The sequence below is a fragment of the Lepisosteus platostomus genome, chromosome 10 (assembly GCF_059453375.1).
Source record: "Lepisosteus platostomus isolate fLepPlt1 chromosome 10, fLepPlt1.hap1, whole genome shotgun sequence".
Taxonomy (NCBI): Eukaryota; Metazoa; Chordata; class Actinopteri; order Semionotiformes; family Lepisosteidae; genus Lepisosteus; species Lepisosteus platostomus.
Window position 1 is genome coordinate 34,512,003 of NC_142620.1, and position 144,179 is coordinate 34,656,181.

A 144,179-nucleotide genomic window follows, 5' to 3' on the forward strand; every position below is an offset into this window, starting at 1 on the left:
GTTTACGTACATACACTAATGTTCATGTTCCTAAATTAATATCGTTTATGACCCTCAAATGTGTTATGCTCCTCTTCTTTTTATGCTCAGCTACTAAAATTTCCCTTTAGTGGTAAAATTCCATATAAATATTCAAAACTAAGCGGATTAAAATGTGCACTTACGGCGAAAGGAACCTGTCTTTCATTGGAAAAGAATGGTAATTGCTTCGTTCCTTGATATTATGATCTGCAAGACACTTTGGCTCCAAAACTAAAAATAAGATACACTCTACAGACATTCACAACAGCAACAACGTTGGCTTGCCAGATTGTGAATCAATAAAGACATTTAATTAATTTGCGATTTAAATGGAAATGGGGGTGACGGGATCTATTAATCTAAATAAAAATAAAATAAGGTTTTGATTGTTAATAACCACTTTTCATGCGTAAAACACCTGGTTACCCAGAGCGGACAGGCTGTGCTCCCACTGCCAGCAAGCAGGGAGAAATAGAGACAGAGGTGCACTTCCTACTGCACTGTGACAGGACACGGGAGAAATGGAATACTGGTGTGTATTTTTTCTGTGAAATACGGTACCAAGACCAGCATTCTGGGTTGTCCCTATACCAGAGATTATGGTAGGCTTCAGAATGGTGATTGGCTGACACCATCTGAAACCCCTCTGATTGGGGAAAAAAGACCTGCTCATCTGTTCTACATACCAGGAAGAGGATTTCTTTCTATTCGAAATGTGTATTTTAAACGTTTAATTAAGGCAGAATTAAGACTTTTGGGTTGTAATTTTAAAAAAATGCAATTTAGAGGTTTCTGGCAAGAGGAGACACCCAAATTAATAATGTAACATGGTACTGTTTGTGCATGAACATAGTTATACTGCTATTTCCTTGGATATGCGATTCCATGGTTTTTTTTTGAATCCCCGGAGGAAGCAGGCATCCATAAGAATCGAGTACTGTAATAGATTTATTCTATGCTGTAAAAAACAAGAAAGAAAACACATTCCATAAGAATCAGCGCCTTTATATAGCACCTTTAAAGGTGGCTTCTCAAAACGCTTTACAGGATAAAGACAACAATAACAACAACAACAACAATATTGTATTTCATTGCACTTTGACAGATCATCTTTAAATCAATTGTTGATTTAAAGTTTGACAGTAAATGTTTATATTGTAAACATTATATTGTCATTAAACAACCTTATGTTTATTAATCTTCCTTGTTATGCAGTGAGAATGATAATGTAATGAGAATTAATTTAATCACAGAGTGCTCATAAATTGTGCTAGGAAGAAAACAGATAGGTGTTCTGAAAGGTCACATATAAACGGGTTTTCGATGGACAGAATGATAGTGTAACGATTTCGGGTTCGGATAGGACGGACCCAAAAACACAGACTTGCGGAGTTAAAAGCTGCCTATATTTTTCCTCTCCGTCACCACCTGCCAGCGAGCTCTCGTGCGCCCTGACCAGAGAGAGAAACACCCAGGGGTTTAGAACCAGGGAACTATTTACAAAATAAAACTATTTCCCAAATTTAATATGTGCTTTTCTATATTTATTGTCAATTGACCATAATTGGCCATAATATTGCTATTGTTAAGTTCTCTAAAGCTTTGTGATAGTTTACCCAGTTTACCCATTGTTATTAAAGATGACTTGGATTCGAACATGTTGTGATATTTAGAAATATAAAAAGTCAATTAATTATCCATAATATTGCTATTTTATTTTTTCAAAGAAATGTTTGTTAAAAGAAAAGTCATGGCACTGGGTGGATTTGAACACACAATCTCTGGTTTATAAGCACAGCACCTAGACCACAGCACTACACACAAGGTGAAAAAGTCCTACACAAACAGTATCAACAGACATTGTACACTGTGTACTACTGTGTTTCAGTATATGAATATAATTATATAGTTATTAATTTCCTTAGATACACGATTCCATTTTATACTAGCAGAAAAGCTTAAAACTACCACTTTTTTACACACTATTTCACAAGTTAGTTAAAGACTTCGATGCTTAAAATGTTTAGGGAGAGATGGAATACTGGTGTGTATTTTTTCTTTAAAGTACCTAGACCAGCTATTAAGTATACTGTATGTTTATGTTCCCAAATTAATATAATTTATGGCCTTCACACGCATTACAGTATGCTCCTATTCTTTTTATGCTCAGCTACTAAGATTTCCCTTCAGTGGTAAAATTCCATATAAAAATTCAATACTATTATTTATTATATATTATATGTGTATTATACACAGTAAAGACATTTAAATCTTTCTACGACTGACCAACTCAACACGAGTGCCCGTCGGTCAACCAATCACGTACCGCGGTAGTTTGCGTAAATAGCAAAATTATCCCCTGTACATGTCTGTGCCACGCACTTTGAATGGCTGCATCTGTATTTCATTGCACTTTGACTGATCGTCTTATAATCACTTGTTGTTAGAATATCCCCCAAGAGGATATAGAGGATATCTCCCAAGAGGTATCCAGGTAACAGTGAAACGGGCGTACACTCTGGGGAGATCGCCCGTTTTCCATTTAAATAGTTCCCTGGTTCCGCACCCCTTGTTGTCTTTCTGTCTCTCTCTCTCTGTCTCTCTCAGCCCCGCACTCTTGGCGGGATTGTCTTGTGTCTCTCTCTCGTCTGGGCGCGGGAGTGCTGCTGGAGGGTGGTGACAGAGAAGAAATAAAGTCCAGTTTTTAACTCCACAACTCTGAGTCTCTGTGTTCGTCCTCAACGAACCCAAATTCATTACATTGGTGTCAGAAGCGGGAGGATGGACAGTGAATTGCCGATGATGTCGGACTCCGAGAACTGCCAGTTCCCCCAGCTCCGGGGACTCTGGAGGCCGTCAGGAAACGGGAGCGGGGCGGCCTAAAGGGGGGAAGGCCGCCCTTGAGTGACGCTACCCCCGCTCCGGAAAGCCAGAAGGAGTGCTTCACCCCGCCTGCTGTGGGAAGAGTTGGCCACAGCCGGGGCTTATTCCTTTCCTGCCTCACCGAGGGCAGACCCTGCCAGGCCCTCGTTGACACCGGTTCAACCATCACCCTGCTGTGGCCTGGTGTCCTGACAGGCACTGAGCCAGACCCCCAGGGCGCTCACCGTGCACTTTGGGGCTGCAAGGGTGAAACACCCCTTCTACCTTGCCCAAGTCCGCGAGGACTGTATCATGGGGTTGGACTGATTGAAGCAGGTGGGTGGTTGCCTTGACTTGGGCATGAGCGACGGGGTGCTGCGACGGGGGTGGCGGGTGCCCTCCAGTGGCAAGGTCAGGTGGCAGTTTGTGGTGTCGCGGTCGCTCGGTGAAGCAGTTCTCCAAGAGGTGCACAGCCAGCTGGAGGCTGCCAAGCAGTGACCTTGCCGCTGGAGGGCACCTGCCACCCCAGGTGCAGCACCCCGTCCCTCACCTCCAAGGCCTCCCACAGTGCACAGAGTGCCTTACAGGGTAGGGGCAAGCTTATCTCGCCATCCTGGGAGTCAACTCTGGCATGCTCGCCCCAACACCCGCAGCTCAGACAGGCCCAAGCGACGCCCGCCACTGCCACCTCTGCTTCCCGCTACGGTCAACCCACACACCACAGACACCTCCCGCCCTGCCCACCGCGAGATTGATTTGTTCCACCTGCCCCACCAACTCTCACCGGCCCAACTCAAGGCAACCACCTGCTGCAACCAGTCCAACCCCAGGATACAGTTGTAGTGTGCTCTCACGAGGCACCAGTTCTGTAGGGGTTTGGGCATTTACTGGGACAATTAAAAGTCACAAAATTGATTCTTTTAATGGCTTTAGAATCCAACCTTGCAATATAACTCAAACAACGCACACACTCAGGTACTAATACACGAGGATACATTTATTAATGCATAGAATATGCATGTAAACATAACAGATCTTATCGAGAGGGTTATTAGAATACAAAAGGTATATATTCAATCAGTTACGAAGAGTTACATATATCAAAAGGACATACGTTCAGTATATCATTCATTTAGACCGTTTCGTAAATGAACTTGTTTATAACTTCTACATTGGATCCTCAAAACAAGTACATAACTCTTAGGAATTAAATTGATATCAACTGGTTGAGATAACAATTGAATTCTCGAGCTGTAATGCATTGAAGTTGAATACTCATCCAATCTCTGGGGATTCAAATCTCCTGCGGGCACAAAGAAACAGTTGCAGGCTGTTGCTTACCAATCCGCGCTCTCTGGCTCGGTTCCAGGCTGTGCTGTGCAGCTTGCGACGGTGCGCTGCTGATGCTCTCTGAAGACTCGCTAGTTAGTGTTGGCTTTAACTAGCAATGTTGTGCTCAGGAGAAAAGATGACTGTGGGTCCCAGCAGGTCAGGACCGGTTCGTTCCTGATGAAGAGCTAGTTCTGAATAGTGATTCAGCTGTCCACAGTTCCGACCTGTTCACGAGGCTTGCTGCTGATGCTAACCTCGGATGCATCCTCTGGTTACTCGTGGCAACCTCCGCTCTAGACCCTTAGAACAAAGGAAAGTTCTGGTACTCGAACACACTGGCCTTTCCTTGGTTGTCCGGGCTGAGTCTCAGGATGGTCAGGAGTCGCACTGCGACTGGATGTCCTTCCCTGCTCCTGGACCGTCCTGCCCTGGAATTCTCCTTAAGAATTCTCCTTAGAAAAGACTTTAGAATAGTTCTGGATCTCTGTGTTGCCTGTTTTTACCTGGAGGAACTTCAGCTCGTTCATTGACTGAAAGTTTCATGGGCATCAGAAACCCCCAAATACTTTTAGGCGCCAATGGATGACCATTGATCATGATGGCCAGACTTAGCTAAGTGCATCACCATTTGGGAGCTGTCCCTTATCAAAAGAAAACATCTTTAAATCAGCCTGCATGAATAGCTTCTCTGTGGCTGCACCACACAGCAACACTTAATTCTGTCTTATTAGCAAACATTGCCGCTACACAGTCCTCGCGGACTGGGGCGAGGTAGAAGGGGTGTTTCACCCTCGCAGCCCCAAAGTGCACGGTGAACGCCCTGGGGGTCTAGCTGCCTCGGTGCCCGGCAGGACACCAGGCCGCAGCAGGGTGATGGTCGAACCGGTGTCGATGAGGGCCTGGCAGAAATAAGCCCCGGCTGTGGCCAACCCTTCCACAGGAAGGGGGGGTGAAGCACTCTTTCTGGCTTTCCGAATCGGGGGCAGCGTCGCTCAAGGGCGGCCTTCCCCCATTTAGGCCGCCCCGCTCCCATTTCCCAACGGCCTCCGGAGTTCCCGGGGCTCCAGCGCCTGGCACTCCCTTGCGATGTGCCCCCTCTCCCCACAGCGGTGGCAGATGACCAGCCGTCGTCGCTCCCCCAGCATCGCCATGCTGGCCATCTCCTCCTCTCCAGCTGATTCCCCGTGCGCCCCTCCATTGGTGCCCACCGGTCTCCTCGAATACGGCATCAGCCTGCTCAGCCAGAGCCAGGGCCTGCTCTAAGAGGACCGGCGCGGCTAGCATCATGTGGGGCTGCACCTCAGTCAGCACCAGGGCCCAGAGGAACGTCTGGAGCGCAATCTCCCAGTGGGCCTCCTCCGGGAGAGTAGGGTAAACCTGGCGGGCTAAGTAGGCCACGTCTGCGGCAACTGGACCCAGTGGCTCTCCCGCTAGGCAGCAGCGTTGGGCCAACCTTGCCCGCAGCAGTCCCGGCGCCTCCCCTCTCCTGCCAAAACGCCTCCAGAGGGCTGACGCCAACGCCGCGTAGTTGTACGGCTGGTCCCCAGGTACATCCAGCAACGCCTGGCAGGCCTTCCCCTCCAGGACGGTGGCAAGGTGGCCCACCATCTCCACCTGAAACCAGCCGTTTGCCCAGGCCGCCATCTGGAACTGGGCCTCAAACATTTGCCATGGGATTGCTACATTATAACGGCTTGGTCTCACCGGCACAGGCTGGAGCAGGGGTGGCGGGCTGGACCCCGCTGGTCTGGCGTCCCCTCCTGCTACACGGCCTGAGGCGACCAGGGAAAGGGCCCCCCTTCCACTGAGTACGTCACCATGGGGTAGCCCCGATAAGGGCTGTGGCCACTGGCGGTGCTGAGGGGTTATCCCGGCCCCTGGCAGCTGCTGCTCGCCCCCAAAAGGCACTTTAGGGGGTCACTCGGCTGCTGGGGGAACCGGCGCTTCTCTGAGTCTGACATCATCGGCCGTTCACTGTCCATCCTCCCGCTTCTGACACCAATGTAATGAATTTGGGTTCGTTGAGGACAAACACAGAGACTCAAACTTGTGGAATAAAAAACTGCGCTTTATTTCTTCTCCGTCACCACCTGCCAGAAGCACTCCTGCGCCCAGATGAGAGAAAGACACAAGACAAGCCCGCCAAGAGTGCAAGCCCGAGAGAGAGAGAGACAGAGAGACACCAAGGGGTGCGGAACCAGAGAACTATTTACATGGAAAATGGGCGATCTCCCCAGACTATACGCCCTTTTCACTGTTACCTGGATACCTCTTGGGGGATATCCTCTATATCCTCTTGGGGGGAATATCCTCTTGGGGGATATTCTAACAACAAGTGATTATAAGACGATCTGTCAAAGTGCAATGAAATACAATATGCTGGACAGTATGCTTCTCAAAGTGCTTTATGGGATAACAACAATAAAAACAACAATTTTACAAGTCCTGGGAGGAATTTGCACACAGAGCAGTGTTTACTTGAACATGGAGATGCCATACTGAATAATTCCTGCACACAACAATTGCAGCGGAATTTGCATCGTTTGGCTGGGCTATGATTCATACAAGTGGTGGTGGATTTGAGACAAAATGTATTGGTTTTGCACTAATCAGCCCAAAGCTCTACTTATTATTTTACAAAAGAATGCACCTGACAAGCTGGACAGTATGCTTCTCAAAGCGCTTTACAGGATAACAACCGATGAAACAACAGTGGTTGGGGGTTGAAAATACCTGTGAAACCGGTTTGTTTACAATGTACTGTAGACACAGAGTGTTGCACCAATGCATTAGCATGTTAAAGCGATTCCATTGAGGAGCCGGGCACGATAATCGTTTTGTTCCTTGATTTTCTGATCTGCAAGGCCATTTGGCTGCAGCGAATGTGAATTCTGTCTGAAAAAATAAAAGTATTTTAATCAAGATTCCCTTATCAAATTAATGTGAAACAAAACAAAAACTAATAATAAGATATAATCTACAGACATTCACACCATAAACATATCTTAAAACATTTACATATATTGCAAAGGAACAAGTAATAGGTTTATTCCATGCTGAAAAAAAGAAGAAAGAGAACACAACGTTTCGGCCGTGGAGCCTTTTTCAGGTGTCTTCACACACCTGTGAGAAGAAGGCTCCACGGCTGAAACGTTGTGTTCTCTTTCTTCTTTTTTTCAGCATGGAATAAACCTATTACTTGTTCCTTTGCAGCCTACGCATGCTGACGCAGCTACCCACCTGAACTATTTACATATATTGTTCAATTATTACTTTAAATATATACTTTAAGTTACTGAAACAGACAGTTAATAAAATTGTTGCAATTTTTTTCTTGTCTGGAGGTGGGGATATTCTGACAACAATTGAGTTAAAGACAATCTGTCAAAGTGCAATGAAATACAATATTACAGGGGTACCTTTAAAATGGAGACGATGAAAATAAAGTTTATTATTAATTTGCTGGACAGAGAGGTGAACATTATTATGCAGAAGAGAAAGATAACGATTTACGTTGCATTCCCAGATTGTGAATCAATAAAAATATTTAATTAAACATGGGTTTGCGATTTTAATGGAAATGGGGGTGACGGGAACTCTTAGTCTAAATAAAAATAAAATAAATAAAACAGGTTTTGATAGTTAATATCCACTTTATGCGTGAAACACGGGTGATTTTTCTTCCTCCTGATCAGTTTAGAAATCTTTGTACGCTGTAAAGTTTTTACTTCCTAATTAAACTTTTAAAATACGCATTTCGAATAGAAGCAGCATATGCTGTTTCCTTCCTGTTATGTAGAACAGATCAGCAAGTTTTTTTTTCTCCAGTCAGTGGAGTGTCAGATGGTGTCATCCAATCACCATTCTGAAGCCTACCGTAATCTCTGGTATAGGGACACCCCAGAATTCTGTCGCATTTTCATTTTAGGAAATTATGAAACGCTCGGTTAAAAGCAAGGGAGAATGTCCGTTATAGTAGACATAAAAACAAGAGTTTGCTGCAGCGTTATTGGAAACCCAATTTTAACACAAATCGCCGGCATTATATCCTAGAAGACACAGAAAGAAAATGCAGACAAACTAGGGATTGGACAGTTTCAAGTGCTTGTACAATTAATGGATATGTTCAAATAAATGTGCAAAAGAAATAAAAAAATAATTTATTCCTTTATCATATTGGCTAGCTAATGTCCTCTCTTTGCTAGTTACCTATGGCTGTGTTTCTGCACTGCGTAGCAACGAGTGACTATATTCTCAGGCGGAGGAACGTAAACAGCTTAATTTTCGTGTTAAATAATTTTTTAAAAAATTCATCTATACAGCAATTGCATATTTGGGGACCGTTTCATAAAACTTTGATGCTTAAAATGTTTAGGGAGAAATGGAAGACTGGTGTGTATTTTTTCTTTAAACTACCAATACAAGCCATATACATTACAGTTTACATAATATGTTTATGTTCCTAAATTAATATTGTTTATGACCTTCAGATGCGTTATGTTCCTCTTCTTTTTATGCTCAGCTACTAACATTTCCCTTAAGTTGTAAAATCCCATATAAACATTCAATACTCAACGGATTAAAACGTTCACAGTAAAGACATTAAATGATTAAATCTTTTCACTACAGACCAATGCAACACGAGTCGGTCATTTTGGCCAGCCAATCACTTATCGCGGTGGACTGCGGTGGCTTGTGGGTAGTTGCGTCCAGGATGGGTTTGTACCGTGCATTTTGAATGGCTGCATCTGTATATCATTAACACAACAGTGTACATTATTTTAAGGTGCATATGAAACAAAAACAAAACAGGTGCATTTGAAGATAAGATCTTAGAACAAAATTAAAATACAAAAAAGATTACAGAAGCAAGGTGGCCTTTCAGCCCATCTAGACAATTTGATAGTAGTTAACTAATTTAAGAATCCAAGGTTTCCGTTTCATCATTGAAACATCAACATTGTGTAGCCCAATCTATGCTCTAAAAAACATTTGAGTGAAGAAAGATCTGTTTAAAGATCTTGAATTAAGAAAGGCAAGACACTATTTGTAAGCAATTGTTTTTTTGGTGAAAGAATACTATGAGATAATTGAATAAAACTTTTTACTGAATTGACGTTTCTTAACATCTGCCATGAATTATATGACTCTTAGAATACATGAAATACACAAAAAAGTTAAAACAGTTGTTGCTGAAAGTAATCTACTTTGATGAAGTATTCTGAAGTAGCAGTATCTGTTGAGTCTTCACAAGGTGTAAGCTTAGTCTGTATCTAGTGAGGATTTCCTCCCTTGACAAACCTAGTATTTATCTTGCCCTTAAAGTTCTGGATATCTCTGTCCTTTTGGTCACTAAACCTTTCTTATTCCTCTCTCCTTTGATAATAGTGCCTTTTTTTCTCTGTGAGCAATGAGAGCCTACATGATAAGCAAAATATATGTGTGCTTAAAGCACCTTTTTATAATTAGTATCTTGGCATGCTAGACTTGCTTTCTATGAGTTTTGTGTTGAATATGATTTTTGGTAGTTTATCATAAGCATTCTTATCAAACACAATGAACATATAACTTAATATGTCCAGTAATGTTCTTCCCTAATCATTTTAATATATTACTTTGCATTTTGACATTCAGGAAATATTTATAATACCTTAGTTTTATGGCATATGTGTTGAAATACAGATGCAGCCATTCAAAGTGAGCGGTACAGACACGTACCGCAGGTAATTGGCTGCGGTGTCGCGTATCATGACGTAAGATGACGCAGGGTACCGCGGTGCGTGATTGGTTGACCGACAGGGGCACTCGTGGTCCATTGGTCTGTCGTAGAAAGACTTACTGTAAACGTCTTTACTGTGCCCGTTGTAGATATTGAATTTTACCACTGAAGGGAAATAGCTTAGTAGCTGAGCATAAAAAGAATAGGAGCATAATGTAACGCATGTGAAGGCCATAAACGATATTAATTTTGGAACATAAACATACAGTATATAGCTGGTCTTGGTACTTTAAAGAAAAAAATACACACCAGTATTCCATTTCTCCCTAAACATTTTAAGCTTCGAAGTCTTTAACTAACGTGATACCGGAGTCAACAAGCATACTTTTAGAATTTGATTAAAAGGGAATATAATATGGAATCGCGTATCTCAAGAATTTAATAACGGTATGATTATATTCGTGTACTGCGACAGGGCTGTGTAGGGCTGTTTCGCCTCCCTGTTCATGCGAGTTGTCTTGTAGCCTACTGGTCTAGGTGCGTGACTACCAACTGGCAGGTTGTGTGTTCGAATCCAGCTGGTGCTGGACTTTTCTTTTAACAAACATTTCTTCGAAAAAATAGAATAGCGATATTATGGACAATCAATTGACTTTTATATTTCAAAATATCACAACATGATCGATATTTGCGATATTTTGAACATATCTCCCCTTCTGACAGCGGTTCCTGCTTCTATTGTGTGTGTGTGTGCGTGCAACAGAGTAAATTTTTATAGAGAAATGGAGGCTGGACAGTATGCGTTTCAATATAAACATTTATATTGATTTAAATCGTGTTCTGATTTAAATCGCAAACGCGTGTTTAATTATGTGTTTTTTAATCATAATCAGGCTAATGCATTTCTACATTTTCTGTATGAACCAGCTTAGAGGTTCATACAGAAAGACAGCTTGTGTTTAAATTGAGTGTAAGGTAATTTATGCTTCTAAAGTCATGGTCAGCATTTATTATTGTACTGTGCTGTAAACTTTTTCTGTGCCTAGTCACATTATTTTATAGCGTTTTTACTGCGTTATTAAATCCGGTGGCGCTGTGTGTTAGTTTCCTGACTCTCATGTCACATGGTCTGTGATTGAATCCCATGGAACTATGACTTTATTTTTTAACAAACATTTCTTTGAAAAAATGAAACGTTTCCCTTGGTCAGAGATTAAATAAAACCTCACTCGCACCAAACAAATTTATATTTCTAAATATCACGACATGATCGAATTTAAGTCTTTTTAATAACAATGAATAGTCACCTATGCGTTACAAAATATACATTTATATTGATTTGAATCGCGCTTTGATTTAAATCGTAAACGCATGTTTAAATATATGTGTTTAAAGGCGATATACTGTATAAAAGCGCTGATTCCTATGGAGTGTGTCCTGCCGGGGATTCAAAAAAATATTTTAAATAGGCTGATAAAGCTTAGACTACTGTAACTGTATTCTAGCCTGTATTACAACAGAACATTGGACAATGCAACGCAAAAATGCCCTTGGAATCTGTCCAAGCCCTCCTACAAAAATTATTTAAACTGCGACACTGATCATTCATCTCTAAATAAACTTTATTTTATATAGCGTTTTAAGCGAATAGGTTATTAGATTGCTCATAAACCTAATCGCTTTTTCTACATAAACACAGCGTGATTGCTCTCTGAAAATGCTTTTCCTTTATTTTTAAAGTAGGCTCAGATTTCAACTATAGATCGTATTATTATAAACTTTCTTGGAAAAATGTATTTTATGTAAACCATGTTTGCTATTTATTCATTTAGGGCTAAAATACGTTCATTGTCTTCCAATCGAGTCGAGTTGACATTGGAAGCCTGCCACACCCAGACTGTTAAACCAACGAATTAGCACGTCAAAGCCCATTGAGGGTATTGAGCCAGTATTGGCTTTAGTATTCCCCCCCTCTCCCCTCAATTCAATTCAATTCAAGGTGTTTTATTTGCATGACAGATGGGTACAAGCAGTGTTGGGTATGTATATTGTAACGCTTACGGCAGACAGGCACTGTGTAAGAGCCGGCGCACCAGAGCAGCGCACCGAGGGAGCGTCTGCATTTATAACTTAGTTTTTAAAATTAGTCAAGCAATATGAAGCATCTCCTTTTACTTTTAAGTTCCTTAAATACATTGAGCACAGCTTTCTCACCACTTAAGATTGCTTTTGATACCATCCTTACACAAAGCAGAAGGGAGATCTTAGTGCCTGAGCATAAAAAGAATAGGAGCATACTGCAATGTGTGTAAAGTCCATAAACGATATTAATTTTGGAACTTAAACATACAGTATATGGCTGGTCTCGGTACTTTAAAGAAAACATACACGCCAGTATTCCATTTCTCCCTAAACATTTTAAGCATCGAAGTCTTTAACTAACGCGATACCGGAGTCAACAAGCATACTTTTAGAATTTGATAAAAAGGGAATATAATATGGAATTGCGTATCTCAAGAAATTAATAACGATATAATTATATTCATGTTGCAAAAGAACTGCAACGGACATAAAAACTCCCTTGCTTTTAACAGAGCGTTCCATAATTTCTAACTACGAAAATGCCAGGTGAAAGGATTTGTAAACATATTTTGTTAAAGCAAGTCAGTTTTTTCCGCAAAACATAAAAGACATTTTTCCAAGAAAGTTTAGCCTTTGTCACTAATGAAACCACTAAATAAAGACATAAATATAGAAATCTTAAGATTTGTTTTATTTAATGTTGGTAGCAGAATGAACTGCCAGAGTATATATTTTGTCGCAGAGTTTCTGCAAGATGTTAACAGTGAAAAAGGTATTTAGAAATGAGTTATTTCAAGATGAAAATTTTCAGAATAATTGCAAATCTAGCAGGATAGAGAAAGCACAGAAAACTGGCAGTTAGATTGATCAGATTAGTATGAAAAGTCATTTAGCAAAGGGAATGAGAAGAGTGACAAACTAGTATACTTTAGATCTTTTTTTCTGAACCAGGGAAAATCTGATCATGTTTCCCCATAACAATAATAAAAAACTTTATTTGATATATCACCATTAAAGGTGGCATCTCAAAGCAATACAGTAGATGTAAAAACAGATAAAAGGACCACAGATTACAAAGTAAATGCATATAAGAAAGACAAGCAGTTAGAGGTGCTACCAAAATTAGAAAATGAAGCAGATACAGACACTAAGTCTTCTGAAAAGAAAGGTTCTGAGGTTAGATTTAAACTGGCCCTGGTGTGTGTGTGTTTGTGTCTGTCTGTCCTTTGATGGACTGGCGCTATGTCCAGGGTGTATTCTGCCCGTCGCTTACTGGGATAGGCTCCAAATCCTCTGTACTGGATAAAGAGATTAGAAATGGATGGAAGTAAAGGCACTGTGTGGATGGAACTATACACAGTGTTAGAAACCCACTATGAAATGGCAGCATCTCACTGAGAATAAAACATTTTATAGTGCTGGCTTAAGGAAACAGCCTTTCCACCTCTCTTGCACATCAGTATCCATACCTAGTTATTTAAACAAATTGCCTCTAATTATAAACATCTTAATATGCTGGCTCTGTGGATCCGCATCAGCTATGTTTGCCCATTCCTTCAATTCATGTGCATCCAACACACGGTTCAACGCTAGCAACTACACAAAATCTAAAATATGAGCTACTTGCCACTTACAATACCAACAGTACCAGCTAACTTTAGTAGTGACATTTTCATGGATCTTTTTAACAATAAAATTTACAACATCAGACTTCAGACACAATTAAACAGGCCTCAAAAAAGTCTGGTACAAACATTTTCAGCATGGAATAAACCGTTACTTTAATGGTATAAACCTTAAATGGATTCATATTCTCAATAAGATTTGGTGCTCAGTAACATGACTTAGAAAATGACAGAAGACATACGTATCATGCTTATCCTTCTATTTTTCATAATCGTAAACTCCTTAAGGCAGTTACATTTTCTCTGTTCTGACCTGGAGTTACATTCCTTTGGGGGTCTATACTCCAAGGCATGACTTTTTTATGGGAACATTACATTTTTTTAAAGTCTTTTAATGCAAGCTTCATATAAACCCTTAGCAGTGGTTACTGTCTGGAGCAGGTACTTGAATGGAACAGATTCATTGAAATGATTCAATTTCTTTTGAAAATATTTGGGATAATACATATTCCAGAAATCACAGCCGTTGATTTATCCAGAAATTAATTTCTCTCAGGGTGTATTTAACCCCTCATGGATGGCATTGTATGAAATGAGTTTGTAGTTCCCCATTTGCCTCTATTATGAGATGCTGTGGACACTATTTTATACATTTTAGGAGTGTCCATAGGAAGGTATGTTCTAGAAAGAGTGAACTTCTGTTTTGCCATTATTTTTAATAGGGACGTTACATGTTTACACTTGGTGCTCCTACTAGAGGAGAGGATATGATTAATCTAGGCTTATCACAGAAACTGAAACACATCTGGTTGGTGAGTCTACTGTGGGTAAAATGTTACTGGTACCGCATGTTGTAAAGCTCGGTATTTTCTCTCTTGGGCTGACTTTTTTAATGTCTGAGTGTTAGAATCCATGTTGTTGCTGGTTAGGGAACGGTAGGTGCTGTGATTGACACAGTCAAAGCCTTGTACAGAGATACCATTGTAGCTGTTTGACAGTATTTTAGATGCCCTTAGTTAAAAGCATGGGAGGAAGTACTGCCAAGAGGAGGGGGGGAGCAAGGATTTTTTCTTTGAGTTTGTGAGGTTATTTTTTGTTATATTGTGTTTCAGAAAGCAAGAAAATAAAATTTACTGTATGATTAAAAGAGAAAGAGCTGGAGTAGATCCTCAGATCAGTTTGCTACCAGCAATCAAACAAAAAAAATGGAAAGAATTGTCTCCTCCTGATTGGAACCTTTCTTACTGTCTTATAATTTATCAGGCTACCTTTTAATTTCCACTGAGAGAAGGAAGTCACTTGTCATGCAGCTATTTTATTCTTCATTGCACAATATGCTCTAAGTTAGCAAATGAAACATGAACACTTACTGAAATAAATCAAGAATACGATTAACATGAAAGCATAAACATCCAGCAGCCATATCACCCTGCAACTCACAACTGGCAACCCACAGAAGCTAAGCAGGTGTGAGCCTGGTCAGTACCTGGATGGGAGACCTCCTGGGAAAAACTAAGGTTGCTGCTGGAAGAGGTGTTAGTGGGGCCAGCAGGGGGCGCTCACCCTGCGGCTCATGTGGGTCCTAATGCCCCAGTTTAGTGATGGGGACACTATACTGTAAACAGGCGCCGTCCTTCGGATGAGACGTAAAACCGAGGTCCTGACTCTCTGTGGTCATTAAAAATCCCAGGGTGTTTCTCGAAAAGAGTAGGGGTGTAACCCCGGCATCCTGGCCAAATTTCCCCATCGGCTGTTATCAATCATGGCCTCCTAACAATCCCCCTCTGTGAATTGGCTTCATTACTCTGCTCTCCTCCCCACTGATGTGTGGTGAGCGTTCTGGCGCACTATGGCTGCCGTCGCATCATCCAGGTGGATGCTGCACATTGGTGGTGGTGGAGGGGAGTCCCCATTACCTATAAAGCGCTTTGAGTGGAGTGTCCAGAAAAAAGCGCTATATAAGTGTAAGCAATTATTATTATTATTATCCAAACTATACTTTATCACATTTAATTATTGGGTTAGCTTTTTATTGAGCCAAAATGTTATAAATGTGTGAACGTCTGTAAAATGGAAATATTTATATTTTTCTCTTTTCTGTTACCTGCCTGACAGCATTTTGTATCCCATTCTGTATATTACTGGAAAATATTAGACCCAACCTTAAAGAATTCATGGGGGTAGTGGGACACAGTACTGCAAAGAGTCTCCTAAAGGGACAGAGCTATTAGTACTTATGTGTTTGAGTCTGGAGAATATAGTAAACTCTAAACATTAAGGGAATGCATGGAATCGGAAAATATAAATTGCATAGTACACAAGACTTAACTGGTTTTATTCTAGGAAAGCAGACAAGACTGAGTAATGGGACTCAGAGGATCCAAGGCTAGACTGAGTATAATAGGCTTCGGGCTTCTATTTTGACATCTACTGTAAATTACAGAAATGTTAAAAGTAAACAAAATAAAGTAACTAAAATGTGGTCTGAAATCACCCCTTTAGACACCCCTTTTACTTCACTGGTGTCAGATATGAAAGGCAATAGTATCCCGTTCTGTCTGCTGTGTGTTGCAGCAGAGGGACTCCCTGCAGCTGAAAGGGGCAGAGTAACTTGCATGCCCTCTAGTACAGTTTACACATGCACGACTTTAAAAGCTAGCAAGACAGGTTTCAATTCACATTAGCTGGCGAGCCTTGTTAAAAAAACTAATGATAATGTAACATGCCACTGTTTGTTCATGAACAAAGTTATAATGAGATTTCCTTAGATACGCGATTAAAAAATAAATAAATAAAAATTTGAATCTCCTGCAGAACACAATCCATAAGAATCAGCGGTTTTACAGTATATATCGCCTTTAAAGGTGGCTTCTCAAAACGCTTTACGGGATAAAAACAACCAGAAAAGCAGCAACAACAATATTGTATTTCATTGCACTTTGAAAACCAAGTAATAACTTAACTATACAGTACGTGCAAACGTTTCGTATGTTGCTGTCGTGAATGCCTGCGTACCCATAAGTATCTTATTTGCCTTGAGTCCTGTCTACAGTATCTGTCCCCCTATCCCCTCTCTCCCTCAATTCAATTCAATTCAAGGTGTTTTATTTGCATGACAGATGGGTACAATTCTTGTTGGGAATGTATACTTTGATATTTACACCCGGCGCGGCACCGAGGGAGCGTCTGCATTTATAACTTAGTTTTTAAAATTAGTCAAGCAATATGAAGCATCTCCTTTTACTTTTAAGTCCCTTAAATACATTGAGCACAGCTTTCTCACCATCCTTACACAAAGCAGAAACTTTCCGATGACTCACAGTACTAGTGGAAAGATTACAGATTTTAATCGTCTTTAATTTTGTCTTTAATTTTGCCTGTGGAGTGTATCTTATTAAGCTCTAAATTGCATTTTGAGCGTGGTTTTTGACTTTTTTTAAATTGCATTTTGGGCGCGGACAGCACATACAAGGGTTAATGAACTGTGCCAAGAAATTTAAAATAGTATTCTTTAGGTGTGAGGGTAGAAGTGGACCGCAGCAGGCATAATCAGCAAACCAGGAAAACAAAGAACAGGACAGGTGAGATGTGTATCCAGAAAGTGAGTGATCAGAAAAAGGAAATGGAAAACGCAGAAAAAGGAAACGCTTTACAGGATAAAAACAATAACAACAGTAGTGGCTGGGCAAATGATTTTTTTTATCGAAATACAAATTGAGATACTGTACTGTATGATGATGTGCATGAACAAAGGTATACTGCAATTTTCCTTAAATACGCGATTAATGCTTCGTAGGAGGAGGCGGTCTTTTCCTCTTGTCTAACAGTCTGTCCACAAACAAAACATTCCTGTTAGACAAGAGGAATTGAAAAAAAACAATTTTGTCAATGAAAACCGGTGTGTGTGTCTCTCTCTGCTGGATGTCCCTCTCACAAACTGCTGAATGAATTAAATAATTTTATTGAAAACGCGTTTGCGATTGTCTGGTATTTAATTTGGTCCCTTTTAACTGTTTTTCGATCTACTGTATTGCTTTGAGATGCCACTTTTAAAGGCGATATGTAAAATACAGTTTTTTATTATTGTTATAGAGAAACATGATCAGATTTTCCCTGGTTCAGAAAAAAGATCTAAAGTGCTACACATAACTTTCTTAATTCGATGTATTTAAAGCAGTGAACTACTGTAGGTGTCACATAACATTCAGAAATACAATCACGTATTTGACAAAAACGATTATAATCTAATCCTTCCACGTTTGATCCCAAAATCCCAAGAAATATAAATCTTGACGGGTAGAAAGCTATGCTGAAAGTTTATTAAGATACTTAGAAGACAAAGATACTGTATCAATTTATGTTGCATTAGCCTGATTATGATTAAAAAAACACATGTAATTAAACACGCGTTTGCGATTTAAATCAGAACACGATTTAAATCAATATAAATGTTTATATTGTAACGCATACTGTCCAGCCTCCATTTCTCTATAAAAATGTACTCTGTTGCACACACACACACAATAGGAGCAGGAAGCAGAAGCAGGGACCGTTGTCAAAAATGACTTAGAATCGATAATGTTGCGATATTTTGAAATATAAAAGTCAATTGATTGTCCATAATATCGCTATTCTATTTTTTTGAAGAAATGTTTGTTAAAAGAAAAGTCCAGCACCAGCTGGATTCGAACACACAACCTGCCAGTTGGTAGTTACACACGTAGACCAGTAGGCTACAAGACAGCTCGCATGAACAGGCAGGCGAAACAGCCCTACACAGCCCTGTCGCAGCGCACGAATTCTTTAGATACGCGATCCCATATTATATTAGCAGAAAAGCTTAAAACTACCACTTTTTCACACGCTATTTCACATGCTAGTTAAATACTTCGATGCTTAAAATCGTTAGGGAGAAATGGAATAGCGGTGTGTATTTTTCCAGCAGTGTGTAGAAGATCAGTTACAGTAACTCGCTTATCAGTCTCATTACATTTTCAAAATTTAGGTGCTCACAAGTAAATACTACTACTTAATTTAATAAATTAATATCACTATGTGTAAAATATAATTAAGAAAGGCAAGATTCTCAAGAGCAATAATGGTGAATGTTAAATTATGCTCATCTACAAGAGTGGATTTGTAACTCCAAAGCAGAGGAATTGGAGAATAGCTGACTGGTTTGGTGGCTAAATATACACCAGTCCATGGGCAGCTCAAGGTATAGGGGAGAGAGAGAAGTATGGTGCTGTAGCCTCATGCTGACTGTCAGTTCTCTTAAGCAAACTGTCTGGGTTAGCGTTAAGCTGAACTGGGACAAAGTCTGTGCACAGGGTGGTGACAGCTTAGTCAGTGTGAGTCACACAAAAGGGGGATAAACTCAGTTTGCTTCTGACATAGTAGCTTGTGCAGAATAATGCTATATTCAGGCGAGTCAACGGAAGTCCAACTGTATTGCTCAGGTGATCAAGCAGTGCTCAGTGGTACCTAGCTGGTTATAAGGTCCTGCTGTCGGTGCTTTGGGAAATTCCTAAAGTTTTAACAAAATGCCCCAACGTTTAGACAACAAGTGTGGCAGGCATGTGGTTCTCTTGTCTGTCAGCCAAGTTGGTTCAGTGGAGAGAGGCAAGGTTAGAGGTGATGCACTGCTTTTTAACTGCTGGAAGTACAGTTGGTGATTGGTGAAGAAGTCTGCAGGTGGAGTGGGTTACCACAAACTCATCTCACTCACTTGCTCACACACAACAACCACTAGGTAATCCTGTGGCTGAGATCACATAGAGGGCCTCTTTAGCTATAATCCTGTGAGAGGCAGCAGGATGTTTGGTCCTGTCAAATAGAGATTAGAAATCTTTAATACCACTGTCACAGGGAGGGCAGAAGGGGTGCCCAAGTGAGTTCTTTTAAAACAGAATTATGACTCAGCTGCAATAGCACTTATAGATGCAACCATTCAAAGCGCGCGGGGTACGCCACGGAACAACGTGGTGGGTGTGTCGCATCAAAAAACGGTATGACGCGTCATTTGGCGTCATATCGGAAATTACCATATGCAAATGAAATTATGTTAATAGTATCCGGAATCAACTTGTAAAACTGCCAGGAGGAGCTAATAAAGCTTAACCTCTCATTTAGAGCATTTGAGCTTTTGAATTTAAACTGTGTATTACAGCATGTTAATCATCATTCATTAAAAAGTTGGTATATTTTATGAAAGCAAGATTGCTCAGTTGGGCAAAAGTACACAACCTACCTTTATCATAAATGTTTTAATTATGCAGAAATATTTTATGCATCAAAGCCTTTACCGAAGATATTACTAATAGTATTAATAATGAATGATCTTGGAAAAGCTGTAAACTTAAAGTATTACACTGGTCCACATTCTTTGTAACCGTCATTTTAAACGAAAATACTTTATTTTTTCATTGACAAAAAGTAACACCACAGCATTTCATTGATCTAACTAACAAGGACAGGACATTAGCTACCCAATATGATAAAGGAATAAATGACTTTTTTATTTATTTCTTTAGCACATTTATTTGAACATTCCCATCGATTGTACAAGCACTGAAAAACTGTCCAATCCCTAGTTCGTCAGGCATTTTCTTTTACTATAACAGACATAAAATCTCCCTTCCACACCAGATACTTCCCCTTGCAACAGAGCTCACTGTATCACCTCCAAGTATACATCCAACAACACACTCATTCAAGGCCCCTCAGGACAATTCCGGATCACCCAGATGGCATCTTGTACCTCCAGCAACCTTATTTACTGTATCTCTTGCAGTAAATGCCCAGTTTCTCTCTACATTGGAGAAACAGGAAGGAGACTTGGAGACTGCTTCAGAGAATACGTCAGGGCTGTGAAGATTAAAGATCTCTCCAAGCCCATTGTTTCTCATTTCACCTCTGACGGCCACGATCACTCTAATCTCTCCGTCTGTGTTCTCAAAGAAGGTTTTCCGAACTCATACATCAGAAAGACTACCGAAACCAAACTTATCCTGCAGCTCTGATCACACCTTCCCCCTTCTCTTAATGACAGACTACTATTCTACTAAATTTTCTCCATTCATTGGAGGTTTCATTTCACACCTTTCTATACCTATCCTGACTTCACACCTCTTGATTGGCCTCTCTTTCTGTCCCCTGCTCCCGCCTCTAACCCCTCCTCCCTCCCAGCCTTTGTTCTCCCACTACATTACCTTTGCCTACTGCCTTGTCTCTCTCACACCTGAAGAAGGCGCCACGGCCGAAACGTTGTGTTTTTTCTCTCTTCTTTTTTTCAGCATGGAATAAACCTATTACTTGTTCCTTTGCAGCCTACGCATGCTGATGCAGCTACCCACCTGAACTAATAAAATCTCCCTTGCTTTTAACTGAGTGTTTCATAATTTCTAAGAATTTATACCATGCGACACAAAATATCACAAGGATCCTCAAGAGCGCAACAAAGACAGCAGAAAAGATATATGTATCAGACACATTAGAATCCAAACTTTTTTATCTACGCTTTCTTATCTACACTAAGAAGTAGTCTTTAAAATTTCTCTGTAAACTGAAGAGTTATAGAGGAGACACGTTGTGTATTGTCTCTTTTTACACTTGTAAAAAAACATTCCAAAGTTAATGCGACACGGAAGATATTATTTATAATGTTGTGCTTTTGGGCTTGTGGTGAATTGGTCGTTAGTGAAAAGATTTAATCATTTAATCTCTTTACTGTGCACATTTTAATCTGTTTAGTATTGAATATTTATATGGAATTTTACCCGTAAAGGGAAATTTTAGTAGCTGAGCATAAAAAGCAGAGGAGCATAATTCATCTGAAGGTCATAAATGACATTAATTTAGGAACATAAACATATTATGTAAAGTGTATGTTGCTGGTATTGGTATTTTAAAGAAAAAATACACACCAATATTCCATTTCTCCCTAAACATTTTAAGCATCAAAGTCTTACATATGGTTATTTCAAAACGTTTTTTATGTGGTCCTTCTGACCATATTACTATATGTGTATTGCTGTTTCAGTGCCCCATTTCCCTTGGTGGTGTGATGGCTTAAGTGACTGATTTACAGAATAAGCGTGAGGTCGGGTGTTCAAATCCAGCAATCGTTATTTTTCTTTTAACAAATAAACATTACTTTGAAAAACTAAAATAGCAAATATTATGGACACTAAAGTATATTGACATTTTTTTATATTTCAAAATATCACAACATGTTCGTACTGTATGTACACAGCAGTACCGCAGGTTGTACTCTAGGGCACAAATCCACGTGAGCCCGAAAGCCCTACTTTAATGTGCATTCGCCTGGCGCTGCACGGTTTTCATCACTCTCTGCGGGAGTGCTGGCTGTGTCAAAACTGGTTAAACTGGTTTCACAGGTATTTTCGAAGTAGAAGGGGGTGAGTCTTCCAGTGAAAGACACCTCCCCACAAGGACACATATTTTCTTAGAAAACAGATTCACATCGCGAAGCTGTGTCAGTCTTCTGTGTAAAAAAAATCGTTTTGAACAGCATTGGTGCTGTTTTTAATAAGCTGCTGAGTAAAAGCATAGGAATCTTCCTGATGTCAGCAGTATTGTTGTATAAAATAAAAAAAAAACTTGCAGCTTACTCAAAGATTCTAAGATGATCACGAGGAAGCGTATTGCATGTCTAATGGTCTAACAAAAACTACAATATGCTTAAGAGTCGTTAAACCGTTTTTATTTTTCGGCACAGACAACTTTGCCTGCTAGAGCACCACAATTCACACTCAACCACATCACAGATCACAGATCAGTCCCAGTGTATGAGATATTGCTGTTTGATCTTTGATCTGAGCTTTAATAGAGAGCTTATTGCGAAGCTATTCTCTGCTGGTCAGCAGCTTTGTGGATTGGTGTGGGGTAAACCACTTGGAACTGAATGTAACAAAGACAAAGGAACTGGTGGTAGATTTCAGGAGGAAAAAAGGTCAAACCTACTCCTGTCTACATCCATGGGAGTGATGTGGAGATGGTGGACTCGTACAAGTACTTGGGAGTGCACATCGACGAAAGACTGGAATGGTCTAAGAACATCGAGGCCATCTATAAGAAGGGACAGAGCCGACTTTACTTCTTGAGGAGACTCAGGTCCTTCAATGTATGTAGTAAGATACTTCATATGTTCTATCAGTCGGTGGTAGCGAGGGCCATTTTCTACGCAGTGGTATGCTGGGGCCCTAGGATTAGAGCAGTGGATTCTAAAAGGCTGAACAAGCTCATCAGGAGAGCAAGCTCTCTCATTGGGTCTGACCTGGACCCCTTGGAGGTAGTGGCTGAGAGGAGAATGTTCAAACTAGAGGCCATCATGGAAAACATCTCCCATCCCATCTATGACAGGCTTGCAGAAATGAAGAGCACGTTCAGCAATAGACTGATTCATCCACGGTGTGACAGGGAGCGCTACAGGAGGTCATTCTTGCCTTCTGCCATAAGACTGTACAACGCATCCACCTTGCGTCTGGGCAGAGGCAACATTGACAGTGACCTGTTTCTGGACTGAACACATCTACACATCTACTGCTACATCTGTTCTCTTTCTTTTTCCTTTCCCGTCTACAACCGTTTTTTGTGCAATATATGCCAGGGACCTGTGCAATACATTTATATCTATATTTATATCTATATCTATATTTACAGCTATCTTTATATTCATATGTGTGATACGATTTTTCTGTGAACTGTTCTGTTCTAGTTTGTTCTTTGTGTGTCCGGACTGTGAGTAACTCTTTTAGTGCACCCCTCACTGTACTGATTGTATTGTATGTATTGTACTATTATTATTATTATTATTATTATTATTGTATCATTCGTTACACTGTGGCTGTGTTGTCTGTGTTAAGCTGCTGTTGCACTGCAATTTCCCTCACGGGATCAATAAAGTATCTATCTCTCTTATCTATATTAATATAACTATTGAGTGGTATTTAAATGCAACTTTATTGTATAAATGACACATTTCTAAAATTTATTTTAAAAATAAAAACGATAACTCTAATCTTTCCACGTTTGATTCCATGAGGAAGTAGTATACGCTCCTGCTTTGTTTAACGATCATATGAAAAATAAATCTAAATAGTGAGAAAGCTATGCTTAAAGTGAATTAAGGGACTTAGAATGCAAAGATAATTATTTACATTGCGTTGTCAGATTGTGAACCAATAAATGCATTTTAAAGACCACGAGTTGTGAAAATGTTCACAGCTTGCACATAAAGCTATTAATTAGCTAATTCTCTTTTTTTAAACCTCTGGTTTTTCATTGATGCGTAATTACACACTAGCTGGAATCAGAGGGGATCACTGTGTACACATGTTGTGATATTTAGATATTTAGAAATAATGCCACCTCGCCGCAGTCCTGGAGGGGATGCCAGGTGTTGCTGGATGTCCCCGGGGACCACCGGTACAACTAAGCTGCGTTGGCGTCGGCCCTCTTGAGGCATTTCGGTGGGAGAGGGGAGGCACCGGGACTGCTGTGGGCAAGGTTGGCCCAACGCCGACGCCTAGCGGGAGAGCCACTGGGTCAGGTCGCCGCAGACGAGGCCTACTTTGCCCGCCAGGGTTACCCTTCTCTCCAGGAGGAGGCCCTGAGGGAGATAGCGCTCCAGGCGTTGCTCTGGGCCCTGGCGCCGACTGAGGTACAGAGCCACGTGATGCTGGCCGTGCCGGTCTCCATGGAGCAGGCCCTGGCTCTGGATGAGCAGGCTGATGCCGTATTTGAGGAGACCGGTGGGCACCAAAGGAGGGGCACTCCCTGCCGGGCAGCGGAGGCTGCGCACGGGGAATCAGATGGGGAGGAGGAGATGGCCAGCGCAGCGATACCGGGTGAGCGACGACGACGGGTCATCTGCCACCACTGTGGGTAGAGGGGGCACATCGCCCGGGAGTGCTGGGCGCTGGAGCCCCGGGGACTCCGGAGGCCGTTGGGAAACGGGAGCGGGGAAACACCCCTTCTACCTCTCCCCAGTCCGCAAGGACTGTATCCTGGGGTTGGACTGGTTGCAGCAGGTGGGTGGTTGCCTTGACTTGGGCCGGCGAGAGTTGGTGGGGCAGGGGGAACAAATCAGTCTCGCGACGGGCGGAGCGGGAGGTGACCGGAGCGGGAAGAAGAGGCGGCAGCAGCATGCATTACAGTGGCCTGTTGGAGTCGCGCTTGAACGTGCCAAAGCTGACTCCCGGGCCGCCCGCGCACCCCAGACACCTCCCGCCCCGCCCGCCGCGAGACTGATTTGTTCTTCCTGCCATCTCCATCTGAGACCAGCTGTTTGCCCAGGCTGCCATCTGGAACTGGGCCTCAAACATTTGCCATGGGACCTCCCAATTATAACGGCTCGGTCTCACCGGCGCAGGCTGGTGCAGGGGTGGCGGGCTGGACACTGCTGGTCTGGCTTCTCCTTCCCCCCACACGGCCTGAGGTGACCCTGGAAAGGGCCCCCCTTCCACTAAGTAGGTCGCCGTTGGGTTGCCCTGATAAGGGCTGTGGCCACTGGCGGTGCTGAGGGGTCGTCCCGGCGCTTTAGGGGGTCACTCGGCTGCTGGGGGAACCAGCGCTTCTCTGAGTCCAATATCATTGGCCGTTCACTGTCCATCCTCCCGCTCCTGACACCAATGTAACAAATTCGGGTTTGGTGAGGACGAACACAGAGACTCAGTCTTGTGGAGTTAAAAACTGCGCTTTATTTCTTCTCCGTCACAACCTGCCAGCCGCACACCCGCGACGAGGGAGAGACACAAGACAAGCCTGCCAAGAGCATGCGCGAGCCTGAGAGAGAGAGAGAGAGAGCGCAAGAGAGAGAGAGAGAAAAGAGAGAGAGTAACACCCAGGGGTGCGGAACCAGGGAACTATTTACATGGAAAATGGGCGATCTCCCCAGACTGTAGGCCTGTTTCACTGTTACCTGGATACCTCTTTATCCAGGTAACAGATTCACAACTCACCCTCCCCCCCTGCCTGTCTGACTTTTTTTAACCCTTCTGTGCCCGGATTGCAGCAGGTAAGATATTTTTCCAATAAAAAAGAGACATTAAAAAAGAGAAATTTCACCAGAGCCTCTTCTCTTCTTGTGTCTAATTTTTAGTTTAGAAGGATTCAAGCAGGATTTCAGATGAAAGGCAGTGACATAAATCAAGCCATAGTTGAACCCGTTCAGAGTCTACATTACATTTTAGCGTTTCATTTTGAGCAGAAGACCCTCATACCTGATAAAGGCTTCACAGCCGAAACATTGTGTTTTCTCTCTTCTCTTTTAAGCATGTGTACAATGCTGTAATACAGTTTAAAGTAATTAAAAGTTTAAACAGTATCAGCTAAACTCCATTAATATAAGTATTGAGTGGTATTAAATAAATACAGCTTTTTAGTATAGATTATACTTTTCTAAAATGTATTTAAAAAATAAAAAACGATTACAATCGAATCTTTCCATGTTTGATCCCAAGATCCCATGAAAAATAAATCTAAACGGGGAGAAAGCTATGCTGAGTTTATTAAGATACTTAGAAGACAAAGATAATGACTTACGTTGCATTTGTCTGATTGTGAATCAATAAAGACATTTAATTAAACACGTTTCCGATTTAAATCAAAATGGGGGTAACGGGGACTCTCTCCCTCTTATTATCAACACTAGTTCAATTGTGGTTCTTTTGGTTTCACGGAGGGCTTCCCAGATACTGCAGTTGGGCATTCAGGTTGATTGCCAGGTGAATTAAAAACAGGTTTTGATAGTTAATAACCACTTTTTATCCGCGATACACCTCTGATTTTTCTTCCTCCTGATCAGCTTAGAAATCTGTGTACACTGTAAGGTTTTTACTTCTTAATTAAAACGTTTAAAATACACAAATAGAAAAAATCATATTCTGTTGTCTTCCTGGTATGTAGAACAGATCAGCAGGTCTTTTTTCCCCAATCAGAGGGGTGTCAGATGGTGTCAGCCAATCACCATTCTGATGTCATGCCATTATCTCTGGTATATGTATACCCCAGAATTTTGACTTTTTACTGTATGATAAAGAAATTTTAATTTTTAATTTTACTTCTTAGCATAGATAAGAAAGCGTAGATAAAAAAGCTTGGATTCTCATGTATCTGATACATGTATCTTTTTCTGCAGTCTTTGTTGCGCTCTTGAGGATCCTTGTGATATTTTGAGCTCTCGTTGAATGATAACTGTTTAAATCATTTTCATTCTTAGAAATTATGAAACGCTCAGTTAAAAGCAAGGGAGATTATGTCTGTTATAGTGTACATAAAAACAAGAGTTTGCTGTGGCGTAATTGGAAACCCAGTTTTAACAGCAAAGGAACAAGTAATAGGTTTATTCCATGCTGAAAAGAGAAGAAAAAAACACACCCAAAATGTTATGTATTCTTTCTTCTCTTTTCAGCATAGAATAAATCTAATAAATATTCACATATACTGTAAATCATACTATGTGATATTACAGTATGTGTGTTCGTTTCTTGCCAACAAGTATGCCAACAAGTATGTCTGCATATATCCCCCACTTGGAATTTGTCTGAATAACGGAATAATGGTGCATGTCCTTGTTGTGTCACAAAGGCTGGAAGAACTGTGAACCAATCGTTCAAGGAGAGATGAGAGTTGCATAGACAAGCCCATAAAACTATTTGACCATGAACAAAGTAGGCCTGGTGATTCTTAAGTCAAGACACCAGAGATAAAGCCATAAATATGGGGCCACTACTTAGCAAGGAATGCAAGGAAGCACATACAGATATAGCCACTCAAAACGCATGGCATTTCTTCAAATAATGGTACACGTTATGTGGTGCATTGTAGTATATAATTCGCTGGTCAAAGATGATCGATAGGTGGCACTTACAGATGCAGCCATTCAAAGTGCGCGGTACAAACCCGTACTGAACGCAACTACCTACGTCATAACGCGGTACGTGATTGGCTGGCCAAAATGACTGACTGGGGCACTCGTGGTGCATTGGTTGGTAGTGAAAAGATTTAATCATTTAATCTCTTTACTGTGCACGTTTTAATCCGCTTAGTACTGAATATTTATATGGAATTTTATAACTAAAGGGAAATTTAAGTAGCTGAGTATAAAAAAGAAGAGGAGCATAATGCATCTGATGATCATAAACAATATTAATTTAGGAACATAAACATATCATATAGACTGTATATGGCCGGTATTGGTAGTTTAAAGAAAAAATACACACCAGTATTCCACTTTCTCCCTAAACATTTTAAGCATCAAAGTCTTACATGTGGTTATTTTGGAAACATTTCTACGTGCTCTTTCTGACTATATTAAGTTTATGTACTTTGTGAAAAATGATAATGTTTTAACCTTTTCTGCCAATATGCTCGTTATCAGAGTAAACAAAAGCATACTTTTAGAATTTGATTAATAGGGTATATAGTAGTATGGAATCGCATATCTAAAGAAATTAATAATGAAATAATTATATTCATAACTGTAGCTCAAACAGTAGCATAAGACTTTCTATTGATGTGAACGGCTGTTTCACTGTTTTCCACGTGGCATGATGGCTTAAGCTTGTGTCTTATAAGCCTGAGGTCCAGCGTTCGACCCCAGCTGTCGCCATTAGTTTTCTTTGAACAAATAAACATTTCTTTGAAAAACTAAAATAGCAAATATTATGGACACAACATGTTCGAAGCGAAGTCATTTATTAATAACAATGAATAATTTAAAACTGCTACTGATATTATTACTGACAATGAATATTATCGACACTATATTGAATTTGTTGGTCTTTCTAAATATCACAAAATGTTCCAAGTTAAATGATTACCATTTGCCATGAATACTTAAAGTAAAACAAACTCATACTTTTCAGAATTTAATTATTTAAGCAAAAAGTCACGAGAGGCCGTGCTATAACATGGATATAGTCACAGTTAAAAGGTGTTATTAGGCCTGACACCATGCGGAGTAGTTTCACCTGGCAGTTTTACAAGGTGATTCTGGATACTATTAACAATCTTATTTGCATGTGGTAAAATGTGGTATGGTGCGATACGACGCGTTATGATGAGACACGCCCACCATGTTGTACCGCTCATTTTGAATGGCTACATCTGTAGGATTAGGCCAGTCGGATTTACTCTGGACAGTTAAATGCCATGGCAAAAGCTGGAGACCCTGCCTTAGAGCACTACAAGATGTAAGTCAAGCATTACAGGCTGTAAACAGCATAGTGCTGGACCAGCACCTGATTGTGTGGTGCCCCCATGCAGTGCATACACTACTATAACTACATATAGTTGTACAGCAGTGTGCCTCGCTCGTTTTGAATGGCTGCATCTGTAGATGTGGTGTATTAGATGTTAGTGGAAACTACTGTGCACGTTTAAATCTACTTAATATAGAATATTAATATGTAATTATACAACTAAAGGGAAATTTTGGAAGCTGAGCATAGAAATAACAGGAGCATAATGTCTCTGAACTTTATATCTTTATATGCAATATTAATTTAGTAATAGAAATATACAGAGCCAGCCATTCAGAATGCGTGCCAGATACTGCATCATTTTTCAGTTCTCATGCACCCTGATTTATTTATTTTTATCTGTTTTTGGACTGCATTACTTTGTAAAAGTGCCAGGTGGAGCAGTGAAAGTTTAACGTGGAGCATTTGAGCTTTTGCCAGAAAACACATCGTTTCAAATCCTGGTCAATGCTGAAGTAAGATACAAGATGTGAAAAGGGTTAACTTAAGTCCGCTCTGCTTGAAGATTAGACTTCTAAGCAACAGGAGTTTATGGCAGGAAAGGGAGAACTGATAAGGGTTCCAGATGCGAGCCATGAAACCCCAGAGGGTAACTTAAATCCCTGACCATTTGGCCAAAAGGCTGTAAACTGGCCAGACATCGTGACCTCCCCCCTTTTACCATGATAATGAGTGATGTCAGACGCAGCAGGAAAATGATATATAAACTGAAAGTTTTTACCGGCACTTTGAACAATACTTCGGTTTTGTTGTTTCTTGTGGGAAACAAGACTTCGGGTTTATTGTTCCTTGCATGCAATAAACTCATCTATTTAACTTCATCTCGGAATCCAGAACCTTATTCTTTCTGTTACAACGTTTAGGAACAATCTTTTTCCAAAGAATTTAAATTGTACAGTCTTTTTAGACTTTTATAAATATTAAACTGTGTTTTACATTAGTTGAAATATTAAATTAATATGTTTTTATTTATGAAAACAAAATGACTCTATTTGATATCTATAAAAAAGTTTATTACTATACTGTGGCTTGTTGTGAATGTGATGTGCTTCCTTTAGGTTTACTTCTGCATTTAGGTCATTTATATTTGGCCTTAATGCAAATTTCAGCAACATGTAAATTTTGATTTTAAAAACATGTTTCACATATTGTATTGTAGTGGTTTTAAAACCATACAGTATCATACTGTATACACAGTAAAGTTATATGGTACAGTTCATACCACAGTTCATTGACCTGTCTATGCTACTGTTTCAGTATACTGTATCTGTGTATATGATTTCATGTGATTTCATGTGTGGCATGTCGGGAGCTGAGAAAATTATTTGTATGATTTCTTTCCTCATTGCAGTATACAGCCTAACAATATGATTTAACAATATGTGATACAAACTATTCCACAAATAAATAAAAATGCGTGTTCCATTATTTTAACCCCAAAAACCAGAACACACATGTATAATAATCGCAATTCTAAAAATTACACTTTTTTTACTGCAATAACGACAAAGAATTCATAGAAAATGTTAAAACATTATAGCTTTTTATAAAGTGAATAACCTTAATATAGTCAGTTTGTATAATGCAGATGTGAGAAAATGTTTGTGAATCCTTAGTAATTATCTGGATTTCTGCTTGAATGGCTCCAAAATGTGATATTATCTTTATCTAAATCATAATAATAAATAAAGACAGTCTTATTTAACCAACAACAAACATTTTACAGTGCCATATCTTTATTGAACAAATGGTTTAAACAATCAAGGTAATTATGGAAAAAATACATTTCCCTTATATTTAGTAACTAGTGGACCTCCTTTATTGGCAATAACCTCAACCAAACCCTTTCTGTAGCTTCTGCTCAGACCTGTGCTGCACTGCTTCAGTTCATGTATTTTTTTGGGATGTCTTGCTTGAACAGCCTGCTTCAGATCACGCCACAGCATTTCAATGGGATTGAGATCAGGACTCTGACTTGGCCATTCCAAAATACGGAATTTATTCTATTCGAGCTACTCTTCTGTTGATTTACTCCTGTGTTTTGGATCATTGTCATGTTGCATGACCCAACTTCTTTTGAGTTTTAGATCACAGACAGACGCCCTGAAATTCTGCTGTAGAATTTCCTGAAAACGTAGAATTTATTTGTTCCTCAAGGATTGCAAGCTTTCCAGGCCCTGAGGGAACAAAACAGCCCCATACTATTATACTCCCTCCTTGGGATGAGTTTTTGGTGTTAGTATGCAGTGTTTAGTTTTCTCCAAACATAACACTTTGTACATTTTCCAAAAAGTTCAACTTTTGCCTCATCTGTCCACAGAACATTGTTCCGGTAGTGCTGTGGAACATCTAGGTGGTCTTTAGCAAACCTCCCATGAACCCCACTCTTGTTCAGTGTTTTTCTTATGGTAGAATTTCTTCCATTTGTAAACTATCTGCATGTCTATGGACTGATTTAGGCCAAAGTCTTTAGAAATCTTTTTGTAAACCTTTTCAGTCTTATGAGCTTCAACAAGGTCCTCTGAAATCGTTTTTAATTGGGCCATATTGGACTTCAACAGAATTCTGTTGTGAAGAACAGATAACCAAAATTGTGTGATTTTTTTATACGGCAGGGCAGGTCAAACCCACACCTGAATTGATTAGAATACCTAACTCCAATTACCCTCTTTTCAAGATGTCATTATCCTAGAGCAGGGATTCTTAACCTTTTTGAGAGTGCAACTCTTTTTTTGGGTTACAAATATTTTGTGCCCCCCCCCCCTTGCCCCAACCCCCCTCTACACATACACACAGATTTAAAAATCGTCACATTGTATAAATTGTAAGCCCACTCACTTAATGGGATGGGTTGGGCCTTGAAGCACAGAGGTGTTTCAGACATGGCTTAGAAGGGCTCAGGAAGAGTCGCAAATCATCTTCTACCCCAAGACGGGCTCTGTATCTGTTTTTGAGGTAAGCAAGTGCAGAAAATCCAGACTCACATAGAAATGTCAATGCAAAGTGCCAAAGACTTAATCTTGGAAATTCAGTTTGTACTGAAATACAGAAGTCAGCCTCTCCATGAACCTCTGCTTCAGGGCCATATCAGTCGTCAGATCAATCAACTACTCCTCTATTTCAAGAGCAATTCCTGTTGGCTTTGCAGAGAAAGCATTCCTTATCCATTCGTCTGTTGCAGGCACTGCCCCCACTTTCTGGAAAATACTCCCATAACTGTGTTGTCATTCCATTAAGATGAGCCCAAATAAGCACACACAGGTCAGCCTTTAAAATAGTGCTTTCATTCAAACACTCCTCTAGTGCAGGGAAAGCCTTTAAGTTCTCAGCATTCAGCCGAGTTTGCCACAAGCACAGCTTTCTGATCTAAGCTTCAACTTTGTCAGAGAGAGAAGACAGATGCGTTTTTCCCTTGCAGTCCCGCATTCAACCTGTTGTAGCGGCGAGGCTTAATAATAAGGCAGAATTAAGTGTTTCTGAGCTTTCCCAAATTAGGCCTCATTTCTCTGTTCATCTCTGTGGTGCAGCCACAGAGAAACCATTCATGCAAGGTGATTTAAGGTCCAAGGACAGCTCCCAAAGGGGGATGCACTTAGCTAAGCCTGGCTATCATGATCAATGGTCATCCATTGGTGCCTATCTGTCTAGGGAGTGCGAGTTGGACATCTGGATTGCATTCCTAAGTGTCAGGACTAAGTGACTCATATCTCACCTTGATCAACCAATCAGGGACTGGTAGGGCCGAGTAACCCACGTGGGACTCTGATGCCCATGGAACTTTCAGCCAATCAATGAGCTGAAGTTCCTCCAGGTAAAAACAGGCAACACAGAGAGCCTGGGAGATTCAGATTCAGATTCAGATTCAGATTCAGAAGGGATTCTGGAGAGGATTCTGTGGACTGTTCTAAAGGGAATTCAAAGGAGAATTCCAGGGCAGGACGGCCCAGGAGCAGAAGGCTCCCAAGGGCAGGACATCCTCGCAGCGCGCCTCCTGACCATCCTGAGACTCAGCCCGGACAACCACGGAATGGCCAGTGTGTCCGAGTGCCAGAACTTTCCTTTGTTCTAAGAGTCTAGAGTGGAGGTTGCCAGAGAGTAACCAGCAGCAGGCCTCGTGAACAGGTCGGAACTGTGGACAGCTGAATCACTATTCAGAACTAGCTCTTCATTAGGAACGAACCGGTCCTCTTCCTGACTTGCTGGGACCCACAGTCATCTTTTCTCCTGTGCACAAACTTTGCTAGTTAATGCCAACAGTGAGCATCAGCAGCGCACCGTCGCAAGCCGCACAGCACAGCCCGGCACGGAGCCAGAGAGCGCGGATTGGACAGCAACAGCCTGCAACTGTTTCTTTGTGCCCGCAGGAGATCTGAATCCCCAGAGATTGGATGAGTATTCAACTTCAATGCATTACAGCTCGAGAATTCAATTGTTATCCCAACCAGTTGATATCAATTTAATTCCTAAGAGTTATGTACTTGTTTGAGTATCTAATGTAGAAGTTGTAACCAAGTTCACTTTACGAAACGGTCTTAATGAATGATATACTGAACGTATGTCCTCTTGATGTGTAACACTTTGTAACTGATTGAATATATATCTTTTGTATTCTGATAACCCTCTCGATAAGATCTGTTAGGTTTATATGCATATTCTATGTATTAATAAATGTATCCTCGTGTATTAGTACCTGTGTGTGCGCGTTGTTTGAGTTATGTCGCATGGTTGGATTCTAAAGCCATCAAAAGAATCAACTTTGTGATTTACTGCTACAATTAATAATTGTCTCAGTAAATGCCCAAACCCTACAGAACTGGTGCCTTCAGAGAGCCACTATGATTACATATTTGGTGTCCCTGAACCGGCATACTCTACATTTATTTGGCGTCCCTGGGTGGGCGTGGCAAGACTGAAATGAGTCAACCAAGCGGAATAATTCAATATAAAACGCCGCGGGTTTCATACACGACAATACAGTGTGCTGAAAGCCGAAAGAAAAAAAAGTTCCCCTTGCTCTTTAAGCAGTGCTTGATTGTTTTGTGATCTTTTGCGATCTACCGGGTTGATCGCATACTTGATCTTGTGGTTTTCTGTGGTAAAACTGTGATTTCGTACTTAAACGTAATACTCTTTAAGTTTAACGATGGTTGCTAAAAGGTCTGAATTCGAGTCGCTATTAAGCACTCTCTCTAGCAGCGACAAGTCTGACCACGATCTCTTCCATATCTCCGTCAGCGGAGAAGCTAGAAGAATAAATCTCCATTCTCTGAGAGAGCTAGCGAAGGACATAGAGAGATTTGACCCCGCAGTGTCAGAGAATAATATCGAGAGTTATATTCAAGACCTCATGTATAACCTGCAGTACCTGCCAAACGCCACAGAACAGGAGAAAGTGTTTCTGGTTAGAAAAACTACCAGCAGAGCTGTACATGAGTGGATGGCTAGGCAGATGAAAGAAGTCTGTAATGATTTTGAGCAGCTATGTCAAGCACTTATCGAAGAATACAGTGCGTTTATTGACCCGATTGCTGCGATAGCCGCCGCTCTTAACATTAAGCACGAGAGAGCAGAGTCCCCTCGCGAATATTACGAGAGACTTAGACGAACTTATTTTGCAGGGCGAAATGATGAGGGTTGCGAAGAGAACACACATTTCAAGGGTTTATTCATTGCGAATCTCCACCCGTCAGTCAGAAAGATGATCTTAATGCATACAGATGCACAGACCATGAAAATGACTGATATCAAGAGATTCGTGCAGAAAGCCTGGGAGTATGATGTCCAAAGTCGCTCTGAGCAAAAAGCTGTTAAAGCGACTGTGTTCGCCGTCAGAGCCAGGAGGGTTAATTCCCCCCTGCTCGAAGGAGCACAGGCTCCTGAGCTGGCTAAGCCCCGTTCCAAAGCAGGCACACTGGACCGCACCCAGCGTCCTAAGTGCCATGAGAACACCAGGGGAGGGAAAGGGCTAGAAAAAACTGAACAAAAGGATTCAGTAGCCGCCCGCCTGGCCAGGCTTGAACAAGCTTTATTAGGACAGGGACAACCGCTCCCCAAGGCTGCCGGAAGCGTGAATGAGCTGATACTCTCCACTGGAGGAGGCGGAGACCCGCCCCCTCTCCCTCCCTCAGTCTATCTGATTGAGCGGAAGAGTTCCTGCCTGGATGAATTCAGCCACTCCCAAGCGAGTGCTGACTCCACCCCTGAAGTCACAGAGCAGGCAGTAAAACGCAGAGGAAAAGCAAGAAGCTTTTACTTCAAGGCTGCCATGGGAGATGTCTTACCCAGTGAGACACTGATTGACACTGAGGTTGAAAGGTGTTTGATGTCACACGGCAAGCTCAAACGGGTAGAAAAAGGAAAGGGCATGCGACTCAGAGAGGAACCTTTGGTGAATCACCAGAAAGGCAAGGTGTGGAAACAGGTCAAGGCTCCTAAGCCTTCTGTACAGAAGGAAAGGGGGGCCAAGAGGCAGACTGTGCTCACACAGTGCCCACCGAACACAGAAGCCTATGTGAAGATTCCTTCTGTTCCCTCTGGACAAGAAATAAAAATATTTCCTTGTTCCCCAGATATACAGGGAAGTCCTGTCCCGGCTGAGGTCCCAACAGCCTCCCTGCCACAGGAGCGCTGCTCCGAGCAGCCGCCTGATCCACCAGGTAAAGCACACACCTTTTACATCCCTAAAGAGGAGCAGATCTCCCCACCTGGCGATGAAAAGGAGCTTTCCCTGTACACCCTGGCACCCAAGAGGGGTCAGGACCACCACCCTGCAGTGGTGGAAGGGATCCAGATGGCAGGAGAGCAGGTTGGTGATGTAGCCCTCACCCTTAGCCCTGAGAGGTCCTCTATTAGTGAGGATCTGCTTGAGCAGCTGTCGCAGGGCCACCGCCAGGTGCCCCTGGTGCAACATTCACAGGTTAGACAGGAGGTCCAGCTGGACGCTGAGACTACTGCGCTGTGGACACACCTGTTCCCAGATGCCGATTCCCTCTGCTTTGACCCAGGGAACCTGCAGTCAGGTAACATTATTTCTCACAACTACCAGGTAGTGAGTGAGACTGACCTGATTGTTCCTGCCTCAACGGCAGGGTTGCCAACACACCCAGTCCCCCAGAAGGGACAGGGAATGAAAGCCGAGACGGTTTTCTTACAGCCACCAGCTCAGTCTGTCAGTCTGAGTCTGACCAACAGTGGTTCACCCAGACTGGAGCTGGATGGTCAAGTCACCCGCCTGCCAGTGCAGGACATCGCAAAGAGGGGTGTCAGAATCCCTGCCTGCACTGACATGGGCCTGGTGAGTGATAGTGAGTTCAAAGACAGTGAACTAGCTATCCCACTGCTGGGGCAGCTCCCTGAACCCTTAGCGAGGGAAGGGGGGAGCGAGCAGGTGTCCTACACCCACGCCCAGCGAACGATTGTAAACATGCCGATAGAGGGATTCCTCAATCAGGAAGTGTGCAGGGTGGACCTGAACAGTGAGAATGGGATAACAATCCCAGATCACTCAGGTGCTCCAGATGACCACTCAGCCGAGGGTCAGGCATGCTCCACCGCTGCACCGCCCCCTGCAGGGTTCCTAGAGCACAGGCATGAACAAATCGAAAAAGCAGATGCCCTGGAAAAGGAGGAGCAGCATCAGCCGCTGCGTCAGATCTCCCCAGATTTCCAGGATGTTGGTGCCCAAGATGCCACATGGCATACTGAGAAAGACACCATGTACACGCTGCGCCAGCTTAGAAAGGCAACAGTCACTCAGAAGGAGATGACTGGGATCAGCCACCCGAAAAGACTTTTGGGAGGACTGATTGCTGCCGCCACTGTTGCACGTTTGCTTTTTCTGGTAGGTTTGTGTGCTACTGGCACTCTCACCCTGACTGCCCCAAGAAGGCAGGTGTCAGAGATGCCAGAGGGTAGTGACAGACTGTATCGACAGCAGCAAAAGTTGGAAAGCTTAGGGAAAACCCTACAGGCAATTTCCTATGCAACAGGGTTAAATCTTATTCCCCAACCAGTGGACATGATTGTTGGTGTTATACAGTGGGTTTATGCTTGTGTGCAACAGGCCAGAATGTTGACACAAGACCTGTTAAGGGAGTTTAGTGCCACTGTAGCCAGTCTAACCATGGCACAAATCCCAACCCACTTGATTCCACTCTTCTCAGTAGAGGAGCATGTGACTTTAACCTCATCGTTCATAGCTCACCCAGAAGGCAATCCAAGATTGAATTTGGTTCCAAATCTTGAGATGGGTATGGCTACCAAAGCTATCCATTGGCTGTGTCTAAACGATTCACCAATGAAGGGTGTAAAGCTACTAACGAGCAGAGGGAGGTTAATGAACCCCATGAAGAGCAGGTGGGAAGTAAATGGCTGGTCAGCACACCACATTTAACTGACACTATGACTTGTGACGGGCATGATACAGCTACCACAATGCAGCTATCTAACCAATAATTTTCCTGTAAGTTCCCGAGGAGGCCATAGTACAGCATGAACTTAACTCTGTACGGTCTGGAACCAGACAACATAAGACCAAACTTGAGGTCATGGATGCCTTCAGGTGCCACACTATTGAATTGGATAGAAATCCAAGAAACAGTAAGCCCTGAAGAGGTACAGGTAGTTGAGTTTGCTTTAATGGAACAAACCTCCAAATCACCCTAGCAGATACCCAACACAGGTGTTGTGGTTTATCGGGGGGCTGGGAACAGGAACTGGTGTTATTGTAACACTACTGCCAGGTAGCTGGATCATGACTGACAGTGTACTCTGAATGATGTAGTCTCACATCAAGATGTACTCTGGGTAGCATGAATGAGTCAAAGGTAGCATGTCAAAAGAAAGGAAGTGACTTCTCCCCAAATATCTACCACAGAGGTATCAGATATTGACAGTGAACTTCCTGATGTGTAATTCCTAGACTGAGATAGTGTCTCCTACCGTGTTTATACATACTCCAGATGTTATTCATCCTGTTTGTATCCAATGCTGGTTCCGGTATGAATTCTCGAGGAGTAATGTGGACATTTAAGGTTAATGTTCTAATGGCAAGGGACATCACTTAACTCTGTTTTGTTTTGAAGGCAACAATGCCTCGGGACCTCGTGGCCTTCAAAAAGGGGGGATATGTAGCGGCGAGGCTTAATAATAAGGCAGAATTAAGTGTTTCTGAGCTTTCCCAAATTAGGCCTCATTTCTCTGTTCATCTCTGTGGTGCAGCCACAGAGAAACCATTCATGCAAGGTGATTTAAGGTCCAAGGACAGCTCCCAAAGGGGGATGCACTTAGCTAAGCCTGGCTATCATGATCAATGGTCATCCATTGGTGCCTATCTGTCTAGGGAGTGCGAGTTGGACATCTGGATTGCATTCCTAAGTGTCAGGACTAAGTGACTCATATCTCACCTTGATCAACCAATCAGGGACTGGTAGGGCCGAGTAACCCACGTGGGACTCTGATGCCCATGGAACTTTCAGCCAATCAATGAGCTGAAGTTCCTCCAGGTAAAAACAGGCAACACAGAGAGCCTGGGAGATTCAGATTCAGATTCAGATTCAGATTCAGAAGGGATTCTGGAGAGGATTCTGTGGACTGTTCTAAAGGGAATTCAAAGGAGAATTCCAGGGCAGGACGGCCCAGGAGCAGAAGGCTCCCAAGGGCAGGACATCCTCGCAGCGCGCCTCCTGACCATCCTGAGACTCAGCCCGGACAACCACGGAATGGCCAGTGTGTCCGAGTGCCAGAACTTTCCTTTGTTCTAAGAGTCTAGAGTGGAGGTTGCCAGAGAGTAACCAGCAGCAGGCCTCGTGAACAGGTCGGAACTGTGGACAGCTGAATCACTATTCAGAACTAGCTCTTCATTAGGAACGAACCGGTCCTCTTCCTGACTTGCTGGGACCCACAGTCATCTTTTCTCCTGTGCACAAACTTTGCTAGTTAATGCCAACAGTGAGCATCAGCAGCGCACCGTCGCAAGCCGCACAGCACAGCCCGGCACGGAGCCAGAGAGCGCGGATTGGACAGCAACAGCCTGCAACTGTTTCTTTGTGCCCGCAGGAGATCTGAATCCCCAGAGATTGGATGAGTATTCAACTTCAATGCATTACAGCTCGAGAATTCAATTGTTATCCCAACCAGTTGATATCAATTTAATTCCTAAGAGTTATGTACTTGTTTGAGTATCTAATGTAGAAGTTGTAACCAAGTTCACTTTACGAAACGGTCTTAATGAATGATATACTGAACGTATGTCCTCTTGATGTGTAACACTTTGTAACTGATTGAATATATATCTTTTGTATTCTGATAACCCTCTCGATAAGATCTGTTAGGTTTATATGCATATTCTATGTATTAATAAATGTATCCTCGTGTATTAGTACCTGTGTGTGCGCGTTGTTTGAGTTATGTCGCATGGTTGGATTCTAAAGCCATCAAAAGAATCAACTTTGTGATTTACTGCTACAATTAATAATTGTCTCAGTAAATGCCCAAACCCTACAGAACTGGTGCCTTCAGAGAGCCACTATGATTACATATTTGGTGTCCCTGAACCGGCATACTCTACACTGTTGAGATGTTTGAAAATGTCAGCCAGATAGGCCAGCAGGGGGAGACATTTTTTATTGGAAAATTTAGGGGCTAGTGGGTTTTTCTCCAATAGAAATGCTGTCACCTCATCCCGGAGCTCGTAAAAGTGACTCAGTACGATACCACTGCACAGCCATCGTACTTCTCTGTGGTACAACAGCTGATGATGTTCTGCTCCCAACTCTTGACAGAGAATCTTGAAAAGTTGTGCACTTGTTGCACTGGCCTTGATGGAATTTACAATACAAACAGCTTCATCCATTACTTGTTTGAGTTCTGGCGGCATTTTCTTACCTGCGAGTACTTATCTATGACTCATACAATGCCTCCAGAAATGCATCCACAACGTCCTGTACTTTCGTGACTAGTCCATTGCGTTTGCCAGTCATAGCTCGTGCACCGTTTGAGCAGATTCCCACACACTTGTTCCAGTCATTTTCATGCTCACGTATATAAGTGTCCAGCAAAACAAAAAGTTGATCACCAGTGGCACGCTCGGGAAGAGGATGACAGAACAAAAAAATCCTCATTAATTTCTCCCCCTTCAACAAATCTGGTGTAAACAAACATTTGTGCATCTCTGGAGACATCAGTGGTCTCGTCAAGTTGTAAAAAAAAATACACACTAAATTTTATCTTAGCTATCACCTACTCTTCCACATCTCTTGCCATGCGCCAAATGTGTTTAGACACTGTATCATTTGACACTGGTATGGATGCTAGCTGCTCTGCAACGCTTTTCCCACACATGATTGAAACCGTTCCATTAGCGCACAATAAGAAAAAAGTCTCGCCTAACGTGTGTGCCTTCTGGTTTACAGTGGTAGCTTTTTGGAGGGTAGATTGTTGACCTCTTAGCTCCTGTAGCTTTCATTAAAAAAACTCAACAGTTTTAGACTGCAAGGTCGAGTGTCTGGTCTGCAAGTGGCGTAGCAGTTTGGAGGGCTTGAGGCTTTCCTTTGCCAACAATTCACCACAAACCACACATAGCGGTCGTGCATCCTCTCCTTCACTTGTCTGTGTAAATTTGTGCTTTAGGTATTTTTTTAGTTCTCAGCTGTGCGTTTCTCCACATTATCTTTAGCTCTCACTCTTCCAGTGCCACCTCTTAAAAAATTCTCCATTGCTAGGCTCATCACGATTACCTTGCAAAACAGAAAAAGTGCTACAAATATTAATGCAATGGAGGTCCACCCAATTATTAAAGGGCCCTTGCCGATTATTAAAGGGCCCTTGCCAGAACAGAGAGTTGTAGCTGGGGGATGGTCTGTGGGTTCACAAAGTGACCACTAAGTCACTATGTAAATTATCTTAACCATTGAGGAAGAATTTTAACATTTACTTTTTTAAAGTATATAATATAATGACTATTTGGCTTTACTAGCATGCTTTTTCTGCTTAGCAACAGAGTAAAAGGATAATTCAAGCATATTATTTGACTTTTTGATATTGAAACTACAACTGCATAACGTCTAGCTCATTTCACACCTTTTGTTTACTTACTTCCTTTTGTCTATATACAAGGTAAAATTGATCATTAATTAATTGATTAATTGACTTAAGAATAACTGGTCAATTACAAAGAAGTGTTTGTTGAGAGTAAAACGACTCCAAATATGGAATGAGATTACCTGTGTGAATTTGCTATATAAAACCCATTGCATTTTTCATCTCGTTGGAGAGGTTACTCACAGATCTGTATGGGAGGCTGCTCTCAGATCTGCACGATTGTATCCACCCCATGTGCATGAATAAAGGACTATGCTTGACCACACCTAACCTGAGTGAAGAGTTCTCTTCAACACCATGCAGGTATATACAATAGTTAATTGTTTACCTCTGTTATTTGGTGGTTTGATGTGTAACCACCCTGAATCTGCATATGTGTCCCGTTTATTGCCCTAGTGTGTGTGTTAACCTTTGGTTGATTTTCTATCTGTTGCCTATTATGTGACCCCTAGGTTAAGAACCCCAGTCCTAGAGGTTCATATACTTTTTCCATCAATGACCTTAATTGTTTAATTGTTTAAGCATTAAAGTCTTTCACTCGGTCACTTACTGTGGTTATTTTGGAAATGTTTTGACATGCTCGTTCTGCTATATGAAGTTTATATACTTCATAAAAAGCTATAATGTTTTAACCCTTTCTATGAATACTTGCTGTCATTATTGTAGTAAAAACGTGTAATTTTAAAAAATCTGCTTAATAGGGAATACGATATGGAATTGCCTAACAAAAGAAATTAATTACGATATTAATTTAAGGATCTAAATATAACATATTTATATAGCTGGTAATGTTACTGTAGTCCACTTTCTTTGTAAACATGTTTTATTTTTAATTTGAGTCATTCACTCTTGATAACTTTTGAAACATTTTAATGTGTCCATTTCAGCTGTGTATAAACACGGCCCCTTGGCCACTGCACCGAGGGGTCCTGAATAATAACCCACTGGGCTATGCCTACCTCCATGCTCCTGCGCCAGCGCAGCAGCTCACAACCCATTTCTTTCACTTACATACAGATTACAAACAGATGATCCATCTGAGGGAATCCAGCCCAGGGCTAGTGCCTGCAAGAAAGCTTGTTTCAAATAATAAAAAATGGTTTCAGATGCAGGGGTCAAGGCAACTTTATCTTTAGACTGCACTACCAGCCAGTCCGTCACCAGGCATGCTCGTTCTGAGAAGGAATTCACCCTGGCTTTATTATGTAGTTGGTTTTATACCCTTTCTTCATCAGAAGATCTAATACTTGGAGTAGCCCGGCCTTATGGATTCCCTCATCAGGTAAAACAATCACAATGCCTCAGCGCTCTATTGAGGTAATTCACATAAATGCTGTCTCATACAGTAATTCCTTATAAATGCTGCAGGGCATCTCAGCCCAAATATTTCTGGGGTATCCCCCACTTACATCTGTAGTTGAAACTGTACATCTTTTCCCAAGCATATTGTGACAGCTTGTATCTCCTTTATATACAACCCTTGCCCCCCTACTTCTGTTGCCTCCTGCCACCCATTAGAAAACTTGATATCACAAATATTTGCTGTTTTAGTCGATAAACAGGACAACTGTGCTCCTGTGTCCCCCAATAGGGGACCCTGGACACCATTTACTGCACACTGTATATTTCTCTTTTATTTAAATCCTTAGATAAACTTGGGAAGGCTACAAAGGTGGTTCCTAGTTTAAATTTATTATTTCATGCAAGCCTCTCATTTCAGCTTCTGACATGTTCTTTAACTGTGAGATCAAGCCTCTTTCTTACAATTTCTTCAATAAATACCCAGTTTTTTTTTTTTTACAGTAACTGCACACCAGCTTATTAGTAGTTTTATCTTTGGGGTTTTGTCCCCCTTTTCCCACAGGGCTAGTTAACCCCCCCCCCCCCCCCCACCACTACCACCACCATCTGGATATGACCAATCAGGATATTTATCCCAGTCCTAATTCTTTCCTTGAAGGGGTCTTATATCTGGGTATAATTTTGGGATCACACTATAATTGTGACAGACTGGTGCCTCCTTTTTCTCTTTTACCTCCCATTTGCAGCACTCTCACTTTTGCATACATGCTTTGCTCTATCTTCCTAGCTTCCCGAGTTATTAAATCAAATCTGTCTTAGTTGGAGCATTGTGGGTGTTGTGGTTTAAATGTTATTGGCTCGTGAATAGCATCCCCCTATCCCAGTTCATACTGCCACATTAAATAAAACCATGAGAAAGAGAATCACAATGCAAAGCTGTCAGTCTATAATGTATAAAATCGGTTTGTTGACAAAATAGAGCATCGCCCAGCATAATTTTAATAGAACAGGAAAAAGAGCATTTTCAGAGAGCAATTACGTTGTGTTTATGTAGAATAAGTGATTACATTTATGAGCAATCTAATTTCTTATTCGTTGAAACAGTGCATACCCCCTACATTATTAATAATGTCTTCCGTGTCGCATTAACATTGTAATGTTCTTTTTTACTAGTGTATAATTCTGCCAGAGACTCACAACATTGTCCAATAATACTCTTTTCTGTCTAATTTTTAGTTTAGAAGGAATTGTGCTGTAGTGTGCTCTCTGAAGGCACCAGTTCTGTAGGGTTTGGGCATTTACGGGGACAATTATTAATTGTAGCCGTAAATCACAAAATGATTCTTTTGATGGCCTTAGAATCAAACCATGCGATATAACTCAAACAACGCACACACAGGTACTAATACACGAGGATACATTTATTAATACATAGAATATGCATGTAAACCTAACAGATCTTATCGTGAGGGTTATCAGAATACAAAAGATATATATTCAGTCAGTTACGAAGAGTTACATATATCAAGAGGACATACGTTCAAAATATCATTCATTTAGACCGTTTCGTAATTGAACTTGGTTACAACCTCTACATTAGATACTCAAAACAAGTACATAACTCTTAGGAATTAAATTGATATCAACAGGTTGGGATAACAATTGAATTCTCAAACTGTAATGCAGTGAAGTTGAATACTCATCCAATCTCTGGGGATTCAGATCTCCTGCTGGCTCTCTGGCTCCGTGCCAGGCTGTGCTGTGCAGCTTGTGACGGTGCGCTGCTGATGCTCACTGACCGACTAGTTAGTTTTGGCTGAAACTAGCAAAGTTTGTGCACAGGAGAAAAGATGTCAGTGGGTCCCAGCAGGTCAGGAAGAGGACCGGTTCGTTCCTAATGAAGCGCTAGTTCTGAATACTGATTCAGCTGTCCACAGTTCCGACCTGTTCACGAGGCTTGCTGCTGATGCTAACCTCGGGTGGATCCTCGGGTTACTCTCTGGCAACCTCCGCTCTAGACTCTTAGAACAGAGGAAAGTTCTGGCACTCGGACACACTGGCTGTTCCATGGTTGTCCGGGCTGAGTCTCAGGATGGTCAGGAGGCGCGCTGCGAGAATGTCCTGCCCTTGGGAGCCTTTCTGCTCCTGGGCCGTCCTGCCCTGGAATTGTCTCGCACCCCTGGAATTCTCCTTTGAATTCTCATTAGAAAAGTCCTCGAATAGTTCTCCTGTGTTGCCTGTTTTTACCTGGAGGAACTCCAGCTCGTTCATTGGCTGAAAGTTTCCTGGGCATCAGAGTCCCACGTGGGTTACTCGGCCCTACCAGTCCCTGATTGGTTGATCAAGGTGAGATATGAGTCACTTACTCCTGACACCTAGGAATGCAGTCCAGATGTCCATCTGGCACTCCCTAGATAGATAGGCGCCAATGGATGACCATTGATCCTGATAGCCAGGCTTAGCTAAGTGCATCACCATTTGGGAGCTGTCCCTTATCAAAAGAAAACATCTTTAAATCAGCCTGTATGAATAGCTTCTCTGCGACTGCACCACAGAGATGAAGAGAGAGATGGGGCCTCATTTGGGAAAGCACAGCAACACTTAATTCCGTCTTATTAATAAGCATTGCCGCTACAGCGTAATAAGCACATTGTGTAATGGGGATGACATTACCCACGTCTATATCACAGTACAACGTTTGTTTGTGTCAGGAATGCCATACCATCTCTATTGGATTTAAATCTGGGGATTCAGCTGGAGTTTTCACAATCTCTCTCTTGTGAAAACAACCGAAAAGTGTTTTATCTCTTCTCTTTTCAGCATGGAATAAACCTATTACTTCCCTTACTGTAACTACTGCATGATTTCTTTATCCATTTCAGCTAAATGAGGGGAATTAAATCAGTCAGAATCTCGGAGAGCTAATTGTAAAAATACAATTTTTACACCTACCTTCATTTGTTTAACTTAAAGAATTTAGCGAAGAAAGTTTGTAATGTGGGGCGCTCTGAAAGAGTTTGTCAAGATTATGGTTTCAAAATAAATACAAAAAACTTCAATCCTTAGATTGGATGAGTACATCATGATTATTTCGCAAGGATGCGAACATTGAATGTTTTTGTGATATTTAGAAATACCAACAAATTCATTATAGTGTTGATAATATTTATTATCAGTAGTAACAACAGTAGTGGCAGTGGCAGTTTGAAATTATTTGTTGTTATTAATAAATGATTTAGCTTCGAACACGTGATATTTAGAAATATCAAAAATGTCAATATAGTGTCCATATTATTTGCTTTTTTAGTTTTTCAAATAAATTTTTATTTGTTAAAAGAAAACTCATAGCAACAGCTGGGTTTGAATTCCTAACTTCCAGTATGGAAAGCACACATCTAACCCATTACGTTATAGACATAATCACATGTGAGCCAGTGAAACTGATGGAGACATTTCCAAAGAAAGTTTACTACTGTGATAATTTGAGCTGCAATATATGAATGTAATTACATCACTATTAATTTCTTTAGATATGCAATTCCATAATATATTCCCTATTAATCAAATTCTAAAAAGTATGTGTTTTTTTACTGCAATAACGAGCATAAGTATTCGCAGAAAAGGTTAAAAATAGTCAGAAGGAGCACGAAAAAACTTTTCCAAAATATATGGTACCTATTTAGAAGGGGGGGAGATCTTAATCTTGGGTGTTAGTCTTGCTCTAGCTGCAGTGGGGAGCTGATAGGACCTAAGTGTGGTAGGACTCATGGTCTCTAATTCTGAGAGGAAGGGTTTATGATTTTTTTTGTTGTATAATTGTTTGTTAGTTTGTGAGGAGCACTGCGCTCACAATTGCAGGAGCACAATTGTACCTAAGTGCAATTGCGGCTGAGCCATCATTCTGTTTTAAAAGGACTCACTTGGGCACCCCTCCTGTGACACAGAGTTTGTAATCGATTGAAGGGTTTTGATGCTTAAAATGTTTAGGAAGAAAGTGGAATACTGGTGTGTATTTTTTATTTAAACTACCAATACCAGCTATATACTGTTGTAGGCATCCTCTCTCGAGGCACCAATAAATGAAGGGGTTTTATGCATTTACTGAGACAATTATTAATTGTAGCAGTAAGTCACAAAATGATTCTTTGATGGCTATTAGAAGACCGACCCAGCGGGATACTCAGCAATGCACACACACGGATACTAATCCACGACAGTACATTTATAAATACATAAAATGTGCATAAACATAACAGATCTTATCAGTGAGGGTAAGCTGAATACAAAAGGTATATATTCAATCACGAACAGTTACAAACCAAGAGGGAAATACATTCAGTATACCATTCATTTAGACCATTTCGTAAATGAACTTGGTTACAACTTCTACACTAGATACTCAAAAGCAATACATGACTCATAGGAATTAAATTGACATCAACTGGGGTTGAGGTAACAATTGAATTATCGAGCTGTAATGCAGAAAGTTGAATACTTATCCAATCTGTGTGGATTCAGACCTCCTGCAGACACAAAGAAACAGTGGCAGGTTGTTGCTGTGTCCAATCGGCACTCTCTGGCCCGGTGCCAGGCAGTGCTGGTTCGGCGTGATGTGGGAGAAGGAGGGAGAGATTTCTGGTGCGACGCGCTGCTGAAGCTCTCTGAAGACCGGCTAGTTAGTGTTGGCTGAAACTAGCAGAGTTTGTTCACATGAGAAAAGTGACTGCGGGTCCAAGCAGGTCACACTCTTTAGACAGGAAGAAGACCGGTTCGTTCCTGATGTAGCTCTAGTCCTGAATCCTGAGATTCAGCTGTCCACAGTTCCGACTGCAGTTCACTTGTTGATCAGGTGAGCATTCGCGGTGGGTTCACGAGGCTTTCTGCTGGGCTAACCTCGGGTGGATCCTTTGGTTACGCACTGGCAACCTCCATTCTCGACTCTTAGAACAAAATAAAGTCCTGGCACTCGGACACACTGGCCATTACGTGGTTGTCCTGTGCTGCCTGTTTTACCTGGAGGAACTATGGTCGTTCATTGGTTGAAAGTTTCGTGGGCATACGAGACCCACGTGGGGTTGTCCTACCCTACCAGTTCCTGGTTGGCTGAGGATGAGTAACAATGCACTCTGACCTCAGGGTTGTAAACAACTTGGGATGAGACTCTCCCTTGGAATCTCCCAGACAGTAAGCGACAGAGATGACCATTTATTAGGGTGGCTGATGTGTCTCAGCCTTGGGAGTTGTTCCTTATCAGGACACTCTTTTAGCTAGAAAAACACCTTAAATGTGAACCAAATGGAATGGCCTCTCTGTATCCAGCACCACTTAAATAAGAGAGAGAGACTAGCAAGGGAGCAGCAAACTTAATTCCTATATTTTTAATAAGCTGTGCCGCTACACAGTTTACATGATATGTTTATGTTCCTAGATTAATATCGTTTATGAGCATGTGAAATGCATTGTGAATCAGAGATTCTCAAAACTTACTTTTTATATTTGGAAACAAATATGTGATCGGATCAATGAAATGCTGTGGTGTTACTTTTTGTCAATTAAAAAATAAAGTATTTTAGTTTGCAACAGTTAAACTAAAAGTTAAACTTAAAGTTTTAACTTAAGTTAAAAAAATAAGAAAGTGGACCATGGCAATACTTTGAGGTTGCAGCCTGTCCAAGGTCATTTATTATTAATACTATTAGTAATATCTTCCGTAAAGACTTTGATGTATAATATATTTCTGCATAATTAACATTTTTATGATGAAGGTGGAAGGTTGTGTACTTTTGTCAAACTGAGCAATCTTGCTTATATAAAATACACCGACTTTTAAATGTTTAATGATTAACGTGCTGTAATACACATTTTAAAATTATTAAAAGTCTAAAGAGAATACAGCTTAAATTCTTAATTGGAAAAAGATTGTCCTTCAGCAGTGACCGGGATTTGAAACCGGGTGTTTGGCGACAGCTCAAATGCTGTACATGAAAGGTTAAGCTTTATTAGCTTCACCTGGTGGTTTCGGATACTATTATCATAACTGGTGTATGATGCATTATGAGGCGTTGTGACACGCCACACCTAACATGTTTTACCACAGCGTACTTTGTTTATTTTGAATTGCTGCATCTGTATTAGATTATACTTCTGTTTATATTTTCCGTTTATTTCATTTTCTCTAGGACGTAAACCTAAAAGAGGCACATCATGTTCACAAGCTACAGTGCAATGATAAACTCTTTTTATATATCCCACAGAGCAATTTTGCTTTTAAAAAATATACCTACTTTTTAATTTGTTTAATATTTAACATGCTGTAATACACAGTTTGAAATAAATACAAATCGAAACAGTATCCAACTTAAATTCTATAATTGGAAAAAGACTGACCCTCAGCATTGACTGGGATTTGAAACCAGGCATTTTCTGGTGACAGCCCAAATGCCCCACACGCCACATTAAGCTTTCCTTGCTCTACCTGGCAGTTTTACAATGTAGTGCAGTCCCACAGCTAAGTATTCTTAAAATTGTACGGTATCTTGAAGCACTGCTTAGTACTGCATTCTGCATAGTACTGCATTCTGAATAAGATAAGATAAGATCACTTTATTGGTCATATACAATTTCTTGTATTAGGAAGTTGTTTTGCATACCCCAACTTGTTCTCCATTAGACACACAAACAGAGAGAAGCTTCAGGTCAGGCATTTATACAGCACTCCTAGAGCAGTGGAGGTTAAGGGCCTTGCTCAGGGTCCCAACAGAGTAGGATTCTTCTGCTGGCCACAGGATACGAACCAGCAACCTTCCAACCACAGGTGCCGATCCTTAGCCACAAAGCCACTGCACCACCCCATGGTGTGGATGGGGATCTGTATTATAATACCTGTGATGGACTGGCATCCTGTCCATGGTGTGTCCTGTCCTATCTAAAATGGTCAGAAAATGATGGAGATTTTAATATTCTCTTAAAAAATTATTATTTTTTATTTACTCACTTTGGCATCTTGTACAAAACAGATAGAATGAGGCTCTGCAGACCACTCATTTTCTATTGTCACCAGTAGAACTAGTCATTTTTTTACATGCATCAAGGTCCATTGTGACTTACAGGAAAGTCAGTACTGATCAGATTTACAGTGGCCTCACTGCGGTCTTGACAGGAGATAACTACCGTTAATCTATAATCTTGTACAATCTACAAGGTTCTAGTCATGCAGAAAGATGAAGAGGGTTTTCAAGGAGCAGCATGGAACCATTCATTTGCAATGTACTTAAGCTTCACCTAGTACTTGTTTATTTATAGAGGTCTAATTGGAAAACCTCCTGGTTCTCTTTGCACGTCATTAATTTTCTCAGTTGCATTACTTTTATTAAAAGTAATTATTAGTGACATTTACATTGATCTTTGTTCCTGAGTTCCTTGAATGTTTGTCTTCTACCAGTTCGAGTACCTATCAAGAGAGTATGAGAGGATGTGAAGAATAATGCAAATGTAAAAATAATTCTTTGCAGATGGCAGATTACATCCCTGCATTTTTTCTCTGCATACAAAATATCCTTTGGATATAATCCCCTTGTGAAATGGGAATTCTTATTTTTTTAATTGAATTATTGATATTCTGATATTATTGTGCTCTGTATTGTATTGCTTTTTTATTCATTAAATATTTTGGAAACCCCATGGAAATGTACATTCTTGTAATGTAGCTTCTTCCTTGGGTGGATGTGTGTAAATGCTTATTTTCAGAAAGAGAAATAAATCAGATACTTGGGTTACTAAACAATGTCCCTGGCAGTCTTCCAAGGACATCAAAGATTAACAACGTCAAAAATTCTTTGTCCAAAAGAACTGTCAACATGCTTTTAAAATCTTGTGACCTTCAAAAGTGAAAACACTTCAGTGTTTTGATAAAACCTGACGGACACCTGTTCCAACATTTGTAGTGACCCATAATTGTACAGGGATGGCATAACAAACCACATCACCTGATGGATTGAGTGAGCAGAATAAGAATGAGACAATAATTCGATAATGAGTGTTGTCATCTCCATTGTGCTAAAAATAATATTTGCTGTATTCCAGTTCTTATGAATTATAGGTTTTATAAAAGAGCTGATTGAATAGGTCAGTCTAAAGACAGCAAATAACAAATACTGACTGTGATTTCAGTTCACAACTAACCCTAACATTCACTTGAAAAATATTTTGAAAATAATAAAAAAGAATGTTTAAAAGTCATTTATTAAATTTTTCAAACTCATTTGCTCTGTGTACAAAGACCTTTTAAGTGGTTGTCTTTTCCTGGCCATCTATTGAAGATAAGTCAATTGAAATCCTCACTCAGGACAATGACAGCTCAGATCAGAATCTGGAATTTGCTAGTGGTTACTCTATATATTCTGAATCAAAGTCAATGGAAAATTGTAAAATATGAATTAAGAACATGTGAAAGGCTGCAAGTATGGACCATCATAGTTTAATAATAATAATAATAACAACAACAACAACAACAATAATAATAATAATAATAATAATAATAATAATAATAATAATAATAATAATAATAATAATAATAACAATAATTTATTATTATTATTATTATTATTATTATTATTATTATTATTATTATTATTATTATTATTACTGGAAAAAGACTGGAAAAAGACTGGAAAAAGACTGGAAAAAGAGATATGATTACAAAAAGACCTGAGATGGGAGAAAAACAAATTATAAGGGAGACCTAAAACAGACAAGAGGGAATTTAACTGACAGTAAGACCAGAGATGGAAGCTGAACATAATGCAAACCTGGGTAGGGTTACACTTAGCATGAGTCTGGAAAGCTTTTTCTATTTTTGTTTAAATAGTGTTTTTCAATTAGATAAATGTATTGGTGGCAGGTTAGTGTGAAGGCCAGATTTTGTTAAGTCTTTCTTGTAAAACTCTACCCAATTTTCTGATCCCACTCACTAAATTTTATACCATTCCCAAATGTCTTGAGCTAAAGTCCAGTCAATTGTTGGAGGCATATTGTCAGTGTTGTCCATATCAGAGCACTGCATATCATCACCTTTATCACTTCCTTTTATTCTCCAAAGCTATATAGATTTCGAAGATGAGTCAAATTACCACTTCATAATGCACACATAAAGCCATTGTGCAGTTTATAAAAAAGAAAGGTGAAAAACATCTGGGGTAACTTCTCTGTATAGAGGACCATATAAAGTGTTAATACATTGATAAGATGATGAGAAAAACTGAGGCAAATATGTTCATGTGGGTTAAGTGCAAACATTTGAATGTGCAAGCCAAGCAATGCAGCTGCACGTGCAAACAGTGCAACATCCTGATGCAGCTAGAGCTCATTAGCCATCTCTTTAGCTGTCTCTTTGAGTCAGGAGAGAAGTAACATCAGAGAGATCACACAGAGAGAATGCCTACAAAATACCATCATACATAATAGCCTGATGTGTTATCCATCTCTATATTTTACTATCTAGGAGAGGGTTAAGAGCTTTAACTGAGTTCAGACTTGCTCTAGTTTCACAGCAGCAAACTTCTGTTTCAGTTGTAAGGTTAAATCCTCAATTTTAAACAATCTGACTAAATATGCGTACACGCCATACTTTAGACAGCAAAAGGGTAGATTACTGAATCTTCATTTGTGCAAACAAAACCATGGCAAAAGAATATGGTTCATATTTCAGTGACCATGAATTATGACTCCAAACGCTGTGATGATGAAAACTGTACATGAGTAGTATAAAGTGACACCTTTCGTCAAATGTTTTTGACAGGTACCACGCCCCCTTTTTCAGCCAATGGGAGTCCGCGGTGGGTGGATGCCCCGCCCCCTTGCCAGCCAATGATGGGTTGTTATGGGTGCATTTCCCACCCCCTCAGGAGCCAATGGTGTGTCGATAAGGGTCGGAAGTCCCGCCTTCCCCCTGCTGGTCGAGCCGGAGCCTCAGGGTCCAAAAGCCCCAGCCGCCACATCCCTTGATTTATGTGTGTGAAAGCATATATTGGTTTGGAAGGGGACCATGTCTTCCACGTGGTTGAGTGCGCTCTATTATAAACCTAGGGAATCGGGGAGTTACGGCGGCGTGGGGAGTCTGGTGAGGGCCACAAGATCCCGGGGTGTGCGCGCCGCCGGCCGAGGCCGGGTGGCCGAGTGGTTGTCCGGCCAGGTGGCTTATATGCTGCACAAGCCGTGTCTCAAAAACATCATGGGTTGTAAGCACACACAAACACACACACATACACACACTGACTGCGTAAAGTCTCACAGAAAGAACTCGCAGGACAAACAGCATGTGAAATGTGAACGACTTTATTTCATCAATAGGTTTTCAAGCACCGAAACATCGTAGTTCACACTTTTCACAAATGTTACAGACTCCTGTTTGCAAGCACGTGAAATGTGAACCACTTTATTTCAACAGTAGGTTTTGAAAAACAGAAACATGGCAGTACACATGCGTTACCGGTTCCTGTTTGCAATCAACAATTAAATGTTGGTGCAGAAAATTAGTTCGGTACATGTAACTATCACCCCAACATTGCTGAGAAACTTTGAGGCATCTGAAAAAGCATTCATAATCCCCTTCCGCTCCCCATGTCTAAAACCGCAATAATTTCACTCATGTTCTTGACATACACATCTATCTCTTTATCAAATTTAAGGACATTAGCATTCGACTCTTTGTTTTTCATATCAAGCTTTGCAGAAAGAAGTGTGTAAAGTACTCTTTGTAAGAATTCCGACTTTTTTGTAAGAAAAGGAAGGCTAAGCTTCGATTGAAACAACAATTTCACGATCAGAAAAAATATTTTAGCAGCCTACCTCTTCACTTTGTCTGCATCATGTTAGTTAAAGGCTCTGGAATGCAGAGACAATGTATGGTTTTATCTAGCAAACACGTGTGCACACCAGCCGGAGTCATGGGGGGAGGAATGTTGCTGGTCAGCGGGTGTGGGGGGGTGCTAAAATTGACCTCATACTGAAAGTTCATCAAATGTTTTCATTTTAAGCAGGTACAATTAACAGTGACAATACGATATAGGAGTTATAGTTTTTCATTTGTTTTAAATGCTGTTTTGTAGATACATTTTAGGTTTATATGAATGTAAAGTTTTCTAATTTATAATCAGCACATGTATTTCACGCAAAAATGTTCTTAACATCGCATTGCAAAAAAATAAAATCTCAAAATCTCCAGGTTGGTTTATGAACACATCGCTATAAAGAATAGATACATTTTCTTATAGCGATACCGTTAATAAAAAACTTTTTTCTTAATAATTTTCTTAGTGGTCTGTTGGTGAATCAAACACAGACACTGGGACACATTTTCACCACATTTTAACAGCTATGAAATTTAGACATCATTGTATGTCTTAAAATAATATAGATTTTTACATTATAACAGTCAAACATTTTCTAAAAATGTTTCTTTAAATAATTTCTACAGCCCAGCACATGCACGATACCTAAGGTTAAAGGGCTTATGGGGAGGACATGTGGGAAACGTGTTTTTTAGAAGAGGATGTTTATCGGGGGTATAAGAACCAGCGGCGTAACATGCGAAGTTTTGGCTGGATTTCAATTCTTTAAGTCTCGCGTTATCGACTAACTTGTCAGAATGGATCACATTGATCAAATTCAACAGTCTGAAGACAGTTTACTTACAGATTTAACACTGCTCGACTTGTGTAGTGTGTTCTCTGAAGGCACCAGTTCTGTAGGGTTTGGGCATTTACTGGGACAATTATTAATTGTAGCAGTAAATCACAAAGTTGATTCTTTTGATGGCTTTAGAATCCAACCATGCGATATAACTCAAACAACGCACACACACAGGTACTAATACACGAGGATACATTTATTAATACATAGAATATGCATGTAAACCTAACAGATCTTATCGAGAGGGTTATCAGAATACAAAAGGTATATATTCAGTCAGTTACAAAGTGTTACACATATCAAGAGGACATACGTTCGGTATATCATTCATTTAGACCGTTTCGTAAATTAACTTGGTTATAACTTCTACATTGGATACTCAAAACAAGTACATAATTCTTAGGAATTAAATTGATATCAACTGGTTGGGATAACAATTGAATTCTCGAGCTGTAATGCATTGAAGTTGAATACTCATCCAATCTCTGGGGATTCAGATCTCCTGCGGGCTCTCTGGCTCCATGCCAGGCTGTGCTGTGCGGCTTGCGACGGTGCGCTGCTGCTGCTCACTGACCGGCTAGTTAGTGTTGGCTGAAACTTGCAAGATTTTGTGCACAGGAGAAAAGATGACTGTGGGTCTCAGCAAGTCAGGAAGAGGACCGGTTCGTTCCTGATGAAGCGCTAGTTCTGAATAGTGATTCAGCTGTCCACAGTTCCGACCTGTTCATAAGGCTTGCTGCTGATGCTAACCTCGGGTGGACCCTCTGGTTACTCTCTGGTAACCTCCGCTCTCGACTCTTAGAACAAAGAAAAGTTCTGGCACTCGGACACACTGGCTGTTCCATGGTTGTCCGGGCTGAGTCTCAGGATGGTCAGGAGGCGTGCTGCGAGAATGTCCTGTCCTTGGGAGCCTTTCTGCTCCTGGGCCGTCCTGCCCTGGAATTGTCTCGCACCCCTGGAATTCTCCTTTGAATTCTCATTAGAAAAGTCCTCGAATAGTTCTCCTGTGTTGCCTGTTTTTACCTGGAGGAACTTCAGCTCGTTCATTGGCTGAAAGTTTCCTGGGCATCAGAGTCCCACGTGGGTTACTCGGCCCTACCAGTCCCTGATTGGTTGATCAAGGTGAGATATGAGTCACTTACTCCTGACACCTAGGAATGCAGTCCAGATGTCCATCTGGCACTCCCTAGACAGATAGGTGCCAATGGATGACCATTGATCATGATAGCCAGGCTTAGCTAAGTGCATCCCCATTTGGGAGCTGTCCCTTATCAAAAGAAAACATCTTTAAATCAGCCTGCATGAATAGTTTCTCTGTGGCTGCACCACAGAGATGAAGACGGAGCTGGGGCCTCATTTGGGAAAGCACAGCAACACTTAATTCTGTCTTATTAACAAGCATTGCCGCTACATTTGATAGACGAAGACGAGGATTTCCAGAATTACCCAGGTATGTATATTGTGAGATAAAATCACAACGTTGCGGTGCATGTCTCATGTTGACTTGTTGTTAGCTATAGTTGCAAAACGTTGTATAATATTTGTATACTATGCAATATTGAATTATTATAATGGAATTACCAGGGAGTTGTTCCGTAATGTGACCGTGACTGCGATAGTTAGGAATATGCAGGGAGGTGCCCGCAGAAGATTCAAATTTGTTCTGTACAGCAGGGTAATTGAGCGGAACAAAGCGCACCTTATCAACTTACATTACACAGGGGGTAATCTGTGATTCGCCGGGAGTGTGTACGGATTGCTAAATGAAGGTTGTACTGATGGGGAAATGTTACAGGGCGCTAAACAAATGCACAAAGAGTTAGGTTTTCCAGAGAATCGGAAAATTAGTTTGTCAGACATTAAAGCTTTTGAAAAACATTTAAAGGTGGTCATTAACATTTTGTACCACGACCAGGGTGATTAGAAATATTTTACAACGGGTCCCACTCCAACAAAATTCTAAAACACTTTTTGTTCTACTGCCTGAAGAGCATTTTTATGGGGTTTTAAAAATTAAAGCTTTTGTGGGGGCGGCGTATTTTTCCACTAACTGTCATGCCGCGTACAGTCACCGGAACGCACACGCCTGTGTTAAAGCTTGTAAAACCTGTTTAGATCCCCAGTGTTGCGAAATTGATGCAGAAATTCAGAATTGTCTGGCCTGTAAGGTCTTTTGTCGAAGCTCTCACTGTTTGGCGAGACACTTTCAGAATGCGGGGACGGGTGTTAGTAAGTGTGAGTGCAAGGTCTTTTGTGAGAAATGTGGGGATTATAACCTTGCAAGTCACAAATGTAAAGACAAACTGTGCTCGCGTTGTAACAACATGATCGACACCCCTGACACACATTTGTGCTACATACAGCCTTTGGACAAACCCAAAATTTCAAACAAGTACATTTTTTTCGATGTTGAATGCATGCAAGAAACAGGAACACATATACCAAATTACGTCCACGCCCTTCATATTAACAATAAACGAAGCTGGGAATTTTATGGTGAAACTTGTCTAAAGGATTTTGTGTGTAAATTTATCGATGGTCGTTTAAAAAACCATGCATTCATTTCACACAATGGCAAGGGTTATGACAATTACCTAGTAATCAGACAGTTGTTAGATGAAAAGATGGACGTTGAACTAATTAATCAGGGTGGTAAGATAATATGTATGACCGTAAAAGCTCTGAACATCAGATTTATCGATTCTCTAAACTTTCTCCCTATGAAATTAAGCAAACTGCCATCAGCCATGGGGTTCCCCAGGGGTAAGGGTCATTTTCCACACTTGTTGAACACTTCAGAAAACCAAAATTATGTAGGCCCGATGCCGCCGCCAGAACTTAACGGCATTAACTACATACCGCCGAGTGAGAAAGCCGAGTTTTTGGCTTGGTATGAAGAATGCAAGGGAATTGTGTTTAACTTACATACTGAGCTGAAACACTACTGTCAGCCGGATGTGGCAATTCTAAGAGAAGGCTGTGTCCGGTTTCGGGACGAGGTCATGAATATGACCCGACAGATGCGTGTGACTGAGTCGGGGGCAGCCTGCGTTGTGTGCATCGACCCCTTTCAGTTTGTGACCATCGCTAGTGTCTGCATGACCATGTTCAGACTTATGTTTTTACAGGAAGAGACGATAGCATTGCTACCCCATGACAATTACCACCGCCAGCAAAAACAATTTTCTACACCCAGCATTCAGTGGCTTATGTACATTGAATACAGAGCACGTTAAAATCCAACACGCGTTAACCACGGCCGGTGAGTTCAAGGTTGGACCATATTTTCTGGATGGTTATGCTGTAATTGACGGAGTGCAGACAGCCTTTGAGTTCAACGGTTGCTTTTTTCACGGTTGTAGCGTTTGTTATTGTGAAACCTTTTTTAATCCACTGACAAACACTACTTTTGGTTGGTTGTACAGAAAGACGATGGTGAAAATTAATTTTCTCAAAATGAGAGGTTTTAAAGTACAGATGCAGCCATTCAAAATGGGTGAGGTATTTCGCGGCATACCCCGGTGGGCGTGTCGCGGTATCACGCAGTTCACGTGTGTCACGTGGCTAACTATCCGGCGTCGCCTTGTAAAACCGCCAGGGGGAGCTTAACCTCTCATGTACAGCATTTGAGCCTTTAATTTTGAACTGTGTATTACAGCATATTAATCATCAGTCATTAAAATGTTGGTATATTTTATGAAAGCAAGATTGCTCAGTTGGACAAAAGTACACAACCTACCTTTATCAGAAATATTTATGCATCAAAGCCTTTACTGAAGATATTACTAATAGTATTAATAATGGATGACTTTGGACAAGCTGTATACTCAAAGTATAATTTCTTTAGCACATTTGTACAAGCACTTGGAATCTGTCCAAGCCATACTTTGTCAGGCATTTTGTTTTACTTCAACGGGCATAAAAACTTCCTTGCTTTTAACAGGGCGTTTCATAATTTCTAACTACGAAAATTATTTAAAATGCGACACCTATCATTCAACTAGAGCTTAAAATATCACAAGGATCCTCAAGAGCACAGCAAAGAGTGTATTAAAAGACACTTGTATTTATCAACGCTTTCTTTTCCGTATACCAGATTTTATGGAACCACTTCAGAGGGGTGTCAGCCAGTCAGATTCCAGGAATCGGCACTTTAAAGGAAAAATACACACCGCTATTCCATTTCTCCCTAACGATTTTAAGCATCGAAGTATTTAACTAGCATGTGAAATAGCGTGTGAAAAAGTGGTAGTTTTAAGCTTTTCTGCTAATATAATATGGGATCGCGTATCTAAAGAATTCGTGCGCTGCGACAGGGCTGTGTAGGGCTGTTTCGCCTGCCTGTTCATGCGAGCTGTCTTGTAGCCTACTGGTCTAGGTGCGTGACTACCAACTGGCAGGTTGTGTGTTCGAATCCAGCTGGTGCTGGACTCTTCATTTTTATTTATTTATTTTTTAATCGCGTAACATAAACATATTACTGTATGCAAACTGTACTGTATACAGTATGTGTATGTATATTTAATGTCTTAACTGTGCCCGTTTAAGTATTGAATATTCATATCTAATTTTACCACTGAAGGGAAATCTTAGTAGCTGAGCATAAAAAGAATAGGAGCATACTGCAACGCGTGTGAAGGCCATAAACAATATTAATTTTGGAACATAAACATACAGTATATGGCTGGTCTCGGTACTTTAAAGAAAACATACACGAAACATGGTTTCATTATGACCAGAATCGGTATTGAGATATTTTTAACTTGATTTACAGTATTTGAGAGGTATGTCTTAACACCGATACTACAGTGCTTAAGTACTGCTCACGTATATGTTTCTAGGTTTATATTATGCATTTCATACGGTCAAATTACTTTTGAGCAACTAATAAGAAGTGCAAAACGTTATGCGTTTTAGTTTCGTTTTGTGCTGGGACCCGTGGATTGATTAGAGATATCAAGTACATACAAGTCATTTTTTAAATGTTGTAGTTCGTCTTGAAAAAATGTTATGAGTACATCATCTATCAACAATTACACAGGTTCTGTTTCCATATTGCGGATTTTGGTTACGTAATATTATTTTCTAGATTTCACGTTGTGAATATGATGGGATGTCTGATGGGATGTTTCTAAAAATCCATCCTCTGTAAAACGTCTTCTCTAGTTGTCCTGCATATGTATTCGCTAATGAAGCTGTGTGTTCTGAGCCTAGATCTCTACATTTCTGTATGAACCAGCTTAGAGGGCTAAAGACAGCTTGTGTTTAAATTGAGTGTAAGGCAATATATGCTTCTAAAGTCATGGTCAGCATTTATCTTTGTACTGTGCTGTAAACTTGTTCTGTGCCAAGTCACATTATTTTATAGCGTTTTTAAAGCGTTATCAAATACGGTGTTACTGTAGTTTACTGAGTCCCATGTCACATGGTCTGTGATTGAAACCTGTAAAACCAGTTTAATTCGTCACAGCCAGCACTCTTCAGGTGTGAGGGTCTTCTGCTCAGAATGAAACGCTAAAATGTTTGTGTATATTCTAATGGTAGTGGGGGCGGGGTGTGTGGGAACAGGTTTGGTTGAAACATTTTCTCTGAAAGCATTTTCTTCGTAGTTTAACCGATCTTGTTACAGCATGTTACAGTTTACTATTATTAACCATATTAATTTTAAGTACTTAATGTAAAATCTTGTAAAAATATATTTTCATTGTTCAAATATACATTAAGTCTGACTATCATATAATAAGTTAAATACAAAACTAAAGAAAAAATAGGGTTAAATATAATTCAAAATATTTTGCTAACAATGTTAACTGTTTATGAATAATAAAATGTATTAACTAAGGAGTAGGATGGCACAGTTGTTAGTATGTTTTTTGTTTTTTTTTAACCCAATCTCCGGGAAACCATTAGTACGATGGTGAATCGGAGATTCTCAACCCTTGCTGCGTACGACTGGAAAAGAATTCGTGATCGGATCAACGAAATGCTTCGTAGGAGGAGGTGGTCTTTTCCTCTTGTCTAACAGTCTGTCCACAAACAAAACATTCCTGTTAGACAAGAGGAATTGAAAAAAAAACAATGTTGTCAATGAAAACCGGTGTGTGTGTCTCTCTCTGCTGGATGTCCCTCTCACAAACTGCTGAATGAATAAAATAATTTTATTGAAAACGAGTTTGCCATTGTCTGGTCTTTAAATTCTGGAGATACGCGATTCCATATTATATTCCCTTTTAATCAAATTCTAAAAGTATGCTTGTTGACTCCGGTATCGGGTTAGTTAAAGACTTCGATGCTTAAAATGTTTAGGGAGAAATGGAATACTGGTGTGTATGTTTTCTTTAAAGTACCGAGACCAGCCATATACTGTATGTTTAAGTTCCAAAATTAATATCGTTTATGGGCTTCACACGCGTTGCAGTATGCTCAGGCACTAAGTAAAAGGAGATGCTTCGTATTGCTTGACTAATTTTAAAAACTAAGTTATAAATATAAAAATTGCAGGCGCTGCTCTGGTGCGTCGGCTCCTACACAGTCCCTGTCTGCCGTAAGCGTTACAATATACATACAGTACCCAACACTGCTTGTACCCATCTGTCATGCAAATAAAACACCTTGAATTGAATTGAATTGAGGGGAGAAGGGGGGATACTAAAGCCAATACTGGCTCAATGGGCTTTGACGTGCTAATGCGTTGGTTTAACGGTCCGGGTGTGGCAGGCTTCCAATGTCAACTCGACTCGATTAGAAGACAATGAACGTATTTTAGCCCTAAATGAATTAATAGCAAACATGGTTTACATAAAATACATTTTTCCAAGAAAGTTTATAATAATACGATCTATAGTTGAAATCTGAGCCTACTTTAAAAATAAAGGAAAAGCATTTTCAGAGAGCAATCACGCTGTGTTTATGTAGAAAAAGCGATTAGGTCTATGAGCAATCTAATTACCTATTCGCTTAAAACGCTATATAAAATAAAGTTTATTTAGAGATGAATGATCAGTGTCGCAGTTTAAATAATGGGAGTCAGGAAACTAACACACAGCGCCACCGGATTTAATAACGCAATAAAAACGCGATAAAATAATGTGACTAGGCACAGAAAAAGTTTATAGCACAGTACAATAATAAATGCTGACCATGACTTTAGAAGCATAAATTACCTTACACTCAATTTAAACACAAGCTGTCTTTCTGTATGAACCTCTAAGCTGGTTCATACAGAAAATGTAGAAATGCATTAGCCTGATTATGATTAAAAAACACATAATTAAACACGCGTTTGCGATTTAAATCAGAACACGATTTAAATCAATATAAATGTTTATATTGTAATGCATACTGTCCAGCCTCCATTTCTCTATAAAAATTTACTCTGTTGCACACACACACACAATAGAAGCAGGAACCGCTGTCAGAAGGGAAGATATGTTCAAAATATCGCAAATATCGATCATGTTGCGATATTTTGAAATATAAAAGTCAATTGATTGTCCATAATATCGCTATTCTATTTTTTCGAAGAAATGTTTGTTAAAAGAAAAGTCCAGCACCAGCTGGATTCGAACACACAACCTGCCAGGTGGTAGTCACGCACCTAGACCAGTAGGCTACAAGACAGCTCGCATGAACAGGCAGGCGAAACAGCGCTACACAGCCCTGTCGCAGTACACGGATATAATCATACCGTTATTAAATTCTTTAGATACGCGATTCCATATTATATTCCTTTTTAATCACATTCTAAAAGTATGCTTGTTGACTCCGGTATCACGTTAGTTAAAGACTTCGAAGCTTACAATGTTTAGGGAGAAATGGAATACAGGTGTGTATTTTTCCTTTAAAGTACCAAGACCAGCTATATACTGTATGTTTATGTTCCCTTTTATGGCCTTCACACACGTTACAGTATGCTCCTATTCTTTTTATGCTCAGCTACTAAGATTTCCCTTCAGTGGTAAAATTCCATATGAATATTCAATGCTAAAACAGGCACAGTAAAGACATTTACTGTAAATCTTTCTACTATTTTGCGTCATCGCGCGTCACGATGCGAGACGCCGTAGCCAATTACCTCCGGTACGTGTCTGTACCGCGCACTTTGAATGACTGCATCTGTAAGTGTTTTGTGGGAGCACGAGTTCAGAGACATGCTTGTTGAAAATGGAGACTTGGGTAAATTTCTAGCAGTTGCGCAGTTACCAGAGCCTCTGCAACCGCGCGATTCACTTTTTGGGGGGAGAACAAATGCTATTTGTTTGCGTTACATCGCACAACCCGGTGAAAAAATTCATTACTATGATTTCACCAGTCTGTATCCATTTGTGAACAAAACTAAAAAATACCCACTGGGTCACCCCCGAATAATTTATAACAACTTTGGAGATTTAAAATGGTATTTCAGTTTAGCGAAGGTGAAAGTTTTCCCACCCAAACGTTTGTACTTACCAGTTCTACCAACCAAAACTGACAAAAAACAGTTTTTCACACTGTATCGTACATGTGCTGAAACAAAACAGACCACTCCCTGCGAGCACTGTGATGAAGATCGTACTTTGACTGGTGTCTGGTGCATTCCGGAATTACAGACGGCCTTAGATCTGGGGTATAGAGTGGGTAAAATTTACGAAATTTGGCATTTCGAAAAGTCCTCACATGATCTTTTTTCTGACTACATCAAGCTGTATCTGAAAGGGAAACAGGAAGCTTCGGGGTTTCCAGAGTGGTGTACGGATGTCGCAAAACAACAAAGATATATCAGCGAATATTATGAAAAAGAGGGTGTCCGGCTGGACCCTGGCAACATTTAAAAGAATCCAGCCAAAAGACAGCTTTCAAAAATTGGCTTGAACAGTTTGTTGGGCAAGTATGGGCAAAGAGACAATTTACCACAGACCACCATTGTGAGAAACCCTGATGAATTGTTCAGGTACTTATTTATGCCATATCATGAGGTGTCAGCCTGCAAGTTTATCGATGAAAACACAGCCTGTGTTATGTGGAAACACACTAAAGACCACTATACAGGCCATTCAAACACTATTTGATTTTCATCGCTAGCTTTACAACAGCCTATGCCCGCTTGGAGTTATACAACCTGCTAAATGCTTTGCAAGGCCGCTGTCTGTACCACGACACAGATTCCGTTATCTTTGTGAGCCGGGAGGGTGATTGGAATCAGGAACTGGGTGAATATTTGGGTGAGCTGACCAGCGAAATCGATGCTGAACAACACAGTTTGTTTCAATAGGACCCAAGTCATACGGGTACAAGCTGTCTGGTGGGAAAGCCTGTTTAAAGATGAAAGTTATTACGCTCAATGTGAACAAATGTGAAAAAGTTAACTTTGAGAGTCTGCGGGACTTGGTTTTTGACTATGGCGTTAACCCTTATGGTGAGTGCCGGGAACTTAAACACATTTCTATTCAACAGCCAATGATCGTGCGTGTTAAAAAGGATTAGCACATTGAGACCCGGACCTTAAAGAAAACCCAGAAGGTGGTTTATGACAAGCGGGTGCTGCAAGAAAATGTGACTGCATGTGAACGTACAGTAACTTGGTCAGAAGGAGCACGTAAAAACATTTCTGAAATAACCACATGTAAGACTTTGATGCTTAAAATGTTTAGGAAGAAAGTGGAAGACTGGTGTGTATTTTTTCCAATACCAGCCATATACTGTTTACATAATATGTTTATATTTATGTTCATAATATAGTTTATGAGCATGTGAGAGGTATGGTGAATCGGAGATTCTCAAAACTTACCTTGTATGATTGGAAACAAATACGTAATCGGATCAACAAAATGCTCTGGTGTTACTTTTTGTCAATGAAAAAATAGTCTTTAAGTTTACAAAGACGGTTACAAAAAATGATGACCAGGGTGATACGTTGAGTTTACTGCTAGTCCAAGGTCATTCATTATTAATACTGTTGTAACAGAAAGAATAAGGTTCTAGATCCCGAGGTGAAGTTAAACAGATGAGTTTATTGCATGCAAGGAACAATAAAATCGAAGTCCCGTTCCCGCAAGGAACAGCAAAAACAAAGTATTGTTCAAAGTGCTGGTACAAACTTTTAGTTTATATAGCATTTTCCTGCCGCTTCTGATGTCACTCAGTACTATGGTAAAAGGGGGGTCATGATGTTTGGCCAGTTAACAGACCCTGGCCAAATGGTCAGTTAGATTATGTCCCCAGGGGGTTTCCTAGCTCGCATCTGGAATCCTTGTCAGTCAACCCCCTTTCCTGCCATAAACTCCAGCTTGTTGCTTAGAAGTCTAATCTTCAGGCAGAAAGAAAGGATTTAATTTAACCCCATCTTCACATCTTTCTTCAATACTATTAGTAATATCTTCGGTAAAGACTTTGATGCTTAAAATATTTCTACATAATTAAAATATTTATTATAAAGATGGTAGGTTGTGTACTTTTGTCCAACTGAGCAATCTTGCTTTCATAAAATATACCAACTTTTTAATGTATAATGATGCTCTAATACACAGTTTACATTCAAAAGTCTAAAGAGTATACAACTTAAATTCTTAATTGAATAAAGATTGTCCCTTAGCAGTGATCGGGATTGGATACTAGTGTTTTCTGATGACAGCTCAAATGCTGTATATGAGAGGTTAAACTTTATTAGCTCCACCTGGCGGTTTTACAAATAACAATCTAATTTGCATATGGTAGAGTGCAGTATGATGCAAAGCAAGATTGCTCAGTTGGACAAAAGTACACAACCTACCAGCTTTATCATAAATATTTTAATTCAAAAGAGTCTTTACCGAAGATATTACTAATAGTATTAATAAATAATGACCTTGGACAAGCTTTAAACTCAAAGTATTACCCTGGTCCACATTCTTTGTAATCGTCTTTGTAAACGCAAAGACTTTATTTTTTCATTGACATAAAGTAACACCACAGCATTTCCTTGATCCGATCACATATTCATTTCCAATCATACAAAGTAAGTCTTGAGAATCTCCGATTCACCATGTCTTTCACATGCTCATAAACAATATTAATTTATGAACATAAACATATTATTTAAACTGTACTGTTTATGGCTGTTCTTGGAAGTTTAAAGAAAAAATCCAAACCAGTATTCCAGTTCTCCCTAAGCAATTTAAGCATCAAAGTCTTACATGTGGTTATTTCGAAAACATTTTTACGTGCTCCTTCTGACCATATTACTGTACATTTTTATACTTTGTGATCGTTTTAACATTTTCTGCGAATACGCTCGTTATCGGAGTAAACAAAAGCATACTTTTAGAATTGGATTAAAAGGGAATATAATATGGATTCACGTATCTAAATAATCACTATATAACTATATTAATGTACTGTTGCACAAACACTAGTATAAACAGTATATAAAATGACTTAAGTGACTGGCTTCTAACCCTGAGGTTGGATGTTTAAATCCAGCTATCACCATGAGTTTTCTTTTAACAAATAATAATTTCTTTGAAAAACTAAAATAGCAAATATTATTGACATTATATTTACATTTTTTATATTTCTAAATATCACAACTTGTTCGTACTGTATGTACACAGCAGTACTGCAGGGTGTAGGGCGCAAACCTGTGTGAGCACAAAAGCCCTACATTAATGTTGTGCATTCAGCAGGCGCTACATGATTTTTGCAGCTCTGTGTCTTCTAAAGAGGTCTTTAAAATTAGGCTGGGCAAATTATTATTTTTTTATTCTTAAAAAAATAAATATAAAATGAGATATAATGATGTGTTCCTGCTTAGACATTGCACAACTTTAAAAGCTATAAAAATAGGTTTCGATTGGTTAATAACCACTTTTTATGTGCGAAAAACGGGAGATTTTTCTTCCTCATGATCAGCTTAGAATCTCTGTGTATGCTGTAAGGTTTTTACTTCTTAATTAAATGTTTAAAATACACAAATTTCATTAAAACAACACACGTTCCGAATAGAAAAAATCATATTCTGTTGTCTTCTTGGTACGTAGAACAGATCAGCAGGTTTTTTTTTCCCCAATCAGAGGCTCTATAAACAGTGTGCCGCCTTTAATTAAATTATGTAACTCATTTTCTTTGACTTCTAAGTCCCTAGATTAACATTAAGCACAGGTTTCTCAGCACTTAGACTACTTTTTGATACCATCATTAGACAAAGCAGGAACTTAATGTACTTTCTAATGACATTACAGGTGGAAAGATTACAGATTTTAATCATCTTTAATTTTGTTATACATTTTAGAAAAGTTTAATCTATATATACACCACTAAACTATTCTCGATTGTAGTTTTGAATGCTAGGTTACATGAATACTTTAAAAAAAATAATACTATTATTTTTTATGCTCAGCTACTTAAAATTCCCTTTAGTTGTAAAATTCCATATAAATATTCAATACTAAGTGGATTAATGTGTACAGTAAAGAGATTAAATGATTAAATCTTTTCATTACTGACCAATGCACCACATGTGCCCCTGTCAGTCATTTTGGCCAGCCAATTATGTACCCCAGTACGGCACGGTGGCTCGTGTGTAGTTGTGTGCGGTACCAGTTTGTACCATGAACTTTGAATGGCTGCATCTGTATATGCTTAACTGTAATGTCCATTGTAATCGCAAGGCATAACTGGCATATATTCCTGGCAGTGTTACAAAAACAATGAGGAACTTGTTTAACTGCTTCTTCACATGCAAAGCCAATGTTTAATCCCTTTCATGGAAAAATGTTTACCCACTTTAAGTAGTTGCATGCGGTACAGGTTTGTACATTGCATTTTGAATGGCTGCATCTGTATCTCTACTACCATCTGGAAAACGATACTGAAGTATACAGACCAAGACCACCAGGTTTTTTAACAGCTACTTCCCCCAGACTGCTAAACAGCCAACCACAGCAGATGCCTGCAATTACCTCCTTGAACTGACAGGTCCACCGGCGCTCTCCTGTCACTTGCACTCTCAGGAAACATACGAAGAGTGCAAAATACCTCCTACCCTTGTGTTACTTTTGCACAACCTGTAAATTGCAATTGTGTAATTTATTGTATCCAAATGTTAATCTAATCCAGGGGTGCCTAACCAGTCGATCAACCAGTCAATCATGGAGTGCTTGCCAGTTGATCGATCGATGTTGATTGAAACAGACAGTCGATGTTTGGCAAAAAATAAATGGGCTATTTGACTATTTACTTTTTTGATAACCTAAAAATTCTATGCATGTAATGTCTTACATTTTACTGCCCTTTTGTGTGCCCTTTTGTGTGCTTAACCCCTGTCGAATGGGTTGTAAAAGTCTCTTCCGAGTGCTGGCTGATACTTAAAAAAAGGCTACAGGAGCTCTGTAAATAGTGTTGTGTGTGCTACTCAAGTACATTCTCTTGGTTAATGCTGTACAAACCCCACATTCACTACAATGTATAGTGGAGCAAAACAGACTGGCCGTGACAAATTCGCCAACAGTGTGATAAGTTTGGTTGCCTATTTGATAGTTGCAGTGTTTGAGTGAAAAGATGAAGCAAAGAGACCGAAAACTTACCATTACCACAAGGAATGGGAGCATGATTATTTTTTATACTTTTTTTATACTTTTGTGCAAATCTGCAATGCTAGCGTCTACGCGAAAAAGGGAAACAGAATAACATTTCAAAACTGAACACAAAACATATGTTGTGAACTTTCCCACTAAAAGTGAGTTACGGAGAAGAAAAGTGGAAAAATTAAAATCTCAACTAGCAGCAACTTTCATGAGACCTAATGCAAGACGGAAAACAGTAATAACCACATTGTTCAGTGTGTGTTACATCCTGGCTAAACACAAAACGTCATTCAGGGATCGAGAATAAAAAAAGCATTTGCTGAGGCTGCTGTTTTGCTGTTTGGTGATTTCAAAACCAAACATTTTTGGCGAGGTTCAGACAGCTGTTGCCTGAAATCAAAGAGTTTCTCAAGTCATCTCAACATGGTGAATATGCCCAATTAGAGGATGACCAGTGGCTTCTGGATTTAGCATTCCTCACAGACTCGACTGAACTGCTGAATGAGCTGAATGTCGAGCTGCAGGGACAAAATAAAAGTTGAATCGACATGATCAGCAGTGTCAATGCATTAAAAAAAATCATAAGTGTTCTCAAGTAGGCTTCTCAGTGCCAATGCTCACATTGAGATAGGATATTCTTTTTTCTAAAATGAGGAACATTACTTGTTCACTGTAACATGAGTCACTTGCTTTTATTTGCTGTCGTTTTAGTGATGGGTATCGTTATTGTACTGATGTGCCCACAGTCTGTTTTTCCTATATCAGAGCTTCCAATTCACACTGGTAGACTGGCAAATGAAAAAGTAGATCTTACATTAAAAAAGGTTTAATCCCTATAAATTCCTGTCCTTCTTCTCTTCTATCCTTCTTAATGAGCTTGTGGAAAAAGCATTTCACTGTCGACATGCAACACGTTACTTTTATTGTGCTTTGAAATGCACTCATCAATGCCAATTCTTTCTATCCCCTTAATTTCCCCTTTAGGTCTCTAAAGTTATTTTGCTGTAATTTGTACTTTAAAAAGATTTGTTTGGATAGTATATGATCAAAAGCTTTTACAGTTCACTGGTGATTTCTATTTGAAAGATTTGAAAGATTTGAAAAGATTTGAAACTTTTTCAGCATACAGGGTATATTTTACTTTCACCATCTCCTAAGCCCATAGATGTCTCTACCTGCTACCAAGATCTAAACAAGATGCACCACAAATGATGAGCAGCTGCCCAGCAAATGTAAGTGTTTCAAACTATCGCATCACCATTTGTATCGGGGCTATATCAGATATTAAACTAAGAAGAATGTATTGCGGCAATTCCTCTAGTTTTCCCTTGCAGAGTTGGTACAGATGCAGCCATTCAAAACGAGCGGGTTATACCACGTTGAAACGCAGTGCGCTTGTCGCAGTATAACAAGGGTTACCCTATAATACCATATAATCCCGCATAATACCACATGATACCTCAAGTAAGATAATAGTATCCAGAATTTCTGCCATGTGGAGCTAATAAAGCTCAGCCTCTCATGTACAGTGTTTGAGCTGTCGCCATCAAAGTCTTAACCGAAGATATTACTAATAGTATTAATAATGAATGACCTTGGACAAGCTGTAAACTCAAAGTATTACCCTGGTCCACATTGTTTGTAACCGTCTTTGTAAATGAAAATACTTTATTTTTCATTGACCGTCTTTGTAAACGAAAATACTTTATTTTTTCATTAACAAAATTAACACCACAGCATTTCGTTAATCCAATCATGCATTTGTTTCCAATCATGAAAAGTAATTCTTAATTCACATGCTCATAAAAGATATTAATTTAGGAACATAAACATATAACTATATGTAAACAGTACTGTATATGGCTAGTCTTGGGGGAGGGGTACTGCCTTGTAAGCATTCTGAATCTTGGTGTAAACGTGGTCCAGAGTGTTTTCTCCTCTCGTTGGTGTTACGGATTCGGTAAGAGAAACCGAAACCAGTGTATGAACCCACTTGCAGGAGCTGATAAAGCCTAGCCGTGATCCAAAGAAAGCCGTAGTCGAAGAAACGAGCCGAGAGTCCAGGGGAAGCCAGAGATCCAAATAGGGAACGAGTTACCGAAGCCAAAGCGTGATCCGAAACCGTAGACAATAGAGCAATCCGAGAGTCCAGGGGAAGCCAGAGATCCAAAACAGAGCGTGAGTACCAAAGCCAAGCCGTGATCCGAAAAACCGTCGTCAAAGGGGGAAAAACCAAAATCCGAAAACCAAGAATGACACAAAGCAGAAGAAGAAGTAGCGCAACTACAGATGCAGCCATTCAAAATGGGTGAGGTATTTCGCGGCATACCCCGGTGGGCGTGTCACAGTATCACGCGGTATCACGTGTTTCACGTGTGTCACGTGACTAACTATCCGGCGTCGCCTTGTAAAACCGCCAGGGGGAGCTTAACCTCTCATGTACAGCATTTGAGCCTTTAATTTTGAACTGTGTATTACAGCATGTTAATCATCAGTCATTAAAATGTTGGTATATTTTATGAAAGCAAGATTGCTCAGTTGGACAAAAGTACACAACCTACCTTTATCAGAAATATTTATGCATCAAAGCCTTTACTGAAGATATTACTAATAGTATTAATAATGGATGACTTTGGACAAGCTGTATACTCAAAGTATAATTTCTTTAGCACATTTGTACAAGCACTTGGAATCTGTCCAAGCCATACTTTGTCAGGCATTTTGTTTTACTTCAACGGGCATAAAAACTTCCTTGCTTTTAACAGGGCGTTTCATAATTTCTAACTACGAAAATTATTTAAAATGCGACACCTATCATTCAACTAGAGCTTAAAATATCACAAGGATCCTCAAGAGCACAGCAAAGAGTGTATTAAAAGACACTTGTATTTATCAACGCTTTCTTTTCCGTATACCAGATTTTATGGAACCACTTCAGAGGGGTGTCAGCCAGTCAGATTCCAGGAATCGGCACTTTAAAGGAAAAATACACACCGCTATTCCATTTCTCCCTAACGATTTTAAGCATCGAAGTATTTAACTAGCATGTGAAATAGCGTGTGAAAAAGTGGTAGTTTTAAGCTTTTCTGCTAATATAATATGGGATCGCGTATCTAAAGAATTCGTGCGCTGCGACAGGGCTGTGTAGGGCTGTTTCGCCTGCCTGTTCATGCGAGCTGTCTTGTAGCCTACTGGTCTAGGTGCGTGACTACCAACTGGCAGGTTGTGTGTTCGAATCCAGCTGGTGCTGGACTCTTCATTTTTATTTATTTATTTTTTAATCGCGTAACATAAACATATTACTGTATGCAAACTGTACTGTATACAGTATGTGTATGTATATTTAATGTCTTAACTGTGCCCGTTTAAGTATTGAATATTCATATCTAATTTTACCACTGAAGGGAAATCTTAGTAGCTGAGCATAAAAAGAATAGGAGCATACTGCAACGCGTGTGAAGGCCATAAACAATATTAATTTTGGAACATAAACATACAGTATATGGCTGGTCTCGGTACTTTAAAGAAAACATACACGAAACATGGTTTCATTATGACCAGAATCGGTATTGAGATATTTTTAACTTGATTTACAGTATTTGAGAGGTATGTCTTAACACCGATACTACAGTGCTTAAGTACTGCTCACGTATATGTTTCTAGGTTTATATTATGCATTTCATACGGTCAAATTACTTTTGAGCAACTAATAAGAAGCGCAAAACGTTATGCGTTTTAGTTTCGTTTTGTGCTGGGACCCGTGGATTGATTAGAGATATCAAGTACATACAAGTCATTTTTTAAATGTTGTAGTTCGTCTTGAAAAAATGTTATGAGTACATCATCTATCAACAATTACACAGGTTCTGTTTCCATATTGCAGATTTTGGTTACGTAATATTATTTTCTAGATTTCACGTTGTGAATATGATGGGATGTCTGATGGGATGTTTCTAAAAATCCATCCTCTGTAAAACGTCTTCTCTAGTTGTCCTGCATATGTATTCGCTAATGAAGCTGTGTGTTCTGAGCCTAGATCTCTACATTTCTGTATGAACCAGCTTAGAGGGCTAAAGACAGCTTGTGTTTAAATTGAGTGTAAGGAAATATATGCTTCTAAAGTCATGGTCAGCATTTATCTTTGTACTGTGCTGTAAACTTGTTCTGTGCCAAGTCACATTATTTTATAGCGTTTTTAAAGCGTTATCAAATACGGTGTTACTGTAGTTTACTGAGTCCCATGTCACATGGTCTGTGATTGAAACCTGTAAAACCAGTTTAATTTGTCACAGCCAGCACTCTTCAGGTGTGAGGGTCTTCTGCTCAGAATGAAACGCTAAAATGTTTGTGTATATTCTAATGGTAGTGGGGGCGGGGTGTGTGGGAACAGGTTTGGTTGAAACATTTTCTCTGAAAGCATTTTCTTCGTAGTTTAACCGATCTTGTTACAGCATGTTACAGTTTACTATTATTAACCATATTAATTTTAAGTACTTAATGTAAAATCTTGTAAAAATATATTTTCATTGTTCAAATATACATTAAGTCTGACTATCATATAATAAGTTAAATACAAAACTAAAGAAAAAATAGGGTTAAATATAATTCAAAATATTTTGCTAACAATGTTAACTGTTTATGAATAATAAAATGTATTAACTAAGGAGTAGGATGGCACAGTTGTTAGTATGTTTTTTGTTTTTTTTTAACCCAATCTCCGGGAAACCATTAGTACGATGGTGAATCGGAGATTCTCAACCCTTGCTGCGTACGACTGGAAAAGAATTCGTGATCGGATCAACGAAATGCTTCGTAGGAGGAGGTGGTCTTTTCCTCTTGTCTAACAGTCTGTCCACAAACAAAACATTCCTGTTAGACAAGAGGAATTGAAAAAAAAACAATGTTGTCAATGAAAACCGGTGTGTGTGTCTCTCTCTGCTGGATGTCCCTCTCACAAACTGCTGAATGAATAAAATAATTTTATTGAAAACGAGTTTGCGATTGTCTGGTCTTTAAATTCTGGAGATACGCGATTCCATATTATATTCCCTTTTAATCAAATTCTAAAAGTATGCTTGTTGACTCCGGTATCGGGTTAGTTAAAGACTTCGATGCTTAAAATGTTTAGGGAGAAATGGAATACTTGTGTGTATGTTTTCTTTAAAGTACCGAGACCAGCCATATACTGTATGTTTAAGTTCCAAAATTAATATCGTTTATGGGCTTCACACGCGTTGCAGTATGCTCAGGCACTAAGTAAAAGGAGATGCTTCGTATTGCTTGACTAATTTTAAAAACTAAGTTATAAATATAAAAATTGCAGGCGCTGCTCTGGTGCGTCGGCTCCTACACAGTCCCTGTCTGCCGTAAGCGTTACAATATACATACAGTACCCAACACTGCTTGTACCCATCTGTCATGCAAATAAAACACCTTGAATTGAATTGAATTGAGGGGAGAAGGGGGGATACTAAAGCCAATACTGGCTCAATGGGCTTTGACGTGCTAATGCGTTGGTTTAACGGTCCGGGTGTGGCAGGCTTCCAATGTCAACTCGACTCGATTAGAAGACAATGAACGTATTTTAGCCCTAAATGAATTAATAGCAAACATGGTTTACATAAAATACATTTTTCCAAGAAAGTTTATAATAATACGATCTATAGTTGAAATCTGAGCCTACTTTAAAAATAAAGGAAAAGCATTTTCAGAGAGCAATCACGCTGTGTTTATGTAGAAAAAGCGATTAGGTCTATGAGCAATCTAATTACCTATTCGCTTAAAACGCTATATAAAATAAAGTTTATTTAGAGATGAATGATCAGTGTCGCAGTTTAAATAATGGGAGTCAGGAAACTAACACACAGCGCCACCGGATTTAATAACGCAATAAAAACGCGATAAAATAATGTGACTAGGCACAGAAAAAGTTTATAGCACAGTACAATAATAAATGCTGACCATGACTTTAGAAGCATAAATTACCTTACACTCAATTTAAACACAAGCTGTCTTTCTGTATGAACCTCTAAGCTGGTTCATACAGAAAATGTAGAAATGCATTAGCCTGATTATGATTAAAAAACACATAATTAAACACGCGTTTGCGATTTAAATCAGAACACGATTTAAATCAATATAAATGTTTATATTGTAATGCATACTGTCCAGCCTCCATTTCTCTATAAAAATTTACTCTGTTGCACACACACACACAATAGAAGCAGGAACCGCTGTCAGAAGGGAAGATATGTTCAAAATATCGCAAATATCGATCATGTTGCGATATTTTGAAATATAAAAGTCAATTGATTGTCCATAATATCGCTATTCTATTTTTTCGAAGAAATGTTTGTTAAAAGAAAAGTCCAGCACCAGCTGGATTCGAACACACAACCTGCCAGTTGGTAGTCACGCACCTAGACCAGTAGGCTACAAGACAGCTCGCATGAACAGGCAGGCGAAACAGCGCTACACAGCCCTGTCGCAGTACACGGATATAATCATACCGTTATTAAATTCTTTAGATACGCGATTCCATATTATATTCCTTTTTAATCACATTCTAAAAGTATGCTTGTTGACTCCGGTATCACGTTAGTTAAAGACTTCGAAGCTTACAATGTTTAGGGAGAAATGGAATACAGGTGTGTATTTTTCCTTTAAAGTACCAAGACCAGCTATATACTGTATGTTTATGTTCCCTTTTATGGCCTTCACACACGTTACAGTATGCTCCTATTCTTTTTATGCTCAGCTACTAAGATTTCCCTTCAGTGGTAAAATTCCATATGAATATTCAATGCTAAAACAGGCACAGTAAAGACATTTACTGTAAATCTTTCTACTATTTTGCGTCATCGCGCGTCACGATGCGAGACGCCGTAGCCAATTACCTCCGGTACGTGTCTGTACCGCGCACTTTGAATGGCTGCATCTGTAAGTGTTTTGTGGGAGCACGAGTTCAGAGACATGCTTGTTGAAAATGGAGACTTGGGTAAATTTCTAGCAGTTGCGCAGTTACCAGAGCCTCTGCAACCGCGCGATTCACTTTTTGGGGGGAGAACAAATGCTATTTGTTTGCGTTACATCGCACAACCCGGTGAAAAAATTCATTACTATGATTTCACCAGTCTGTATCCATTTGTGAACAAAACTAAAAAATACCCACTGGGTCACCCCCGAATAATTTATAACAACTTTGGAGATTTAAAATGGTATTTCAGTTTAGCGAAGGTGAAAGTTTTCCCACCCAAACGTTTGTACTTACCAGTTCTACCAACCAAAACTGACAAAAAACAGTTTTTCACACTGTATCGTACATGTGCTGAAACAAAACAGACCACTCCCTGCGAGCACTGTGATGAAGATCGTACTTTGACTGGTGTCTGGTGCATTCCGGAATTACAGACGGCCTTAGATCTGGGGTATAGAGTGGGTAAAATTTACGAAATTTGGCATTTCGAAAAGTCCTCACATGATCTTTTTTCTGACTACATCAAGCTGTATCTGAAAGGGAAACAGGAAGCTTCGGGGTTTCCAGAGTGGTGTACGGATGTCGCAAAACAACAAAGATATATCAGCGAATATTATGAAAAAGAGGGTGTCCGGCTGGACCCTGGCAACATTTAAAAGAATCCAGCCAAAAGACAGCTTTCAAAAATTGGCTTGAACAGTTTGTTGGGCAAGTATGGGCAAAGAGACAATTTACCACAGACCACCATTGTGAGAAACCCTGATGAATTGTTCAGGTACTTATTTATGCCATATCATGAGGTGTCAGCCTGCAAGTTTATCGATGAAAACACAGCCTGTGTTATGTGGAAACACACTAAAGACCACTATACAGGCCATTCAAACACTATTTGATTTTCATCGCTAGCTTTACAACAGCCTATGCCCGCTTGGAGTTATACAACCTGCTAAATGCTTTGCAAGGCCGCTGTCTGTACCACGACACAGATTCCGTTATCTTTGTGAGCCGGGAGGGTGATTGGAATCAGGAACTGGGTGAATATTTGGGTGAGCTGACCAGCGAAATCGATGCTGAACAACACAGTTTGTTTCAATAGGACCCAAGTCATACGGGTACAAGCTGTCTGGTGGGAAAGCCTGTTTAAAGATGAAAGTTATTACGCTCAATGTGAACAAATGTGAAAAAGTTAACTTTGAGAGTCTGCGGGACTTGGTTTTTGACTATGGCGTTAACCCTTATGGTGAGTGCCGGGAACTTAAACACATTTCTATTCAACAGCCAATGATCGTGCGTGTTAAAAAGGATTAGCACATTGAGACCCGGACCTTAAAGAAAACCCAGAAGGTGGTTTATGACAAGCGGGTGCTGCAAGAAAATGTGACTGCATGTGAACGTACAGTAACTTGGTCAGAAGGAGCACGTAAAAACATTTCTGAAATAACCACATGTAAGACTTTGATGCTTAAAATGTTTAGGAAGAAAGTGGAAGACTGGTGTGTATTTTTTCCAATACCAGCCATATACTGTTTACATAATATGTTTATATTTATGTTCATAATATAGTTTATGAGCATGTGAGAGGTATGGTGAATCGGAGATTCTCAAAACTTACCTTGTATGATTGGAAACAAATACGTAATCGGATCAACAAAATGCTCTGGTGTTACTTTTTGTCAATGAAAAAATAAAGTCTTTAAGTTTACAAAGACGGTTACAAAAAATGATGACCAGGGTGATACGTTGAGTTTACTGCTAGTCCAAGGTCATTCATTATTAATACTGTTGTAACAGAAAGAATAAGGTTCTAGATCCCGAGGTGAAGTTAAACAGATGAGTTTATTGCATGCAAGGAACAATAAAATCGAAGTCCCGTTCCCGCAAGGAACAGCAAAAACAAAGTATTGTTCAAAGTGCTGGTACAAACTTTTAGTTTATATAGCATTTTCCTGCCGCTTCTGATGTCACTCAGTACTATGGTAAAAGGGGGGTCATGATGTTTGGCCAGTTAACAGACCCTGGCCAAATGGTCAGTTAGATTATGTCCCCAGGGGGTTTCCTAGCTCGCATCTGGAATCCTTGTCAGTCAACCCCCTTTCCTGCCATAAACTCCAGCTTGTTGCTTAGAAGTCTAATCTTCAGGCAGAAAGAAAGGATTTAATTTAACCCCATCTTCACATCTTTCTTCAATACTATTAGTAATATCTTCGGTAAAGACTTTGATGCTTAAAATATTTCTACATAATTAAAATATTTATTATAAAGATGGTAGGTTGTGTACTTTTGTCCAACTGAGCAATCTTGCTTTCATAAAATATACCAACTTTTTAATGTATAATGATGCTCTAATACACAGTTTACATTCAAAAGTCTAAAGAGTATACAACTTAAATTCTTAATTGAATAAAGATTGTCCCTTAGCAGTGATCGGGATTGGATACTAGTGTTTTCTGATGACAGCTCAAATGCTGTATATGAGAGGTTAAACTTTATTAGCTCCACCTGGCGGTTTTACAAATAACAATCTAATTTGCATATGGTAGAGTGCAGTATGATGCAAAGCAAGATTGCTCAGTTGGACAAAAGTACACAACCTACCAGCTTTATCATAAATATTTTAATTCAAAAGAGTCTTTACCGAAGATATTACTAATAGTATTAATAAATAATGACCTTGGACAAGCTTTAAACTCAAAGTATTACCCTGGTCCACATTCTTTGTAATCGTCTTTGTAAACGCAAAGACTTTATTTTTTCATTGACATAAAGTAACACCACAGCATTTCCTTGATCCGATCACATATTCATTTCCAATCATACAAAGTAAGTCTTGAGAATCTCCGATTCACCATGTCTTTCACATGCTCATAAACAATATTAATTTATGAACATAAACATATTATTTAAACTGTACTGTTTATGGCTGTTCTTGGAAGTTTAAAGAAAAAATCCAAACCAGTATTCCAGTTCTCCCTAAGCAATTTAAGCATCAAAGTCTTACATGTGGTTATTTCGAAAACATTTTTACGTGCTCCTTCTGACCATATTACTGTACATTTTTATACTTTGTGATCGTTTTAACATTTTCTGCGAATACGCTCGTTATCGGAGTAAACAAAAGCATACTTTTAGAATTGGATTAAAAGGGAATATAATATGGATTCACGTATCTAAATAATCACTATATAACTATATTAATGTACTGTTGCACAAACACTAGTATAAACAGTATATAAAATGACTTAAGTGACTGGCTTCTAACCCTGAGGTTGGATGTTTAAATCCAGCTATCACCATGAGTTTTCTTTTAACAAATAATAATTTCTTTGAAAAACTAAAATAGCAAATATTATTGACATTATATTTACATTTTTTATATTTCTAAATATCACAACTTGTTCGTACTGTATGTACACAGCAGTACTGCAGGGTGTAGGGCGCAAACCTGTGTGAGCACAAAAGCCCTACATTAATGTTGTGCATTCAGCAGGCGCTACATGATTTTTGCAGCTCTGTGTCTTCTAAAGAGGTCTTTAAAATTAGGCTGGGCAAATTATTATTTTTTTATTCTTAAAAAAATAAATATAAAATGAGATATAATGATGTGTTCCTGCTTAGACATTGCACAACTTTAAAAGCTATAAAAATAGGTTTCGATTGGTTAATAACCACTTTTTATGTGCGAAAAACGGGAGATTTTTCTTCCTCATGATCAGCTTAGAATCTCTGTGTATGCTGTAAGGTTTTTACTTCTTAATTAAATGTTTAAAATACACAAATTTCATTAAAACAACACACGTTCCGAATAGAAAAAATCATATTCTGTTGTCTTCTTGGTACGTAGAACAGATCAGCAGGTTTTTTTTTCCCCAATCAGAGGCTCTATAAACAGTGTGCCGCCTTTAATTAAATTATGTAACTCATTTTCTTTGACTTCTAAGTCCCTAGATTAACATTAAGCACAGGTTTCTCAGCACTTAGACTACTTTTTGATACCATCATTAGACAAAGCAGGAACTTAATGTACTTTCTAATGACATTACAGGTGGAAAGATTACAGATTTTAATCATCTTTAATTTTGTTATACATTTTAGAAAAGTTTAATCTATATATACACCACTAAACTATTCTCGATTGTAGTTTTGAATGCTAGGTTACATGAATACTTTAAAAAAAATAATACTATTATTTTTTATGCTCAGCTACTTAAAATTCCCTTTAGTTGTAAAATTCCATATAAATATTCAATACTAAGTGGATTAATGTGTACAGTAAAGAGATTAAATGATTAAATCTTTTCATTACTGACCAATGCACCACATGTGCCCCTGTCAGTCATTTTGGCCAGCCAATTATGTACCCCAGTACGGCACGGTGGCTCGTGTGTAGTTGTGTGCAGTACCAGTTTGTACCATGAACTTTGAATGGCTGCATCTGTATATGCTTAACTGTAATGTCCATTGTAATCGCAAGGCATAACTGGCATATATTCCTGGCAGTGTTACAAAAACAATGAGGAACTTGTTTAACTGCTTCTTCACATGCAAAGCCAATGTTTAATCCCTTTCATGGAAAAATGTTTACCCACTTTAAGTAGTTGCATGCGGTACAGGTTTGTACATTGCATTTTGAATGGCTGCATCTGTATCTCTACTACCATCTGGAAAACGATACTGAAGTATACAGACCAAGACCACCAGGTTTTTTAACAGCTACTTCCCCCAGACTGCTAAACAGCCAACCACAGCAGATGCCTGCAATTACCTCCTTGAACTGACAGGTCCACCGGCGCTCTCCTGTCACTTGCACTCTCAGGAAACATACGAAGAGTGCAAAATACCTCCTACCCTTGTGTTACTTTTGCACAACCTGTAAATTGCAATTGTGTAATTTATTGTATCCAAATGTTAATCTAATCCAGGGGTGCCTAACCAGTCGATCAACCAGTCAATCATGGAGTGCTTGCCAGTTGATCGATCGATGTTGATTGAAACAGACAGTCGATGTTTGGCAAAAAATAAATGGGCTATTTGACTATTTACTTTTTTGATAACCTAAAAATTCTATGCATGTAATGTCTTACATTTTACTGCCCTTTTGTGTGCCCTTTTGTGTGCTTAACCCCTGTCGAATGGGTTGTAAAAGTCTCTTCCGAGTGCTGGCTGATACTTAAAAAAAGGCTACAGGAGCTCTGTAAATAGTGTTGTGTGTGCTACTCAAGTACATTCTCTTGGTTAATGCTGTACAAACCCCACATTCACTACAATGTATAGTGGAGCAAAACAGACTGGCCGTGACAAATTCGCCAACAGTGTGATAAGTTTGGTTGCCTATTTGATAGTTGCAGTGTTTGAGTGAAAAGATGAAGCAAAGAGACCGAAAACTTACCATTACCACAAGGAATGGGAGCATGATTATTTTTTATACTTTTTTTATACTTTTGTGCAAATCTGCAATGCTAGCGTCTACGCGAAAAAGGGAAACAGAATAACATTTCAAAACTGAACACAAAACATATGTTGTGAACTTTCCCACTAAAAGTGAGTTACGGAGAAGAAAAGTGGAAAAATTAAAATCTCAACTAGCAGCAACTTTCATGAGACCTAATGCAAGACGGAAAACAGTAATAACCACATTGTTCAGTGTGTGTTACATCCTGGCTAAACACAAAACGTCATTCAGGGATCGAGAATAAAAAAAGCATTTGCTGAGGCTGCTGTTTTGCTGTTTGGTGATTTCAAAACCAAACATTTTTGGCGAGGTTCAGACAGCTGTTGCCTGAAATCAAAGAGTTTCTCAAGTCATCTCAACATGGTGAATATGCCCAATTAGAGGATGACCAGTGGCTTCTGGATTTAGCATTCCTCACAGACTCGACTGAACTGCTGAATGAGCTGAATGTCGAGCTGCAGGGACAAAATAAAAGTTGAATCGACATGATCAGCAGTGTCAATGCATTAAAAAAAATCATAAGTGTTCTCAAGTAGGCTTCTCAGTGCCAATGCTCACATTGAGATAGGATATTCTTTTTTCTAAAATGAGGAACATTACTTGTTCACTGTAACATGAGTCACTTGCTTTTATTTGCTGTCGTTTTAGTGATGGGTATCGTTATTGTACTGATGTGCCCACAGTCTGTTTTTCCTATATCAGAGCTTCCAATTCACACTGGTAGACTGGCAAATGAAAAAGTAGATCTTACATTAAAAAAGGTTTAATCCCTATAAATTCCTGTCCTTCTTCTCTTCTATCCTTCTTAATGAGCTTGTGGAAAAAGCATTTCACTGTCGACATGCAACACGTTACTTTTATTGTGCTTTGAAATGCACTCATCAATGCCAATTCTTTCTATCCCCTTAATTTCCCCTTTAGGTCTCTAAAGTTATTTTGCTGTAATTTGTACTTTAAAAAGATTTGTTTGGATAGTATATGATCAAAAGCTTTTACAGTTCACTGGTGATTTCTATTTGAAAGATTTGAAAGATTTGAAAAGATTTGAAACTTTTTCAGCATACAGGGTATATTTTACTTTCACCATCTCCTAAGCCCATAGATGTCTCTACCTGCTACCAAGATCTAAACAAGATGCACCACAAATGATGAGCAGCTGCCCAGCAAATGTAAGTGTTTCAAACTATCGCATCACCATTTGTATCGGGGCTATATCAGATATTAAACTAAGAAGAATGTATTGCGGCAATTCCTCTAGTTTTCCCTTGCAGAGTTGGTACAGATGCAGCCATTCAAAACGAGCGGGTTATACCACGTTGAAACGCAGTGCGCTTGTCGCAGTATAACAAGGGTTACCCTATAATACCATATAATCCCGCATAATACCACATGATACCTCAAGTAAGATAATAGTATCCAGAATTTCTGCCATGTGGAGCTAATAAAGCTCAGCCTCTCATGTACAGTGTTTGAGCTGTCGCCATCAAAGTCTTAACCGAAGATATTACTAATAGTATTAATAATGAATGACCTTGGACAAGCTGTAAACTCAAAGTATTACCCTGGTCCACATTGTTTGTAACCGTCTTTGTAAATGAAAATACTTTATTTTTCATTGACCGTCTTTGTAAACGAAAATACTTTATTTTTTCATTAACAAAATTAACACCACAGCATTTCGTTAATCCAATCATGCATTTGTTTCCAATCATGAAAAGTAATTCTTAATTCACATGCTCATAAAAGATATTAATTTAGGAACATAAACATATAACTATATGTAAACAGTACTGTATATGGCTAGTCTTGGGGGAGGGGTACTGCCTTGTAAGCATTCTGAATCTTGGTGTAAACGTGGTCCAGAGTGTTTTCTCCTCTCGTTGGTGTTACGGATTCGGTAAGAGAAACCGAAACCAGTGTATGAACCCACTTGCAGGAGCTGATAAAGCCTAGCCGTGATCCAAAGAAAGCCGTAGTCGAAGAAACGAGCCGAGAGTCCAGGGGAAGCCAGAGATCCAAATAGGGAACGAGTTACCGAAGCCAAAGCGTGATCCGAAACCGTAGACAATAGAGCAATCCGAGAGTCCAGGGGAAGCCAGAGATCCAAAACAGAGCGTGAGTACCAAAGCCAAGCCGTGATCCGAAAAACCGTCGTCAAAGGGGGAAAAACCAAAATCCGAAAACCAAGAATGACACAAAGCAGAAGAAGAAGTAGCGCAACTACAGATGCAGCCATTCAAAATGGGTGAGGTATTTCGCGGCATACCCCGGTGGGCGTGTCACAGTATCACGCGGTATCACGTGTTTCACGTGTGTCACGTGACTAACTATCCGGCGTCGCCTTGTAAAACCGCCAGGGGGAGCTTAACCTCTCATGTACAGCATTTGAGCCTTTAATTTTGAACTGTGTATTACAGCATGTTAATCATCAGTCATTAAAATGTTGGTATATTTTATGAAAGCAAGATTGCTCAGTTGGACAAAAGTACACAACCTACCTTTATCAGAAATATTTATGCATCAAAGCCTTTACTGAAGATATTACTAATAGTATTAATAATGGATGACTTTGGACAAGCTGTATACTCAAAGTATAATTTCTTTAGCACATTTGTACAAGCACTTGGAATCTGTCCAAGCCATACTTTGTCAGGCATTTTGTTTTACTTCAACGGGGCATAAAAACTTCCTTGCTTTTAACAGGGCGTTTCATAATTTCTAGCTACGAGAATGATTTAAAATGCGACACCTATCATTCAACTAGAGCTTAAAATATCACAAGGAAAAATACACACCGGTATTCCATTTCTCCCTAAACATTGTAAGCTTCGAAGTCTTTAACTAACGTGATACCGGAGTCAACAAGCATACTTTTAGAATTTGATTAAAAGGGAATATAATATGGAATCGCGTATCTAAAGAATTTAATAACGGTATGATTATATCCGTGTACTGCGGCAGAGCTATGTAGGGCTGTTTCGCCTACCTGATCATGCGAGCTCTCTTGTAGCCTACTGGTCTAGGTGCGTGACTACCAACTGGCAGGTTGTGTGTTCGAATCCAGCTGGTGCTGGACTTTTATTTGAACAAACATTTCTTCGAAAAAATAGGTAAGCGATATTATGGACAATCAATTGACTTTTATATTTCAAAATATCGCAACATGATCGATATTTGCGATATTTTGAACATATATTCCCTTCTGACAGCGGTTCCTGCTTCTATTGTGTGTGTGTGTGCAACAGTAAATTTTTATAGAGAAATGGAGGCTGGACAGTATGCGTTACAATATAAACATTTATATTGATTTAAATCGTGTTCTGATTTAAATCGCAAACGCGTGTTTAATTATGTGTTTTTTAATCATGATCAGGCTAATGCATTTCTGCATTTTCTGTATGAACCAGCTTAGAGGTTCATACAGAAAGACAGCTTGTGTTTAAATTGAGTGTAAGGTAATTTATGCTTCTAAAGTCATGGTCAGTATTGTTGTACTGTGCTGTACTGTGTCAGATTATTTTATAGCGTTTTTATTGCGTTATTAAATCCGGTGGCGCTGTGTTAGTTTCCTGACTCACATTATTTAAACTGCGACACTGATCATTCATCTCTAAATAAACTTTATTTTATATAGCGTTTTAAGCGAATTGGTAATTAGATTGCTCATAAACCTAATCACTTTTTCTACATAAACACAGCGTGATTGCTCTCTGAAAATGCTTTTCCTTTATTTTTAAAGTAGGCTCAGATTTCAACTATAGATCGTATTATTATAAACTTTCTTGGAAAAATGTATTTTATGTAAACCATATTTTCTATTAATTCATTTAGGGCTAAAATACGTTCATTGTCTTCTAATCGAGTCGAGTTGACATTGGAAGCCTGCCACACCCGGACCGTTAAACCAAAGCATTAGCACGTCAAAGCCCATTGGGCCAGTATTGGCTTTAGTATCCCCCCCTTCTCCCCTCAATTCAATTCAATTCAAGGTGTTTTATTTGCATGACAGATGGGTACAAGCAGTGTTGGGTACTGTATGTATATTGTAACGCTTACGGCAGACAGGCACTGTGTAGGAGCCGACGCACCAGAGCAGCGCCTGCAATTTTTATATTTATAACTTAGTTTTTAAAATTAGTCAAGCAATACGAAGCATCTCCTTTTACTTAGTGCCTGAGCATACTGCAACGCGTGTGAAGCCCATAAACGATATTAATTTTGGAACTTAAACATACAGTATATGGCTGGTCTCGGTACTTTAAAGAAAACATACACACCAGTATTCCATTTCTCCCTAAACATTTTAAGCATCGAAGTCTTTAACTAACGCGATACCGGAGTCAACAAGCATACTTTTAGAATTTGATTAAAAGGGAATATAATATGGAATCGCGTATCTCCAGAATTTAAAGACCAGACAATCGCAAACTCGTTTTCAATAAAATTATTTTATTCATTCAGCAGTTTGTGAGAGGGACATCCAGCAGAGAGAGACACACACACCGGTTTTCATTGACAACATTGTTTTTTTTTTCAATTCCTCTTGTCTAACAGGAATGTTTTGTTTGTGGACAGACTGTTAGACAAGAGGAAAAGACCGCCTCCTCCTACGAAGCATTTCGTTGATCCGATCACGAATTCTTTTCCAGTCGTACGCAGCAAGGGTTGAGAATCTCCGATTCACCATCGTACTAATGGTTTCCCGGAGATTGGGTTAAAAAAAACAAAAAACATACTAACAACTGTGCCATCCTACTCCTTAGTTAATACATTTTATTATTCATAAACAGTTAACATTGTTAGCAAAATATTTTGAATTATATTTAACCCTATTTTTTCTTTAGTTTTGTATTTAACTTTTTATATGATAGTCAGACTTAATGTATATTTGAACAATGAAAATATATTTTTACAAGATTTTACATTAAGCACTTAAAATTAATATGGTTAATAATAGTAAACTGTAACATGCTGTAACAAGATCGGTTAAACTGCGAAGAAAATGCTTTCAGAGAAAATGTTTCAACCAAACCTGTTCCCACACACCCCGCCCCCACTACCATTAGAATATACACAAACATTTTAGCGTTTCATTCTGAGCAGAAGACCCTCACACCTGAAGAGTGCTGGCTGTGACGAATTAAACCGGTTTTACAGGTTTCAATCACAGACCATATGACATGGGACTCAGTAAACTACAGTAACACCGTATTTGATAACGCTTTAAAAAGCTATAAAATAATGTGACTTGGCACAGAACAAGTTTACAGCACAGTACAAAGATAAATGCTGACCATGACTTTAGAAGCATAAATTGCCTTACACTAAATTTAAACACAAGCTGTCTTTAGCCCTCTAAGCTGGTTCATACAGAAATGTAGGGATCTAGGCTCAGAACACACAGCTTCATTAGCGAATACATATGCAGGACAACTAGAGAAGACGTTTTACAGAGGATGGATTTTTAGAAACATCCCATTAGACATCCCATCATATTCACAACGTGAAATTTAGAAAATAATATTACGTAACCAAAATCCGCATTATGAAAACAGAACCTGTGTAATTGTTGATAGATGATGTACTCGTAACATTTTTTCAAGACGAACTACAACATTTAAAAAATGACTTGTATGTACTTGATATCTCTAATCAATCCACGGGTCCCAGCACAAAACGAAAGTAAAACGCATACCGTTTCGCGCTTCTTATTGCTCAAAAGTAATTTGACCGTATGAAATGCATAATATAAACCTAGAAACATATACGTGAGCAGTACTTAAGCACTGTAGTATCGGTGTTAAGACATACCTCTCAAATACTGTAAATCAAGTTAAAAATATCTCAAGACCGATTCTGGTCGTAATGAAACCATGCAAGGGAGTTTTTATGTCCGTTGCAGTTCTTTTGCAACATGAATATAATTATATCGTTATTAATTTCTTGAGATACGCGATTCCATATTACATTCCCTTTTAATCAAATTCTAAAAGTATGCTTGTTGACTCCGGTATCACGTTAGTTAAAGACTTCGAAGCTTACAATGTTTAGGGAGAAATGGAATACCGGTGTGTATTTTTTTCTTTAAAGTACCGAGACCAGCCATATACTGTATGTTTATGTTAAGATTTCCCTTCAGTGGTAAAATTAGATATGAATATTCAATACTTAAACGGGCACAGTTAAGACATTAAATATATATATACATATTGTATACAGTACAGTTTGCATACGGTAATATGTTTATGTTACGCGATTAAAAAATAAATAATTAAAACTGGAAGGTCCAGCACCAGCATTATGTTTATATGGTTGTTTTTGTTGGTTGGTTGTTATTATGGTTATTAATAATACGATCTATAGTTGAAATCTGAGCCTAAATAAAAAGAAAAAGCAAGTGATTAGGTTTATGAGCAATCTAATTACTTATTCGTTTAAAACGCTATATAAAATAAAGTTTATTATTAATTTGCTGGACAGAGCGGTGAACATTATTATGCATAAGACAAAGATAATGATCCTGATCAGTTTAGAAATCTGTGTACGCTGTAAGGTTTTTACTTCTTAAACTTTTAAAATACACGTTTTGAATAGAAAGAAATCCTCTTCCTGGTAGTGTGTATAGCACACCAGCACGTCTTTTTTCTCCAATCAGAGGGGTGTCAGATAGTGTCAGCCAATCACCATTCTGCGTTGGGTAGCAACGGGTGACTGTTCTCAGGCGGAAGATGTAAACAGCTTAATGTTCGTGTTAAATATTTTTTTTTTAATTCAATTAAACGGGCACAGTTAAGACATTAAATATACATATACATACTGTATACAGTACAGTTTGCATACGGTAATATGTTTATGTTACGCGATTACAAAATAAATAAATAAAAATGAAAAGTCCAGCACCAGCTGGATTCGAACACACAACCTGCCAGTTGGTAGTCACGCACCTAGACCAGTAGGCTACAAGACAGCTCGCATGATCAGGTAGGCGAAACAGCCCTACACAGTCCTGCCGCAGTACACGGATATAATCATACCGTTATTAAATTCTTTAGATACGCGATTCCATATTATATTCCCTTTTAATCAAATTCTAAAAGTATGCTTGTTGACTCCGGTATCACGTTAGTTAAAGACTTCGAAGCTTACAATGTTTAGGGAGAAATGGAATACTGGTGTGTAAGTACCAAGACCAGCCATATACTGTATGTTTACGTTCCAAAATTAATATCGTTTATGGCCTTCACACGCGTTACAGTATGCTCCTATTCTTTTTATGCTCAGCTACTAAGATTTCCCTTCAGTGGTAAAATTCAATATCTACAACGGGCACAGTAAAGACGTTTACAGTAAGTCTTTCTACGACAGACCAACGGACCACGAGTGCCCCTGTCGGTCAACTAATCACGCACCGCGGTATCGCGTGTCATCATACCTGCGGTATCTGTACTGCGGTGTCTGTACCGCGCACTTTGAATGGCTGCATCTGTAGGAAGCTCGAAAGGAAAACCAATACTGAGTGAGGAGGTAGGAAAAGACAGGTGTTTAAGTACAGGATGAGACGGGGGTGTGGTGGTGAAGAAGAAAACTGATAGGTAAACTGATGGAGTAAGGCTACGCCTTCTTCTGCCTCTTCCGTTGCCGGATCGTAACAGTTGGGAAGGAGACATGCTGATGGTATTTTGGGAAAACTGATTTGAGATTTGTTTGATTAAAGTCACCCGCGACTATAAAGGTTGCATCGGGATGTGCAGATTCTTGTCTGTTTATTGCAGTGTGCAGTACCTCTAGCGCTTCTTTGCCATTAGCGTCAGGGAGGATGTAGACGGCGGTGATAATAACAGTTGTAAATTCCCTCGGCAGATAGAAGGGGCTGCACTTGATCATTAAAACTTCTATAGCAGGTGAGTACTGTTTCATGATGGTAGATACATTGTTGCACCACGCGTTGTTAATAAAATTGCACACTCCCCCACCCCTGGTTTTACAGGACTCTATAGTTCTGTCCATGCAGAAGGCAGAAAATCCGTCTAGGTGTATCGCAGAGTCTGTAATACTGTCTGTTAGCCATGTTTCAGTAAAAATAAAAGCGCAGCATTCTTTAATTTTTCGTTGTGTGGAGAGTCTCAGTCTGAGATCCTCGACTTTGTTGTCGAGGGATCGGACATTGGCGAGTAAAATGGCTGGTAAAGGATGTTTGTTCTGTTCGGTCTTTAGTCTTGTTTGTAGCCCAGCTCGCTTACCGCGTTTCCGTTTTTGTTCACATCGTTTGAGACACTTCCTGGCTTGGTTACCTTGTTCAGTTTGTAGCGGCGAGGCTTATTAAAATACAGGAATTAAGTTTCTGTTCCCTTGCCAGTCCCTCCCTCCTTCATCTCAGTGGTGCCTTATACAGTTCACAATTAAGGTGTTTCCCTAGCTCCCCAATTCCTGAGATTCTCCAGCAACTTTAATAATCTCAATTCTGGCGCCTAAAAGTATGAGATTCCAAGGGAGAGTCTTATTCAAAGTTGGTTTACAACCCTAAGGTCAGAGGGCATGGTTAATCATCATCAGCCAATCAGGAACTGGTAGGGCAGGTTAACCCCACGTGGGTCTCTGATGCCCATGAAACTTTCAACCAATGAACAACCTGCAGTTCCTCTAGGTAAAAACAGGCAACACAGAGAACCTGTAGTACGGTTCCGAAGGGCAGAACGTTTGGGAAGCACAGAACAGTTCCCAAGGGAATACAGTTCCCAAGCGCAGGACATTCTCGCAGCATGCCTCCTGGACTTTCAGCTTCAGGGCTCCTCTTGAACATCCTCAGACTCAGCCCGGACCACTACATAAAGGCCAGTGTGTCAGAGTGCCAGAACTTTCCTTTGTTCTAAGAGTCAAGAGCAGAGGTTGCCAGCGCGTAACCAAAGGATCCACCCGAGGTAAGGATCAGCAGCAAGCCTCGTGAACAGGTCGGAACAGTGGACAGCTAAGGATTCAGGACTAGCGCTTCATCAGGAACGAACCGGTCTTCTTCCTGACCTGCTGGGACCCGCAGTCATTTTTCTCCTGTGCACAAACTCTGCTAGTTTCAGCCAACACTAACTAGCTGGTTTTCAGAGAGCATTAGCAGCGCATCGCAGGAATCTCTTCCACCACGTCACAAGCAGCAACAACACTGCCTGGCACCGAACCAGAGAGCACGGATTGGACAGCAACAAGCCTGCTTTGTTTCTTTGTGTTGAGCAGGAGATTTGAATCCCCACAGATTGGATGAGTATTCAACACTGCATTACAGCTCGGGAATCCAACTGTTATCTCAACCGGTTGATATCAATTTAATTCGTAAGAGTTATGTACTTGTTTTGAGTATCTAGTGTAGAAGTTGTAACCAAGTTCATTTATGAAACGGTCTAAATAAATGATATACTGAATGTATGTCCTCTTGGTATTGGTAACTCTTCATGATTGAATATATCATCCTGCTTCTGCTTTTGTATTCTGCTAACCCTCACGATAAGATCTGTTATGTTTATATGCACATTTTATGTATTAATAAATGTATTCTCGTGTATTAGTACCTGTGTGTGTGCGTTGTTTGAGTTATCCCGCAAGGCTGGATTCTAAGAGCATGAAAAGAATCATTTTGTGACTTACTGCTACAATTAAGAATTGTCCCAGTAAATGCACAACCCCTACATTACTGGTGCCTCGTGATACCGTGGTTTCCAGGCCTTGTCGGAGAACTCCATACAAGCTGATGCAGTCTAGATCTTCCAGGCTAAGTGATAGTCCTGCGGATCTTGTTCCAATGTCTAAAAGTGTCTGTGGATCATAAGTTATGTACGTGATCATTGTGGAGAGGGAAACTGAGGACTAAGATCAGTAACAAAAGAAAGAATGAAGAAAAAACAATGATAAAAAGATCAGTTTAAAGGGAGCTCACTGGGCTGCTGCCTGCGTGGGCGCCACCACAGGTGTCAGTCAATGATGAGAGGGCCTACAGGGAGGAGGTCAATCTCCTTACAACATGGTGTGAAGACAACAACCTCACCCTCAACCTCAGCAAAACCAAGGAGTTGATTGTTGATTTCAGGAAACTGCAAAACGGACATGCCCCTATCCACATCAATGGGACTGAAGTAGAAAGTGTCAATATCACCAAGGACCTAACATGGTCTCTCAACGCCACCTGTCTGATCATGAAAGCGCAACAGCGCCTGTACTTCCTAAGACGGTTGAAGAAGGCTAAGATATGTCCTCAGATCCTCAGTAACTTTTACAGATGCACTACAGAAAGCACACTGACAGGCTGCATCACAGTGTGGTATGCCAACTACAGTACTGCTGACCGAAAAGCCCTACAGCAGGTGGTGAAAACTGCCCAGTCCATCACTGGTGTTGCCCTCCCATCTATACAGGACATTTATGACAGACGGTGCTTGAGGAAAGCTCTAAGCATCATCAAAGACCCCACACACCCCAGCTACAGATTGTTTGACTCTCTACCATCTGGAAAACAGTACCGGAGCATTCGGGCCCGGACTACCAGACTCAGAGACAGTTTATACCACCGCACTATCAAACTATTAAACTCCCAGCCTCTCTCACTCTCACCTCACCTCTCACCTATGATCTGAACCTCACAGTGCCTTCTTTCTTACCAAAAACATGTAAAAAATCTCACTCCCCATAATTTCTATCCCTTTATTTCATTCTGTTGGTGCGTTTTTGCACATCTGATGTTGTTTTTGCACATTACCTGTTACCTTTTTGTTGTTTTGCACACTGCCTGTTGTCTCTGTCTTTCTTTTGTTAACAATTGTATTGTTGTTGTTTTTTTCTTTGTACTACTTATCGTCCGAGAGCTAGCTAAATACCATTTCGTTATACCATCTACCTGTACAGATGCAGCCATTCAAAATGGGTGGGGTATTTCGCGGTATACCCTGGTGGGCGTGTCACATCAAAACGCAGTATCACGCAGTATCACGAGGTATATCGCGTCATTTGACGTCATGCCAGAAAGTATCCGGAATCACCAAGTGCTTGTACAAATGTGCTAAAGAAATTATACTTTGAGTTTACAGCTTGTCCAAAGTCATTCATTATTAATACTATTAGTAATATCTTCGGTAAAGGCTTTGATGCATAAATATTTCTGATAAAGGTAGGTTGTGTACTTTTGTCCAACTGAGTAATCTTGCTTTCATAAAATATACCAACTTTTTAATGACTGATGATTAACATGCTGTAATACACAGTTTAAATTTAAAAGCTCAAATGCTGTACATGAGAGGTTAAGCTTTATTGGCTCCTCCTGGCGGTTTTACAAGGTGATTCCGGATACTTTCTGGCATGACGTCAAATGACGCGATATACCTCGTGATACTGCGTGATACTGCGTTTTGATGTGACACGCCCACCAGGGTATACCGCGAAATACCCCACCCATTTTGAATGGCTGCATCTGTACAGGTAGATGGTATAACGAAATGGTATTTAGCTAGCTCCCTTTTCAACTGGCCATATGGGACTATTGCTTTTACTGTGGATCTTTCTAATAATTCCCTATTCCAATAATTTCTGTACTACTAGCCTAATACCAATTTCAGCTTCAGGGCTAATCCGGTGCGGTCTTGTATAGGGTGGTTGTTTACCTGTGAACGTGACAGGAGGCATAAACAAAAGCCCACATTCATCCTTATCTTCTGACCAAATAACATGCCCCTTCACTTCGTCCTTTTGTAAGAACCATACAGATGCAGCCATTCAAACTTCACAGTACAAACCCATACCTCACGCAACTACCCACAAGCCACCGCGGCGTACCTCGGTACGTGATTGGCTGGCCAAAATGACCGACAGAGGCACTCGTGGTGCATTGGTTGGTGGTGAAAAGATTTAATCATTGAATCTCTTTACTATGCACATTAATCCACTTAGTATTGAATATTTATATGGAATTTTACAAGTAAAGGGAAATATTAGTAGCTGAGCATAAAAAGAAGAGGAGCATAATGCGTCTGATGATCATAAACGGTATTAATTTAGGAACATAAATGTATTATGTAAACTGTATATTGCTGGTATTGGTAGTTTAAAGAAAAAAAATACACCAGTGTAGTGGTTTTGATGGGTTTACTGAGACAATTATTAATTGTAGCAGTAATCACGAGGTTGTTCGTCGGGGCTTTTAGAAAATCAATCGTCAGAACAACTAACAACGCACACACACGGGTTCAATACACGGGATACATTTATTAATATAACTGTGCAACAAACATATACCAGTCTGCCTGGATACGAGCGGCAGACCTTACGGTGAGGGTTATCAATATACAAGGTATATAATCTCGAAGAGATGCAAACACAAAGAGATACACCACAGAGAATATATGTCAATATATATCGTTCGGTTACCAAATCGCTAATCAGTGTTATTACCCACTGTTACTCTAAACTCGGAAGTGAATACATTACTCATGAATTAAATTGATAACAACTGGTGTTGAGGTACAATTGAATTCTCGAGACGCAATGTAGAACATGGGGTTTACTTATCCACTGTGTTGGGATTTGGAATTCCCGGCACGAAAACCAAACCAGCTGACAGGCTCTGTTGCAGCCTCTGTTGCAGCGGTTGTCCAATGGGCGTTGTGACGGCGTCCTCTGGCTACCGGCCAACCAGTCGAGGTGCAGCTCGGAGTAGGACGGGCGGAGGAATCTGACTGCGGCGCGCAGGGCAGTCGTTGCTCCGAGGGGATCTACCAGCAGTCCGGCTGGCTAGTAGAAAGTCTCTATGCACAGAGTGTGACCGCGAGTCCTCACAAGTCACTCTTTTGCCTGGGAAGAAACTGGTTCGTTCCCGGTCCAGCGCTGCTTCTGAATAAGCTATTCAGGTTGTCGACGAGGGTCCAACTGTAGGCTGCCGTTGATCAAGCGGAGCATTCACGTTGGTAGAATTCTGAGTACGTATGGGATCTTCGGCCTCGCGCTTTGAACAAAGTCCAAGTCCTTTTGCAGACAACAGCAGTTGTCACGTGATTGTCTCTGAGGATGCGCGAAAATGGCCAAGGAGAGCCCAGAACTGAGCTTGCGCTCCCTTTTTGATCAAGACCCAGATGTGTGCTGATTGGTTGAGAGTTTGGCGGGCATTGTAGACCCACGTGGTATTACCACGCCCTGCCAGTCCCTGATTGGTTGGTCAAGGTGAGATATGAGTCACTTAGTCCTGACACTTAGGGATGCAATCCAGATGTCCAACTCGCACTCCCTAGACAGATAGGCGCCAATGGCTGACCATTGATCATGATAGCCAGGCTTAGCTAAGTGCATCCCCCTTTGGGAGCTGGTTTCTTATCACAAGAAAACATCTTAAATCAGCTTGCATGAATTCTTTCTCTGTGGCTGCACCACAGAGATGGAGGGTGAGATGGGGCCTCTTTTAGGAGCATACCAACGCTTAATTCTGTCTTATTAACAAGCATTGCCGCTACATATCCCCCCTTTTTGAAGGTCACGAGGTCCTGAGGCGTTGTTGCCTTCAAAACAAAAACAGAGTTAAGTGATGTCTGTTGTACCCCGGTGGATTCTACCACCCAATATTCACATTACCTCTCGAGAATTTGTACAGGAAATAGTGTTGGAAAGAACATTGCGTATACCTGCTCTCAGTTATAAGGTACATAGAAAAGAGGCATCGGGCGTCATCATTAGCCCTAGACCTTAAACTTCCGGCAGTTCACTATCGGTATCGGATAGCTCTGCAGCAGGCAGACGCTTGGGCATGGTTACCTGATTTCGGTGATAAACCATTGCTCCCTTTGTCTCATTCAAACTACCCCGCAAGGCTTTGATACAAGAGAACAGCATCCAACACATTACCCCAGCCATGATCCAGCTACCCAGCAGCAGTGTCAAGATGACCACGTTTACTGTTCCTAGCGCCCCAGAGGATCCACAACGACTGTGCTTGGGACCTACCAGTGTAGTTTTTAAGTTTGTGTCGTTGAGAACAAATTCGACTACCTGTACACCCTCAAGACTTACTGTCTCTTGGATTCTCTCATCCAAGTCAACGCTGTGTCCTCTGAAAGCGTCCACAATCTCGAGTTCCGTTTCATACAGTTCTGACTCCAGGTGATACAGTGCTAAATCGTTGAGATGCACTATAGCTCCTTCAGGAACTTGTAGAAAAACTGTTTGGTTGGGTAGCTGCACTTCGGTAGCTGTATCATGTCTGTCATAGGTTATTGTAACCGTTAACTGTGGTGTGCTGACCAGCCATTTCTTTCCCACCTGCTCAACCTGGGGTTCGTTAACCTCACGTTTGCTCGTCACTGTGGCTTTACACTTTTCAGTGGCAGCCCCCTTTCTGATACCACACAACCTCTGAGTTGTGTCCCTAAGGAATGGCTTACTTGGGCATACCCAGTGGATATCCTTGGTTGATATACACAGTTCCAGGTTTGGAACAAGGTACAAATTTGGATCATCCTCCTGGTAAGCTACGAGCGGTGGGGTGGTCAACTTCACATGCATGTCCCCCCTCCAGAAGCCAACGTTCAATATAGACTTGAGTCTATAGATATCCTTGCTACTCACGATGGGAAGGTTCAACAGGAAACCTATTTCCTTGGCTTCGGGGTTGACATGTATGGGAATGGCACTGCCTAGACTGTATGCAAGATGTACTTGCAATGGCTGCACCATCTCGGAAGTGGTTGACTTCAGTACTTCTTCTACTAAGGACAGTGGAACCAAGTAGGTTGGAATCTGTCCCATGGCTAGGCTAGTTACTGTGGCACTAAGCTCCCTAAGCAGATCCTGCATCAGCATTCTGACCTGTTGCACATAAGCATAGTCCCACTGTAACACGTCGACAATCCTGCCCACGGTGTGGAGGGTGTTATTCAACAGTGCTGCATGAAGGTTTACTGCTAAAATTGTGCCCTGTAAGGTTTTCCCTAGGCTTTCCAGCCGCTGCTGCTGTTGATACAGCTTGTCATAAATTTCTGGCATTTCCTTACGTAACCCAGACACCTGCCTTCTCAGGGTGGTCAGGGTGACAGTGTTAGCAGCAAACAGACCCGCTGAAAATAGCGAACCCACGGCGGAGGCCGCAGCAATCAGACCCCCCAAGAACCTTTTGGGGCGGCTGAGGCCTGTCATCTCCTCCTGGGTGACTGTTGCCTTCCTCAGCTGGCGGAGCATGTGTATAGTGTCTAGCTGGGCATGCCATACAGTATCCCCAGCCCACTGCCTACCATGATAGGACACCCTACTGTTCATGCTGATGTGCTTCCAAAACACATCATGTGGGTCCAGCCGTACATACACTCGCTGAGTATATGTTCTGCAATTTGTTAACAACAATCCGGGAGCGTCCTGCAGGACTATGCCGGTAGGAGGACCGGGTTCCACAACTTCAAGGGGCTGTGTCGAGGCGATCCACAGTACTGTCAGGACCAGCCGTGGCAGTTTTAGGATTCCCATTCTGGAACACAGATGAGGCACATGGTACAGTTCCACTATATTTTTGAATATGCATACTAACCACCGTTCGGTTTGCCCTTTCTGCCTGGCCCGAGGATTGAGGGTGGTAGGAGATATGCAACTGGGCCTTGACCCCAAGCATATTCCACAGGGTTGCCATTACTGTAGCTGTGAAATGGGTTCCCCGATCCGAGTCCACGGTCAGGGGGAGTCCCCATCGACTGAACACATGGTTCACCAACAGCACTGCAGTTGTCTCTGCCGTGTCGTTGGGTGCTGGGAGGCACTCAATCCATTTTGTGAATGCACACGTAACAGTGAGGAAATATTTGTTCCCTCTGGATGACCTCACCAGCGGCCCCACCCAATCCATTTGTAGATTGGACCAGGGGAATGTCATGCCCTTTTTCTGGAGTGGTGCACGGTGCAAGGGCCGTGATGGTTGGAACTGGCTACACGTCAGACACCCCTTTACATACGCGGCGATGTCTTGGCCCATGTGAGGCCAGAATGCCACCTGCTGGATAGTGTCGTACGTGGCCTTGATTCCCCGGTGACCCCCACAGGGTTCGTCATGAGCGTGTTGGATCATGACCCCCCAATGACAGCGGGGAACTACCCACTTTGGGACACCTTGTGCAACTGGTACACAAACCAACAACCCCTTTATAATTTTTAGGTTGTCTTTCACCTCTGCCAGCTCCTTCAGCTCCGGAGACTGGCTCAGCACCTGCTCTGAAAGAGGTTGACGCACTGGGTCAGCGATATGCTGATACATTTGCCCAATTGCTGGGTCCTGTTTCTGCATTTCCGCAAGATCTGTGTTAAAACCCTGTGACCCAAGCTCTACAGATTGAGGGTCGGCTCCGACATCCTGTCTAGCCCTGCTTCGGGTGACCGCCTTGACCTCAGCCACGGTTTCTGGGGGTAGCCATTCCTGCTGGAACTGCCAGGGATCACCCTCTAAGGCGCCAGATTTGGCCAGCCGGTCGGCCTCATCATTCCCGTCTTTGTCGGGTCCCTTCACCTGGGAGTGTCCCTTCACCTTCCTCCAGTAAACCATCATTCCAGCCTCGGTCGTGAGCTTGTCACTGGCCAGGAACAACTCTTTGTTCTTTACTTCCTTGCCCCGGGCATTTTTCATGCCGTTACCCTTCCAATATGGAAGATGGGACACGAAGCTATGTCGGGCGTAGTTCGAGTCACTACAGATGACAAATTGTTTAAGGCCATTTGTCAGGGCCTGCTGGAGGGTGATCAGCACCCCAGCTACTTCCGCATACTGACTAGTCTTTGGTCCTAGCTTATAGCGGGTCGGCCCACAGGGAGTATTGTCTCGCCAGACTACACCTACCCCTGCTAGCACCTGCTGTTCGTGGCGAAAAGAGCAACCGTCAACATAGGCCATAGGTAAGCCCTGGCCCACGTTCTCATCGTAGTACCGATGATTGTTCGGTAGCTCAGCAGCGGGAATCATTTCTGGAGCTTCCATGTCAGTGTCACAGCCGTGACACACTTGGCCCAAAGCCAGGCCCTGTCCCAGGTACATTTTCTTGCTCTGTGCATAACGTACCTCTATCTCATAGCCTTGTAGGGCCATCATCCATGCCACAATCCTGCTATTTGACACCCTGCCTGCTTTCAGTCTCTGGCTATGCAGGAATGTCACAGGTTGGTGGCAGGTTTCGATGATGATCTTTTGTCCCCCAACATAACTACGGAAGTGTTCTACCGACCAGACCGTAGACAACAGGGCCTTCTCGCAGTCCAAGAACTTTTGCTCCACTGGGGTCAGGGCTCGACTGGCATACGCCACCACCCTTCGCTCTTGGTCATATTCCTGACTCAGAGCAGCCCCAAGGCAGTGCTCTGAGAACCCTGCTTCAAGGTAGAAGACCTTATTTTTGTCAGGGTAGGCCAAGCACGGCGCACTACCGAGTTTGCGCTTCAGCTCCATCACAGCCTGTTCTGGGGAAGGTCCCCACTCAAAGGGCACGTCTTTCTGCAACAACTTGTGGAGGGGCCTTGCTATTTCAGCGTAATCCTCAATGAACTGCCGGGAATAATTACATATTCCCAGAAAGCTGCGCAGTTCAGACAGGTTAGTGGGCGACTTCATATTCTGGATAGCTTGGACTCTGCTGGACTGTGGCTGTATGCCTTGGGCTCCAACCAATAGTCCCACGTACTCCACTTGGGTCCTACACCACTGTCCCTTGGCCAGAGACAGTTTGGCCCCTGCACGGGAGAGCTGGGTCAACACATGCCTGATCTCGGCCATGTGTTCTTCCCAGGTCTGACTCCGCATCAGAATATCGTCCACATAGACCAGGTTGCCCCTGGCGGCTGCATCACTCATGGCTTTGTGCAGAAATATGTTGAACTCCGCTGGGGAGTTAGAATACCCAAAGGGGCATCGATTCCAGGTGAACTGCCTGTTTCCGAAGGAAAAGGCCAGTTTGTACTGGTCTGTCGGTTCTACCTTAAGGGTCCAGAACCCATTGGCCACATCCACTGTGGTGAAATATTTCGCTGTTGTCACCTTGGCTAACTCCTGATCTAAGTAGATCATTGGCCATCGTGACAAAGGAACCTGTTTATTCAGCTGCCGGTAGTCAATGGTCAGACGCCACTTACCATTGGGTTTCAGCACCGGCCACAGTGGGGAGTTATAAGTGGAGTTACACTCCCTTATGATCTGACGCTCTAGTAGAGCATCCAACGTCTGCTTTATGGACTCGTATGCTGTGAGGGGAATGCGATACTGCCTGACATAGGTTGGGCGGGCGCCAGGGGCTGTGGGAATGCGCACTGTGTGCAAATCCGTCACCCCGCAGTCATAGGGGTCCCGTGCAAACACTTCCTGGAAATCCTGGAAGATCTGACGCAGCTGCTGACGCTGGCTTTCCGTTTCCAGGGCATCTGCCTTACCAACCTGTTCCTGTACCTGCTCTAGGAATCCCGCTTTTGACGGCATGGCGGTATCCCGGGTCGCACTCTTGGCTGAGTGGTCCGTCGGAACACCTGCGTGTACTGTGTACACAACCATCTCATCCTTATCGCTAAGGTCCACTCTGCACACCTCCTGGTTGCAGAATACCTCTATTGGCATAACTGCGATCATCCGCCGGGGGTAGGTGTAGTACACCTGCTCGTTTCCCCCCTCCCTGGCCAAGGGACCAGGGAGCTGCCCCAGTACTGGGATAGCCAGTTCGAAATCATAGAAACCATTGTCAATTACCAGTCCCATGTCAGTGCGAGCAGGGATTTTGACATCTTGTTTTGCTATGTTCTGCACCAACAGGCAGGTGGCTCGGCCATTCCGTTCCAGTCTGGGGGTACCACAGACTGCTAGGTTCAGTCTGATAAACTGAGCTGATGGTTGGAAGAAAACCATCTCGGCATCCATTCTCTGTCCCTTCTTCAGGACGAGGCGTACCGGAAACCCTGCTGTTGATGCAGGAACGATCAGGTCCGATTCGTTTACTACCTGGCAGGCCTGAGGAATCGTCTGACCTGACCGAATGTTCTCGGGGTCGCCGCTTAGAGAATGGGCATCTGGGTTCACCCGTGTCCACAGCACACTGTTTACTGTGTCCAGCTGGGCGCCCAGTCGAACCAACAGGTCTGCACCAATACAGACCGAATGGGCCAGCTGAGGTGCTACCTGGAAGTAGTGAGCAAACTTCCTTTTTCCGATGGAGATGGAAGCTACACAACTTCCTTTGCTCCAAATGGACCTATGAGGTGGGGGTGCCCACCACAGAACCTGTGACTGCATCACCAGGGTCACCTGACGGCTTCGCGACAGGTCCTTGAACAGACCTTCACTGATTATGGACTTCTCAGAGCTGAGGCTGAGAATTACATCATCAACCTGCACTTCTGCCACCCGGACCCCTCCCACCACCATGGGGTGGTAGTCCTGGTCCCCCTGAGGCACCAGGGCGCACAGAAAGGACTCCCATTCATTACCAGACAGGGAGATCCACTCTTCTTCAGGGATGAAAAAGGGGTGTGCTTTACCTGGCGGGTCAAGCAGCTGCTCGGAGCACTGCTCCTGTAGTTGGGAGACCGTGGGAGTGCTGGCCTGGGCAGGACTTCCCTGTAGTTTTGGAAAGCAAGAAGAGACATTTATTTCTCGTCCAGAGGAACCAGGTGGAACCTCCAACTCAGCTATAGTGTTCAGTGGGCACTGTGTGGTCACAGCATAACCACTGAACCCCCCTTTTTGCTGTACGACAGGCTTAGGGTTTTTGACCTGAGCCCACAATTTTCCACGCTGGCAGTCCACCAGAGGCTCCAGCCTGTCAAGCAGGTCTTGGCCAATGAGTAGTGGCTCTGTTTTAAACCTAGAGATGTAAACAGGATGCACCACATTCATTGGCCCGAACCTAAATGCCACCCACACTCGGTGTGTGATCCTGGCATGATCCTGGGTATAGCTGGAAATCTCTATCTTACACGGTTCTACCTTAAGTCTGATGCCTTTTCCTTTCGCTACTCGTTTGAGCTCGCTGAGTAGATCGGCTGACATCAAACTAATTTCAGCCCCAGTGTCAATCAGTGCTTCTCTATCTAAGACGCTTTCAAGAGAAACCTTGATATAAATACGCCTTGCTTTGCCTTTCTGGCTGAGATTCCCTAAGAATTGTTGGAAGCCTGCCTTTCCTTTGACTTCAGGGGCGGGGTCAGCGCCCAACTCAGAGTCCCAGCCTTCTTTCAGGCAGGAACCCTCCCACCCAATCAGATAGACTGAGGGAGGGGTTTGGGGTGGATCCCCGCCTCCTCCAGTGAGAAGGGGCGTGGTCCCCCTAAGCTCATTCACGCTTCCGGCATTCGGTGCGGAAGGTTTACCCTGTCCTGGTCTCTCAAGCAGGGCTTGTTCAAGCCGGGCCAGGCGGGCTGCAGTCGACTCCCTTTGTCCAGCCTTATGATAGACTCTGCCTGAGCCCTTGCCTTCCCCGTAGCGCTCACGGCGGCTCTGACGCTTAGTGCGGTCTTGCCTGCCTATTTTGCGCCGGGGCTTATAGGGCTCAGGAACCTCAGCTCCCTCGAGCTGAGGCGAGTCGTCAACCCTGCTGGCTTTAGTGGCGAACACGGCCGTTTTAGCAGGTTTTCGCTCTGAGGAAGCAGAGACTTCAGCTCCCCAGGCTTTTTGAGCCAACCTTCTAATGTCAGCCATTTTCATCGCTTTTGCATCTGTGTGCATCACAATCATTTTCCTGACTGAGGGATGCAGATTAGCAATGAATAAACCTTTGAAATTCACGTTCTCTTCGCAACCCTCTTCATTCCGCCCTGCAAAATAAGTGCGCCTAAGCCTCTCATAATAGTCGCGAGGGGCTTCAGCTTTTTCGTGCTTAATATGGTGCGCAGCGGCCACGGCAGCTATGGGATCGATAAAAGCCGAAAATTCTCCGATCATTGCCTGACACAGCTCCTCAAAGCTATTACAGACCTCCGGTCCTTGTCTGGACATCCACTCGTGTACCGCTCGGCTAGTAGTTTTCCTTACTAACAAAGCCTTTTCCTGTTCGGACGCTCCGGGCATAAACTGCAAAGTATGTCTCAGCTCATCGATGTAGGTTTCCACATTATTCCCTGACACTGACGGGTCAAACCTTTCTACATCTTTGGCTAACTGCCTCAGGGAGTGGAGGTTAACTTTTACGGTTTCTCCGCGGGCAGGGGGACGGCCGTGATCAGGAGCAGGGGGTCTCTGCCTGAATTGCATCGCCCTTGCGTCTCGCGCAGGACTCGGCGATCTCCCCCATGCCGATCCGACCACAGACCCTGGCCGGGAGAAACCTCCTCCCGGCGCGCTGGGTGAGCGCTCCGGGCTGCTAGGTGGGCTGGCATGCAAGTGGGATCTAGCCTGTTTTGCTTCCAGGACGGCAGCATCTAACTCCTTTTGCCTTTCCTGGCTGAGCTCATTTAAACTCTCAATTTCTTTTTCTTTTTCTTTCAAGCTCGCTTCCAGGTCTCTCCTAGCTACCTCAGCCGCAGTTTCTCTAGCAGACAGGTCATCTAATTTACCTAAAACTTCCCTGAGTCTGTCTTCACTTTCCTCATTTTTCACTCTCTTTTCTCTGATTATATCCAACAACTCAACTCGCTCCGCCTTATATCTTTCTAGCTTTCCCTGAAGCTTTTGAAACTTTGTCAGCTCGGACAAAGACAGTTCCAGCTGTTTAGCTAGATTTAAGGCGAAACTCGATAGGACCTGAACTGCGTTCACGGACCCTCCTGTGTTAAGCTGGTTCGCTACTTTAGCTACTAAATCTACTTGCAGCTTCTCAATATCATCAAAGTTCAACTTTTCGATACCGCTCCAGTAACCAGGATTGTCGTCGCTAGAAATAGTACTTATAAGCGACTCCACTTCAGACATTTTAGCAGCCATTGTCATTACGTCAGAGAAACTTTAAGAGTATTACTTTTTTTTCCTTTTACTAAAATACAGTATGGAATTTAAACACCCGAGCAGATGGATTTCCAATCAGCACACGTTACACTAAACGCTAGAAAACAGGGGGATTTCTTTGCGCAGTTATCAGCACACCCGGTATTCGCGTATAGAAGCCGCGGTGCTGTGCTGAACTTGAACTCACAGCAATATCAGTTATTCTGTGCGATTGATTCTCATTTCATTCTTAACTCCGCCCACCCAGGGACGCCATTAAATGTAGTGGTTTTGATGGGTTTACTGAGACAATTATTAATTGTAGCAGTAATCACGAGGTTGTTCGTCGGGGCTTTTAGAAAATCAATCGTCAGAACAACTAACAACGCACACACACGGGTTCAATACACGGGATACATTTATTAATATAACTGTGCAACAAACATATACCAGTCTGCCTGGATACGAGCGGCAGACCTTACGGTGAGGGTTATCAATATACAAGGTATATAATCTCGAAGAGATGCAAACACAAAGAGATATCGTTCGGTTACCAAATCGCTAATCAGTGTTATTACCCACTGTTACTCTAAACTCGGAAGTGAATACATTACTCATGAATTAAATTGATAACAACTGGTGTTGAGGTACAATTGAATTCTCGAGACGCAATGTAGAACATGGGGTTTACTTATCCACTGTGTTGGAATTTGGAATTCCCGGCACGAAAACCAAACCAGCTGACAGGCTCTGTTGCAGCCTCTGTTGCAGCGGTTGTCCAATGGGCGTTGTGACGGCGTCCTCTGGCTACCGGCCAACCAGTCGAGGTGCAGCTCGGAGTAGGACGGGCGGAGGAATCTGACTGCAGCGCGCAGGGCAGTCGTTGCTCCGAGGGGATCTACCAGCAGTCCGGCTGGCTAGTAGAAAGTCTCTATGCACAGAGTGTGACCGCGAGTCCTCACAAGTCACTCTTTTGCCTGGGAAGAAACTGGTTCGTTCCCGGTCCAGCGCTGCTTCTGAATAAGCTATTCAGGTTGTCGACGAGGGTCCAACTGTAGGCTGCCGTTGATCAAGCGGAGCATTCACGTTGGTAGAATTCTGAGTACGTACGGGATCTTCGGCCTCGCGCTTTGAACAAAGTCCAAGTCCTTTTGCAGACAACAGCAGTTGTCACGTGATTGTCTCTGAGGATGCGCGAAAATGGCCAAGGAGAGCCCAGAACTGAGCTTGCGCTCCCTTTTTGATCAAGACCCAGATGTGTGCTGATTGGTTGAGAGTTTGGCGGGCATTGTAGACCCACGTGGTATTACCACGCCCTGCCAGTCCCTGATTGGTTGGTCAAGGTGAGATATGAGTCACTTAGTCCTGACACTTAGGGATGCAATCCAGATGTCCAACTCGCACTCCCTAGACAGATAGGCGCCAATGGCTGACCATTGATCATGATAGCCAGGCTTAGCTAAGTGCATCCCCCTTTAGGAGCTGGTTTCTTATCACAAGAAAACATCTTAAATCAGCTTGCATGAATTCTTTCTCTGTGGCTGCACCACAGAGATGGAGGGTGAGATGGGGCCTCTTTTAGGAGAATACCAACGCTTAATTCTGTCTTATCAACAAGCATTGCCGCTACACCAGTATTCAATTTCTCCCTAAACATTTTAAGCATCAAAGTCTTACATGTGATTATTTCGGAAACGTTTTTACAGATGCAGCCATTCACAACAAGCAGGCGATACCGCATTATTTTGCGGTGCGCTTGACGCGGTATACCGCAAGTTATGGTATTAATTCCGTATTTTCTGGCATAGAACCGCATGTTACCGCAATTAAAGTAATTTCTGCAAAGTGGAGCTAATAAAGCTCAACCTCTCATGTTTGAGCTGTCGCCATCAAAGTCTTTACCGAAGATATTACTAATAGTTTTTATAATGAATGACCTTGGACAAGCTGTAAACTCAAAGTATTGCCCTGGTTCACATTCTTTTTTTCATTGACCGTCTTTGTAAAAGTAACACCACAACATTTCATTGATCCAATCACGCATTTGTTTCCAATCATGCAAAGTACAGTAATTTTTGAGAATCTCTGATTCACCATGCCTTTCACATGCTCATAAAAAATATTGATTTAGGAATATAAACATATTGCTATATGCAAAACTGTACTGTATACAGTATGTACAGATGCAGCCATTCAAAGTGCGCGGCACAGACACGTACTGGGGGTAATTGCCTACGGCGTTGCGCATCATGACGCAAAATACCGCGGTACGTGATTGGTTGACCGACAGGGGCACTGGTGGTGCGTTGGTCGGTCGTAGAAAGATTTAAATGTCTTTACTGTGCCCGTTTTAGTATTGAATATTTATATGGAATTTTACCACTGAAGGGAAATCTAAGTAGATGAGCATAAAAAGAATAAGAGCATACTGTAACGCGTGTGAAGGCCATAAACGATATTAATTTTGGAAAATAACATACAGTATACGGCTGGTCTCGGTACTTTAAAGAAAAAATACACACCAGTATTCCATTTCTCCCTAAACATTTTAAGCATCGAAGTCTTTAACTAACATGTAAAATAGCGTGTAAAAAAGTGGTAGTTTTAAGCTTTTCTGCTAATATAATATGGAATTGCATATCTAAAGAAATAAATAACAATATAATTATATTTGTGTACTGCGACAGGGCTGTGTAGGGCTGTTTCGCCTCTCTTCATGTTTTGTCTCAGTTCATGTGACCTTGCTGGTGGTCTATGAGCCGGATTAGTAACCCAGAGGTTGTGTGTTCAAATCCAGCTGGCGCCGCAACTTTTCTTTTAACAAACATTTCTTTGAAAAAATAGAATAGCAATATTATGGACAATTAATTGACTTTTTATATTTCTAAATATCACAACATGATCGAATTTAAGTCATTTTTAATAACAATGAATAGTCACCTTCTTTCCTTCTGACAACTGTCCCTGCTTCTGCTTCCTGCTTCCTGGTATGTGTTTGTGTGTGAGGGGGATCCCTTTAGATCTCCCTTCAGATTTAAAAGGTTATTAATCATATCTTCGGTGTCAGCTGAGGATTGCCAGCTGTCACTGAGAGTAGACCCCCCATTCTTAGGCTGCGCACACGATCTTTTAAATTTTTATAGAGAAATAGAGGCTGTACAGTATGCGTTACAATATGAACATTTATATTGATTTAAATCACATTTTAATTTAAATTGCAAACGCGTGTTTAATTATATGTATTTTTTGATTCACAATCAGACAAATGCAACATAAATTGATATCTTTGTCTTCTAAGTATCTTAATAAACTTTCAGCATAGCTTTCACCCCGTTTAGATATATTTTTCTTGGGATTTTGGGATCAAACGTGGAAAGATTAGATTGTAATCATTTTTATTTTTTAAATACATTTTAGAAAAGTGTAATATATACTAAAAAGCTGTACACCACCTGCTATATAGATACATATTGTAATACTTTCGGGTTCGGATAGGACGGACACAAGAACTCAGACTTGCGGAGTTAAAGCTGCCTTTATGTTTCTTCTCCGTCACCACCTGCCAGCCCGGCTCTCCCGCGCCCCAGACCAGAGACAGACAGCCCCCGCCCACCAACAGCGCGAGCCAACACACCGCCCGCGTGCCCAAGACAGAGAGAGGAGAGAGAGAGTAACACCCAGGGGTGCAGAAGCAGGGAACTATTTGCAAGGAAAACGGTTACCTCCCCAGACTGTACGCCCGCTTCAATGTGGGACAGCCACACTGGTCAGAAGCCTTCCTGAACCCCGCCCTGACCACTTTCACTCCTGTCCTGCCCCTCACCGCACACCCCAGCTGGGCGCTCTTCAGCCTCTGCCCGGGGCGAATGCGCTGCAATATGTTTAGATATTTAGATATTTAGACCTGGCGCAGCACCAAGAGAGCGTCTGCATTTCTAACTTAGTTTTTAAAATTAGTCAACCAATATGAAGCATCTCTTTTTACTTTTAAGTCTCTTAATTATCATTAAGCACAGCTTTCTCACCACTTAGACTACTTTTTGATACCATCCTTAGACAAAGCAGAAACTTGTTATATTTCTAATGACATACAAGTGGAAAGATAACAGATTTTAATCGTCTTTAGTTTTGTTACGTTATACATTTTAGAAACGTTTCATCTATACAAACACCACAAAACTATTCTCAATTATATTTCTGAACGTTATGTTACACTTAGTTCACTGTTTTAAATACATCTAATTAAGAAAGTTAGGTGTTAGCATAAACTATTAGTAATCAATAATATTGATTTAAGCACTGCAATAAGTTGTTGCACTTTCCCCCGCATCTTGTAAAAATATATTTTCATTGTTCAAATATACATTAAATCTGACTATCATATAATAAGTTAAATACAAAACTAAAGAAAAAATAGGGTAAAATATAATTCAAAATATTTTGCTAACAATGTTAACTGTTTATAAATATAAAATGTATTAACCAAGGAGTAGTATGGCACAGTTGTTAGTATGCTTTTTGTTTTGTTGCTTTTTCATAAATACAACAGTAGTACCTGATGTCTCAGTAGCTTTCAAAATTAAATTATGCATGCAAACCTGTGAACTGGCCTGTGATACTGGCCATGTAATACTCTGTATTGTGGAATAATAGTTTATTTTAAACGATAGAGAAAGCACAGAAAACAGGCAGTTAGATTGATCAGATTAGTATGAAAAGCCATTTAGCCAAGAGGGAATGAGAAGAGTGACAAACTAGTATACTTTAGATCTTTTTTTCTGAACCAGGGAAAATCTGATCATGTTTCTCTATAACAATAATAAAAAACTTTATTTTATATATCACCTTTAAAAGTGGCATCTCAAAACAATACAGTAGATGTAAAAACAGTTAAAAGGACCACAGACTACAAAGTAAATACCCAGACAAACGCAAACGCGTTTTTAATAAAATGCTTTCATTCAACAGAGAGATAGAGACACACACACTGGTTTTCATTGACAAAAAGTAATTGTTTTTTTTACATTCCTCTTGTCTAACAGGAATGTTCACAAAAGTGAAACTGTCTTCATCAGACTCACATTCCCGAATGCCCCCCGCCCCGGTCAACAATCCTAGGAAGAACACGAAACAGCCTGTTAATAAAATTGTTGCAATTTTGTTCGGTCAGTTATTCCTCCCAGAATTTAAAGATCGCATTGATCAGTTCCTGCTTTGTGACGGGTTTAGCAGTTTTCCCAACATAGTCTTTCAGCGAATGCCAAACCATCTCTATCGGATTTAGATCTGGGGATTCGGCTGGAGTTTTCACCCAGTTCAATCCTTCTGCAACAAGCCTCACCCATGCTGCTGTGTGTTTCAGATCGTTGTCTTGAAAGAGACAGTGCCTTGATCCAAAGTGCTCCCTGATATATGGGGCGGCATGCTGTTTCACCACGACTTCCTCGAAGAATTCACGATCCATAATTCCTTCGAAAATAAGAAGTGGTCCCAGGCCTCTTCTAGATATACCCTCCCAGACGTGAACCTTCAGTGGATGTTTGGGCTTTGGCTTGTCCACATATCTTCCCTTTTTACAAAATGACATTGTTGAAAACTGTTCCAGAGCCACTGTTGTTTCGTCGGTGAAAAGTACATCATGAAATGCCTCCCCCTGTTCAATCCATTGGAGCACTTGTTTGAGTCTTTCCTCTTTTTTTTATCCTTATCATGGGGCATGTGTTGGTTTTTCTGTATCTCCATCCAAGCCTCCTGCGCACTCTTCTTATCGATGTCGGACTAACGCTCGCACTGAGGTCAGCCCATAGCCGTCTTTGAACTTGCATCGCCGGTAGCTCATCATTTTCATCCGTCAGTCTGTTGATGGCTCGCCCAATAGGACTTGAAAAAGAAGAGATCAACAGTTAGTTTTAAAAACAATGTGCGTAGTTGTATTTACATGCAAGAAAAGTATTTTTGGAAAGTTATTTACCTTTGAATTGTCCTCGGTTTAGATTCTCTTTGCCTCCTCTCCCCTTTATATTGTTGTCTCACTGTGCTTTCACAAACGAAGATGTCCATCGAAGCCAAATGCTGTACAATGTATCATGTTGACTTCCCATTTCTTTATTTGGTGTGAGAGAGTCTTCGTGATTTTGGCCATAGTCTGTCTCCTTACCAAAGTGATACATTGGTGCAGCTTGAAGTCTGTCCCTGTCTACAGTATGGTACAGATAAATCTTACACCATACCGATGAGCTAATACCAGGGAAAGACACTCCTATTTTATTTAAAAGACAATACGCCAGGAAATGTGTCTGATGCATTAGCAAGTTAAAAAAAATTGCGTCGAAAACCCGGGCGTAACAATTGTTTCCTTTTTCTGATCACTCACTGTCTGGATACTTGTCTCACCTGCCATGTTCTTTGTTTTCTTGTTATTTGCTGATTATGCCTGCTGCGATCCACTCCTGCCCTCACACCTAAAGAAGACTATTTTAAATTTCTGTGTGTGGTCCACAGTGCAATTAACCCTTGCTAATACATTTGTGGTCTTTTCAAAGTATGTGCTGTCCTTTGACAAAACAAGGCTCGCCAGATAATGTGAAAAAGACACGAATCGAAACCTGTTTTTCTAGCTTTTAGAGTCGTGCGATGTGTAAGCAGGAACACATCATTATATCTAGCTCCCAAACGAACGAAAACGTGTTTTTAATAAAATGCTTTTATTCACTCATAATCTGACAATTTCAGGAAGACTAAGGAAGGACTGAGGAAGTTGTCATCTGTTCTTGAAGCTCTGTGAGCTCGTTGACTTTGAGACCACTTGTTATCCCTAGTTGTTTGAATCGCCACAATTCAAATAGAGAAAAAAGAGCTGACTGACAAGATTTAAGATGTGGCTGTCAATGTTGGATTAAAAAAAACACAATGCCCGACGTTAGTTACATTGCTTGAAAAATAATTTTATTTCGAGAGACTGGATAAGTAATTCATATTGAGATTTGTTGATAATTTGAGGAAGGTTTTGCTTTAATGGTTTGATATATTTGATTTTGTATTGTGGTTGTTATCTATGTTTTTGGTTGGTATTATGTTTATATGGTTGTTTTTGTTGGTTGTTCGTTATTATGGTTATTATGGTTATTGTGTTATTTTTGATTATTGGATGTAAACAGTATCAACTAAACTCTATTAATATAAGTATCGAGTGGTATAAATAAATACAGCTTTTTAGTATATATTACACTTTTCTAAAATGTATTTAAAAAATAAAAACTATTACAATCTAATCTTTCCACGTTTGATCCCAAAATCCCAAGAAAAATAAATCTAAACGGGGAGAAAGCTATGCTGAAAGTTTATTAAGATACTTAGAAGACAAAGATATCAATTTATGTTGCATTTGTCTGATTGTGAATCAAAAAATACATTTAATTAACTGCTCTCAGTGACAGCTGACAATCCTCCAAACACTCAAGTGAAAAATCAATAATGCCAATGTAAACGTCGTATTTACAATTTGTTGATAATAGAAATGTTAAGTTTTCTAAAGCTTTGTGAGGCAGCAAAAGGCAGCAAAAGATTCGAACACCCTATATTGGAATGAGCTGCTGAGCTGAGAATGGATTATATTCATGCTGTCAGAGGGGGTGGAAAGTGCCCACAGTCATTTAATTAGTATTACAATTCCCACTGATTCCCTTGCGAGGATATGGACATCAGAATATTTGTGTGTAGTGTGCTCTCACGAGGCACCAGTTCTTTAGGGGTTTGGGCATTTACTGGGACAATTTTTAATTGTAGCAGTAAATCACAAAATTGAGTCTTTTAATGGCCTTAGAATCCAGTAATGCGATATAACTCAAACAATGCTCAAACACAGGCACTTATACATGAGGATACATTTATTAATACATAGAATGTGCATGTAAACCTGACAGATCTTATCGTGAGGGTTATCAGAATACAAAAGGTATATATTCAATCAGTTACAAAGAATTATATATATCAAGAGGACATACGTTCGGTATATCATTCACTTAGACTGTTTCGTAAATGAACTTGGTTACAACTTCTACATTAGATACTGAAAACAAGTACATAACTCTTAGGAATTAAATTGATATCAACTGGTTGGGATAACAATTGAATTCTCGAGCTGTAATGCATTGAAGATGGAGATCCTGTGATGCTCTGCGCTGCTCTCTGAAGACCAGCTAGTTAGTGTTGGCTTTAACTAGCGAAGTTTGTGCTCAGGAGAAAAGTTACTGTGGGTCCCAGCGGGTCAGGAAGAGGACTGGTTCATTCCTGATGAAGCTAGTTCTGAATAGTGATTCAGCTGTCCACAGTTCTGACCTGTTCACGAGGCTTGCTGCTGATGCTAACCTCGGGTGGATCCTTCGGTTACTCGACTCTTAGAACAAAGAAAAGTTCTGGCACTCAGACACACTGGCCGTTACATGGTTGTCCGGGCTGAGTCTCAGGATGGTCAGGAGGCATGCTGCGAGAATGTCCTGCCCTTGGGAGCCTTTCTGCTCCTGGGCAATCCTGCCCTGGAATTCTTTCAAATAGTCTCGCACTCCTGGAATTCTCCTTAGAAGCTCTGTGTTGCCTGTTTTTACCTGGAGGAACTTCAGCTCGTTCATTGGCTGAAAGTTTCCTGGGCATCAGAGACCCATGTGGGTTACTCGGCCCTACCAGTCCCTGATTGGTTGATCAAGGTGAGATATGAGTCACTTAATCCTGACACTTAGGAATGCAGTCCAGATGTCCATCTGGCACTCCCTAGACAGATAGGCACCAATGGATGACCATTGATCATGATAGCCAGGCTTAGCTAAGTGCATCCCCATTTGGGAGCTGTCCCTTATCAAAAGAAAACATCTTTAAATCAGCCTGCATGAATAGCTTCTCTGTAGCTTCACCACAGAGATGAAGAGAGAGATGGGGCCTCATTTGGGAAAGCACAGCAACACTTAATTCTGTCTTATTAACAAGCATTGCAGCTACACATGCGTGGTCAAAAAATGGCATTAAGCACTTAAAATTAATATGGTTAATAATAGTCAAGTGTAACATGCTGTAACAAGATCAGCTAAACTGGCATCTATCGCCTGAAATTGGAGCTGCTCACCGTGTGATGAATAGCGACTAATAAGTCTGTTTTTTCTGTGGGGGGAAGGGAATCTGATCTGTTCTGCAAACCTCCAACAGAGCTGTTCAACCGGTTTTTATCTAGCACCTCAATTGTCAGGTGTAAGCAATAAATATATTTAACTGAAAAGCTGTACAACGCAAGACATTTCGTTACTCTAGGTTTCATGAAAAAACACATGCTGCTGTAATACAGTTTAAAATAATTAAAAGTCTAAACAGTATCAGCTTATGTATGGGTTGTAATTAAAAAAAAGTCAAAAACCGCACTCAAAATGCAATTTAGCGCTTTCTGGCAAGAGGAGACACCCAAATTAATAATGTAACATGCTACTGTTTGTGCATGGATATAGTTATACTGCTATTTCCTTAGACACGCGATTCCATGTTTTATTTTGAATCTCCGGCGGAACCGGGCATCCATAAGAATCAAGTACTGTAATAGGTTTATTCCATGCTGAAAAAAAAGAAGAAAGAAAACACATTCCATAAGAATCAGCGCCTTTATAGGTGTCTTCTCAAAACGCTTTACAGGATAAAAACAACAATAAAAACAACAATATTGTATTTCATTGCACTTTGACAGATCTTCTTTAAATCAACTGTTGATTTAAAGTTTGACAGTAAATGTTTATATTGTAACGCATACAGCCTCCATTTCATAATAAAAATGTAAAAAATCATTTGCGCAGCCTAAGGGGGGAGGGGGTCTGCTTTCACAATCCTCCATACACTCAAGTGAAAAATTAATAACGCCAATGTAAACGTCGTATTTACAAATTGTTGATAATAAAAATGTTAAGTTTTCTAAAGCTTTGTGATAGTTTACCCAGTTTACCCATTGTTATTAAAAATGACTTGGATTCGAACATATTGTGATATTTAGAAATATAAAAGTCAATTAATTGTCCATTTCTATATTTATGTCTTTATTTAGTGGTTTCATTAGTGACAAAGGCTAAACTTTCTTGGAAAAATGTCTTTGCTGTCTTGCTGATAGGTTAAGCTTTCGAAACTCAGCCCAAAAGTTATGTGACTGATTTTTCGCCCTGTTTCGTTGGTTAAACCCAATGATCACAAGCACCACCATGGTAACTGGGATGTGTAGTTTTTAATTCAGTTTGAACTATAACTATACGTACTGTCTTCATATTTGGCCAGGGCTTTAAAGAGAGGGCGCACCAAAAATTTTCGGTGCCGTCATCTCCGCTTTAAAGGTACCCCCGTGCTGGAAGAATTTTACCTCGGAACATTTGACCAGCGTACTAATATAGGCACATCCCGGAATTTTGACTTCACTGTGTAATGAAGAAATTTTAAAGAGTACTTAGCATGGATAAAAAAGCTTGGATTCCCATGGACAGTATCTTATATAGTACACATATCTTTTTCTGTTGTCTTTGTTGATCTCTTGAGGATCCTGCTTCTGTTACTCACTCTCTCTCTCTTGGGCACGCAAGCGGTGTATTGGCTCGCGCTGTTGGTGGGCAGGGGCTGTCTGTCTCTGGTCGGGGGCGCGGGAGAGCCGGGCTGGCAGGTGGTGATGGAGAAGAAACATATATCTAAATGGGGAGAAAGCTATGCTGAAAGTTTATTAAGATACTTAGAAGACAAAGATATCAATTTATGTTGCATTTGTCTGATTGTGAATAAAAAAACACATATAATTAAACACGCGTTTGCGATTTAAATCAAAATGCGATTTAAATCAATATAAATGTTTATATTGTAACGCATACTGTACAGCCTCCATTTCTCTATAAAAATGTAAAAGATCGTGTGCGCAGCCTAAGATGGGGAGGGTCTACTCTTAGTGACAGCTGACAATCCTCAGCTGAGACCAAAAATATGATTAATAACCTTTTAAATCTGAAGGGAGATCTAAAGGGATCCCCCCCCCACACACACACACACACGATAGAAGCAGGAAGCAGAAGCAGGGACAGTTGTCAGAAGGAAAGGTGACTACATTGTTATTAAAAATGACTTAAATTCGATTATGTTGTGATATTTAGAAATATAAAAAGTCAATTAATTGTCATAATATTGCTATTCTATTTTTTCTAAGAAATGTTTGTTAAAAGAAAAGTTGCGACACCAGCTGGATTTGAACACACAACTTGTGAGTTATTAATCAGGCACGTAAACCAGCAGGCTACTGGGAACTCACATGAAGAGAAACGAAACACCCCTACACAGCCCTGTCGCAGTACACGAATATAATTATATCGTTATTTTATTTAGATGCGCGATTCCATATTATATTAGCAGAAAAGCTTAAAACTACTATTTTTTACAGACTATTTCACATGTTAGTTAAAGACTTCGATGCTTAAAATGTTTAGGGAGAAATTAAATACTGGTGTGTATTTTTTCTTTAAAGTACCGAGACCAGCCATATACTGTAATACTGTATGTTTATGTTCCAAAATTAATATTGTTTATGGCCTTCACACGCGTTATGCTCCTATTCTTTTTATGCTCAGCTACTAAGATTTCCCTTCAGTGGTAAAATTCCATATAAATATTCAATACTAAAACGGGCACAGTAAAGACATTTAAATGTCTTTAAAAAAACCACGAGTGCCCTTGTTGGTCAAACAATCATGTTCAGCGGTATGACGCATTATGACGCGCGATGATGCGAGATGACGTAGCCAAATCCGCGTGTTACGTGTTTGTGCCGCGCACTTTGAATGGCTGCATCTGTAAATAGAACAGAAGATAAGACAATAGACAGTAACACAATAACATAACAGTGTAATAACATACAAGTGTAATCAAAACTGTGCAAATACGCAAACAGATAACAAATACAACAGGACAAAAACAGTGCAAAAGTAATTCGGGGAACAGTGCAAAAATAGTACGGTGATTAATAAATATTACAACTAATACAGTTTTAAGTACAATTTCAGCTTACATTCAGTTGTCGTATGTAGTGGTGTTGGAGTACAGTCATTGTGGGTACAGGAAGAAGTTAGGAGAGATCATAGTATGATGGGAGGGAGTGGGGGCGTCACCAGCTTGACGGCTCTGGGGAAGAAGTTATTTTGGGAGTTACTTGTGCGACTGGAGGGTCCGGAACATTCTGCCAGATGGTAGAGGGACAAACAAGTTATGACTGGGGTGAGTGGGCTTTGAGAAGCCTCCTTTAAAGGCGCTATATAAAATAACGTTTATTATTATTACTATTATTAATTTGAAGGACAGAGAGGTGAGCCTTATGCAGAAGACAAAGATAATGATTTATGTTGCATTGTCAGATTGTGAATCAATACAGACATTTGATTAAACACGGGTTTGCGATTTAAATGGAAATGACGGGAACTCTTAATCTCTTAGTATTGACACTCGTTCAATTGTGTTTCTTTTTGTTTCACGGAGTGCTTCTCAGATACTGTAGTTGGGCATTCAGGTCGATTGCCAGGCGAAAGGATTGTTTTTCGTGCACCAATAGTGGTCATTAACTATAGAAAACTGTTTTAAGTCATGCAATTTCTAAGTTAAGCAGGAACACATCATTATCGTAAAAATGATCTTGTATGGTCTGGAAACTGAAAATGTATGAAGGAGACACATTGCTTATCACCTCTTTTTACACTTGAAAGAATATTCCAATGTTAAGCTATTAACTTTCAGCAAAGCTTTCTCACCATCTAGATTTATTTTTCATACCATCGTGAAACAAAGCAGGGGTGTATTGTACTGTACTTCTTCTTGGAATCAAAAGTGGAAAGATTAAATTGTTTTTTTTAAATACATTTTAGAACAGTGTAGTCTATACTAAAAAGCTGTATTTATTTAATACCACTTGATAGTTACATTAATAAAGATAAGAATTCAAGTTGGTACTGTTTAGACTTTTAATTATTTTAAACTGTATTTCAGCTTCGTACACATGCTTAAAAGAGAAGAGAGAAAACGCAATGTTTCAGCTGTGAAGTCTTCTTCAGGTGTGAGGGTCAGCTCAGAATGAAACGCTAAAATGTAATGTAGGCTCTGACCGGGTTCAACTATGATTTGGGCTTACTTCCCCTCACACCTGAAGAAGGTTTCACAGCCGAAACATTGCAGGATTGTATTCCAGTAAATGTTTATATTGTAACGCATACAGCCTCCATTGCTTGTGAGAGCCGGCTTACCACCACGGTGACGCCACCACCCTACCCTGTGTCTAGCAGGGACCGCAGCCACCGGGTTGACGGGAGATCCCCCTTTGGCTCAAGAGGCTGGGTCCCTGTTGAGTGACGCTGGAGGCTTGGGTTTGAGTCTCCAAAGGTGGGGGGCCGACCTGCTGTGGCAGCAGTGAGGGCGCCTCCGTGAACCCTGTAGTGTTACAATATCATTATATCTAATTTTTTATTTCTTTTTTAAAAATTAAAAAAATCGTTTCAACAGCCTAAGGGGGGGTGTCTGCTCTCATTGACAGCTGACACCCCTCCATACACTCAAGTGAAAAATTAATAACGCCAATGTAAACGTCATATTTACAATTTGTTGACAATAAAAATGTTAAGTTCTCTGAAGCTTTCTCAGTCAAATATGATAATTTACCTAGGGAGCTGTGTAAGCATGCGTAGACAGCAAAAGATCAGCTAAACTGGGAAGATGCGACACCGAAGATATTAATAACATTTTAAATCTGAAAGGAGATCTTAAGGTATCCACACTATAGAGGTTTCTGCTACTGGAGCGATTCAGAGGGAAAGACAGTGACTATTTTGACATAGATTCAAACATGTTGTCTTCTTCTTCTTTTCTTCTTCTTCTTTTTCACAGCCTTAGTCCCAGACTGTCCTGGGGTCAGCTGCTTTGGTTGCTCTTCTCCATTTGTCTCTGTCGAGCACATCTTCCTCACTCACTTCACATACCTCCATATCTTTTCTCACACAATCTATCCATCTCTTTCTAGGCCTGCCTCTTCCTCTGTTACCTTCCACCTCAAATTCCATTACCCTCTTTGTTACTTCCTCAACGTCCCTCCTCATGATATGTCCATACCACCGTAACCTCGCTTCTCGCATCTTCTCAACCACATCCACCACCCTACATCGTCTACGGATTTCTTCATTTCTGATCTTATCCTTCATTGAAATCTGCAGAATCCATCTCAACATCCTCATTTCAGTTCTTCTCATCAAGTTCTCTTCCCTCTTTCCAACTGCCAAGCATTCAGCTCCATATAGTAATACAGGTCTAATCACAGTCTTGTACATTTTGCACTTTAACTTTCTGGGAATTTTCCTGTCACAGATTATTCCAGTTATTTCTCTCCACTTGTTCCATCCAGCTTTCACTCTTTGTTTTACTGCCTCCAGTGTTTCTCCTCCCTTTACCAGTTTTGATCCAAGGTATTTAAAGTCATCAACTTGTTTCAGTTTTCCTCCATTTGTCTCCTCAACATTGGTCATAGTATCTCCTCTTCTCTCCATTACCATTATTTCAGATTTTTCTGCATTCATTTTCAGTCCACCCTTTTCCAGACTCCTCTGCCATTTGAACACTTTCTCCTGTAGTTCTACTTCTGAGTCTGCCATCAGTGCCACATCATCAGCAAAGATGAGTTCCCAAGGCACTTCTGTTCTTACCTCCTCTGTCAGTGTGTCAATAATGTTTATGAAAAGGAAAGGACTTAGTGCTGATCCTTGGTGTACTCCAACTGTGATTTCAAACTCTTTTGTCTCTCCCTGTTGTGTTATCATCTTTGTAGTTGTATCTCTATAGGTTGCTTGAACTAACTTCACCATGCTTTCTGGTACTCCTTTCTTCCTCAAGCACCAATACACCACCTCTCTGGGCACACGGTCATATGCCTTCTCCAAGTCCAGAAAGGCCACATACAGCTTTTTCCCTTTCTCTAGTGTCTTCTCCTGTAACTGTCTCATCACAAAAATGGCATCTGTTGTGCTTTTCCCCGCTGAGAATCCAAATTGTGAGTTGTGGATCCTGATTATCTTCCTGAGTCTCTTGTCCAGAATTTTTTCCAGGATTTTCAATCCATGTTCCAGAAGTTTTATTCCTCTATAGTTTTTACACTCCATTGGGTCTCCTTTCTCCTTGTAGATGGTAACCATACTGCTTTTTGTCCATTCTTCTGGAATTCTCTCTTCCTTTGCAATATTGTTTAGCAATCTCGTCAGCCACTGAATCCCCTCTTCATCGAGGTTCTTAAAGTGTTCTGCTGCTATTCCTGATGGTCCAGTAGCTTTGCCCACTTTCATCTCTTTGATAGCTTCTGTCACTTCCTTTACTGAAATTTCTTGGATTGGTCCACACACTACGTCTGCCTCCACTAGGTTCTCCCTCTCATTTTCTACATTTAACAGATTTTTGAAGTACTCCAGCCATCTTTGCTTGATCTGTTCTTGTTTAATCAAGACTCTGCCTTCTCCATCCTTGAGTACCGCCACCCGGATAATATCTTTTTTCTGTCTCGCTCTATGTTTAGCAATCTTGTAGATTTGGTCCTCTCCTTCCTTTGTTTCAAGTTTCTCATACCATTCTTTCCAGGCTCTTTCCTTTGCTCTTGCTACACTTCTTTTTGCTACCTTCTTTAGTCTCTTATATTCTTGTAATTCTCCAGTGCCATCTTTCAGTGCCTTGTATGCTTTTTTCTTTTCCTTCAGTGTTTCCTGAACTTCCATATCCCACCACCACTCTTCATTTTCCCTCGGTCTGCCTCCTCTTGTCTTTCCACAAACCCTGGTAGCAGCCTCTTCTAGGATGTGGCTCATCTCAGTCCACTCTTCTTCAACTGAAGGCTCCTCTGTTTCCTCTGTGTTGTTTTTCATTTCTTTCACCAGCCTGTTGAAATCTACTTTGTTTTCTCTCAGTTTCCACACTTTTGTTCGTGCTGGGTGTTTCCTCTGCCTTATTCTTCGCTCCTTCAATATTGTGATGTCCATCACCAGTAGCCTGTGTTGTCTGGTAACAGCCTCATAGGGCAGGACTTTAGCATCTTGGACTTTCGCTCTATCAATTCTTCTCACTAATATGTAATCTATTTGGGTATCATGGCCTCCACTCCTGTATGTCACCTTTTGCTCATAATTCTTCGTGAACCCTGTGTTCACTGCAAACAATTCAAGAGCTTGGAGTGTTTCTAGTAGCCTTCCTCCTTCTTCATTTCTCTCTCCTAGCCCTCTCTGACCATGTTCATCTGGATAATCTGGGCATTTCTCTCCTAAATGTGCATTGAAGTCTCCTCCAATTACCACCATTTCATTTCCTGGGATTCTGCTAACCACTTCTTCGAGATCTTCCAAAAAGCTATCCTTTTCCTCCTGTGGTCTTCCTACCTGTGGTGCATATACAGAGATGATATTCCATAACCCACTCTCAAAAGCCACCTGTACATTGATAATCCTGTCTGAGTGTCTAACCACCCTCACTATCTTGTCTGCTAGGTCTTTGCACACTATCACACCCACTCCATTCATTTTGGTACTCTTTCCAGCATATAGAATCTTGTATCCCTCTCCTAGGTGTCTTGAGCTGTTTCCTTTCCACTTGGTTTCTTGCACACACAAGATCTCCACTTTTCTCCTTGCCATAGTTTCAACCAATTCTCTCCCTCTCCCTGTCATGGTGCCAACATTCCAACTCCCCACTCTCATTGACTTAACATTCCTTCCAGGCCCCTTCACCTTGTTTCTTTTCTGTAGCCCCCACTACAGTTTTCCCCACAGTAGCATAATTTCCATTAGTACCCTGTTGGGACACAGCACTAATGGCGGACGTTGTTAACCCGGGCCCCGGCCGATCCGGTATGTGCTTTGTGTTCTTTGCAACCATGGTTTTGGCAAGATGGTTTTACGTCGGATGCCCTTCCTGACACAACCCTTTTAGTCGCCTCTTACGACAGGCAGGGATACCCAGGAGGTATTCTGATCCCCCTCCCGAGGGAAAAGATTCAAACATGTTGTGATATTTATAAATATAAAAAAGTCAATTAATTGTCCATAATGCTATTTTAGTTTTTCAAAGAAATGTCTGTTAAAAGAAAACTTGTAACGCTAGCTGGATTTGAACAGCCGATCTCTCACTTATAAGTCAGGCACTTAAACCATCAAGCCACTAACTAACTACTGTTTGTGTTATAGTACGTGAATAAATTTATATCGTTATTAACTTCTTTAGATATGCTATTCCATATTATATTCCCTATTAATCAAGTTCTAAAAGTATGCTTGTTTACTCCGGAATCGAGTGTATCCACAGTAAAGCTTAAAACTATCAGTTTTCTCACAAAGTACTGTATACTGTATAACCGTACAGTAACATGGTCAGAAAGAGCAAGGAGCACGTAAAACCGTTTCCAAAATAACCACATGTAAGACTTTGATGCTTAAAATGTTTAGGGAGAAATGGAATACTGGTGTGTGTTTTTTCTTTAAAATACCAAGGCCTGCCATATACAGTACAGTTTACATACAGTAATATGTTTATGTTCCTAAATTAATATCTTTTATGAGCATGTGAAAGGCATGGTGAATCAAAGATTCTCAAGAATTACTTTGTATGACTGGAAACAAATGCGTGATCGGATCAACGAAATGCTGTGGTGTTACTTTTTGTCAATGAAAAAATAAAGTATTTTCATTTACAAAGACGGTTACAAAGAATGTGGACCAGGGTAATACTTTGAGTTTACAGCTTGTCCAAGGTCATTCATTATTAATACTATTAGTAATATCTTCGGTAAAGACTTTGATGGCGACAGCTCAAATGCTGTACATGAGAGGTTGAGCTTTATTAGCTCCGCCTGGCGGTAATTCCGGATACTATTATCTTACTTGTGGTATTTTGCGGTATTATACAGTATTAAACTGTAACCCGTGTTATGATGTGTTATACCGCGACATGCCCACTGCGTTTTACCACGGTATAACCCACTCATTTTGAATAGCAGCATCTGTAACTACTGCCCGATTTCTTTATCCATTTCAGCTAAAAGAGGGGAATCAAATCATTCAGAATCTCAGAGTAGCAATTGTAAAAATAATCCTTCCCTCCTTTGTTTAACTTTGTGAAGAAATCCTTAATCACTAAACCATCACTTAATTTATCCTGATACACAAATTCATGCCAGAGTCAACAACAAGCTATAATAGTAGACTACTTTTATATATTCACTATATAAGGAAAAAAAAATGAGAGGAATACTCTGATCGCGCTTTAAACCATTTGGTTTAAATGGACATTACTTACATTACTTTTTTTAAAAAAGAAACTGATGTTAAAATGTCCACCTGTGATATTTTAGCTGCTTAATTACAGGATTCTATATTAATATAACTATCAAATAGTATTAAATAAATACAACTTTTTTTTGTATAGATGACACTTTAAACGAAACATATTTAAACGATTACAATCCAATCTTTCCCCGTGTGATGCCATTAGGAAGTACAATACAATACAATCATATGAAAAATAAATCTAAATGGGGAGAAAGCTATGTTTAAAGTTAATGAAGGGACTTAGGAGAAAAAGATGACGATGTATGTGATTTTATTTTAAAAACTAAGTGATAAATGCAGATGCGATTGGTGACATTTGCACTGCTCACTATAGCAAGCTCAGGCTGTGCTGCCCCCCTCCTCTAATGGAGTGCATTATTTTCACAGCCTCTGACTGGGGAAAAAAAGACCAACTGATCTTTAACAGGAAGAGAAGAGAATGTAATTTTTTTCTGTAAGAAACGTGTGTTGCATTTATGAAATTAAAGTATTTTAAACATTTAATTAAAAAGTAAAAATCTTACAGCATGCACAAAGATTCTGATCATGAGGAAGAAAAATAACCCATTTTTCGCACATAAAAAATAGTTTTAAATTATCTAAACCAGTTTTTTACAGATTTTAAAGTCATGCAATCTTAGGCAGGGACACATCATTGTATATTATTTTTTATTTCTTTTTTAAAAATAAAAAAAAATAGTTTGCCTATCGTTTTGATAGGCTATTCTCAAATTACTGGCAATTGTAAAAAATTACCCTTCCCCCCTCCATTGTTTAACGTAAAGAGTTTGTGAAGAAATCCTTAAACAAAAAAACATCACGTATAATAATTCATCCAGATACACATGCCGGTGCCAATTTTTCCAGAAAAAAACTCCCTGAGCAAATCAGGTGTCTAGGCTGAGGTCTCCTTTACCTCAGCCAGCTGGTTCCCTGTTGAATGATCCTATTGAACTGGGTTCAATCCCAGGCAGTGTACTGTATAGTTTAAAGTTTCTTTTTAAATTCCAAGCTAAATTGTTGGCGGATTACTGGCCGCTGACATTTGGATTAAGACAAAATATAGATTTTCTCAATTCGGATGTGAACCTGAAAAAGACACATCGTGTTCACATTAAGCTATTATAGTGGACTATTTTCATGCATTTGGCTATATGAGAAACAAACCGAAATAATGCTCTGATCGCGGTTTGAATCGCCTGGGTGCAGCTTACAGTGCTCATTACCACTACAAGGACAATAGAAGTTTAAAAAAATAATTAATGTGAAAATATTTCTAAAATGTCCACTTGTGATACTTTAGCTGCTTAGTTACATTATTCCATATTCATATAACTATCAAGTGATGTTAAATCACTACAACATTTATCTTTTTACAATAACAACAAGTGGTGTTCTTACGACTTATTCTTAGAAAAGGATAAAACATCATAATTTTTAATGAAGTACACGATATAAGCTTAATAATGTTAGAACAAGCACATTAAAACTAGAACTCACTGTAAGTTACCAAGTTTTGATACATAAAATATGTTTGCATAATTAAATTATGATGAAGGTGGAAGGTTGTATACTTTGTCCAACTGAGCAATCTTGCTTTAATAAAATATACTGACTTTTTAATGTTTAATGTTTAACATGCTGTGATACACAGTTTAAAATTATTAAAAGGCTTAACAGTATATAACTTAAATTCTTAATTGGAAAAAGATTATCCTTCAGCAGTGACTGGGATTCTAAACCAGGCGTTTTCTGGCGACAGCTCAAATGCTGTACATGAGACGTTAAGCTTTATTATCTCCACCTGGCGGTTTTACAAGGTACTTCCGGATACTATTGTCCTATTTCAAAAATTTGCAGCATGTTGCGGTATGAGGCGATATGTTACACTTCATCCACTGCGTTTTAACACAGCATACCTCGTATATTTCGAATGGCTGGATTTGTATTTCCATTTTTAAACTGCAAGCTCCACAGTTCCCACAATATAGTTTACATAAGCAATGTCAGTGACATACCTTGATGTCCATTCCTTGATATTTGTGGCTACTTCTCATTGAGTTTCACTTCGTTTTTATTCCAAAAAACATGAAACTCCACACTGTGGTAAAACAGATACTAAATCAATATTTTATGATACTTAGAATTTGATTAAGCTGTTTGGTTTTGCCATACCCCCAAATTGATTGTAATTGTGTTGTTTTCTTTTTACACGCTTTGTGTAAGAACAAAAGATTCATTAGAGCTATGTGTTGTTCAAGACCAAATGTTATATTCTGTATCATGATAACCCACTCACTCCCTGCCCTGTAATATCTAGCTTACATGCCTCCAACCCCCCACCCCCCTTCACTAGTCAACATAGAGCATCATTCGGTCAGTGTGCTCAATCAATGGCACCTAGGAGAAGGGAGTGCCTCTGTAAAACGACTCAGAAAATAAAAAAATCGAAGACTTTGATTTGTTTACATAGCAACCAGTTCTTATCAGTGGTCAACAAATCATACCTGGAGCTAAACTAGGAACACTAGGTTGTGAAAAAAGCAATAACAAATTCTTTAGTACTTCCTAGACACTTTCTATAGTAATTGTAATAGCTATAATAGCTATTTAATATTTTTAAATATTTTAAAAAGATTTTTTGGGGATGTGAGCAATATCATTCCAGGTCCTGTCTTTACAAAAAAATATGCAGACATTTTTTATTCTTTTTCAATTTGTCTAATGTTTTTTAATCAAGACTAATAGACATATAGGGCTGTCACGAATGACCCACTGAGGAAACTGGAAGATGAACCCTATGCGGTACTTTAGGAAGGTTAGACTCTCGGAGAGAGTCCGAGTCGAGTTTTGAGGTTAATAGAAAAGGGTAGGCGTGTAGGTTTCCAACCCAGAATAGGGCAAGGCTGAAGTCATAGTCAAAAGGCAGTTCCGGGATCCAAATGGTGTAGGTCAACGAGAAGGCTTCCTAATCTGAAGTGGGAAGACAATAGATGCAGTCGAAGGCAAGTTCCGAGGTTCGTAACAAGGAGCGAGTAGGAAACAGAATCAAAGGTGAGGTAGGAGCTCAAAAGAACAACCAATACCAGGCGAAGAGCAGAGGGTTCAGAAGGGCTGAAGTATCCTGCGAGGAAGAGGGTGCGTTGATTGATGGGGTGTCGTGGTTAGCTGATTTGGAGGAGTGGTGTCGCTTGGCAGAAGTGTTCAGAGCTTGGGAGTAATTAGCACAGGTGCGTTTCCATGTGGGAATGTGGTGGGCAGAGGGCGAGACAGGGCAAGGACTACAAATATTATCAGCTATTGTTCAAGGCCAAAAATTGATCTTTGAAGATCAATCAAATAAAATCTGGATATATCTGTCTGGTGAGAAGATACAGTAAGATACAGTATATAAGAACTCTGGTGATTCACACATGATAGCCAAGAGGTTAACTTGAATTTAAATTCTAAACTAGGCCTCTAATGTCTATACTTACAGAGATATTGCAAAAAGTTTGAGGAGACATCATTCTAGGCGGAAATTGAGTCTACATGTCTGTGGTACTATTAATACCATATGGGCTAAATGGGTCAAATTATCTCTTCTTATTTGTAGCCTTTTTTTTGTCCTTAAGATGCAAAGCCTTTATTTCTTTGGATATTAACTGAAGAACATGATAAACTTATTACTTATCAGACCTGGGTCAAATCTGAATTTATTATATACATTAAAATAAATCTTAAAAGTATTTACAAATTTGTCACTTGAAAGTACTTGTAGTTGAAAATTGGAATGGACTTATTTTTTAACAGTACTGGCATGTTTTTACAACTACTTCAAATATATCTTTTTTATATGTTTTTGAAATGCAGTATACTTGATTAGTTGTAGGATACATCTCCTCCTATTCATCTTGTCTATACTTTTTTTTTTGAGGATGATGAATCAACAAAATTAAAAAAAACATGTCTGGTTATTATCTGAAACCACAGAGTTGACATTTGTTGAAATCTTGTAGGAGTCCACAATTTCTCCATATGTACTGGCAAATGCTAGCATAACACTATGTCCACTTCAGATAGCTTTTCATCTGGCAACTGGATTAGAGATCAAGAGTAATACAGATTGATGTTGCTGAACCATAGAAGAGATATGAGGCTCTCCTTCATCTTCATTCTGTTGTTACTAAGTATGTTGTCAGACATGGCCTTACAAGTTGGCACTGAGTGGCTTGCTTTTAAACACCATTTTGAATGATGCAGTTTACAAAACAAGTATGTGTAACATATTATGTACAACAACGTTGGTGTTCTTCAGTTGATTAGGATGTGTCAAGTTGTGCTTCTTAACTCTTACACAAGATGATAGCTCTTGAGGCATGGACATGAGATGAAGGTGGGGTGTAGTTTCTGAAAATAGAAGAAATACAGAATTAAAAAGTCTTTGAACCTTCTCCTCCTCTTGACACTCAGGTTGTTTGCAGTGGGCACAAGCTTCAGCTACACTTAGATACCAGGATAGAGCATCAGCTTTGGTGTACTGAAACCCAGGGCAATGACTGAGCATGAATTGATATGTCTGCAGGGCCTCCATGCACCTGGCAATCTGCCCTTCTGGCTCCTGAAATCCAGCAGCTGCTGAAGCATGGTTGGAGTAGATCAGGAATGACCTCCCACAGAGGTGGGGGTTGAAGCTTCATACAAATATATTAAATACACAATTGTATTTTCACATACAAAAGGTCCATTATTTACAACAAAAAAAAATGTTTTACATTACTGTAATTACATTTTATAGGAAACAATGTTTAAAAAATATGTAATTGGCAAGGAGATGCACTACAGTTAATCTGTGCAGAGTTCTGTAGATGCATTTTCTGTGTAATTTGTGCGCTTGTCTGCTTTCCTTCAAAGGTGAACATGCTTGGAATATGCATCACTTGCTTTCTATTATGTAAAAAGGTTTACTTTTGCCTCAGAATGCAATTAATAAGTAATTGCTTATTATTTATTATTATTTACGTGGCAGGACTAATCCAACCTGTAGGCTTACACAGGCTTACACCTGTAGCATACAAACTGTTTTATCGTAATCCTCAAACCCTCCAGGTTACTTTAAATATGCATATCCTGAGAAGATAACCAGGAATAGTAACAGATAAAGAGCAAGTTCATATATTTATGGAATGAGGAATTTGTCCTAAAACCTCCCCCTTTATCAAACAATTAATATTGTTTAAACAAGTAATATTGCACATGGGTGCAGGGTAATGAATGTGTCTACCACTGGGAATTCTAGAGAAGTTAAATGTGCATTTTTTACAGTGAATTCCTTGAAGGTGTACACAGTTATAGTGAAACTAGTAAAGTTAAAGTCAAAGTGAATAAAGTGAAATAGAAATGTGAAAAAATAGGTGAGACAATAATTTAGGTTTGTCTTAGGTTTGCGGTGAGTTGACCAACAAGAGTATTTTCTTTACCTGAAGTGAGTAACTCAATAATAGCAGCAGGTGACCAAACTGTTTTTAAGTGCAAGATGAGGTCAAATGTGTTACTTTGCCTTGTGTGCTTTTTCATTAAGAACACTTCACAAGGGGTAGTAGCTCAGCAGTGTTCACAAGCAATTAAAATTATGATCCACACAGATCACTTAAATGTCATATAATGCAGATACTTCTGCTTTTAATCTGTGCTACTTTGTTAGACAACAGTGACTAGGAGGATGACAGAGTTGGATTAGAATAATAGGTATAATCCATTCCTTTTCCAAATGCATCTGTAACTGTCTGTGAGTGTCACTGATGACAACCGTCCTGAATTACACACCTTAGCTTTTACAGTAAGAAAAGAAGTAAAACAATGAAAATGTTCATGTTATCTTCAATAATCTGAGAGTGGTTCAAGGGCTTTAAGGGCATATAAATAAGGCCTTGCAACCTTATCGAGCCTGACTGAACCAAGTTCAGGTCCTCAATTGACAAGATGGCTGAGAAAAACTGTGTCCTGGTTGGTGCTTCTCATGGTGAAACATCAGTAGACATCACTACTGAGGGAAGCTGTCATTTCAAAGGTATAAGCTACAACAATAGCTTGAGATTGGAGAAAGTTTTCATGCGTTATGACAAACCATTAATACTTTAGAATGGTTTGGCAGGACGTTGCCTTTTGTATTTGAATATGCACTTATAGGATGGGACCAGAAAATTCAGTTGCTATTTCTGCTGCTGAGGTCTCTGTGGTGATTCAACTACAGATAGTGAAAGTCCTGGAGAAATTTGGGGGTATTGTGGTGTTGTAACAGAAGAAATAAGGTTCTTGATCCCGAGATGAAGTAAAACAGATGAGTTTATTGCATGCAAGGAACAATAAAGCCGAAGTCTTGTTTCCCGCAAGAAACAACAAAACCGAAGTATTGTTCAACGTACTGTTACAAACTTTTGGGTTATATACAGTTTTCTTCTGACGTCACTCGGTCTGATGGTAAAGAGGGGGGTTCATGGTATTTGGCCAGTTTACGATGTTCTGGGCAAATGGTCAGTTTAACATTACACCCAGGGGGGTTCCTAGCTGGCATCTGCAATCCTTATCAGTTAACCCCCTTTCCTGCCATAAACCCCAGCTTGTGACTTGGAAGTCTAAACCCCCTACAGAAAAGATTAAATTCAAACCCCCGTCTTCACATCTTTCTTCATTCTCCCCTTATAAAATATGGCATACGTCAGTGTAGCCTATTTTTATACATACAATGTCAGGGCAGATCTTTCCTTTCTTGGCGAACAGGTATGTATTTCCATGACATTGTACGTTCCACGGTTATGGCAAGATGTGATACATGTTTTTGTGCATGTGATGATTACAATTATACATATAAACAATACTACTCCTACAGATAAACACTATAAAAAGGTTCCACCCCAGGCCCCAAACACAGACTTTACCCAAGACCCAATTCCCCAATTTTCAGTATAATAGTCCTGATATTTCTGTCCCTCATTGTAAATGTGTTGGGCCAGATCTGAGATGTGCTCAGAATTATCAGGAATATATGTGCAGCATTCAGTGCCAATTACTGCACAAGTTCCTCCTTGGGCCGCCAGTACATAATCTAACGCTAGTCGGTTCTGCATGGCCACTGTTCTGAGGGCTACCATCTCATCATTAACAGCCTTCAGACTAGATGAGGTAGGATTTGCTAATTCTTCTAAAGTCGAGGCCATTTGAATTAACTCTCGACTCAGAAAGTTCATGCCGGCTTGTGGAAATATTATACCTAAATAATATTCCCAATCAGCCAATTTTCTTTGTGGTCTGTGGTTAGGTCCGAAGGGGCTGTGGATTTGAACACGGATATGAGGAACCACATATCCTAAATAACATGAGCCAGACCACTGGGCTGGCAACCATGGGTAGGCTCGTTTTCCACAAATAAAAGATGTTCCGTTTGGCGCTCCCCATGCCTCTGAAAATAAGAAACTTATACCGAATTGTGGGGTGTGCCGATCCCATCCTGGAATTTGGAAGGTAGAGGTGGATATATTTGCAGCGATGGTAAGGTTGCAACGACTCCATCCAACCAAGTGCAGACCAATTAGTGTGCTGAAAACATATGTTTCCCTCACGTTCCTTATTGAGAGTCAGGTATGGTGGTGTATGGCTTCTGTTATATTTAGGAGCGTAAGAGCCCGTGAAACTCGTGGGCTCTAAGCCTCGCTCCTGTAGATATTGTAATGTTGTGCAGGTTAAAGTTGTGTTATGGCAACCCCCCATAGTTTGTCATATTAAAATCTCCTAAATTATCCCTCCAAATGATCATGCCTATGACTTCCTCGCGACGCCAAGGAATGGCTCCCATAGGAAGTCCTCCCTGTACATATTTGGGTAATGCGGCACACACCCAGCAGGCACTTTGGTTGGTTTTCTTAGCTGTCAGATAGGAGAGGCCTAAAAAGGAATTAATTCCATGTTCTCCTTTGTGGGAGAGATGATCATTAATTCCTGCGGAACATAGTCCTACAGCAACAATTATTGTTATAAACAGAAATGATTTCATTCTGAGTCTGTAAATGGGGATGAGGCTCGTCGGCAGTGTGGCGCGTGGATCCAGCGATCTTTTCCTTCCACTCGAACCGCAGACTCGGTTGTCAACAGGATCTGGTAGGGTCCGTCCCACCTGGGCTGGAGAACCTGTGAAGGAAATTTCCTGATCCACCCCCACTCTCCTGGGATGAGGTTGTGCCCTCCTTCAGGTGGTGGTCCCCACGCCTCCAGGACCTGCTCGCGGGCTCCTTGGGTGGCCTCTGTCAGCAACTTGCAATAATACAAAGGAATGGTTGATCCATCTGAGGAAACCCCAGTCTCAGCACCTGTAAGAGAACTTGTTTCAAATTATTACAGGTGGCTTTTGCTGCGGGAACCAAGGCAATCTTGTCCTTGTACTGCACTCCCCCCTTAAGCAGATCTGTTAAGAGTTGTGCTCACCCTGTAAAAAACATTGCACCCAGGCCCTGTTAAAATTTCACAATGCTAGACACAAAAGGGCCTTATCATAACTGCTTCTATTAGACACTCTAAAGCTGAAGCAACTCAGACTTGTGGGTTTCCTTGTCAGGGGAAGCACTCAGAATACCATCAACATACTGAGTGATCACAGCCAGTTGAAGCCACGTGATACCCTGTTCTGCATAGTCCAACCCAATAGATCTGGGATAAAACCACCCATTAAAATCTGGTACTCAGCAAGTAAAACTTGCTGTCCCAATACTCCTGTGGCCTCCTGCCATCTTCCCATATACATTGCTCTAATGTACACTGTTGAACAGAGGAGTGAAACAAGCAGGACAGTAGTGCTCCAGTATCCCCTAACAGAGAAACCAACACTCCATTAACAGTACATTTTTTATCCACTGGACTGGGACAGACTTAGGGAGGCTACAAGGGATTTACAGGATCTAATCGTTAGGTAAACAGATTTTCTCACAAGACGTTATTCTCCCCAGTCTCGATTCTAAACCTACAGTCGTTTCAGCATGTCTGGTTTCGAGACATTCGAATAAACCAAATTGTTTCCACTATTGCAACTAATTGTATAAATTATAATTTATAATAATTTATAATAATACAAAAACTGTTTAACTACTTTTACGTCCACCTGTACTGTACTTATACGTTTCAGACGCTCTTATATTTTCCAATCTCCTTAAGTTGATTTTCGTCAAGTCTCTGTAGTTACGTCTCTAGCCAGTCCCGCTGGCTAAACACACTCACACCGTCATTTAGTAGACCAAAACTCACAGTTACACACATACATGCCGGCACACAAATTCATAAAACACACATACACATCGAGAATATATTTTTCTTTTCGTAATACAATGTGCTGTATTCTTGTTTTACTTCTGTATCCTTTTAATTCCTGAAGCGCACTCCAGGTTCGCTGCATTTCTAATTTCGGGTGCGGTACTTTAGCCCACCGGTCAATATCTTACGGTTTTGGATTTGATCGTATGGGGGAAATCAGGGAAGGTAGGTGCGATTGCAGACCCCCCTCGACGGGGTGCGAGACAGTGTTAGAGTGGCGCTGTCATCAACGGCGCCAGCCCCTGCTACATCAAGTCCTTTCCCACTTCCAGTGAGAGTACAGATCTGCGGGCGCCCTCCCTCTAACAGGGGAGAGCCTGATCCGTCTTTATCACACTCATACCAAGTGTTATCACAATCAGACCCCCCTTCTCCAAATGGCCACTGAGGGAATTGATCCCAATTATTTTCGTTTCCTGCCTGTTTGTTCCCCTGTGGGAGAGCAGGATATAACTTAGTCGCTGGCTGCAGCACATTAACCAGTGCAGCGTGACCAGGAGTTAATTCCTTCTTTAGTTTCTCATTCTCCTGTACTGCCTCTTTTAGCTTTTTTTTTTTTCCTATACTCTTTCGTAGCGAGTAAAGTATATTTTCTTCCGGGTTTTATTTTCCCCGTAAACACACTTTTAAGTCACATCCCAATTTCTTTTTTTTTTTCTCATGTATCTGCCACCACTGGTGCCGGCCGTGCACCAGGATGGGAGCTACATGCTTGTGCTTTTGCCAATCAATACTCATATATGCTTTCTTTACAGGCGTCTTCGCCCCAAATTCCCTCTGACAAACTCAGCTTTTTCCATATTTTTCTCCTTCTTTTCCGTCAACTTACAATTTTCCGATATTTAAACGGACCCTTCCACCACTTTCTCAAACCATCAGTTAGCGCACATGTTCGGTCTCTTTAAGATTTACTTTTGTCGTGTGTGAAGTAACAGCTCATTCAGTAGGGGGATGTTTTCACTTGGAAAAACCTGTGCATTCCTGCACTCATTCAGCTAAGGGCATCTGTTACCTCCAGATCTAAATGCCTCTCCGAGACTTTAGAGAGGACTTACACCGCACTGTTCACAGGTAAGAAACGAGACCTCGAAAACCCCCTTTCTTGATCAGTAATTCACCATCCCCAGAACGCCAGCATCGCTGCTTTTGCCCCGGGGTGGACTTACGCACTGAGCTCAATCAGGGCGATTCTCGGGTCTCAACGTCCCCCAAATCCTGCCACTTAATGCCCCGCTCCCCACTATGAGGTGCGCCCATGCCAGTGTCGCACGTGTGTATATGTATTTCACAAACAAGGAAAACACCAAAAACATACATACATATATCTCTTCTACTCCTGTTTCCTTTAAAACAAAAAAAAAAACCACGCCACGCCAGAAACCACGCCACTCCAATCTGTGCACGATCAAGGCGTAGCTAATCTCAGGACCCCGGGCGTAATTAAAGCCCACACCAATCCTGGATTATACGTGCATTTAATGCACCACTCAGCTCCAGAACCCCGGGCGCAATTAAGGCCCACACCGATCCCGAGCAACAGAACTCCGGGTGCAATTAAGACCCAAACCAGTTCTGACCTTCAGAACTCCGGGTGCAATTAAGACCCACACCAGTCCTGAATTATACGTGCATTTAATGCACCACTCAGCTCCAGAACCCCGGGCGCAATTAAGGCCCACACCGATCCCGAGCCACAGAACTCCGGGTGCAATTAAGACCCAAACCAGTTCTGACCTTCAGAACTCCGGGTGCAATTAAGACCCACACCAGTCCTGACCTTCAGAACTCCGGGTGCAATTAAGACCCACACCAGTCCTGAACTTCACGGTAAGGGTCCAAAACCCGTTCAAAACTCCACGCGCAATTAAGGCATACACCAGCTTCGAACGCCTGTACACAATACCGCGGAACCCCTGCCAGACCAAATTCTGGGCTTACAGCAAACAACCCATTACATACACCGGTGCCTTCCCCGGGCCAGAGGAATTCAGAAACTCACGTTTACTCCGTCATCTCGGGCGATTCTCGCAGGGAGCAGAGATTTCCCAATCGGTCAGAGAGAGTCGGGACTTTTAAATAAAAGAGGAGTCCTTACCTCTTAGTTATGTGCGCGCTGACCGTCTCTCCTGCCGATGGGAGGTTCTGCGCCTTCTGGAGCATCCGCCGACTACGCCAAATTTGTTGTAACAGAAGAAATAAGGTTCTTGATCCCGAGATGAAGTAAAACAGATGAGTTTATTGCATGCAAGGAACAATAAAGCCGAAGTCTTGTTTCCCGCAAGAAACAACAAAACCGAAGTATTGTTCAACGTACTGTTACAAACTTTTGGGTTATATACAGTTTTCTTCTCCGTTTCTGACGTCACTCGGTCTGATGGTAAAGAGGGGGGTTCATGGTATTTGCCCAGTTTACGATGTTCTGGGCAAATGGTCAGTTTAACATTACACCCAGGGGGGTTCCTAGCTGGCATCTGCAATCCTTATCAGTTAACCCCCTTTCCTGCCATAAACCCCAGCTTGTGACTTGGAAGTCTAAACCCCCTACAGAAAAGATTAAATTCAAACCCCCGTCTTCACAACTTTCTTCAGTGGCAAACAGGATGTTGGTATATGGCTTTAAAAAAGAATTTAGGGACATTTCACACATTAGGCTCCAGAGAGATGGAAAGAAGACTGTCCAATAGTTAAAAGATAAAAAGAAACATTGAAATTTCCTCCCTGGACCTGGAACAATGGATAAGTGTCTTTGATATTTCATAGGAATGTGAGGTGATTCCAGTTCTAATGTTTTATAGACCTGAAATCAGCATAAATCTGATTTATCTGATTACAAGATGCAGTGTAGCTGAATTGAAACATTCAAATTCATTTTCTAATATTTTCTTTCACTCCCATTGCCTAATACCTGCAATATAAGTCTCTAAAGTGTAGCCTATAATTCTAGAAACCATGGATAGAATAGCATTCAGCAACACAATATAATTAAGCTATAATTAAGGTCAATTATATGTGCCTTCTTAAAACCCTGTAGTCTGGTCCTCTCTTCATCTTTCAGAGTGAGTAGTTCAGCTTCCTAAAACAACAAATAGTAAGAGGTATTTGATACTTTTTTAAGTCAGCAACTCAATTTCTTGTACACCTAGCCAAAGCTAATGTATAATTTAAATGTAATCTTTCAGATGTTAGTAACCAGCCACAGATACACAGAAATATGACTCATGCAATGAAGGCTGAGGATCATTACTCCTGACCTGACTGGAAGGAATTTTAAATAGTCACTTGCTGTTGTACTGTACATAATATCTCAGAAATCACTGAACATCATCAGGAATAGCCACAAGCCACAAGGGTGGTATACACCCTTAAAACCCCATTCATGGTATTAACATATGGTGAACATGGGTGGATTTGGACTATAAAGCCCTCTGCAACACTGTTGCAATCTGGGATACTGTGGAGAATTCATATTATGTGTGTATCCTTCAGTGTTGTTTGGAAATGGCCATTTTGTTACAATAAGACTCATCTCAAACCTTCACTGGTCTGCACTGTGACTACTTGCATTCCTATGTACATTTAACATAAATGAAAAACAAACATGGGTTTATTATAAACATTAGATAGATACAGTGATAATGTCTGTTTTGCCTGCAACTTTGTTTATTAATTTTCTCTCATTTTTTCTCAATTTTCAAGTAAATGTAGAGTTATCTGTGAAACAGTTCCTATAAAATATTCCTATCTGCTACTCAGTATTACTGATCAACAACTGGTGTGTCCACCATAAGTTCAAACTCTTACTCTATTCAAAAATTCAGATCAGAAAAGATGATTGGCAGTGACTCTCATCTCATTTTACAGGTAATTGATAAGGTTAAGATTTTAAAGTCCAAAAAGTTACAGGCTGACATTGCCCACACATTAACATGGTTGGAGGCAAAACTGATGAGTTGGAATGAGGATTAAGTGATTAAAAACATAAAATGTATGTCAATACTGAATAGATAACTGTCAATTAAATTAAGTTTATGGACTTTGAAAATACCCTCGCTTGAAAAATGCAGTAATAATGTTTTTTTCTAGATAATTCAGAGTCTACTTTATCCTCAGCATAAAAAAAAACATGCAATACGTTTAAAACACTAAAAACGTAATATCTGAGAGTTGTCAGAATCACCATGTATACTAAAAATGTAATTTATAATATGCACATGTAAATGCAGAAAGTATTCTCTTTTCCTTTACTTTCTGATAATGAAAAACAAACAGTATTCTTATTTAATAATATCTGACAACAGTTTGAACATTGGCTTGCTAGGCTTTTTTATCTTATCTAATCTCCAGCCTCCTAAAATCTACAAAATTGTATGGACTTCTCATTTATTTCATGGTAAAATTGATGTCTCTTCAAACATGAATCAGTTTACTAGCCTGTGCAAAAAGTACTGTCCAAATTCCAGGTATTTTTTCATAAATTTAGTTTACAGCTGTAGCGGCAATAATTGTTTATAAGACAGAATTAAGTGTTGCTGTGCTTTCCCAAATGAGGCCCCATCTCTATCTTCATGATACACATACTCCAGATGTTTTTCATCATATTTGTATCCAATGCTGGTTCCGGTATGAATTGTCGAGGAGTAATGTGGACATTTAAGGTTAATGTTATATGACGAGGGACATCACTTAACTCTGTTTTGTTTTGAAGGCAACAACGCTTCAGGACCTCGTGACCTTCAAAAACAGGGGATATGTAGCGGCAATGCTTGTTAATAAGACGGAATTAAGTGTTGCTGTGCTTTCCCAAATGAGGCCCCATCTCTCTCTTCATCTCTGTGGTGCAGCCACAGAGAAGCTATTCATGCTGGCTGATTTAAAGATGTTTTCTTTTGATAAGGGACAGCTCCCAAATGGGGATGCACTTAGCTAAGCCTGGCTATCATGATCAATGGTCATCCATTGGTGCCTATCTGTCTAGGGAGTGCCAGATGGACATCTGGACTGCATTCCTAAGTGTCAGAAGTAAGTGACTCATATCTCACCTTGATCAACCAATCAGGGACTGGTAGGGCCAAGTAACCCATGTGGGTCTCTGATGCTTGCCCCCTTCCTGATTTCTTATTTTTTTGCATGTTTGTCACACTGAAATGTTTCAGATCATCAAACAAATTGAAATATTAGACAAAGATAACACAAGTAAACACAAAATGCAGTTTTTAAATGAAGGTTTTTATTATTAAGGGAAAAAAAAATCCAAACCTACATGGCCCTGTGTTAAAAAGTGATTGCCCCCCCTGTTAAAACATAAATCAACTGTGGTTTATCACATCTTTGGAAAGCTGAGTTCAATTTCTCTAGCCACACCCAGGCCTGATTACTGCCACACCTGTTCTCAATCAAGAAATCACTTAAATAGAGTAAGTGACTCATATCTCACCTTGATCAAACAATCAGGGACTGGTAGGGCCTAGTAACCCACGTGGGGCTCTGATGCCCACGAAACTTTCAGCCAATGAACAAGCTGAAGTTCCTCCAGGTAAAAACAGGCAACACAGAACTATTCTGGAGAATTCCAGGGGTGCGAGACAATTCCAGGGCGGGACGGCCCTGGAGCAGAAAGGCTCCCAAGGACTGGACTTTTTCGCAGCGCGCCTCCTGACCATCCTCAGACTAAGCCCGGACAAACATGTAACGGCCAGTGTGTCCGAGTGCCAGAACTTTCCTTTGTTCTAAGAGTCGAGAACGGAGGTTGCCACGAGTAACCAAAGGATCCACCCGAGGTTAGCACCAGCAGCAAGCCTCATGAACAGGTCGGAACTGTGGACAGCTGAATCACTATTCAGAACTAACGCTTAATCAGGAACGAACCGGTCTTCTTCCTGACCTGCTGGGACCCACAGTAACTTTTCTCCTGAGCACAACTTTGCTAGTTAAAGCCAACACTAACTAGCCGGTCTTCAGAGAGCATCAGCAGCGCACCGTCACAAGCAACACAGCACAGCCTGGCACCTAGCCAGACAGCGCGGATGGGACAGCAACAAGCCTGCAACTGCTTCTCTGAGCCCGCAGGAGATCTGAATCCCCAGAGATTGGATGAGTATTCAACTTCACTGCATTACACCTCGAGAATTCAATTGTTATCCCAACCAGTTGATATCAATTTAATTCCTAAGAGTTATGTACTTGATTTGAGAATCTAATGTAGAAGTTATAACCAAGTTAATTTACAAAACGGTCTAAATGAATGATATACCGAACTTATGTCCTCTTGATATGTGTAACTCTTTGTAACTGAATGAATATATACCTTTTGTATACTGATAACCCTCACGATAAGATCTGTTAGGTTTACATGCATATTCTATGTATTAATAAGTGTATCCTTGTGTATTAGTACCTGTGTGTATGCGTTGTTTGAGTTATATCGCATGGTTGGATTCCAAGGCCATTAAAAGAATCATTTCGTGATTTACTGCCACAATTAATAACTGTCCCAGTAAATGCCCAAACCCCTACAGAACTGGTGCCTCGTGAGAGCACACTACACAGCAAAACTGGTTTAATATGTTTATTATTTAATAATTTTCTGTACACACCTAACACTTACATATCCACACATTTATCCATATTAATTATTATTCATAGCTGCACAAAAAGGTAATATCAGTAAAATGATCTCTTCCGAGTAAACATGTTATAGACACTATAAAATCTTTGACAAACCAAAAAATGGTAAAATAAGTATGCTAAGAAAGCAATAAAAATAAATATTGAACCCAATGGTATTTGTTGCATTTTTAATACCTCGCTGAATATGGGTTAATGCTTCAAATCTCATGAGCAAATATGTAAATTGATATAAAGTATTAACTGTATACACACTACAATTTAAATAGTTAATAGCGATACATTAAATGTTCATGTGTTTTATAATTCTGCTCCTGTAATTTGCTATTTGAGCCTTACTAAAGGTTTTGGGGCTACTAAGTAGATTAATCACCATGCAGCTCTGCACCTCTACTACAGACCTGAATTGTGGAATAATAAAGACAGACCCAAGCAATTCAAATGTTTAAAAATATTTTATGTAACCTAGTGTTCAAAACACTTTACATGCTCATCATATTGAAGAGATTTTTTTTTGTATTGATATTTATGTATGACATATTATTTTTTCATATCAGTGTTTAACATGGAATTCATTATTCTGAACTATAAAGCACATGTAGAAATAATACACAGATAAGCTCCAATAGTGGTTATCCCAGACCCTTGTTATTCCTCTTGCCTAGCCATTCTCTTGTGAGAATGACATTCTCAAATTGTTGAAATAAAGTTTATGCAATCACTAGATTAGCCAGAATTCTCAGTTTAAAAATTCTATATTCATGTTACTGTTTTTATTAAATTGGTTTTCCCTACGCTATTTTGTTTTATTGATCTTGGATCAAAAATTAAAGTCTAATACAGAATTTAAATGTTTTAACTAAAAGATGGGTCTGAAAAATGTAATCTTTTAAAATGGTATAAGTCATTGTGACCTCTTTTTTAATTTCTATGCTGTTTCTGTTCCTGCTGGAGAGATTAAGAAATTATTACCAATATAGACTTTATTGATTTCTCATACACCAAATGTAAAAAGCTATTCTAGCTTACTTCTGAATACAAATCAGTTGCAGCTTCACAGACAACCCATCAGACTGCACAAATTTAATCACACTGAAGGATGCAATATGGAACTACACAATTTCAGATTATGCCTTCCCTTGATATGTCCTAGGAATATGATATTGTCACTCAAATGACAAACAGAACTGAATAAAACAAAACATTGTACATTATGAGTGTTGTGACAGAAAGAATAAGGTTCTGGATCCCGAGATGAAGTTAAACTTATCATTAGATTAGTTTATTGCATGCAAGGAACAATAAAGCTGAAGTCTTGTTTCCCGCAAGAAACAACAAAACCGAAGTATTGTTCAAAGTGCCAGTACAAACTTTCATTTTATATAGGGTTTTCCTGCCACTTCTGATGTCACACGTTATTATGGTAAAGGGGGGGAAGTCAGTCTATGGCCAGTTTACAGCCTTCTGACCAAATGGTCAGTTAGAGTAAGTCCTCAGGGGGTTTCTAGATGGCCTCTGGAATCCTTATCAGTTCTCCCTTTCTTGCCATAAACTCCTGTTGCTTAGAAGTCTAATCTTCAAGCAGAAAGGACTTAATTTAACCCCATCTTTATATCTTGTATTTTACTTCATGAGTAATGCCCTGAGTATTTTTAACTATTTTCATCTATTTCTATGATTTAATTATTACTGACCAAGTCTATGAACATTCCAAAATGTAACACGAACTTCCCTACACTTAGATCCAATACAGACTATTCTTACAAAAAAATGATTTAAAGAATAGTTTCCCAGTATATTTGCCTGCATTTACATCCTTAGTATCACTTTTTAGTCTCAAGATATCAACAAATATATTGAGAATCTTATCACTATAATGATGTTGGATATTAATACGTTTTTTTGCTATTCTTTTAATAAATTGATCACTACTGATTGACAGTGATAAGATCAATTGACTTTGACTGGTGCATAAGTGTTAAATCACCTTAAATTAGTTTTAGAGTTGATTGGGCATTTGTTAGTGATTTAACCTGTTGAGTGTCAAGCCTGATGAAAATTAAAAACACACAGGAACCAGTAACAATGCATTTGTGTGTTGAAGAAGTAGAAGTCCACACTAGTTCAGCATATTGTCACCCTGAGTGAATTAATTTAACAACAAGTTCTGGCTGGGCTGTTATATTGTTGTATTTCCCAATCTATATGGAGGTTCAAGTGCAATGGACTGGAAAGAGACTGTCCTACAGCATTGCTCTACATTGATCAAGGTCTATGATTTCACCTTTGTCTTTCTTTCTAGCTTATCTTGTTGTGAAAAGATTCCAGAAGGACAAATCACATCCTCCTGCTAGAGAACATCTACTATACTGTGTTTTCCTTAGTCAATAGTTACAGTGACTATTGCTGTTGGCCAGGAACTGATTTACAGATGCAGCCATTCAAAGTGTGCGGCACAGACACGTGCCGCACGTAATTGGCTACGTCCTCGCGCATTATGACGCACAATGACAAAACTACCGTGGTACGTGATTGGTTGACCGACAGGGGCACTCGTGGTGCGTTGGTTGGTCGTAGAAAGATTTAAATGTTTTTACTGTGCCCGTCTTAGTATTGAATATTTATATGGAATTTTACCACTGAAGGGAAATCTTAGTAGCTGAGCATAAAAAGAATAGGAGCATACTGTAATGCGTGTGAAGGTCATAAACTAAATTAATTTTGGAACATAAACATACAGTATATGGCTGGTCTCGGTACGTTAAAGAAAAAATACATACCAGTATTCCATTTCTCCCTAAACATTTTAAGCATCGAAGTCTTTAACTAACATATGAAATAGCGTGTATAAAAAATGGTAGTTTTAAGCTTTTCTGCTAATATAATAAGGAATCGCGTATCTAAAGAACTTAATAACGATATAATTATATTCGTGTACTGCGACAGGGCTGTTTCACCTCTGCTCATGTGACTTCCCCAGTAGCCTGCAGGTCTACATGCAGGACTAGTAACCCACAGGTTGTGTGTTCAAATCCATCCGGCGCTGCGACTTTTCTTTTAACAAACATTTCTTTGAAAAAACAGAATAGCAATATTATGGACAATTAATTGACTTTTTATATTTCTAAATATCACAACATGATCATATTTAATTAATAATGAATACTCATTTTTTAATAATGAATACTCACCTTCTTTCCTTCTGACAACTGTCCCTGCTTCTGCTTCCAGCTTCTATCGCGTGTGTGTGTGGGGTGTAGTGTGCTCTCTGAAGGCACCCGTTCTGTAGGGTTTGGGCATTTACTGGGACAATTATTAATTGTAGCAGTAAATCACAAAATGATTCTTTTGATGGCTTTAGAATCCAACCATGCGATATAACTCAAACAACGCACACACATGCAGGTACTAATACATGAGGATACATTTATTAATACATAGAATATGCATATAAACCTAACAGATCTTATCGAGAGGGTTATCAGAATACAAAAGATATATATTCATTCAGTTACGAAGAGTTACATATATCAAGAGGACATACATTCAGTATATCATTCATTTAGACCATTTCGTAAATTAACTTGGTTATAACTTCTACATTAGATACTCAAAACAAGTACATAACTCTTAGGAATTAAATTGATATCAACTGGTTGGGATAACAATTGAATTCTCGAGCTGTAATGCATTGAAGTTGAATACTCATCCAATCTCTGGGGATTCAGATCTCCTGCGGGCTCTCTGGCTCCGTGCCAGGCTGTGCTGTGCGGCTTGCGACGGTGCACTGCTGATGCTCACTGACCGGCTAGTTAGTGTTGGCTTTAACTAGCAAAGTTTGCGCACAGGAGAAAAGATGACTGTGGGTCCCAGCAGGTCAGGAAGAGGACCAGTTCGTTCCTGATGAAGAGCTAGTTCTGAATAATGATTCAGCTGTCCACAGTTCTGACCTGTTCACGAGGCCTGCTGCTGGTGCTAACCTCGGGTGGATCCTCTGGTTACTCTCTGGCAACCTCCGCTCTAGACTCTTAGAACAAAGGAAAGTTCTGGCACTCGGACACACTGGCCGTTCCGTGGTTGTCCGGGCTGAGTCTCAGGATGGTCAGGAGGCGCGCTGTGAGAATGTCCTGCCCTTGGGAGCCTTCTGCTCCTGGGCCGTCCTGCCCTGGAATTCTCCTTTGAATTCCCTTTAGAAAAGTTCACAGAATCTCCACAGAATTCTCCACTACAGGCTCTCTGTGTTGCCTGTTTTTACCTGGAGGAACTTCAGCTCGTTGATTGGCTGAAAGTTCCATGGGCATCAGAGTCCCACGTGGGTTACTCGGCCCTACCAGTCCCTGATTGGTTGATCAAGGTGAGATATGAGTCATTTTCTCCTGACACTTAGGAATGCAGTCCAGATGTCCATCTGGCACTCCCTAGACAGATTGGCGCCAATGAATGACCATTGATCATGATAGCCAGGCTTAGCTAAGTGCATCCCCCTTTGGGAGCTGTCCCTTATCAAAAGAAAACATCTTTAAATCAGCCTGCATGAATAGTTTCTCTGTGGCTGCACCACAGAGATGAACAGAGAGATGAGGCCTCATTTGGGAAAGCACCGAAACACTTAATTCTGTCTTATTAACAAGCATTGCCACTACAGGGGGATCCCTTTAGTCTCCCTTCAGATTTAAAAGGTTGCCTGGGTAAACTATCACAAAGCTTTAGAGAACTTTAATGACGTTTACATTGGCATTATTAATTTTTCACTTGAGTGTATGGAGGATTGTCAGATGTCACTGAGAGTAGACCCCCCTCTTAGGCTCCACAAACGATCTTTTAATTTTTTGTAGCGAAATGGAGGCTGTACAGTATGCGTTACAATATAAACATTAATATTGATTTAAATCACAGTTTGATTTATATCACGTTTTGATTTAAATCGTAAACACGTGTTTAATTATATGTGTTTTTTGATTCACAATCAGACAAATGCAACATAAATTGTTATCTTCTAAGTATCTTAATAAACTTTCAGCATAGCTTTCTCCCCGTTTAGATTTATTTTTCTTGGGATTTTGGGATCAAACGTGAAAAGATTAGATTGTAATCGTTTTTATTTTTTAAATACATTTTAGAAAAGTGTAATCTATACTAAAAAGCTGTACACTACATGCTATATAGATACATACTGTATGTTTAGATATTAAGACCCAGCGCGGCACTGAGAGAGGGAGGAGGAGCGGAGCTCAGTTGTGCTGCCTGGGGCGCTTAATAAATCAATCGCGTCTGCATTTATAACTTAGTTTTTAAAATGTGTCAAGCAATATGAAGCATCTCTTTTTACTTTTAAGTCCCTTAATTATCGTTAAGCACAGCTTTCTCACCACTTAGAATACTTTTTGATGCCATCCTTAGACAAAGCAGAAACTTCTTGTACTTTCTAATGACATACATGTGGAAAGATTACAGATTTTAATCATCTTTAATTTATACATTTTAGAAACGTTTCATCTATACAAACACCACAAAACTATTCTCGATTATATTTCTGAATCTTATGTTACACTTAGTTAACTGTTTTAAATACATCTAATTAAGAAAGTTAGGTGTTAGCATAAACTATTAGTAATCAATAATATTGAATTTAGCACTGTAATGAGCTGTTGCACTTTCCCCCGCATATAAATATATTTTCATTGTTCAAATATACATTAAATCTGACTATCATATAATAAGCTAAATACAAAGCTAAAGAAAAAATAGGGTAAAATATAATTCAAAATATTTTGCTAACAATGTTAACTGTTTATGAATAATAAAATGTATCAAACAAGGAGTAGGATGGCACAGTTGTTAGTATGCTTTTTGTTTTGTTTATTTTACATAAATACATAGACATCAGTACCTGATGTCTCAGTGGCTTTCAAAATTAAATTATGCATGCAAACCTGTGAACTAGAAGGATAACTAAAATATCCATCCATTTCTAATGGTGGCGAGGTGGTTAGCATTGCTATCTTGCAGCACTGGGGTCCTAGGTTCAATTCTTGCCATCCTGTGTGTGTGGGGTTTGCATGTTCTCTCTGGGTTACATGGTTTTTCTCCATATGTGTGATATGACTCCCTCTCGCACTCCAAAACATACCGGTAGGTTAATTGGTTTATGGGAAAACTGGCCCTGGTGTGTGTGTGTGTTCATGTCTGTCTGTCCTGTGATGGACTGGCACTATGTCCAGGGTGTATTCTGCCTTGTGTCTGTTGCTTACTGGGATAGGCTCCAAATCCTCTGTACTGGATAAAGAGATTAGAAAATGGATGGAAGCAAAGGCACTGTGTGGATGGAACTAGACACAGTGTTAAAAACCCATTATGAAATGGCCCCATTCTTTCAATTCATGTGCATCCAACACACAGTTCAATGCTAGCAACTACACAAAATCTAAAATACAATCCTCATTTCAGTATCTATGTAAACATACAGTCTGTTAACTTCATCATCTTCATCAAATGTATGCCTAATAATAGAAATGTTAAGTTCTCTAAAGCTTGTGATAGTTTACCCAGTCAGCAAAAGATCAGCTACACTTAGAAGATGCGACACCGAAGACATGATTAATAACCTTTTAAATCTGAAGGGAGATCTAAAGGGATCCCCCCCACACACACACACCCGATAGAAGCAGGAAGCAGAAGCAGGGACAGTTGTCAGAAGGAAAGAAGGTGACTATTCATTGTTATTAAAAATGACTTAAATTCGATCATGTTGTGATAATTAGAAATATAAAAAGTCAATTAATTGTCCATAATATTGCTATTTTACTTTTTCAAAGAAATGTTTGTTAAAAGAAAAGTCACAACGCCAGCTAGATTTGAACACACAACCTGTGGGTTACTAGTGCAGCACGTAGACCAGCAGGCTACTGGGGAAGTCACACAAGCAGAGGTGAAACAGCCCTACACTGCCCTGTCGCAGTACATGGATATAATTATATCATTATTAATTTCTTTAGATACGCAATTCCATTTTATATTAGCAGAAAAGCTTAAAACTACCACTTTTTTACACACTATTTCACATGTTAGTTAAAGACTTCGATGCTTAAAATGTTTAGGGAGAAATGGAATACTGGTGTGTATTTTTTCTTTAAAGTACCGATTCCTGGAATCTGACTGGCTGACACCCTTCTGAAGTGGTACCACAATATCTGGTATACGGAAAAGAAAGCTTAGATAAAAAAGCTTGGATTCTCATGTATCTGATACAAGTATCTTTTAATACAGTCTTTGCTGTGCTCTTGAGGATCCTTGTGATATTTTCAGCTCTGGTTGAATGATAAGTGTCGCAGTTTAAATCATTTTTGTTCTTAGAAATTATGAAATGCTCTGTTAAAAGCAAGGGAGTTTTTATGTCCGTTACAGTAAAAGAAAATGCCTGACAAAGTAGGGCTTGGACAGATTCCAAGTTCTTGTACAAATGTGCTAAAGAAATGAGCAAAAAAAGTCATTCCTTTATTGTATTGGCTAGCTAATGTCCTGTCCTTGTTAGTTAGATCAACGAAATGCTGTGGTGTTTGTCAAAGAAAAAAATAAAAGTATTTTCATTTAAAATGACGGTTAGAAAGAATGTGGACCAGCGTAAAACTTTGAGTTTACAGCTTGTCCAAAGTCATTCATTATTAATACTTTTAGTAATATCTTCAGTAAAGGCTTTGATGCATAAAATATTTCTGCATAATTAAAATATTTATGATAAAGGTAGGTTGTGTACTTTTGTCCAACTGAGCAATCTTGCTTTTATAAAATATACAAACTTTTTAATGAATGATGATTAGCATGCTGTAATACACAGTTTAAATTTAAAAGCTCAAATGCTGTACATGAGAGGTTAAGCTGATTCTGGATACTTTTCGGCATGAAGTCAAATGACGTGATACACCGCGTGATACTGCGTTTTGATGCGATACGCCCACCGCGTATACCGCGAAATACCCCAC

The 144,179-nt window shown here is 40.4% G+C and overlaps 1 protein-coding gene and 1 long non-coding RNA gene across 2 annotated transcripts; both read right to left on the minus strand.

Annotated features, from left to right (window-relative positions):
* Positions 1-24,190: 24,190 nt before the first annotated feature.
* On the minus strand, positions 24,191-102,552 carry LOC148653655 (uncharacterized). The gene is made up of 3 exons (XM_088647354.1): positions 100,916-102,552; positions 98,537-99,559; positions 24,191-24,379 (listed from the first exon to the last, which is right to left on the minus strand). The coding sequence occupies exons 1-3, from the start codon at positions 101,864-101,866 to the stop codon at positions 24,191-24,193; spliced, it is 2,163 nt and encodes a 720-aa protein (XP_088503480.1). The 5' UTR covers positions 101,867-102,552.
* An 8,706-nt stretch (positions 102,553-111,258) lies between these two features.
* Positions 111,259-122,340, minus strand: LOC148653656 (uncharacterized). The gene is made up of 4 exons (XR_015941549.1): positions 122,259-122,340; positions 113,919-114,031; positions 112,433-112,557; positions 111,259-111,452 (listed from the first exon to the last, which is right to left on the minus strand). It is a non-coding gene; the product is annotated as an uncharacterized LOC148653656 (long non-coding RNA).
* Between the last annotated feature and the right edge of the window lie 21,839 nt (positions 122,341-144,179).

Coding starts and splice junctions, on each gene's coding strand:
- LOC148653655 (XM_088647354.1), bottom strand. CDS start 101,866: ATGACAATGGCTGCTAAAATGTCTGAAGTGGAGTCGCTTATAAGTACT. Junction 99,560..100,915: donor TGTCCAGACAAGGACCGGAG/GTCTGTAATAGC, acceptor CCAAAACTACAG/GGAAGTCCTGCCCAGGCCAG. Junction 24,380..98,536: donor AGGTATTCTGCAACCAGGAG/GTGTGCAGAGTG, acceptor CTGCTCATCCAG/AGCCAGGGCCTGCTCCATGG.